Source organism: Maniola hyperantus, chromosome 6, assembly GCF_902806685.2.
Source record: "Maniola hyperantus chromosome 6, iAphHyp1.2, whole genome shotgun sequence".
Classification (NCBI taxonomy): Eukaryota; Metazoa; Arthropoda; class Insecta; order Lepidoptera; family Nymphalidae; genus Maniola; species Maniola hyperantus.
In genome coordinates, this window is record NC_048541.1 from 5583269 (window position 1) to 5727447 (window position 144179).

The 144179-nt window shown below is 36.8% G+C and overlaps 6 protein-coding genes across 14 annotated transcripts; 2 read left to right on the forward strand and 4 right to left on the reverse strand.

Moving 5' to 3' along the window:
- Positions 1–870: 870 nt before the first annotated feature.
- On the reverse strand, positions 871–13718 carry Ac13E (Adenylyl cyclase 13E). Of its 2 annotated transcripts, none has more exons than XM_069499077.1 (8): positions 13486–13718; positions 12691–13052; positions 11540–12546; positions 11046–11300; positions 10602–10967; positions 5185–5564; positions 3598–3792; positions 871–3088 (listed from the first exon to the last, which is right to left on the reverse strand). In XM_069499077.1, the coding sequence occupies exons 2-8, from the start codon at positions 12975–12977 to the stop codon at positions 1268–1270; spliced, it is 4311 nt and encodes a 1436-aa protein (XP_069355178.1). In that variant the 5' UTR covers positions 12978–13052; positions 13486–13718; the 3' UTR covers positions 871–1267. The 2 variants fall into 2 exon arrangements, with proteins under 2 accessions (XP_069355178.1, XP_034825513.1); XM_034969622.2 differs by having other exon boundaries at positions 12691–13057.
- Positions 13719–15827: 2109 nt separating this feature from the next.
- On the reverse strand, positions 15828–17181 carry LOC138402431 (uncharacterized). The gene has a single exon (XM_069499050.1). It carries the CDS (start codon positions 17016–17018, stop codon positions 16296–16298), a length of 723 nt encoding a protein of 240 aa, XP_069355151.1. The 5' UTR covers positions 17019–17181; the 3' UTR covers positions 15828–16295.
- Positions 17182–17659: 478 nt separating this feature from the next.
- Positions 17660–36734, forward strand: LOC117983146 (probable phosphorylase b kinase regulatory subunit alpha). Of its 7 annotated transcripts, none has more exons than XM_069499241.1 (19): positions 17663–18093; positions 18168–19153; positions 19795–20008; positions 20604–20713; positions 21125–21272; positions 23459–23623; positions 24249–24416; positions 25081–25210; positions 25486–25571; positions 25990–26166; positions 26686–26942; positions 27354–27392; positions 28467–28595; positions 29992–30130; positions 33005–33109; positions 33638–33753; positions 34276–34533; positions 35630–35887; positions 36417–36734. In XM_069499241.1, exons 1-18 carry the CDS (start codon positions 17835–17837, stop codon positions 35840–35842), a joined length of 3699 nt encoding a protein of 1232 aa, XP_069355342.1. In that variant the 5' UTR covers positions 17663–17834; the 3' UTR covers positions 35843–35887; positions 36417–36734. The 7 variants fall into 7 exon arrangements, with proteins under 7 accessions (XP_069355344.1, XP_069355345.1, XP_069355342.1 ...); XM_069499240.1 differs by having other exon boundaries at positions 35630–35842; XM_069499242.1 differs by lacking the exon at positions 21125–21272 and adding an exon at positions 22051–22198 and having other exon boundaries at positions 35630–35842.
- A 676-nt stretch (positions 36735–37410) lies between these two features.
- On the reverse strand, positions 37411–43041 carry mRpL28 (mitochondrial ribosomal protein L28). 2 transcript variants are annotated; one of them, XM_069499448.1, is made up of 5 exons: positions 42769–43041; positions 40415–40682; positions 39533–39852; positions 38301–38485; positions 37411–37561 (listed from the first exon to the last, which is right to left on the reverse strand). In XM_069499448.1, the coding sequence occupies exons 1-5, from the start codon at positions 42796–42798 to the stop codon at positions 37504–37506; spliced, it is 861 nt and encodes a 286-aa protein (XP_069355549.1). In that variant the 5' UTR covers positions 42799–43041; the 3' UTR covers positions 37411–37503. The 2 variants fall into 2 exon arrangements, with proteins under 2 accessions (XP_069355549.1, XP_034825326.1); XM_034969435.2 differs by lacking the exon at positions 42769–43041 and adding an exon at positions 40821–41099.
- Positions 43042–44957: 1916 nt separating this feature from the next.
- On the forward strand, positions 44958–60448 carry lva (lava lamp). The gene is made up of 10 exons (XM_034969736.2): positions 44958–45278; positions 46554–46683; positions 47325–47438; positions 47916–48073; positions 48371–48569; positions 48649–49797; positions 49868–49975; positions 50060–56741; positions 56827–56981; positions 58487–60448. The coding sequence occupies exons 1-10, from the start codon at positions 45153–45155 to the stop codon at positions 58564–58566; spliced, it is 8901 nt and encodes a 2966-aa protein (XP_034825627.1). The 5' UTR covers positions 44958–45152; the 3' UTR covers positions 58567–60448.
- Positions 60449–61011: 563 nt separating this feature from the next.
- On the reverse strand, positions 61012–92453 carry CycD (cyclin D). Its single transcript, XM_034969738.2, has 5 exons — positions 92057–92453; positions 86155–86376; positions 69210–69372; positions 63713–63834; positions 61012–63492 (listed from the first exon to the last, which is right to left on the reverse strand). The coding sequence occupies exons 1-5, from the start codon at positions 92288–92290 to the stop codon at positions 63310–63312; spliced, it is 924 nt and encodes a 307-aa protein (XP_034825629.1). The 5' UTR covers positions 92291–92453; the 3' UTR covers positions 61012–63309.
- Between the last annotated feature and the right edge of the window lie 51726 nt (positions 92454–144179).

The following is a 144179-nucleotide window of genomic DNA, read 5'->3' on the forward strand; positions in this document are numbered from 1 at the left end:
AAACATACAGCATTGCAGGAACTTCTTCCTGGTGAAGACTATGACATCCAAGATGGCAGCGGCTCACTGCCTTGCTGGGTGAGACACTAGCGCCCCTATATCCGGTAAGGTAAACTACATTATTGCATAGGAATATACATGTTTATGGATGAAGCGCGCATATATGCGGTGAGTACATAATTGCTTCTTCATACATAAATGCTGTATGTTTTCCCTCTCGGCACATAATATCGGTTTTATTGTAATGTAAAACCGTCATATTAAGAGAGTTTAACTTCATTTGGAGACTAAATATCTCTTTATGTAACTAGGTACTTATATTTTATCTCCAATGTTCCTAAAATACTCCAATGCGATAACAAATAATCACAGTTTCATCAACACAGATGTAACCAACATATAATATATAAAATATAAATAATAATATTCTAATAATTAATAGTTTAGAAATAGCTGCAGGTATATAGATTTTTAAAGAAATCGGTCCAATTACACAAAAATCGAAAATGGCGACCGCTTTTTCTAATTTTTACAATAATTTCCTTTCATTCTATTCTCTCTCAAATTCTTTCAATTCTCAATTACATACTCTTCAAACTCATTATAAAATTTTATTAGGCTTGGTAGCAAATGCTTTTGTTATTGTGTAGAATAAACATGTTGATACTCTAACTTCGTTTACTCATAATATAGCACTTTGTATCTTATATACAAAATGTGTATAAATAGTTTCAGAGCATCATTAAATAGGTACCTAAGTATACAATATACATTCCTATATACAAATCACATCAAACACAAATAATCCAATCGTCTCATAATATAAAATGTTTAAGCTCCTTTTGGTACAAGAACATTCAAGCCTAGTCATTTCTCGAGGATTTATTTTAAAATACACACAAAATTAAGGCATATTCCATTATTATTATTAAACAAGCACAATCGGATCATCTCTATCAAATATAATTGCAGACTAGAGCACTGGTCACAGTTTTACAGAGGCAAGAAGTTCGAAGTACACTTCTATAAGAGTTAGTCGCTAAGTCAATAGTTGCTAGTAGAACGTTTCCTAATAAAGCTCAACAATAAATTAATTATCATATTTTACATCCCGAGTATTTCTTACATGCTATTACGCCCATGTACACACAATAAATAGAATTACGTACAGTCATCTCTTAAAATAAAAAATGTATCAATTAAATTTATCAGTTTGTATAAATATAAATAGTTAAATCACAGATTCTACTTTCCTATCTAAACATTCCTACGTATTTTTCTTACCGATCACAAGATAAACATCCATGTTATCTTTTCCTTTGACGTAAACGCTACCACGACGCTCGAAGTGGTAGCTATCGGACAGCACCGAGATGCAAGGCTCGGCCACCTGGATGCGCTTGGGCACGCCGGTGGAGTCCATCCGCGAAGCGATGTTGACGGCGTCGCCCCAGATGTCGTAGTACAACTTAGTGGTGCCGATGACGCCCGCCGTCACATCGCCGAAGTTGTATCCTATACGGAGGATAAAATCGAATTCGAGCAAATCTTGATTAAAATTATCAACCACTTTCTGCATTTCCATTGCGAAATCCATTAACTGATGGAGATGGTCGTAGGTGCCTCGCGAAGAATGCCGCAGCCCAGGATTCAGGCCGCTGGCTGCCATAAAAGTGCTGCCAATTGTTTTAATTTTCTCTACGTGTTGAAATTCCGGCCTTTCCAGTAGTTCGTCGAAATCGGCAATCAACTCGTTCAAGACTCGCAAATATTCTTTGCCTTTTAGATAAGACTCATCATACATTTCGTTAAAATTTACAATACTCGCGAATATAATTGCCACGTCTTTGTGGTTCTCTGAATATTTGGCAGTATTCTTCAACTGGTCGGCGACGTGCCGCGGTATGATGTTATGCAGCAACCAATCCGCTTGGTTCCTCATGTTTTGTACTCTCTGCTTGTCGCGGTTCGCTACCACGTTGCTGTAGAAACTCAGTCTGTAGCTGATCTCAAACTCTCTGTTGAGGAACCAAACCAACATCAACAATAACGCGACATCTAAATACAACTCTATAAGATGCATTTTATGATGTATGCTTTCATTTCCGATCGTGCTGTTATTCTCTAACCAATCTTCGGCGGACACATTCAACATATTAAATAGTGACATATTTTGAGCAACCGACAGGGGGTTCATTTTAATATCAGAGTCTAATAATTGAGTATTTGCGTCGCGGCAACCCAGAACGACAAAGAACAGGAACAAGCCAGCGTAAAGTGTGACCAGAGTATTTTTAACCAGCCAACTCATCTGTGTAAAATTGCAAAAGTGGACTATACTAACGTACAGGAGATAAACGTAAAAGGATTGTTCTCCTTTTAAAATTGTCATTGTCGTGTTTTGGCAAGAAAAGTTGATAAGAATCGCCAATATTGGCAAACTTATTAACAGGCTACCGGACAAATGCCAGGGGTACCAGTTTGATAATTTCCTAAATATCTTGACGGACTTTCTCATAGTGTCTGTAATATCAAGAGGGTCGTGTTTCGTTTTCCACTTCAAGTAATGTCTATAAATACAGAACGCCATAGCGAGGACCTCTATGAGAACGAAGAACACAAACCAGCCGATCGTATATCGCCATTTGTTGTACAGAATCAATATTGAAGAGGAAACCGCTATAAAAATAATTGCGGATACTAGAATATCTAAGCCAGTATTGAAACGAGACGTTGTCAGCGTGGGCGGGAAGTCTTCACAATCGTCGCTTCTGTGCGCTTTGTCCCGATAGTGTCTTTCCATTTCGGGGATCTTAAAAAATAGCGTTAATCTGTTTAAAGGAGGTTGAACGAAATAATTTATTCCTGATCTAGCATTATCTTGAACGCATCGAATCAATTGAAGATCTGACTGTTTTCTCAGCTTTTGAAGTGATTTTACTTGGTCTTCGTTCAACGGTGGGGGTAACCTGCTTCTAGAAGGGGGCTCGTTTATAGAAGACTGGCTCGATGTATAGTATCCTGAGACTCGGTGCTGCATCATGTCGCCCTGCGATGTTGCCAATGATGCATGATTGAGAGCGAATATCTGAAAATATCAACAAACTACTTGTTCCTAAACTGAACGATAACTGAACACTGTTTACACATCTAAATATAGCAGTATACAAGTATAATATTATTATGATAAAAGTAAATATTTACAATGCTAAGCAGTTATTTTTTCGTGTTTAAAATATTTTAGAGCGAGAGCAAAGTAAATATAATATTAACAAGTTTCATTGCTCAAACCATGTGCCAAGAGTTAAATGTATGTTTCATAATGATAGAGAATATTTAATTGAAGCTGTATCACATCTATTTTTGAAACATTTAACACATGAGATGTAGACATCATGCTAGAGGGGCAGATATAAAATCACATGGTGATAATGGTGCTAATTCTGTTATACATAATCTCTAAACGAAACTCTGAAAATGGAACAGGAACTGTCAAAATTTCAAGTTCTAACCCCAGTGGTTTAGACTGTGCGCTATTAGATTAGTGAGTCAGGACAAATCTTTTTATATACAGTATAGATATATATTGTGTAGTACCTGCTGCTGAATACTAGATCTTCTGCTAGTGCTCCGGATGCCGGAGTCCTTGCGGCTGTTGACGGACGGGCACAGGCTGACGGCGTCGTCGAGCGCCCGCGGCACGCCCAGCGGCAGGTTCAGGCGCCGGTCCTTCGGTCGGACCAGCTCCCCTTGCGTTGCCAACGTGGAACTACGGGCCCGACTCACTGGCACCTACAAAACGAACTTATTGAGTTAGATGTAGGCCTCTTTTCAGCCCTAAATGGAACTTTTTTTATTTTTTATTTTTTAGCGATAGCTTGCATCCCGGGAAAGGACATAGATTACTTTTTATCCCGGAAAATCATAGAGTTCCCACGAGATTTTTAACAACCTAAACCCACGCGGACGAAGTCGCGGGCATCATCTAGTTAAAAATAATTGTCAAATGAACTCTTGCTATCATTCTGAGTCAGACCAGGCAATATATTATTATGGTCGAGTCGAGATATATTGGAAGGACGAGGCGAAGCGAGTACTTCCGAAGTGATATTAAAAGGACGAGGCGCCAACCGAGTCCTTATAAACTAAACGAGGCGGTTAATTGCTATTTTGGCCGAGACTTGTAAGTATCTCAAGGTAGCCGAAGCCCAAGCCGACGCGGGTTCGATCGGACTCTACCGGTCTGATTTAATAGAACTTCGCAACGTTAACATAGCTGGGCTTTGAATGTCAGTCGTCAGCCCTAATAACCCTATAGCTTCATTATGTCAATGACATACCACTAAAATTTTAATTTCGAGATGCAGTTGTGCATAAATATGACTCGACAAAATTTTACGTTTCATGCTGTGACTAAGACGTAAAATTGAATGGCATAACTTGATTTTGTTTCCTTAGTGTATTTGAATCATACATTCGGAGGTACTCTCTTACATGCCAGGAAATATTTATTACTATTTATATAAATTAAGGCATGATAGTAATATTTTACTATCATGCCTTAATTTTGTATGTTTCTCTATAGCGGGACAGATTTTAGCATTCTCTAAACTAAATATAATAAGCACCGTCTTATACGAGTAGGGTGGGTTCAGACGTTCAATAGATTTCGAGATCCAATATCATGGTAGCGATCTCATTATATTTTACAGTCAAAATAATTCAAGTATCTCCTGATCGCATAGACAGTTGTTCCCAGGTTCACAGTTAATTTTCTTTTTATTCACATTAATATTCTTATTATTGACAGGATCAAGAATGTTGACTGTTCATTAAACGTCTGAGTATAAAAAATACTTATCTACTTAAATAATTAGTATAACACTGTTTAATAAAGGTCTTTGCATATTTTATTACTCAACGCCGACTCCACTACGATTCGACTCACAGTAAAGCCTAGAAATGTAAGCTTTACATCGTGTTCCTTATAGTGGAATTTTCAACATTTATACTTCTCATGTCATATTCGTACGCTTTTTTCTTAATTAAAAATTCTTAAAATTCCACCGTAAGTAACACGATATAAAGCTCACATTTCTATGCCTTACTGTGATTCGAGTAGAAGTGGGATCGGCGTCGAATCTGTATAATGTGCGAAGACTTTTAAATCGTGTGTAAACTAACCTCTATGTTAGATCTGCCATACTGTGATCTATAGCTGCTACTTCTAGCGAAGGGTGACATATTGCTTCTAGACTGACTCAAATAAGATCTTATGTCTATAATGTCCTTCTCAAATGACGCCATTTCGTGATTAGGTGGACAAGTCAGCTTACTGCTACTCTGTAGAGGTTTGGGCTTATTCTCCTGAGATTCTATCACTATAGGCACTTGGTGGTAACCGTTATTCGATTGCACAGTCTCCTGTCCGCGTTCCACGAAATGTATTGTTTTATCGCTGAACTGTCGTTTTTTAATTTCGTGCAATGGAGTGTCTGAATGTTTTCTTAAAAACCTTGGCACTTTCCAGTTTCTCAATTTGTTCGTATATTTACCGCAACTCCCTGTAATTTAATAGTTCACCCGTTATTAACTAGAAATAGCACTAACCTATTTTCTTATAAGATACCAGTTACCACATATGAAGGTTACACTCCATACGCGCTTGTCCATACAAACGTATTACGTAGATCATTCTATTATTCGTATTACTAATTTATTTCTTCATTATATTTTATGCCCGACAACGGTAAATATAATTATATTATAATAGCTGCCCTGGCGAACTTCGTTCCGCCTAACAGTCGATTCAAATTTTTAAAATTTTTCTCTCCGTAAGTACCATCCTCGTACTTCAAGGAATATTATAAAAAGAGAATTAGCGAAATCGGTTCAGCTGTTCTCGAGCATAAGCAACAGATTTAGTGATTCATTTTTATATTATAGATTTATTTTAAAAGTTGTGCCTCTTAAATTATCTCTACTTATTTAAGGTCAAAAACTGCGTGTGTAAATAAACCATGTAAAAAGTAACAAAATTGCAAAAAGTAGTAATATGTGTAGTAAAAATTAGTATAATAGAGGTTTGTTTAAAAATATTGATTAAGTATTGTATTAGTAAGTAGGTATGTCCCGCTCGAAAAATGTTGATTGGAACAGCATGTGCTCACACTCGACATGGACAGCAGTCTTAATAAAAATAAACCAGGGTATCTCATTTTTAAAATGTTCGTTATAGATAGTATCTAAGAAAAATATTAAATTTTCATCAACTAATCCTCAATAATTGTAGTAAGTATCGAGTTTTGTTAAACAAATCACGATGTTTACGGTTCCGTACCTCAAAAGGAAAAACGGAACTCTTATAGGATCATATTGTTGTCTATCTGTCTGTCAAGAAACCTATAGGGTACTTCCCGTTGACCTAGTGGCAGGTAAGTAGGTCTTATAGCACAGGTAAGTGGAAAAATCCGAAAACCGTGAATTTGTGGTTACATCACAAAAAAAATTAAAATAATCATGAACAAATAATAAGTATTTTCAAATTTCAAAGTAAGATTAATATACCAAGTGGGGTATCATATGAAAGGGCTTTACCTGTACATTCTAAAACAGATTTTTAGTACGACTGTAGTATGGAACCCTCGGTGCACGAGTCTGACTCGCACTTGCCGGTTTTTTAAAATAAATATGTTTTAAAGATACAATCAAGGTCCAGTACCAGTTGCATAAACTTTGGTCGTTAATAAAAGCAAATGTGTTTGAATACTGACTTGTGCAACCGATTTTGCTTTTTATTGGTGGTCAAATTAACTTGACCACCAATAAAATCGTAACGTAACTTAATCGGTAATCGTAACGTAATTTTAATAAATATTGTATTGTAAAGTTTATATTGTGTACGCGCAATGTAATTATACCGACATTTTTAACCGACTGCTATTTTCAGAATTTTGGAATTACCCCAAATTCGCATTTACCCCAAGGCACCTTATTTCATTTTATTGTATTTGAAATTGTATTGGGTTACCTTTATACAACGAATGTATTTTAATTAACTGCCTGTCATTCTGGAACTAAGAATCCCTCAAAATACTATTTAATTAAACTAATCGAAACGAAGGCACTTCCGGGAAATCTCGGTCGAACGCTTCCGCTAGTCGCTAATACAATCTAGATATACTTACCTAATGCATATTTTTATCTTCTAGTGTTAATGTGTGAAGTGTATGTATTATTTCATTATTTTTAGTATAAACAAAGGCTACGTTACGTTATAACATGCCTTCACGTGGAGTTCACGCGGTTAAAGTTAGAAAGAGGGTCATTGTTTTCATCGCGTAAGTTTAAATAAACAGGTAATTAATCATATACTTATACAGAATACTTACCAGGAAATAATTTAAGTACCTAAACGTAAATTATATAGGAATACCTATAAATTTGTTTTTATCTGCATTTTCTCTTTTCTATTATATTATAGTGTAATAGGTAGTTTGTTTGTTTATTTGTTTCTACGCGCATGTCATGAAAATTTTGGAGTTCGCAAGCATAAATAGCCCAAACTTATTACATACTAGGTGATGCCCGCAGCTTTGCCTGCGTGGATTTAGGTTTTTAAAAATCCCGTGGGAACTTTTGATTTTCCAGGACAAAAAGTAACCTATCCGTAGTAGCCCGTTCCAGAAAATGAAAGGTATCCCTGTACCAAATTTCGTAAAAATATTTAAACGGATGATTCTGTAAAAATCCCGCGGGATCACTGCTATTTAGGCATGCAATTTCTTACAGCATCAGAATTGAGGAGTTGAGTCCTCGAGTTCTAAAAGTCTTTACTTGGTAGGTACCTCTAATATCTATGAGCGACAGTTTCTAAATCCAATCAATTTTTGTGTTCAGGTCCCGTGAAGCATCAGGATTAAAGAGTTGGAATCCAAATTTATTATGGGACGAAATCGCAAAGTTTCTCTCTCGATTAAAAAAATCACGCAAATCCGTAGAAAAACACAACCTGTTTTTTGAAAGTCGGTGATGTTACTCCTTGGTTAATCCTCTACTTGTCTGTGAAAGTGTGAAAGTCCCGTCAAAATAGGTTCAGCCTTTCCGAAGATTAGCTCGTTCAAACAGACCGATAGACAAAAACACATGTGATTCAGTTATGGTACAGTTCAAATAACTATATGAGCTTGATATGAGGTAGTTATTTCGAAATTACAGACACACACTTAGATTTTATTTATTAATATAGAAGTATAGATTAAATCGGTCCTATAAAAACCGGGATACAGTAATTACCGTTAGCCCGAATTTCATGTGGCCAAAGCCAAATTAACCTAGCAATAACAATTGTAATGGTTAAATATGCATGTGAAAAATATTATCATGACAACAAATTATTGAACAAGTGATTATTGAAGGACTAAGTACTTTTTATTCGCTTCGTCGTTTAATTACTCATAATCTTATTGTTTAATCTAACAACTTGTCACACTCACAGTCACGTAAGTAGACACGAGTTATTATATCGACGAATCATTTACTTATTTATCGAACAATCACTTAGCATACAAGTGCTACTGAAGCTATAAGCACATGGAATTATTTTTACATGTTGCTAATAAGTTCAATGTAATAGTGTAGGTAAGGTACCTAGTTTACATTTTTTGCTCATCCCCATTGGATAAGCCTAGACTGAAGGATTTGAACAGAAAATTCCCTATGACGGAAATATTTTGTCAAAAGAAAAGGAAAACTTAGTAGGTGCTAACGAGAGGTTGAAAAATTACAATATGGAAAAATGACGATGACGGACGGTCGTAAAGTATATACATAATTATGTATATCGATCATCGATAGTACTTAATGAGACGATAGCTTTAAAACAAAAAAGCCTTGATTATCCAAATTAGTGTATTTCAGAAACCTGAATCAGAAAATGAAAGGGCATTAAAATTAACAAATGGATAAAATTAATCAACTTCCAGTACCTATACGGAATCTCACTCGTTCAATCGATATTTTCGAGCATGAAATGACTAACACATCTTTAGGTGCCAGTGACCAAAAATGACTCATGGTAGATGAATTCTATTTTAGCAATTATTCTTCAGGCAATAATTTTGACCAACAAACAAAATGGAAAATAGTTAGTTTAGTCTTTATTTTGTTAAAATAAAATAGATTCGTCTAAACATTCATATTTTCGGTCATATGCTATATCCTCTCTTCGGAGATGACGTGCAGAGCTAAAAATTCGCGTAGCAATAGTCGTAAAGCGTATTAAACAGATGCAAAGCGTGAAATTTTAAATTCTGACTGTTATGATGAAAAACCAAAAGTTTGATAATGTGTAATCTTTTTCTTCTTGTGTGACTTTTTTGAACCAAAACAGAAGTTTCAATTCGTAATCAAAAAACAGTCCTCAAAAACGGGTATGAAAGGTTCAAACTTAGTAAAAAAGACGAAAAAGCATTCGGATGATCAATAATAATAATAATAATATGTTGATAATGACATAATAATCATTTGTTCTAAGTACATTCTAAGTATCTCCGGTAGAGATGTGCACAATTTTCATTCATAATCATAATAATCATTTATTTTCCCAGAAAATAGTAACATGCAACATAATGAACATTTTACACTAAAGTATAAGTTGTAGAATACCTATGCAGCGTAGGTAATCACTACCCACATTATAAATTCAAAAGTGTGTTTGTTTGTTAGTTTATTGGTTTGTTCTTCAACCACGTCGCAACGGAGCAGCGAATCGACATAACTTTATGCATGGGTATAGTTAAAGACCGGAGAGTGACAAAGGCTATTTTTTATCTGGGAAAATCAAAGAGTTCCCACGGGATTTTTAAAAACCTTAATTCACGCGGGAGTCGCGGGAATCAGCTTGTTTAGTACATGTTAGAAAGATTTTAAAATCATTAATAAAGGCGCGATGCGTTGAGAGCGTCACCTTCAAGTAATTAAGAGTCACACTATATCTTATCAGCAAGCTAGTACACTGATAACTTAAGACTTTCAATAAATAAAATCCGGCCTCAGTTCACATAGGGTTCAAATGATATATGACCACAAACAAACGCGCTATCCCATGTTACAGTATATTGTTCCGATATACTCCTAATTTTTTTTATAAAAAACTTATAGAACTTATAGACTTATAGAATAAAAATAATATAGAATAGCCTGCTCGTTTACTAGCTATTCTTATTTAAAAAAAAATAGTAAGCCTGAGATAAATAATTAATGTCTTGTTTAGAAAATACGATGGTATTACAGCTTTTTACCACTTATATATTTTAACTTATTTGCGTTTTAATCTTTACCTTCTCCTAACTATTTACTATACTTACCTTGCCGAGGACAAGAAACAAATAGCATAAAAGCAAGATAGTAATGCACAGTTATAGAGAGAGAGCCAGCGCGTGCCAGACATTCTTTATTTTATAAAAGCTGAAAGTTTCTGTGTATTGTCCCCAACACAGGGAGGAACGTTTGTTTGGATCACGGCGGCTTTGGGAGCTTTTATAAAATAACGAAGGTCTACCACGCGCTGGCTCTTAAGTCTATTAAATTGCTCAACTTACCAACAGATGTTGGACTCTTCGAAGAATTGTCATTCCTTTCAGGAAACCCCTTCTTTTCGTCCATCTCAGTATCAGAATCCAGAATGCTTGGCAGTGAACTGGCTTTATTACGAAAACTAAAAGGATATGGAGACAGGAAGTTGTTCGCACTTTTGGCATCATTTTTGTTTTGCTTGTCATCCGTTGACGATGCACTTGTTTTAGAAGACAGCGGGAGCGGTAAATGATTGAAGGATAAAACAGATTGCGGAGACACTGCGGGAGATATAATGAGGCGGAGATTAACAGGATTGGAAGGAGTGAGACAGTGGGCGTGATCATAGGGAGAGCTCATCTGACGGCCTTCAATGAAGTAGGTTTTATGACCTGTATACATTTAAGGGTATTAAATTATACAACTTAATAAAAGCTGCTTAATACATGCAAACCAGTTATCATAATTACCAAAAACTTCGTCGCCTTCTTCTAAAACGTAGGAGCCTCCGAGAAACTTACAAGTTTCCTCGGAAATGTGTACGCGACCCGGTTTCCCAGTGGACTCCATTTTATTGGCGAAAGTGACATCATTGCTCCAAACGTCGAATTTGAATCTACGCTTGCCCACTATGCCACACAGAACCGTTCCCGTGTGTACACCAACTCTCATATTCACGCCCTCGCCACGCTCTCTATCAAATTCTTGGATCGCATCTATCATTCCTAAAACATAAGACCTACATAAGCTGCGGATTCAACGACTTTATATGGAAATTCATTAAAACGGATTTTTGAGGAGACAAAGATTTTATTGCATTATTTTATCTTAGATAATATTCATCATCATGATCAACCCATTGCCGGCTCACTACAGAGCATGGGTCTCCTCTCAGAGTGAGAAGGGTTTAAGATGTGCGGATTGGTAGATAATATTATGTTACTTTAAATCTAGCATAACTTACCCAGTCCCATTTCCACACAACATGTTGCATGATCTGGTCTAGGCTCTGGACATCCAGATACACAGTAATAACAGTCGCCTAATGTAGATATTTTTTCGCAACCATGAATCAGACACAACTCATCAAACTTCTCAAATAAATCATTCAGTATATTTACTAGTTCCTCCGCACCCTTATTACTCGACATTCGTGTAAAACCAACAATATCGGCAAAAAGAATCGAAACATTCTCCATTGAGCTCATATTGAACGGTCTAAACAGTGATTTAATATCGGACGCCCCAGGGTTCAAACTTCGTGGGTTTAGAGGATCGTGAGTTTTAAACGTGGTTTCAGTTTCCAATATTTGCTCTTCCATCAACCAACTGGCTAGTTTCGGTGGCATTACTGAATGGATCATTTTTTCTTTTAATAGCTTTTCCATCTCCAATTGTCTCCTCACTAGCAGACTCTGGCCTACTTTCATGAAAGTGCCGCGCATTCGCACAAATGTCATGAGATAAATGTGCAAACCGATGATGTGAACACAGAGTTGTAGGAAAAACCTCACAAACATTCCAGGGAACTGCCATTCTTGTTCAGATAAATGCAAAACAATATTCAAAACTTCAAAAACTGTCGAATACATCAGTCCTATGATCACACAAGCAAAGAGAGGTAGCGGTGTCAGGGTGTATATTATTAACAAGATTTCTATACACATAGCAAAATGTCCAGATTGGCTGATATCTGCAGCTTGGATATATTCAGAATTGATTTGTGTGGTCAACGTAACTAAAGAGAGACTCAGGGTACACAGAGCGAGTGCCATAATCAGGGACAGCTTGGATGTGTACACTTTGTATACATTTGTAAATGTGACAAACAGCATAACACATGTTATAAGGAGGACACCAGCAAATATAGAACACAAAAACGGCCATTTTACAGTAACACCATTTAAACCGAGAACCACAAGGTAGATAAACCATGATATAGAAAATATCAAAATATATAAAAGTGCAAATCTGAAAAAAGATAAAACACTTATTATATATATTACAAGAGCAATGAGAAAGAATAAAAAGTGTTTCACAGCTATTCCAATGAGATAAACAGGTGTCAAGCGAAGCATTCAATACTTAGGTATATAAAAAATGAAATAGACCCACCTGAATCTTAGTCTTATCTGTCTGAAAGAGCTACTTCTGTATTGTCCTTCGAGTATTTCAGAGTCAAAGCGTGGGTTCCACCAAGTGCCAGGAGCGGCTCTCTCAAAAGCAATAGGTATGGCAAACCCACAGCAGTTGGTAGTGCGGTTGTTGTGTGCCAAGTAAGCTTGCACGTGCGGCGCCAGACGAATCTGTGCATCTTCCCCTTCAGAACAGTCACCATCATGCTTGGTATCAAAATGTTCCGACTCCTCATTGCAACTGACACATCCACTTTGGGCACTCATTGTTTATGTAATGAAGTACTTACACATTTCATCTCTGTAGGTATCAGCACACATTAAAGTGCACTTACTTTCACACTATTCTATAAAAGAATTAAAATATCAGCACTAAACATCTACTCTTTTAAGTACCTACTTAAATAAATACCTACATAAACAATATTGTAAATCAGTATTATTTTATACAAATGTAGTAGAAAGACTACTTAATTTTCAAGTAGATTTTGTCAATATGCCTTTGCAATGTTGTATTAATGATTTAATGTTATATTGTTATTATATCAATAAAAGAAGTAGGCTGATACTTACATGTAAAATAAAAAATGAAAACATTGAAATATTGTAGAGGCTAACAATTTATATATTGGTATTTGGCCTGATTTGGCCAACCAGACTGTACATGAGACTTTGGTACTAACTTCTTTTCATAGCAAAATATATCTGCGTCAGTTCATACAATCATACGAAACACTGAGTATGAATTAAAGTTGAATATTACATACATACTCACCATTTTCAGACCAAGGTTATATTATCTTCTTGGTGAGAACACTAAACTTGTACAATTATTTGAGAAACCACACATGTATCACTTATTATTGAATTTTTAAGCATTTCATTGCATAATATAAACTAAACTGATAATACACTGATCACTCGCAAAATTGGCGTATTTTTTTATATAGCTGCTGCCTATATACTACACGACTGCCTCCCAGATTCAGATAAGAATCATATTCATAAGAATCAAGAACACACCAAGAACACAACGATAACGAAAACGAAACGAAATGTCAAGTGTGAAAGTGTCAACTGTCAGGACTGTCAAGTCACAATTAATTGATATTGGTTTCCCCATTTTCCACTAGTATTACCCTACTTATAAAGGAATCCACCCTAAAAAGTTTGAAATTGAAATACCCTGCACTGCAGGTCAATTCTGGAAAATCTGTATCAATCATTGTTCTAATCGCAGTTGTTCTGATTGGCTCAATTTATGGTATTCTTGTTGCAACAATGAATTCCAGCCAATAGTGAGTGAGCAATGAGGATCAATCAATCAGTGACGTTCTAGCTGTCATTCTACCGCAATTGAGCTACAATATTTAAAATTTCAAGTATAGCTCATTGATAAGTTAAGGGCATATTCCACCTTCCTAAATCCTACGTCCTAAATGGTATAGTTAATGTCAAACTAGCCAACTTTCCTATTCAATGATACTTTGTCCAAAAAGCAATTTACAAGCAAATTCGCTTTGTAATTTTTTTTGATAAATTAACATTTATTTTATTTTTATTTTATTTGTCCAAGAACAGTCCACAGAATTACACACTCAAAATTATACAAAATGTTATCGAGTTTTACAGGTCCCGTGTAACTCTAATTACGGACCGTTACAAGTTACAACGAGCATTTATTAAAACAAGTCGTAGGTACATTAAAATAACCTAACCTAAACATGAAAAATATACCTATAATTTAATTTTAAATCAAAATTTGGTCGAGTTTAATGGCGGGCAAAGTAATCCGGACTTTCAGCCAACATTGCCCACATCGATTTTTTATCCAAATAAAACTCTTAAAAATACGTGGGAGATAGGTAATAATACCATGACTATAATTTAAGGCAGTCTTGGTCTAGGTTTCAAATTTTGATTTGTCTGTCAACATAAAAACCCTATCTTAAACCTAATATGTATTAGTCATTTCACCCTAAAATAAGGCGAAATCCCTGAAAGTGGAAATACTTAGATGACGTTGACAGATCATAGACTACCCACATAAGTGAGAATTTGTAAGCTTTTTTTCTCGTAAAGAAAATTGATTATGGATACCACCGGCCACGGGGGAGCACAGTGGTTATCACAGATCAGTAATCCTGGTTATGTCGGATTCCTACCGACTATAACCTCACGAAGTTCCATCCCACCGCTAATGACGGAGCACAAGGGACCAACGCCTCGTTTCTCCGCCAGCGGACGTCCGCCGTAGCAGACCCACCACTAGGGCACTGCGTACCCCCAAAACACTCTTAGAGGCATGCCGGAACCACAGCAAGCCAACCAACCCGAGGACCACACTGTGAGCGACGGGCCGCCTCGTGTCCATCATCCACAGGTCCTCCTGAGGGCCTGTCCCAACCCAAATCTCTATATTAAATAAAAACGAAATCAGCAGTTCACCACTTTACTCTATAACATTTATAGAGTAAAGTGCTGAACTGCTGATTGCTATTTAATTTAGGGATATATCAGTGTATATATAATCAGTGTGTATAGCAGACACACTGAAAATTTCAACTGTCTTTTACGGTTCACGAGATACAGCCTGCTGACAGACAGATGAACGAATGGATTGCAAAGGCTTAGTAATAGGGTCCCATTGGCGCCCTTTCCAAAGAGTATGTAACCACTACATTCCTGTTGGCAAGAGCACAGACTGTGCTCTTTATGCTCAAAAAATATGTCTAGCGGAAAAACAAAATTCATTAAGTTGCAGTAGAACTCAAAGTAAGAGCATAATAGTTTGTGGATCCTTGAAGTGTTCCATACCCAAAAGGTGCCAACGAGGCACTATTTGGCACTGCTGTCCGTCCATCCATCTGTCTGTCAGGGGGCTGTATTTAGACAAATACAACCCCCTGGCTTTACAAATGGTAAAAAGGTGTTTCTTGGACGACGGTATGACGGTACTGAACACTTTGTGTGCAAGTCCAACTTACATTCGGCTGATTTTTATCCATTCTGAAACCTAATAGTTCAATAAGATTGATAGACTAAATAATATGAAAAGTAATGGGTAGCAAGAAATCTGTGGGTAGCAAGTTTTTAGTTCTTTTTCAAAATACAAACTTTCTTTTCAACATTATTTTAATATCTAAAAAATAACTGTATTTTGTTACAATAACATTAAAACGTTAAATTCTGCATATAATATCACAACAAATCTTAGGAAGACTACACTAACTTATGTCCAAAAATTCAATATCAAAAATAAAAATTACAAAATGTATAATTAGAAATATGATATCAATAAGGCACTTCATAAGCACAGAGTACAACAAAATATATTATACTTAATTATTGCTTTTCTTGTAATTTGTCATATTTATTTCTTGAGCTTCAACAGATGGATCAAGTTTAATACTTTCAATAGTTTAAGTAGTTTTTGATGTTATTTTAGGATATATGGTAGCAAAGTAGCAATATATTATATATCCCAAATTAACATGCATAAAACTATACAACTGCATGAAATTGCAGACTACATTGAAATTCTTTAATACTTTTAGCTTATATGACGTTTCTTTATATTTAAGTTTAATCGTTATACATTCCATCAAGAAGGAAGTCCATCCGTTTATAGTGCCTATTATTCCAAGCCTCTTGGCCCTTTTTAAGTGCCATATAGGCCACTACTGCAAACATGGGGACAACCAAAATTGTTATCACTATGGGAAGAATCATCCCAGGATGGCTACCAGCTTTTAGCACATGTGCTTTAATGATAGGTTCATTGTCATCAATGCTCACATTGTTAATTGTGTCCATTTTTGCTAATAATTCAGAAGATACCAGTAAAGGCTTGTGTATTTTAGTAAAATTTACTTTTTGTACATCATATATATTTGTGATGTTTAAAGTTGTGGTATTGGTGAATTTATGTATTGCAACAAGTTTGTTTGTATTATTAGCTACTTTCGGAAGATGAATTATTTCAGATGCTAATTTATCTTCGTGACTTTTTATGCCTGATTCTTCATAAGTGACTCCTTTCCTTGCAACCACAGATGTTCCTTTAGTAACACTTACATTTTTTTCTAAATTTATGAGAGCCAAGTCATTACTAGGTAAAGTGACTGGATTGATATGTATTATGGAGCCACCTTCACTTATCACTTTATGCGTTGGATTGTCGTTTTTCTCTAACTGCGATGATACATCGGTAAACGTTTTTGTTGCAGTATTATTGACTGGAGGTATAACCTTCCCTCTAATTATGGAAATGAAGAAAATGTTACAAATTATAAAATATTTATACATTTTAGGTATTATACTGTAGTAGCTACATAAGAAAATTTATAAAAAGTTTTAGTCTTAAAACAACTCTCGAATGCAAAATAAAAATAAGGGAAATAGGAATTGTAACTTGCAAACAAAAAAACCACAAAAAGAACAGAACCTATACTATATAACCATAACTGATCTGTGACCATAACCAGAGAGTGAACCAAAGACTATATAACCAATACCTCAGAATAAATACTTTTAGAAGTAGCCCTATTGTGACACTTACTGTTAGAGCGAGATAGCTAAATGCATTGAACTACAATTATTGAACTATGGCATTGAAGCTCTTATTAGAAGTGACAAAATGATTTTGTTTTGTCCTTATCACCTCGCCCACTTTTTTTTTTTGTTTGCAAAAAATGTAAATTTTTTAATTGTACGTGAGATTTTAATTGTATGTGAATTTTATTTGTACGTGAGATTTTGGCAAACAACGTCAAGTGAGGTTATGTTGACACAAGTATTGTAAATAAATACCTAATTGATTCGTTGTACATGGTCTGTGGTTTGTCATCTGACAGTTGACAGTAGGCCTTAAAGGACTGTTATCCAGGGCCGTAAAATAAATTAAAAAAAAAAAACAGTTGACAGTGACAGTCACGACTTTCAAATGACATGTAGCAAGAATGCAAAATAAATCCATAAATTGATAATAATCGACGTACAATGTATTTCTTGTTTGAATAGTCTTGTAACTATCAATAATTATTATAATGTATATGTATTTAGAGTGTTTTGTTCGATCGTTGACATAAAATCACAAATAAGTGCGCAATTGTGTAATTAAAAATGAGGACCCGAAGCAATTCGGGTGTACGTTTAGACTATTATCAAAGAGTTGTGCACAAGTTAATTTTAGATCATCAGCAACCGGTTACGGGGTTGTTCCCAGCCAGTCCTCACAACGATCATGCCTGGATCAGGGACAACCTGTATTGTATATTGGCCGTATGGGGGCTGTCCATGGCATTTAAAAAGATCGCCGACCAGGATGAGGATCGCGCCAAAACATACGAGCTAGAACAGAGTTGTGTAAAGCTCATGAGAGGTTTGTTTTTTTACAATACTGTTGTTGATTTGTTCTGATGTTTTATAGCACTTACATACTTATAATGTTTTCAGGACTTTTAATGGCAATGATGCAACAAAAAGACAAGGTAGAAAAATTTAAGAGCACTCAGCATCCATTAGATTCCCTCCATGCAAAGTATTCATCAAAAACTGGCCAAACTGTAGTTAAAGACACTGAGTGGGGCCATCTCCAAATTGATGCAATTTCGCTTTACCTCCTAATACTTGCACAGATGACTGCATCTGGCTTGCAAATAGTATTTTCTTTAGATGAAGTTGCTTTCATTCAGAATCTAGTTTTTTATATAGAATCCGCTTATTGCACACCAGATTATGGAATATGGGAACGGGGAGACAAAACTAATCATGGTCTACCGGAGCTCAATGCTAGTTCAATCGGTATGGCTAAAGCTGCTCTCGAAGCTATGAATGAGCTTGATCTTTTCGGTGCCCGTGGAGGACCTTCAAGTGTTATACATGTGCTAGCTGACGAGGCACAGAAATGCCAAGCTGTGCTACAGTCAATGCTACCTAGAGAATCCAACAGCAAAGAGTTGGATTCAGGCTTGCTGTCAATCATCAGTTATCCAGCGTTTGCTGTTGATGACCCTCAGTTAATAACTAAGACCAGAGAAACAATAGTTACAAAGCTTCAAGGAAAATATGGTTGCAAGAGGTTCTTGAGAGATGGACACAAGACCCCTCGGGAAGACCCAAACAGATTATATTATGAACCATGGGAGTTAAGAATGTTTGAAAACATAGAATGTGAATGGCCTTTATTCTTTTGTTACCTTATACTTGACTACTGCTTCCAAGGAGACAAGAATAATGTCACTGATTATATGCAAAGGCTCGAAAAAATCATGATAAGGAAAGACGATGGGATAAAATTAGTTCCTGAATTGTATTCTGTGCCAGCAGATAGAGCAGATCAAGAACAAGTAGTGCCTGGCAGTCAAGAGCGGATACCAATGGGAAGATGTCCATTTATTTGGGGCCAGTCATTGTATATACTTGGAAAATTATTACAAGAGGTACAACAACATCTATGTCTTCAACTCGAACCGCTAGGTCCAGATCTAGAACCCTCAAATTTTGCATGTCTCGTCCCTCTATAAAATATAAAGAAGATTGTAACAATTTCCTGTAGTATCTTTAAAAACCCTAAATCAAGTGCTGATACAGTTGTATACAAAACTTTACCCTCAAATTGTCAGGTCTCTTTTGTCAGGTCTATTCTTTTCACAATAAATTATCCATGAAAAAGATAGCAAGTTGTAAAAGCCATTATGTTGCAATTTCAAATAAGTCTGATCTAAGTACTGATCTAACTTTGGTTCACTAAAACCTGAAAGCCTGTTCACCAGCCTGACACGATATTAATCTTTATTTAGTAAAGCCAACAACATTATATAATGCATATGTGCAATGGCGTGCAGATCATAGATGCATAAAAGCACTGCCTACTCTTGTTGTAAAGTTCAATGCTGATTTTCTATATTATGAGTTGCCACACTGACCTGACTCAAAATCCTGTGCACGCCACTGCATATGTGTCAACTGTCCTGTCAAAAGTACTTTAAAATGAGTCAGATCATTAGAACTCATTTTGTATGGACTGTACATGTTAATATGTTAATAATTATTTTTTAAAGAAACTATTTTTTATTTTAAGGGTTTTTTAGCTGTTGGAGAATTGGATCCACTAAACAGAAGATTATGCTCAGAAAAGAAACCAGATGTAGTTGTGCAAATAGTAATATTGGCAGAAGACAATGAAATAAGGGATAAGCTACTTGAACATGACCTTCACGTTCAAACAATTAGTGAAGTGGCACCTATTGAAGTGCAGCCAGCTAGAGTTCTCAGTCATCTTTATACATATTTGGGTATTTAATTAACTCTTAGAATGAGAAGGGTTTAGGCCATAAACTTCTATGCTGGTCCAGTGCAATTTGCCAGACTAATATAACTGATCATTATTTTTAGGGATTAGTAACCATATGTGTATAAAAGGATAAGCACTGAATTGAGAACCTCCATCTTTTGCAAATATGTGTTGGTTAATTTTAATACTAATAAAAAACCCGGCCAAGTGCGAGTAAGACTCGCGCACTGAGGGTTTCTTACTGTAGTCGTATTTTTCGACATTTTGCTTGATAAATCAAAAAATAGTATGCATAAAAATAAATAAAAATTTGTTTTACAGGTAAAGCCCTTTTTTGTGATGTAACCAGAAATTCATGGTTTTCGGATTTATTCCTTTAATCCTACCTACCAAATTTCATGATTCTAGGTCAACAGGAAGTACCCTATAGGTTTTCTTGACAGACACGATTGACAGATGGACAGACAGACAACTAAGAAATCCTATAAGAGTTCCTCTTTTCCTATTGAGGTACGGAACCCTAAAAATGCAAAATGTTTAAGTATAATAAGTACATAATCGTAACTTTCAGCTAAGTTAGATTTTTGTATATACAGGACGGAACAAGAAACTTGGATTATCTGGAAGAAAATCTCGTGATGTCGGAATTTTGAGTACTAGCAAATTATATTCGTTGAATGAGCGTATATTTGCTTTCACACCCCAGGTAAGTGTTATCCATACAAATTTTATTTTTTTAACAGATAACAGAACTATCAGCCAGTAGAAAAATAATATTTAAAACAGAGTAAAGAAAAGCAGAAATAAGAAGGTAGATCCAAATAGTTTCATTTTAATAGAACAAACAACATGTTTGTTCCAATAAAAACTTTATTGGAAAAATTATTGAAACTAAGCACAGTAGGTAAGTGTATTTTTTATTCTAAATTATTAAGTTGTTTTTTATCTAACACTGAATATTCACTAGAATATGCACTAGAGCTGCTGAGTTTTATTTTTAATTATTATTTAAATAAAACAGAATCATATTTTGTTTTGTTACTACAGATATTTGGATAAAACATTATATACATTTTATTTTTTTCATATTTAAATTTTGTTCTGTTTGGTTCAATAGTTTTCTGATATGAAGCGTTTCTACATCGCTTCTGACTATGAACTGATGATTGATATGCTAAAAGCAGAGATTTATTTCTTGAAATCCTCCTGGCAAAATCTGCTCGGGCGCCCACTCATTGTATTGACTTTGAATCAGATGTATTTAGGTATTGTTTTATACCTCTGCACTTCTTTCGCTTGCTTACCCCTACTGTGTGCTTTGAAGTGTACTAATGTTTTTTGCATTATAATATTATTTAATATGGGTGCGAATTGTACAATTGCCTGCAACAGAAATATATGGAGTAATGACAGTGGCATGCACAAGGTTTTTGATCAGGGTAGCTGGTTTGTGTGCTGTTACAAATTGGTAAACCTTAGTCCTTATGCATATTATACGGGTTATACAAATCTTTTGGAGAAGGCAATGCTTTTATGCATGCATAAGGTGCAAGCCACTGATTGTACTAGTACAGTTTTCATCGATATCGTACTATGTTAACTATGTTTTATCCCTTTGTTAATATATTACTATAAGTACCTACTAACATAGTACTAAATAAGTACCAAATAAAAGTAACTAACTTGTAATTTTAAAGCTGTCTTGTTACACGACATTGGCCCCGATTCTCTAGTCTCTCTCTAAACTAAATTTGGAGTGTCTGCATCCTTTTCTTTTTACTAATGCTAAAAAAGGAACGGAACATGACTTTCACATTTAAAGACTCTAAATTTTAGTGCACAATACAAATTTAAACAGTAGGTTCGCGAGTGCGTGCTAAAATCACGGGTTTTACCATCTAAAATATAAATTTAGAAATGTCAAACTGCTTCTGTCCTTTTCATATTACAATGGTGGGAAGGGGGTGCGAATACTCTAAAATTAGGTTGTGCTTAGAATCGGTGCCAGTGTTTATCATCCATGTTATTTCCCGGCATGACTAGAATTTCGACTATGAAGAATACTACATGACTCGCGACCCGGCTTTGCTCGCGAGTACGTTCACAGCGAACGTCGCCTTTCTCGGCATGAGTTGGAAGCAAATGCTGGGGCGGCCTACCATCACTTTACTAGCTACACATTACCTTTTAGGTAAACAATAATATTGGTAAAGGAATTAATAGTGCTGCTAATTCGGTTGTACACAAATCTGTCACACAATACATTCGAATGATTTTGGTTTTTTCCACTTAAATAATTACAGGACTAAACAATATCATATCGTCCTGTTCTGCAGTACTAACTTTATGACTCTTTTTATGACGCCCACACAGCATCAAGTATATTATCTTATTGCAATTAATTTGCACTATGGCTTGATGTAGTGCGCGCAAAATAAGTACTCTGAACACTAGCCATATGACTTGACATGACACAGTACGCGGCAGAATTTTTTTTCATCGACCTTTAGAAGAAGATAGCGGATTTGTAGAGCATTGTCTCTGTTGTTGAGACCGACAAAACGTCACATAGGCATGAGTGACTGAGACAACGCTCTATAAAGCCGAAATCGGAAATGCCATTCTAAAAGCCGATGTACAATATTTTCTGCCGCGTACTGCAAATAACTTGATGACTGTACAAAAACAATCTCAGCCGGGCTTGTATGTTTGATCCGTACCTAGTCTATGACCTGCGCAAACTGAGACTTGCCAAGTGGCAACTTGAGATTGCACTACATGTTTTGTTGTCACTTTAAGTTTGATCCAATCAGCGATTCGTCCAATGTGTGCTGATCGCATATTAGCTGACTAGTTAATGCCTGCGACTTCGTCCGCGTGTATTTAGGGTTTTCAAAAATCCCGTGGGTACTCTGTGATTTTCCGGGTTATAAAGTAGCTTATGTCCTTCCCCGAGGTGCAAGCTATCTCTGTACCAAATTTCTTTAAAATCGGTTGAACGGATGGGCCGTGAAAGGCTAGAGCAGATAGACAGACAGACACACTTTCGCATTTATAATATTAGTATGGATTAGTATGGATGGAAGTATGGATGAGCCAGGCAAATTGGACAATATGCTTGATGGTTTGTAACCTGGCATTAGAACTGAAATATAATAATTTACTCAATCTGGTACAACCAAATTAGCAACAATATTAGTAAAAATAAAGTGAAAATTACTAAGCACAGATTCAATAATATTCAATCCCATTGTTTCATAATCAAATTGTACATTTTATGTCCAATTGTCCAGTATTCTAATAATATTTAAGTATTGTATGAGTCCTGGTCTTGGTTTCTAATTATTTCATCAAATGATACTGTAGCTTATGTTTGTTTTCGGTTTTTTTGCTATTTTTGCTTTTTTTTAGCTGAAATATTTGATGGGTTTTTAATGGCGCATATTTTCAGATCAGGGTAAAATCCCCATGGCAATGATAACCACTATGAAGAAATTGAAGTCAGGTTACATTAACGGTACAAGAGTGACTCTTGGTAACCTCGGTGAATTTTTGAGTACATCTGCTATTACGAATTTGAGTTTTTTGGGCAGCCAAGAAGATGGTTATCCAGACAGTAAGTTTCAGTTCAAATTTGACTAATTTCTGTAATTTTATCAACTTCGTAAATGGACGATTTCTGCGTTACTCTCTGTCTATGCCCTTGTTTAATTAAAACAGTTAGTTAATTTTTGAACAGTTGAAGCATTTACTATGCCTTTCATCGGCAATATCACTCAGTAAACTTAAGACCAGATATCCAATAATGCGAAGCGAGCGAAGATGTGTTCTTCAAAACAATCTGATTATTGATATATGACGTGAAAAAATGATCACGTCATTTTCCAATAAACTGATTGGTTTGCTAACACTGGCCCTTAACTTAATTATTGTTAAATTTTACTGCTTTTATCTTTAAAGCAAATAAACAAAAATGTTATAGGTGATAACTGATAAATCTCGAATTTGAGAGTAACTTTCATAGGTTGCATACCTCACAAAGGAGTATATTGCCCATTTAGTTCTTTTATTTTGAAATGCGTAACACATTATACATCGTTAACTAGGTACATCATTATAAGTCACAATGTCAAATGAGATGGTTAACCAAATCCATGGATAAATTAACGGTACAAAAATAGACAAAATTGCAAATCCCATCAAAAATAAAATGACAAGCTAATATTAATTTCATATTACAGAACTAAACCCGCAAGTGCACAACTACTTAGAGGACCACTTGCTGAAATCCTTCAGCAACAAATTCAGCATCCTGTCTCAGCCGTCGGGCCTGAAGAACTCGCGGATGTTGCGCCGGCGCATGTCCGTGCGCGGCGCTATCAAGAAAACGAGGTCCATTAATGTGGATTGTAAGTTATTTGCATCATCATCGTCAACCGATAAACGACCACTGCTGGACATAGGTCAGTTGTAGGTCCACACGTCACGGTCTTGTGCCGGCTGAATCCGCTTTTATTTGGACTCGTTTGATGCTGTCTCTACTCCTAGTGGGGATCTTCCTAGTGGAGAGTTCTGGTGCGTTATTTACGTACGGTCTTACAACTTAAGAAGACTTTTGGGGTTTGATATCATCATCGTCAACTGGTAAACGTCCACTGCTGGATATGGGTCCGTTGTAGGACTTCCACACGCCACGGTCTTGTGCCGGCTGAATCCGCGGTTATCTTGACGCGTTTGATGCTGTCTGTACTCCTAATGGGGGTCTTCCTAGTGGGGAGTTCTGGTGCGTTATTTACGTACGGTCTTATAACTTAAATGAAACCTGCATGCCTGAGAGCTCTCCATAGTTATGTTCTCAATCATGTCTGAAGTCAGCTGATTCTCTCTTGGCCGGTATGATAGACTATGGCCAAATCCTTTTAGACTCTGAGAGAAGACCCGTGCTCAGTAATGAGCCGGCGATGGGTTGATCATGATGATCATGATAAAAACATGTTATTTTTTATTTTATTTTTGGCAATCTGTTGGAAACATGTGTATTTTATGATATGGAGGAGTTAACCTGATTTACAGCTGAAACGTTGGGCATGGAAGGGGAAAACGTCGGTCCACACTTGGAAAAGAAAGGATCGTGGCTTGATTTGGAGCCGGCGTTTGGACGCAGTCCATCCCCTGAAGAAGCCAAAAAGAGAGCCTTTACCAAGTAAGCGTTTTTAATTTACTATTTAATACATTGTTTCCTTTAATCATCCACCTGAAATTCATTCTTCAGATTCCTTTATTATTTGTTTTTCACCTAGTGAATTCAGTCTAAGATAGAAACTGGTGAAACTGTACTAAGGGGTATAGTAGTTTTTAAGAAATCCTTGTCTCTAATCGGTACTGGTTACCAGAACTCCTTGATTTCCTGGGATTATAAGTAGCTAATTGCTTAGACCTGCCGATTTGCTTGTTTTAATATTAAATCTTATTACTTAGGGGCACATCGACGACTACTTTGGGTGTAGTTACTCCGACAATTGAAATTACAAAGGAAATTACTCCACCACCACGCAAGGAAGAAGGTTAGTTCGATTTTCCAATAAACCTACAGTCTAGCTGTCTCTAGACCATGGTTATTTATTTAAATATTGCGGAAAACATGAACAGTCATTAAAAATCGAATTTGTTAATATATGCTTTTTATTAAGTTTGCTTGTTTGTATTGTTATTTCGTCGATTTTAGGTTACTTCCGATTGAATTGTACAACCTCGTGAGATTTAGCTGGCATTAAATGATGGACATTAGAACTCTGATGGCATATGGTCGAGTTTGGACTCATTTACTTTGTTTTTATGAGTAGGTACTTTTCAAAAATTTCAAAAAACACGATGTCTGAGCCACACACACATAGTGGAACACGTTGGGGGCCATATATTATGTGCATTAAAAAACTTTGACTTTAAAAAGTTTTTTTACATTTAATTTTTTTTACACTCCAGCGGTAGTAAAGAACCCACCGTTGCGAAACCGAACGATATCCGAAAGCCAAAGCCTGGCCTACGCCGAGCAGGAGACCGACGAGCTGATAGCGATGTTGCGAGAAACCGAAAATCTTGACGAACAGGGCGACATACTACAGTACTTGGTGGACACGCATGGACTGGACTTCAGTACCGGTGAGAAATTACTTCATATAAGGATAAGCATAAAATGATTTCACTAATCTATATATATAAAAGCAAAAGCTGACTATCTGACTGACTGATCTATCAAAGCACAGCTCAAACTACTGGACGGATCGGGCTGAAATTCGGCATGCAGACTAAGACATCTGCTAAGAATGAATTTTAAAAATTCAACCCCTACGGGGGTAAAATAGGGGTTTGTAATTTGTGTAGTCCACGCAGATGAAGTCGCGGGCATAAGCTAGTAACCCAAAGTAAATGGAAATGAGCAACCGCCAGGTTTCCTACAGGTTTTTCTCTTTAAGAAGGGCATCCTGAAGTTCGAACCAGTGCTAGATTCACTTAACAAGTCTCAAGCACTTTGTAGAAGTTTATAGGAATAAAAAACCGTGCTATTATTTTCGACTGCACAGATAAATTCCATTCTTTTGTCAACTTTTTACTTTCAGCTTTTTTTTTATTTGTTTTATGTGAAAAAATTACTTTGAATTGTAAATTTTATGAAAATAGGTATGCTAGAAAACGGTAAAGCGGTAACGGTGAAGGACTTACTCAAAGCTCTCTACGAGAAAGCTTGTACCCAGAAACTGTGGGGTCTAGTCCGTCACACGGCGGGCATGTTGGGCAAACGTGTGGAAGACTTGGCCAAGGCTGTGACAGACTTGCTCGTGCGCCAGAAACAGATCACTGTGGGCATGCCGCCCAACAACGAACATACCATTACTGCGCCGCTACCTGAGAATGAGTTGAGACAGTTGATTCATGTGGTGAGTAGTACCATAGAATAGCTAATAGTACTTTCCAGGTGTACAAGGATCACTCCACAAAGACGTTTAAATAAATAGCGTCTTGTTGCAACGCAATAAAATGCAATTCAGCTTGCTCGTGCGCCAGAAACGGATCGCTGTGGGCATGCCGCCCAACAACGAACATACTGAGGTACATGTGGTGAGTAGTAGGTATGTATATGGGCCATTTTGTCCCAGTACTTCAACTCTTAAAAGGATTTAGATGCAGTTCAACTACGTACTGGGAAACAAGTCTAACCAGACTATAGTTCAACGGTTAATCTAATCGGTAGTACAAGTGGGAAGGACCTAAAATCAAATATTATGTTAAAAAACGAATTGTATTCTTGCATAAATTATTGTAATATTCATTTATTCCCTTGCATGCAGTCTTTGCGTCGAGAAAACCAAGAAAACGGTAGTGAAAAGGTAACGATATTTTTTGACCACGTAAAAGATTATATTAAAGAAAGATTATTTTAAGTCACATTTGCTATATGGTCAAATTCTATGATGGTAACGCGTTTAAATTAAAAAAAACCGGCCAAGTGCGAGTCAGGCTCGCGCAATGAGGGTTCCGTACTACAGTCGTATTTTTTCGACATTTGGCAGGATACTTCAAAAACTATGATACATAAAAATAAATAAAAATCTGTTTTAGAATGCACAAGTGAAGACCTTTCATAATATGATACCCCACTTGATTAGTTATCTTACTTCGAAAATTGAAAATACTAATTATTAGTTCATGACCACAATTTAATTTTTGTGTGATCTAACCCTAAATTCACGGTTTTCAGATTTTTCCCCCAATGTCAGCTATAAGATCTACCTACCTGCCAAATTTCATGATTCTAGGTCAACGGGAAGCACCCTGTAGGTTTCTTGACAGACAGACAGACAACAAAGTGATCCTATAAGGGTTACGTTTTTCCTTTTGAGGTACGGACCCCTAAAAAGCACATTTTTCCGGTTTTATTGTTAATTTAAATGGTATCTGTAATCTGTCTGTACACAATCTTTGAACTATACTAAAATGACAGGTCTAAATAATATATTGCGATCCCTTTTATAATGCTCCCTTGTGCGGAAAATTATAGCAAAATATTTAGTTTTAGGACTGTGTAAAACAATCGTTAACTAATTGAATCGACAGGTCTAAATCTAGTCATGTTCTTTTCTGCAGGGAACATTATGAAAAGGATAGAAGGATAGGACATTTGAAACTGTAGTTTTAGTTTATCTCAGAGTTTGTGTAGTACAGAATTATCTATATGCTGCAGAAAATAATGTACATCAACCTTTAGAATGAGATTTGGGCTTCGTAGAGCGTTGTCTCTGTCACTCATACCTATGTGACGTTTTGTCGGTCTCAACGACCAGAGACAATGCTCTACAAAACCGCTATCTCTTTCTAAAGGTCGATGAAAATAACTGCCGCGTACTGTACAATGACAGTGTAACAGAGGTATCAAAAAGTCTTAGGTACAATAAATGTTTTAGGCGTATGGCGACGATGAGAGTACAGCGATGTTAACACAAGAGTTGCTGGTGTATCTTGCCATGTTTATACGCACCGAACCGCAGCTGTTCTTGGAGATGTTGCGGCTCAGAGTTGGACTTATTATTCAGGTAAGATTGAAACAAATTAATACAACTACAAGTAGGTTAGCTTCAAGCTGTGGTAGCCTAGTGATTAGGACGTCCGCCTTCCAATCGGAGGTCGGGGGTTCGATCCCGGGCACGCACCTCTAACTTTTCGGAGTTATGCGCGTTTTTAAGTAATTAAAATATCACTTGCTTTAACAGTGAAGGAAAACATCGTGAGGAAACCTGCATGCCTGAGAGTTCTCCATAATGTTCTCAAAGGTGTGTGAAGTCTACCGATCCGCACATGGCCAGCGTGGTAGACTATGGCCACAACCCTTCTTACTCTGAGAGGAGACACGCGCTCTGTAGTGAACCGGCGATGGGTTGATCATGATGATGATGATGACAAGTAGGTTTCTTTGATGTATTTCTTAAATCAGTCTGCCTGAAATTTGGAATGGAAATGCTTATACCCTAAATTACAATACCCGGCAGGAAATATTGCACATAAAACTTTAGAAAGTGTTAACGGTTTCGTAGAGCGTTGTCTCTATCGTTGAGACCGACAAAACGTCATATAGGTATGAGTGACAGAGACGACCTCTACGAAACCCAAATCTCTAAAGCTCGATGTGCAATATATCCTGCTGGGTACTGTAACACATAGGCTACTTTTATCTTGGAATATTAAAGAGTTCCAGCTGAATTAAAAAGCTATATCCTCGTGGAAGAAGTCGCGGGCATCAGCTAGTATGCTAATAAAGGTAATCAGAATACTCTTAATTTTCTTAGAAGAGTGCTCTTCTAACTAAATTACAGCTACACTTATATAAATAATTTTACATACATATCAAAAATGGCGGACGGGCAGGATTCGAACCCGCGCCTCCTGGGATCGCGCCCGACACTGACTGCTAAGCTACGGTTCGATTGCTGCAATGCCAGTGACGAAATTTGTGATATGTTCACTCAGTACTGAAGCTATTGTTAATGCCATGCCAGTGGCCTTTGAAAGTAGTTGCGATAGCTGCAAAGTGTCGCTACTAGATGGCATTAATAGTCGCTTCAGTACTGAGTGAATATACATATCACAAATTTCGTCACTGGCAGCAAGCGAACCGTAGCTTAGCAGTCAGAGCGTCGGGCGCGAGCCCAGGAGAAGCGGGTTCGAATCCTGCCGGCCCGCACTTTTTGATATGTATTTAAAATTATTTAGAAATTTCCTTGAAGTGTAGGTAAAACACTATAAAAATTATAAAATACACTTATTTAAACCTGAAATCTGTCATAGTTTTCTGACATATTAAAATTGTTCGTTTATTTGTTCTGTACACTTGGAAGATAGGACATACTGGACATAACACACAATTTAAATGTTACTCAAAAAAGAGCTGTAATTGTTTATCACTAGAAAAAATATATCTGTTACATTTTCAAGGTAATGGCAACAGAATTGTCTCGCACATTGTCCTGTGACGGTGAAGAGGCGTCCGAACATTTATTGAACCTGTCACCTTTTGAGATGAAGAATCTCCTTCATCACATCCTTAGCGGCAAGGAGTTTGCTGTTAACAGTGGTAAGTTACGCTTTGAAACTGAACTCTTAACGATTCAAAAGAAAGAAATACGTTTATTTTCTTAATTATGCCACACATGACATGCCGGCGGTTTTGTTATCACGGCGCTTCCTCAACCAGAAGAAGCGCCGGAATAAACTGTGTCATGCGTGGCACAACCCGAAAAAAAGTTGCAGGTAAGTATAATGCTGTATGCCTTGATACACAAGAGAATATAGCGCTGATATTCAGCCAGGACCATATGAACCGGGTGATACCACGAAACTATACTACCAACTTATAACTACACAATGTGGCTAATTCCGTTGTACACAATTTCTAAACTAAACTTAAATGGCTCGTCTAAATCTATTGCTATCCCTTTCATAATGTTGCTTGCGGAAAAGGATAGCACTAGATTTAGACCTGTTAATTTAGTTTAGTTTAGAGATTGTGTACAAGAAAATCAGCCCCAGTATAACACTAAATGTTTAGTGTAAATGTTTATTTGAATAAAAAGGCTTAATTTCTATTTATTAGCTATATTCATTAGAGAATAGATATGTTCATTATGAGATATGTGGCCGATTCTCTTGTACACAATCCCTAAACTGAACTAAATTTGACAGTTCCAAATCTAGTGCTACCCTTTTCCGCGAGCGACATTATGATAGGGATAACAATAGATTTAGAAGTGTCTTTTAAGTTTAGTTTAGAAATTGTATACAACGGAATTAGCCACATTGTCTTTCGCTACAATCCACTACATTCTTAAAGTAGTATAACCTTTTTTTCAGTGCATTCAATAATTTTCGGTATAAAACAAAAGTACGATCAGAGAGGCGAGTAATTAGTTGTGTGAACAACGCTTTTTGTTATGTCGAATGTGCCCCTGTGTTTTATAATTTTTTTTTTTTTGCTGAACATCCCCCGTGCTAATTCTACCTTATAACTTAAATCACCTATTTTATTATTACGGAAACACTAAACGCATTTGTCCTTATATTATACACAAGATGATGCCCGCGACTACGTCCGCGAATTTACAATTCTTAATAATCCCGTGGGAACCCAAAATTTCCCAGCATAAGTAGTTGCTTATGTCACTCTCCAGGTCTTTAACTATATATCTCTCAACGACTGTACTCATGTATTTAGTCGACGTTTTAGCCCGACTAGTTTCGAACCCATCCGGGGTCCTTTTTCAAGGGAGTTGGGTTGAGACCCAACCGCGACGCGTGCGCGAACTGAAATGATTTCCTAAACGACGAACATAAAAATAAATAATAATATCGGTCTCCCTACTAAGGTCTAAGGACCAAATTGCGACACCCAAACTGGGTATCCATAATACTTTGTACATACTTAGTATGATGTAATTATTTATGGAAATGCAATAAATGAAAATTGAAATTGAAATTGAAATTGAAATTGAAATTGAAATACGTGAGCACAGCCGTTGAGAGATATTATATGTAATGGAAATCACTCACGATAGTTTAAACGCTAAAATTTAACTATATCCTTACAAAAAATCACGTCAATCCATTACTCCGAATCGTGATTGAAGAACAAACCAACGAATAAACACACTTTCGCAATTATAATATTAGAAAGATTCCCTGCGTGCTTATACTCAGTCCTGATTCTTTTATGATTACCTTAGAGGCTAGAACGGGAGATCCGATAATCACATTGCGATAATCGCAATTGCAATCAGGCTGAGTTTTTGGTACACTTGCTCCACCTGCTGTGCATATTGCGATCATCACGTTGTTGTTATCACACTTTGGTGCTACTTCTTCTTATTTTATTTTATATAGCTGATCCCCGCGGCTTCGCCCGCGTAGATTTAGGTTTTTAAAGATCCCGTATAGCCTATGTCACTCAGGAATAATGTATCTTTCTACTGGTGAAAGAATTTTTAAAATCGGTTCAGTAGTTCTAAAGATTACCCCCTACAAACAAACTTAACGACATTACCTCTTTATATAATACAACGGGCCGTGCAGCAGAAATCGTAATATTTTAATTTCGCCATAACTTCAAAACCAAACGTCCAATTTTAATCATTCAAAGACCAAATATTATCTCCATAAACTGTTCTTAGTGATGAAATCATTTATTTTGATAAGGATTAATAGCATGAGTAAAATAAACGCGTTTAAATGTAGTCCAAAAAAAATTCAAGATTTTTAAATAAAAAAATGGTTGCTGTGCCTCACTCGACATAGATGGGTATAGTGTGTCGCGGACTTTTTTGTAGATATTTATAAGATCTACAATTAATTAGAACATTTTATGGTTCTATCTTTTATAGTTTAGGCAGCGTACGCAAAATAAGTAACTTTTCTGGTTGATTTTTTACACCTTGTGTCCGAAAAACCCAAATATCTTACGGAACCCTATTTTTTTCCAAAATAAAATATAGCCTATGTTACTCGTGGATAATGTAGCTTTCGAATGGTGAAAGAATTTTTAAAATCGGTCCAGTAGTTTTTGAGCCTATTCAGTACAAACAAACAAACAAACAAACAAACAAACAAACAAACAAACAAACAAACAAAGTTTTCCTCTTTATAATATTAGTGTAGATTATTTTATACCTCAGTCTCAATAATAATTCCACAATTTTTTGTCTTGTTTAAAGTACAGGTACAGTAGCTAGCAGAAAATATTGTACATCAACCTTTACAAAGGAATTTCGGGTTCGTAGAGCGTTGTCTCTGTCACTCATACATATGTGACGTTTTTACGGTCTCAACGACAGAAACAACGATCTATAAAACCGCTAACTCTTTCCAAAGGTCGCTGTACAATATTTCCTGCCGGGTACTGTAAGCAATGCCACAGCATCTTATTTGTTTGAAAATTTATTTTACGAAAAATTTGCAGTCGGTCGCGGAAACTTCTCCATTGTGAGCAACAAGTCGACTCGTTATACAAAGAAATCTCAAATCATACTGGAAGGACAAGGGCTTCAGGGCACCATTGATGAAGGTTGGTAACAACATAGCTAATAACAATGTTAAGAATCGATAAAGTCAATTTCTTAGTTTGAAAATGCCCCGGATTAATTAATCCAACGCGTCTTTCTATCACAGCGATTTTATTCTTTCACACTCACTTTTCCATACAAACGTAGTACGGCGATTATTATATTATTTGTTGTTTAAAACATCGTCCATCTTACTCTTGAGTATGCCCCACCCGTAAATGTTGATTGGAATAACATGCGCTCACGCTCGACTTGTAGCGACCAAGTAGAGCACTTATTTCTCTTTATTTCAAATGTTGGCGTTAAGTTAATTCGCTTGTAAACAAAACTAACAATCATTCTTCAATTTAAACCTACAATAGAACATTTCAATAATGCATAAACAAAAATCCTACTAAATAGACAAGTCCAAAGTTGTGCCATCTTTTTCTGTCGGGAAAACTGTGATAAGGATGGACAATGATTTTACCTTATCTTTGTATAAGTTTAAGCAGGCATTTACTTGGTCAGTAAATTGGTGTGTGTGACAGCGCCTATAGCGGAACCAGATCGGCAAGGCCAGTGGCTGCGGCGCAGGAGACTCGACGGTGCTCTCAACCGCGTTCCCAGGGACTTCTATCCGCGTGTATGGGGCGTTTTGGAAAAGGTGAGATCCTCATACCATCTGATCCAGGATTCAGGAACCTAACAAAGACTTGTAACAGTTTTTGAAAATTTTGTAATACATTTTTTGAAAAGTTGAATTCATAAGACATGCTAATAATAATGTGAAACTTCATGGGAGCATTTTTATGAACACACCGAACTCAGTTTAGATGGAGGAAACAAGTGTTTTTCTTCATCCTGTAAAGTTATTAAAATATAGTACCGGTTGCCAGTTTATAGTTGATATGGCACATATGACCGCCTAGTCCCATTTAAGTAAAGCAGATGCAAGGCCAACGACAGTTACTCGCGTTTTAGAACGTATAGCAGAAAACTGACGCGGACGGATAGTTTTAAGACAGTATGCTGCATTCCATAGCTCCTTCGCAAACCTTGAGCTTAACTTTTGAGAGTTTGCCAGGAACCAACCTAGTTTGAAGCCTTGCCAATACAGTCGAGTTTGAATACTTACATGCGTTTGTGTACATATCTTAATCCATATCACATTTTTTATTTGTTTTAGTGTCAAGGTCTAGTGATCCAGGGCAAACTGCTGCAACAAAATTTGACCCAAGAGATGACGTCAGGAGAGTTGAAATTCGCGCTGGCCGTGGAAACTGTCCTGAATTCGATTCCACAGCCAGAATACAGGCAGCTGGTGGTGGAAGCTCTAATGGTGCTGACACTGGTCGTGGAGTATAAGGCTGTCAACCAACTGGGAGGAATGATAACGGTGGAACATCTAGTGCATAAAGCTAATCAAATCTTCTTAGAGGACCAGGTAACTTTTATAGTTTATCTAGATGATGCCCGCGACTTCGTCCGCATGGATTTAGGTTTTCCGAACCAGTGGTAGATGCATATGACGATTCAAAACTACCTACTTGTAAATGTTTAATTGAATAAAAAATATTTTTATTCGTTTATTTATTTATTTAAAAATCCCGTGGGAATTCTTTGATTTTCCGGGATAAAAAGCAGCCTATGTCCTTCCCCGGGATGCAAGCTACTGCTGTACCAAATTTCGTCAAAATCACTTGAACGGCTGGGCCGTGAAAAGGCTAGCAGACAGACAGACAGACGGGCGACAGACACTTTCGCGTTTATAATATAAGTATGGATTCATCTGGAAGTGTAATTCGTAATTGTTAGGATACTGTATCTGCAAAAATTCGGGTATGTAACACAAGGGTTCGGAATTTCGAGTTTGGTACTTATAATATTTCTGTATTACTACCATTTTTATAGGTCGCATCATAAAAATTCGTTTGTGCAGAAAAGTAATCTAACGTAGACTAAAACCGTATGTACACCAATGAAACACAGACATTAAGGCTGAGATCTATAGAGCGCACTTTGACTTTGCTCAGACTTAAGATTGAGTTAAAACGAGACAAATTTATGTGAGAGATATAGCTCTGTCTCGTTTTAACTCTGTCTTTAGTCTAAGCAAAGTCAGAGTGCGCTCTATAAATCTCACCCTAAGACTTTAAACACAAGAACAACAGAGGCTCTTGCTATCTCGGTGCGCTCTATGATTGGCTGATCTTATTCAAAAATAAGATATCTGCGCCTGTACATCGGCGTAACCTATATAATGTCCGTTCATCGTAACTTGACGCGTGATTAATAATATGTTAGCACCATTGCTGTTTCTTTATTCCTTAGAACTTAGGGTTTATTGTGTGATTTGCAATGGTGCCAGCATATTACCCACGCGTCAAGTTACGATGAACAGGCAATACGTGGTAGTACTGTACAGAGTTGTGAATAGCACACAAAGGACTTCGGTAAAGTGCAGACAACGCAAGCACGGATTGCTAACACGAGGGACGCTGCTCATCATTCTACCAACTCAAATTTTTGTTAAATTCAAGATGCGGTGCAACGGCGATGCAACATTGTGTTGTGCGGCGAGCGCGTGCGGCAATGCGCTCGTGTGCGGAGGCGCCGCCGGTGTGTGTCAGCACCTCTACGACTCCGCGCCCAGTGGCAGCTACGGAACTATGACGTACCTGGCCCGTGCTGTTGCCGCACTGCTGGCGGAGCGTCTGCCGCACGACGTGCCCATCGAATGCGCCATCACTTAGGTATATGCCCATGCCTGTACGCTCCGCGCAGTTATGATGTAGCTGGTGAGTCTGACCAAAAAGAGAACCTCTGAAAAAGTTTGGGCTTGATGTTGAGCTAGGACTTTTCTTTTTATAATATGTTTAGATGTTAGATATATTATAGATGTAAAAATTAATGTTTTTCTGTCTGTTCGTTATCTATGCATTCGCGCATCATTTATCAGATCTAGTTAACGTTTTATGTTGACACTTCCGTGAAAGTTCGGACATAGTATTTGATTTGTACCATTACTATGTACAGTTCATAGTATGTACTATGCATCGATATAAATGACAAGATATGCCCAAGCGAACAAAATTTTTCACGGGTTTTGGAACCAAATAAATCAGCGCCACCTGTTAGATACTAATGAACGACCCGTTTGAAATCCAGACGTCCGTCACTGAGGTTGCATTGGTGCTAAATAAACATTTTAGGACCAATGAATCGGTGCCATTTTGCTTGTTCAATGGCCCTGTCCTTACGAAGTAATATATAAGTCAATGGTACTATGCAATAAGTTTTAGTTTTCAAATGTTACATTTGTTTCAGTTATGGTGCAGGAACCAGAAATGCTGATTACCTTCATCTTAGTATAACGTAGGGCTCAAATGACGTGCTACCGATTAGATATGGATACATAGTTAGATAGACGAAAGTATATTTTTATTTTATTTTGGCAATAGAAAAAAATGTGGTATATTGTTAGTGATTTTTGTATAATCTGTATTATATTTTATTCTAGTATTTCATATTTTAGCAAATGTTTGTTAACTACAATTATTTTTGTTTCTATTTCAGTATACCCTTTTCGTAGGGATTTATCCTACTTATTAGATCAAACGATGTTTTAATAAATATTTATTTTTATTTCTGTCTCATTTTTTACGTTATGGTTACCCCAAAAGGAAAAAAAGGAACCCTTATAGGATCACTTAGTTCCGTCTGTCTGTCCGTTTATCGTGTCTGTCAAGAAAACCTATATGGTAATTCCCGTTAACCTAGAATCATGAAATTTGGCTAATATCGAAAAAATACGACTGTAGTACAGAACCCTCGGTGCGCGAGTCTGACTCGCACTTGGCCGGTTTTTTATTTTCGAAAAATAAGATTAGATCATTAACAATTTAGGCTAAACACACCGACCAAGCAGCGTTTTTCTTGATAAAAATTCAAACTAAGCTTTATTTATATTGGCATAAAGGCAAGCCCGAGCGTGGCGCGTTGTCCATTCAGTACCTACACCAAAATATACCGATTTCAACAGCATTTCAAAGAGCATAAAACTGAGTTTATGCATAGTTCGCGACAGATTGACATATCAATCGGGATGGGGACGCCCCTCAACCCACATAGTCCCCGTGCTAACCCGGTGCCGCATGGCGTGGATGAAGTGCGGAGCATCTATCCCTGCCTCATACCCCGATTGCCATGTCGACCTGTCGCGAACTATAGGTACTTATACATAGTATCCACTCCTTTCCATCTGTTTGCACTGGCCCTTAGTGTTTATTTTAGACAAAAAAAACTGTAATAAAAATCATAGTAGGCAGCAATATCTATATTTCTATTTATTTTCAAAGATACAATTTTTATCTATAACACAACAATTTTAAATAAAACATTCCTACTCAACACACTAAGCTTCGTCCTTCTTACCAAATGGATTCATCTTTGACAACCAAGATGTTGTAGTACTGCAAAATAAAAATTAACAGAATTAAAGTAATATCATGCGTAGATATACAGAAGAGAAGAGAAGAGAAGATATAATATGTATGTAAACAGAAGAGTTTTGAGTTTGTTAAATTTTAGACAGCAGAGCTGAATTGCACTTTATTGCGTCATATGAAGAGTCGCTATTAAAACGACCATATACATCTTCTGTAACTGTAAGTCTGCCATGTCCAAATTTGTTTCTGCCTGTATATCTATATCTCTTTTTGAATGCTATTTGATTCCAGTATCAGCTGTTATAGACAGCCTCAATAATAGATAAACTACTTTATTAGACAATAAGGTAAAATGCAAACAAAGCTATTGGTACTGATTCTGAGCACAACTAAATTTTAGAGTATTCGCATTCTCTTACTAATGTAATATGAAAAGAACATACACAGTTTGACAGTTTTAAATTTAATTTAGAGACTTTAGCTGCCAATCGCGGGCCTATTTAAATTTGTGGCATGTACTAAAATTTAGAGTCTATACATGTAAAATTCATGTTCCGTCCATTTTTATTTACCCAATATTAAAAAGAAAATGATGCAGATACTCTAAATTTAGTTTAGAGAAAAACAACAGAATCGGCGCCACTGTTTTTTGTATGATCTGAAAAGTAAGAGTAAAGTAAGACTAAGTATACTGCGGATATGGCTAGAAGCCCACAACATAATCTACATTGTTGATTTTTTTAAACTCATTTTTATTACTTACGATATATCATCAGGAGAGCTCTTATCATCACTCTCTGTTTCTGCTGCTTTCAATTTTTCTACTAGATTTTTTCTATAGATATTTTTTAAAGGAACAGGTTTGTTGGCAGCCTCCTTCATCTTGGCTACTTTGCTAAGGGCTTCATACCATGTTAGCCCATACCAATCAATTTCGTCTGGTGTGTACTGAAAAGTTGGACAATTTATCATAACACTGATGGCAAAGTGAAATTCGTAAAGTATCTCTATATTAAGCGATAGTTTCATCTTTTTTAGTTCAGTGGTTTTCGCCCAATGCAAAAACAAATAATTAATATCTTCGAATGAAACGACTCATATAATAATAAATAATAAACCACTATATCTTAGAAATCCAACATCTGACTATCAAAATGAGTTATTTATTACCTATTTTGAATAAATCATTTGACTTTGACTTTGACTACATTTTCCCTTTTTAAAAATATCATTTAAAAATAATAAAAAAATGTTAGATTGTAGACTTCTAAATCAATACATAAAATAAAAAGACTTGTCCTGACTGGCCGACAGGTGGCTCTATCAATAGCCTAAACAGATGGCGTTAGAAACTTTGAAAATGTTTGACATTGGCACCGATTCTAAGCACAACCTAATTTTAGAGTATTCGCACCCTCTTCTTACTATTGTAATATGAAAAGGACAGAAGCAGTTTGACATTTCTAAATTTAATTTTTAGATGGTAAAACCTGTGATTTTAGCACGCACTCGCGAACCTACCGTTTAAATTTGTATTGTGCACTAAAATTTAGAGTCTTTAAATGTGAAAGTCATGTTCCGTTCCTTTTTTAGCATTAGTAAAAAGAAAAGGATGCAGATACTCTAAATTTAGTTTAGAGAGAGACTAGAGAATCGGGGCCAATGGCCCCGATCCCTAAGGGGGTTAAATGGGATGACAATTTGCATGTCTCATTTTTCAAGTTATATTGATAAAAATTGGTATTTACGCTTTCAGTTAAAAATTAAAAATACATGCTTCATGACTTTTGGAAAACCCACCCCTAAGAAGGTTAAAATGGGTGGCAGAGGTTTGTAGAAAGTCTGTTATTTTTTAAGTAATATTAATGAAAATTGATATTCATAAAAATGAAAAAGTATGTTGCAGGATTTTGAAAATTCCACTCTCCCACCGATTTTCAAAAATACCACTCAAGCAAAGCTAAGGTGTTTCAGCTAGTTAATTTATACACTTACAGAGGTCAAGTATGTTTTATATTCCTCATACACTGCCATCTGTTTGGCCGGATCATGCCCGTATCTCGGGCATCCGTTCATCAGTTCGCCAAGTATCTGTCTTTTCAGTTTTAAAGCTAGCATTGATACCAAGTCACAAGCTGGAGTCTTGAGCAAGTAGTGGTCGAACCCATAGTGGTCATTGATTAGTTTAATTGTTCTATCGGTGACAGTGACAGATAAGTGAGTATTAAGAACTTCAGATTTCACAACAGTCCTTTTGAGGACAGGCACCCAGTAATGTGGGACTCTGCGTCGACGAGGGTCCCTTTTTTGAAAACCTGTAACATTACAAGTTAGTGTGATAGGTATCATAAGTCACTTAATTTAAAATTATTATTGTAGGAACAACTCAAGTTTTTGGATAGTAAGCCAAGGAACCCAAATAGATTGGGTTGCTAATTCTGTTGTTAGCTATCTTCAAATTACCATTGACAAGTCTAAGAATAGTGCTTTACTTTTCCGCAGGGAGCATTATGTAATAGATAGCAATATGATCAGACCGGTTATATATTTCAGTTTAGAATTTTAGATAATATTGTATACAACAGTATTTGTCACATTGTAACTCTAATATACAAAGCAAATTCTTTTTATTGGGACATTTAAAGATTACAAATTCTGTGTACTCAAGCTTTATTGTTCTGAACTTAGCAAATAAACTTCAAGATAATATTCAAAACTGATTCTGCTTAAAATAAATAGTATAGGTACCTACTGCTTATCAGTATCACAATACTACTAATTCAATTGTAAACAATCTTTGGACTAAAGTGAAGGTCTAAAAGAAACAATCTTTATCTGAGGAGAACTTTGTAAAAAGAATGAATGGATTATGCTAACCTTTTAACACAGCTTCCCCACCCCATAGTCCTTCATTTATTTCAGCAGGATATTTCAGTGGTAACGATACATTTTGCACTGGCAATGTTTCGCCAGTTAGCTCGTCACGTTTCCACTTGCTCTCCTGGGGTATGAAATGAACTGCTGCAGGTTTCAATACCTTCCATTCACGCCAGAATTTCTTATAGGCAGGAGGAAGCTCAGTTGCTATGCCAATTTCAAATCTAGTCTTCTTCTTAAACGTCTTAGATAAGTGGCGAGCCGTCGCCTGTTAAAACAAATAATATTTAACGTAACCTGTAGTCTGTGCTTACCTATTGTATTGTCTTATTTTATTTGGCAAGGTCGCACTGCCAGCTTGCGAAAAATGTTTGTGCCAATTGAATTTACGTAAGCAGCTACCTACCTGTATACGAGAAGATGCCATCTAATTTGTTTGAAGCAACATAGGCTTGATTTTTATTATATTATATTTTTCAATTACGAATATTTGTAGCGAAACACCGACAGTTAGTAACACGTTAGTTAGTAATCCGTAGATAATACTAATAGGGAATAGGCATGGAATAGGGATGCACTTTGACATTGGCACTATGACATTTATGGCCTCAGTGTATGGCATTGGCACTATGGCATTATGGCAGAGGGATTTACGATTCGATTCAATTTTTGTGAAGATTCAAGATTGATTCAAGAATAAGAAACGATCTAGTGATTTTTTGTATCGATTGATTTCAAAGCGTTCTTCAAGCGAATCTACTCAATAGTTAGGTTTTAGTATAAATTGAATCCATAAGATCTTAGTCATTAATTTTCCAGGTTGAGAAAGAGAGCACGCGATGTAGAAACCGAATGCTACAATAAATATACTGAGCTAACCGAATATTGCTTAAAAAAAGATTCAAAGTGTTTTGGTCATATATAAAATCCAAGCGTAACACTACCAATTTACCGAGAAAGCTAGTTTATAAAAATGTCGAATCCATTAGTAATAAGGATCACGCGACTCAGTTTAACAAATTCTTTTACAACGTTTTTTCTCAGCCACTTAAGGAATATCCTTCTTTGGAGCTCAGACCTCCAACAAACTCTAGTACGTCACATATTCATTCCCTCAAAGTTGATATTAACGAAATTTCAAAAAGTATAGGCCAGCTCGATACATCTAAAAGCGCGGGAAGTGACAACATATTATCACCTTACTTTATTAAACACGCAGGTAAGGCTCTCATTACACCTCTAAGTATTATTTTCAATAGGTCAATAGCAGAAGGATCCTTTCCGTCTAAGTGGAAAGAAGCTCACATTGTTCCAATATATAAAAAGGGCAACAAAAGTCACGTAGAAAACTATCGCCCTGTTTCCATCTTAAACGTATTTGGCAAAATGCTCGAAAAAATTGTATATGTTTCAATATATCCTATTATTATAAAGGCGATCCCAACTGAACAACACGGTTTTTTAAAAGGGCGATCTACATTATCCAATTTAATAACATTTACCGAAGACATACTGTCCTCAATGGATAACCGCGTACAGGTTGACGTGATCTACACTGATTTTGAAAAAGCGTTCGACCGTGTGGATCACGTTATCCTGTTAAGGAAATTGGAGTATCTGGGTATACACGGAGATCTTCTGAGGTGGGTTAAATCGTACCTGACTAATCGTTCTCAAGCTGTTGTTGTTGGTGGCTGTAAATCCGATTTTTGTGAGATCCCCTCTGGAGTTCCACAAGGCTCGCATCTGGGTCCTTTATTTTATAACATATATTTGTACGACATTGATAAATGTTTTTTTAACTCAAAGTTTTTAATGTACGCTGACGATACTAAAATATACTTAGGAATTAATAGCGTGGATGATTGTGATAAATTACAGAGTGACCTTAATAGACTTTCTCGCTATTACAAAGAAAATAGAATACAAGTTAATATAAGTAAATGTCAGCATATAAGTTTTACGAGAAATAAAAGTCCTATACAATTTAATTACACAATCGATGGTCAAACTATCTCCAAAATTGATAAGGTACGTGATTTGGGAGTTATACTGGACAATAAAATGTCATTCAATCCTCATATTGAAACAATCACTAACAAAGCTTTCTCTATGCTTGGCTTTGTTTTAAGAACCTGTAAGCCCTTCAAGAAAATAAGCACACTTAAGACTATTTATTCTGCATATGTACGTAGCAACTTAGAATATTGTAGTAACATTTGGTCACCTTGCTATATAAAGCCTATTGAAGCAATAGAGAGGATATAGCGCAAGTTTATTAAACATTTAAACTTTCGTACATACTTTGAGTCACCAGACTATAAGGAAAGCTGTAAACACTATAAAATACAAACCTGTGGGCAAAGGAGGCAAATAGCGGACATGTTAGTGCTATATGATATTATAAACGCTAAAATTGATAGTCCGAATCTTTTATCCAAAATTAAATTAGTTGCACCCCCCAAACGTACTCGTCATACATCACTACTCCGTGTGCCTTTTAAAAGGAAAAATTAATCCCAAAACTCTGCTATTACTAGAATGACACGCACCTATAACAAACATTATTCCGATATTGACCTTTTCAGTTATTCTAAAAAGACATTTAAGCGACACATTTCACAATTGCCCTAATAACTATTTTACTTTATTTTATTTAAACGTAACATACTTAACTTCACATACATGGACGCGGAATTAACGCTACCCATACACTGAACACACACACACGTCACACACACACACACACACTTTATATTTGTTTCATAATTTACTTGTTTTTTTTTCCTTTTTACTCTAGGCTTCCAAGGATACTATGTTTTTATTTCCTTTATACACTTCCTACAGTTTTGATATTATGTCATATACTTAGCCAATAATTGTTCTTTTTTTAATTTTGTTCCTCTGTATGAAATAATTTTTGACTCACTCTTATATATTGTTAATTTTTCGAGAAAATCTATAATTGGCCATACTTCTGTAATTAGCATTCAAGAAACTTATTGTATTATTTCGCTGTTGATTTTCCTATAATAAATAAAAGAAAAATAAAATAAAATAAAATAAACATCATCATCATCTTTCATCATTATCAAACGATAGACGTCCACAGCTGGACATTGTATGGATATCTCTTATAGGGACTTCCACATGCCACGGTCGTTCGACTCGTCTGCGGTCTAATGTCGTCCATCTACCTAGTGGGGGGTCTTCCAACGCTGTGCCTTCCGGTGCGAGGTCGCTATTCCAGCACCTTGGGATCCCAACGTCTATCGGTTTTCTGAACTATGTGCCCTACCCATTGCCACTTCAGCAACGCAACCTGTTGAGTTAGGTCGGTTACTCTAGTTCTCCTACGGATCTCCTCATTTCTAATTTGGTCACGTAGAGAAACTCCAAGCATTAACATAAGCCCACCTTACATAATATTATTATTTTATTCACTCATGGTCAAATAATAGGTCTACAATATAGGTAATTAAATTGGCGATTGTTGCTACTTCCATCTTTTCTTACTGGCTAAAATCAATTTAAATAAAACTTTATGACTGCTTGAGGCCGGAAGGTTGTCAAAATTATTATTGAACTACTTATATAAAATTGATTCCAGAGTATTAAAGTCGATCTAAGAATCGATTCAGTTGAGGATTCCGTAAATCCGTAATTAGAATTCTTACACTAGCCTCAGCAACTAATCCCTAGTATTACCTACGCGATCTGTGGCCACATATCCATAAATAATAGAATAGATTTATCTTTGAAAATATTTAATATCTGTGATTCTACCTTGTGAAATGTCCAGTCAACTAGGTATAAATGTTCAAATGTCAGTGACAGGCGCGCTGGCGATTTAAATTCCCTAAATTGATGCGAATTTTGAATTAAAAATTTGTTCAATTTCATCTTATTTTTCTATTCGATGGCAAAATATGGTCCTATACTGGTGTGTTAATGCATAAGATAGAAGCGGACTACCTTGGAAGGGGTGGGCAGTTTTTAATAAAACCATACTCACCCTTATTAGGGTTCCGTACCCGAAGGGTGCCAACGGGACCCTATTACTAAGCCTCCGTTGTCCATCCAGCCGTCTGTGGCATCTGTCTGTCAGCGGGCATTAGCCTACCTCGTGAACCGTAGTAGGCAGAGAGTTGTTGTTGCACAGAATGTGTATTTCTATTGCCGCTATAACAACAAAATATACCTAGTTAACTATTTAACTAGTAAAAATTTAAAAATAGTCACCATGAAAAATAAATAAAATTAAAATGTGTTATTTCATGTATAACTGTACGGAACCCTTCGTGTGCGATTCCAACTTGCAGTGAGCCGAAATTTTTTTTGGGTTTCACTTGGCATTACTAGTACCGGAACGTAAAATCGCTTGATACGAGCACGGCTTTCTCGGTAGTGTGATGACTATAATAGGTACACACACTACACACATTACTTTTGGCTTTGCTGTAGACGGATAATAAAAAAAACTATGGTTTTGCGAATTTGGGGAGTGCACGAAATGAAAATTGGCAACCCTGACAGCGACTGACTGACGTGGATCAAAAAAATGGCAAGCAATAACAAGTGGTGCCAAGTGGTGATAATATTGTAATTTGTATCTATTCTGGCTTTATTTCCTATTTTTTTCAAATCTTCTGTCCATCCAAAACTTAGAGTCGCTGTCATTTGTATCTAGTGTGTATATCAAATTCATCGTTTTAATGTCCGCGGAGGATAGTTTACAATGTCTGAATCAGAAAGTAAAAACATCGGCAGCAGTCCTGGAATGGACCAAAATGTTAATGTCTCCAATACAAATATAGCAGTAAGTGAAGTATCCAGTGTAGCAGGAAGTGTTAAACAGCACAAGGTAAATGAAAAGTAAATACCTACCTACTCCGCACTTAAACATCTACAATGCTAATTCACTTCTAAATTCCTTTACCTAATCGATATGCACAAGATATCTCTTATTTATGGATTTCTTTTTGATGTCATCACGATACATATTATGTTAATAACATTGTTTAGCTTGTTCATGTGGTACACTTGGTGAATTTGCTTGGATATTTTATTTGGTGACATACTTTATTATATTTGCCAAGGACAATAACATACAATATGTTATGGAGACATTAACTTGTGACAACTCAACAGGTTTGCTTTAGCACAGCTTCTTAAGTACTAATTAACATGTATTTCAATTAAGAAGAGCTCTGCTATAATGCAACATGTAACCATATTAAGTTTGCTCTGACAAAACAATTACCTAAAAACTTTTTGAAGTCTGTTTTTTGTTAATTCATCTAAATACATTTCCAATTTTAAGTTAATCCTGTCAAAGCTTTTGCTTGATTTTCTGCAGTGTGAATGTAAATTGAACAAAATAAGCTATGAGTTTTGTTACATATGATGATCTGTCGAACATTCACAATATGTTTAATATTTTTAATACAAACTCTTGGTAATGTTAAACTTGTACTATAATTTGAGATTTCTTTATTGTATGATTTGAGTACTTTATACTTACAATTTTATAAAATACTGGCAACTTCGCAGGGATTTTTGTAGGGATGTCACTCAGGAATAATGTAGCTTTCTACTGGTGAAATACTTTCCTACAAACAAACTTACAAACTGTACCTCTTTATAATACTAGTATAGATAAATCAAGTAAAACAAAATTGTTGCTAGTGGTACAAGTTCAATATGTACCAAATTCCTTGCTGATGATGGTATTTTTATTGAAAACAGTATTAAATAAAAAAAATGTAAATACATAGAGAAATTTTACCTATTCTGCAGTGAATCTCTTAGTAAATATTTAATCAATAAAGTCTTTGATTTTATCAAATAACTAGTTTATCCCCGTGACTTCTTTGTGTTGACTACACAATATTTTCAAACCTTTATTTTACCCCCTTAGGAGTTGAGTTTTCTAAAATCCTTTCTTAACAGATGTCTTCGTCATAATAGCTGTCTGCATGACAAATTACAACCTGATCCGTCCACCAGTTAGAGCTGCACTTTGATAGATCAGTCACTCAGTCAGCTTCAGCTTTTCCTTTTATATACTTATTTAGATTAGATTAAACAAAAGTAAGAAAATTAGAAAATAATAAGGGAAAAAATACAATAATTACAGCATACAACAACAGCAGAGAGACAAATAAAATATGAAAAAGCACAAAAGTGTCTAGAAAATGCAGCAGCAGTGTCCAAAAGAATTAAAGAACATAGAAAAGTCACTGCTGAGCTATTGGGACGCCCATTTGGTAATAATATTTATTTATTTTCTTCTAGAGATTTTTTTAAATATTAATTCTCATTCATGTATTACTGACTAGCTGTTACCCACAATTTTATTATCTGTATATATTTTTGTTATTACCAAATCTATTTCAAATTGATAAGGTCTATGCTTTCTCTCCCTTTCTGAACTTGGTCTATCACTTGTACAAGTGAAATGAGACCAAAGTCAAGTGTTTTGATAATTATCCAGTTATAAAAAACTGCATATCCATCTCCAAAATGCAAGCTATCTCTCTCTCTTTAAACTTCATGAACAATTCAGTGGTTTAGCCTTGAGAAAATAGTATGTGAATTTTAAAATGCCTGTATCATAACCATTGCCCAGCGGCTTAACCTGGCAATCCAGAGATGCTTTAATACTGTTATATAGAAGCTAGATTGTAGATCTGCAAATAAGATAGTGATGCACATATGCACTACATACATACACATGCTACATATGCACTAAACCCGTGTAACTTCATACATTAGATTATCCGGATTTTCGATTATCCGAATCCTTAACGACAACAATTAGTCCGGTTAATCAAGTTTCCACTGTAATAACAAATTTTTGTGAAAAGTAATATTTAATTAGTTATGAAATTAAAATTGATATTTGCAGAAGACGATGTTGGCGATACAGCTTCTGAAATGGCATCCACCATGAGTGAAAAAACTGGCTACTCTGTCGCAACTGATACTTCCACCACTCTGTCTGTTCAAGATGCACTAAACAGTGAGTATTTATAACAATCATTTAAATCATCTTGCATGAGGCAGTGAGCCAGGAACTGATGAGTACATCATTGCAGCAGGTAGGGCCAAGAGTGCATGATTGAGAAGAGTAGTTAAGTCAGTCTTTTGTGTTCCCGCTGCTGGTAAAAGGCCACCTTTCATAAGCTTAAAATTATCACACCTCTGCCTCTCTAGTGCTGGGTGTTAAGATATTAATAACCCACATTTTTTTCTTGAAATACAGGAGTTTGTACTGGAATGGTATTTTTAAATGTGAATAAAATAATCTAACTTAAAATTTTACATATATATTATAAAAAAAAGTAGTAGTGCTTGCTTAGGGTTCGAAGGTGCAGCTTTGGGTAAGCATCCACACACTACCAAACTAGACTACCAAGACACTATAGTAACACAAATTTAAAAAGTCACTTCTATTCTATGAGTTTTACATTTCCTTCAAGTTAAACATTTGTTTTAGTACCTGGTATTAGTGAAAGTTTAGCAAATACTTTGAAACAAAAAGAACTTCTTATGGAAAGAATAAAACAATACAAAGAGATAAGTAAAAGACCAATGAAAAAAGCAATCCAAACAACAAGAAAGGACTCTGTTACAGAAGCACTAGACAGTAAAAAGGTTGGTATTCATTTAGAAACAAATGATAGCATCATTTTATTTTTTGTTACTCATCATACCCATATTATAAATGCGAAAGTGTGTTCGTTTATTTTTGTGTCCTTCAATCACCCCGCGATGGAGCAATGGATAGACGTGATTTTTTGCATGGGTTTAGTTAAAGACCGCGAGAGTGTCATAAACTACTTTTATCCTGGAATATCAAAGAATGCCCATGTGATTTAAAAAAAAACCTAAATCCACGCGAACCAAGTCATAGGCATCATCATGTAATTTTATAAACAAAATTCTTACTAGCCCACAGATAACGCTGATGTATTAAAACTCATTAACACTATCAAAGAAAAAGAAAACAATGTTAGTGTTATGCAAGTAAAAATAAAGGCAATGGAAACAACCATATTAGATTTACAAGAAAAGATTAATGAAAAAGACCAAATCATAGAAGCTAAAAATAGAGCTACTACTTTAATGTCGGACAGCCTGAATAAAACGGGTAAGAGTTTGAAAATTATAACACTAAAAACTAATAAATTAGATTTTGAAGTGCTCACAAGATTTTGTTTGTTTTTCAGAAAAAGAAGCTATGGAGTTACTTGAGGACACAAAGCAACAGATGACTATAATGCAAACAAATTTTTTAACTATGGAAAAAGAATGGAAAGAAGAAAAGCAACAATTATTGTCACAAATTGAAGAAAAGAATAGCAAAATAGAACATCTTGAGGAAGCTAACACGATCCTTGAAAATTCCCGTTTTGAAATAAGTATTGCACATTCTAAGTTACTTGAAGAGATAGAGTTAAAAACTAAAGAAGTTGTTGAGTTACAAGAAAGAATAAAGCAGCTTTCAGACACCAATGAACCAGTAATAAAAGAGACTCACGAAGAAGTTATGGAAGAAAAGGGATCGTTAGAAATTAGTAATATGGAAGAATTGACTAAAAAAATTGAATTACTAGAACACATTAATTTTGAAATTAGACAGACCAACAAGGATTTAGAAAATCAGTTAAATGCAATGAATATTGAAACAAAAACAAATGTTTCCCCAAGCAAGAAGGGCAGCCCTCTTCCTAGTCGCAAAGGTAGTAGGAATAGTACATCAAAAATGAAATCTCCTTGGAGCAAATTATCATCCGAATCTTTACAACAGGAGACAGATAAAAAAGGCAAGGGTGACAAATCTAAACAAGATTTGCTTCTGCAATCTCTAAATAAAGAAATATTGGAAAAGGAATATTTACTATCACAAAAAGATAATTTGATATCTGAACTGCAATCAATGAACATGAGTAATAAAACCACTATCAGCGAGCTAGAATTATTACTGCAATCCCAAAAAGAAGCAGTAAAAATGGTTAACATAGGTACTGACACCGATTTACACGAGCCAACAAAAATGGATACCATTGAGACAGGTACTACTCCTGAAACTATAACGGATTTAGAAGAAAAGTTGAAACTTGCGCAGGAGCAAATTGCAGCGCTTAACGAGGAAATTGAAGTGGCTAATAAAAATATGATTAAAGTAAAATCCAATTCCAAGTTGAAACTAAAACAAATGCAGAAGACAATTGACAATTTTAGCAAAGTATCAGATGCGCATGCTGAAATAGTAAAATTAAATGAAGAACTACACCAAGTTACTCAAAAAGTGGCAGAATTGGAAGAAGAAAAAGGCAATCTTCAATTACATCTCGTAGATTACGACAGTGGAAGATGTAAGTATTGTTATACTTTTTTAATGAAGCTAGATTTTTTTACCATACTATAGTTTTGTTCTTATTCCAGTAACCGAAACGGAAATATATAAAAAAATGATTGAAATGGAAAACTTGGCAGAAGCAAGACTGAAATCTATTAGCTTATTAGAAACTCAAAAATTTGATTTAGTCCAAGGTAATAAAAGTACACATTTTTAAATAATTGTTACAAAAAAATATAAATAGAATTTACATACCAATGATTTATTAATTATTACAGAACTACATAGTCTACAACAAAAGAACTTGGAAATGGAAGATAAGTTAGCTGATATATCTCTACTCCAAAATGAACAGGTTTGTTCTGAGATGAAATCTGTTCAATTAGAAGAGCAAATAGATGAGTTACAAGCAGCAAAAAAAGAGCTCGAATTAATAGTAGATAATCTAAAACTAGACAAAGAACAACTGAATGGTACAATCGAAATTCTTCAAAATGAAAAGGAAGAGTTAATTCAAAAATTAGACAATTATATTCAAGTAAACATTGAACTTGCTGATAAATTAGAAAAGCTGAGTGCTGAAAAAGTAAGCTCCGCAGAGTCTATAGAAATTGTTGAATCATTAACAACTCAGGAAAAATTAGAGCTTGAAGAATATAATAAGAGCTTTGAAAGTGGAAAGAAAGTCGATAAAAGTAATTCAGAGAGCTATAAAGTTTCTGATAGTCAAGAATACAAAACATCAAATGAAAAGCTGATAGAGGAAACCCTGGAGCTTAAAACAAAAATAGAGTTGTTTACGTCTGAGAGAAAAGAAGTAATGGAAAAAATGAATAAAATGTGTGTAGAAAACGAATCTTTGAATAAAAATATAATAGAATTAGAGGAGCATTGTAACTGTTTAAGAAATAAAATTGACTTGCTTAATGAAGAAAAAGATAAACTGCTTTCGCTTAATGATGAGCTAAACCATCAAATAGAAGAATTGAAGCATGAAAGAATGGAAATACTCAAAGAAACAGCTGAAATGACAAAACCGTTAAGTGTAGAAGACGCTGTAGATGGATCCATTGTAGAGACATTGCATCATGATGACAAATCCGCAGGAGATAAAGGTAATAGTAAAACAAAATCAGTGAAACAACTTACTAAAGAAATACTTAAACTTAAAAATATCATAAAGGAAAGAGAAGATGAGATAGCAGACTGTCAAATGAAGATTTTGTCGATGGAAGAACAGCATGAAAAGCAGAAAGAGGTTTCCCAAAACAGTGCTTCATGTGAAAAGTTATTGAAAAAGCTGTCTGATGAGAATATCCAACTAAAGAATGATATTGAAAACATAAGTAAAGATAAAGATAACAAAGTACTTAATCTTGTACAAACACATGAATTGCTCCAAATTGAGAGTCAAAAAATGCACCAAGAATATGCAACTGCGTTAAATGCTCGAGATTCGAGAATTCATGAATTAGAAAATATTTTATTAGAATATGAAAAACAAGTAATCAACTATTCCAATACTTTACAACAGAAAGATAAAGAAATGTCGGAATACATTAATCAGATAACTAAATTAAATGATGTCTCACAAAAACTTAAATCTACGATAGATTTACTTGAAGAGGAAAAAGCGAAAGATCAAAATGCTGAGTTAGTCAAATCTCTAAATAAACAAATATGTTTGTATCAGAAATCGTTAGCGGATTACGAAGAAAAGTTAAGGATTTTAGAAGACGATAAAGCGCAGTTAGGATCGTTGAAATCTCAACAAGAAAGTCAAATAAATGGACTTGAACTGGAATTGAAAAAAATACAGGATTTACTAACGGAAAAGCAAAATCTTATAAAAGAAATGCAAATTCAGCAACAGAAGCAAACCGAAGAGTTGTCAAATGTGCTGCTGCAATCCAAAGAACGTGATGAAGAAATACATGAAATAAAGTTACAACTTAGGAAAGAATCTATAGATAATGAAAAATTGCATAACATCGTAGTTCAAAAAAGTAACGATATTAGCGAACTGAAAAAACTTTATGATGATGCTACTGAAAAACTTAATTCTGTATCTAACAATACCAGTATTCAAAACGAGCAGTATTCAGCGTTGGAACTTAAAAACAAAGAGTTGACAGAAAAATTAAAGAAGTTTGCTTTGAATATAAAGAAAAAATCGGCAATGTATTCAGAACTAGAACAACAACTTCATGTAGTTCAGAAACAGCTTGAGATTAAAAATGAACAGTATGAACAGCTTTCCATACAAGTGGAAACTATTCCAGCTTTACAAGAAAAATTGAAACATGCAGAGGAAGAGTTTAATCGATTACAAACACAAAAAATTGTCTTAGAACAAAAATCACAAGAAATCTTACAGCTACAATCAGAAGTCGAAGATTTACGAAAGAATAGTGCTAACGATGCAGAGAAAATTACAATATTGAATAAAACTTTGGAATCATTAAAGAAGGATTTGTACTTTGCTCGTGAAGAAAACACCAGTCTTAAATTACAAATTGATAGTTTAAATAATAGGATAGTTGAATATGAAATTGACCAAAAAAATAATGCAAATCTTTTAACTAAAATATCGTGTTTAGAAGCAGACTCAAGCCAAAAACTAGATCGAATAGATGAATTATCCAACCAAATTGAAGATCTGAAACAAAAATTGAGTCAAGTGCAATTTGGTCATGATGCTAAGGTTCAGGAACGAGACATGTACATTGAAAGCTTACAATCTGAAATCGATAGATACAAGAATAGAATAAATCGTCTTGAAGAGAGCATTTCTATTATGGAAAGCAGGCGACAATCCTTGGAATGTAAAGCTGATCAATTAGATTCTCAATTGCATGAAAAGCAAAATGCTTATAATGAGTATACAAGTCAAGAAGATGAATTAGTTACAAGGTTAGCACTACTTATGGACAACGATAGAGTTGTTGAAAAACAATTAAATGAAATTGAAAATGAGAATAAAGATTTACATTTAAAAATACAACATCTTAATGAAGAAATTCAGAACGTGCAAAAGTTAAATTTTGAACTGCAACAAAAGTATAATCAAATGGAATCAAAAGCAAAAGAAGCTGAAGCAATCAATTCTATGATATCTACGTATGAAAGTCAAATACGAGAATTGGATGCAAATCTCAAAAAAGTAACAAATGAGCATAATACTTTATATACACAAAAACAGAGAGAAATAGAAGATTTAGAATCTGAATTCAATTCCCAAATTGAAAAAGCTATCAAAGACAAGAAAATGTTAAATGAGAAATATGAGAAGATTAATGATTACGTGTCGCAGCTAGAATCACAATTACAAGAATATACAGTGGCTGTAGAAAATCTGAACGCTAACTTAGCAGAGCTAGGTCTGCAAAATCAAAAGTTAGCTAAAAAGTTAACTAATGAAGACAAAAGTTCTTCGCCAGACTACACTGAACAGTACATTACTGAAATTAATAACCTTAATTCTATATTAAACAGCAAAAATCAAGAAATTTCGGACCTTTGTAGTAAAATTCATTCGTTACAAACCCAAAATTTATCACATGCTTCAACATTAGATAACAAAAACATGGATTTAACTCAAAAGAACGAAATTTTATCTTTACAAATAATTAGTCTAGTAAAAGAAATTGATTCTATGAAGCAAAATAATGATCAGTTACAAATGCTGTTATATCAAAAAGACGAACAAATAAAACAGCTTATGGAAAACAAAAAAGTAGTTTTTGAAATGAACATACCAAAAACTGAAGGCATGACTATTTCGTCTACAATAGAAGCAATGGACAATGATCCAAAAGATTTTGATATATCATCACTCCATTCACAAATAATTTCTGATGCTGATACAGTGCTAACTGAAACCGAACACGTAGCTAAAACTGTGACTGAGAAAACACAAAAGCAATCATCACAAACTTTAGCATCAGAAGGTTTAATAGAATCAATAATCGTTCCTAAAAAGACCTATCTCTGTTATAAAGAGCAAGAGGATGATAATAAAGAACCTGATCCATTTAATTCTGAAGAAGGTTGGGGTCTAGGAACGAATGAAGAAATTGACAATGTAGTGCCAGGATATGCTCATTTAAATCAGCAAATCCAACAATTAAATGATGAAAATAAAAAACTTCAAGTAGAAATTAATACCACAAATGCAAAATTATTAAAAGCTCTGAAGAAATTACGGGATCTAAAAGTTACCAATGACATGCTATCAAATGAACTAAAATTATCGAAGCATATTTCGCAATCTTCGATGTTGGACATGGCTATTGAAAGTGAATTATCAAGTAATCTTGAAATTCTAGAGAAAAAAGTGCAAGAGCTTAATACAGAATTAAATAAAGAAAAGAAAGAAAAAGATGCTGTAAAAAAACAAAATGACATTTTCAAAAATGCTAATGACAGATTATTGGAAATGAAAGAAAAATTGGAAAATGAATTAGATTTGTGGAAATTTAATTATAAACAAGCTACTGACAAAATTTCTTCTTTACAATGGGGTGTTGATTCTAAAGATGTCACACATGATACACAAAAAACACTATCAGTAGTACAAAAGCCGGATGAATCTGAACTAAATAAAAATCTGCGAAAAGTGGAAGAAGAAAACGACGAGTTGCAAATAGCCCTCGACAGTGTTAATTTAGAAAATAAAAAGATATCTATTCTAAATGATAATTTGAAGGAAGAAATCAACAATCTTAAGCGTCAACAACAGCAGCGACTTATTAAATGTGATAATTGTGAGAAATTAATTGATGAAAACAAAGAATTAACTGTGCACCTAGATAAACTTGAAGATGAAATTAGTAAACTTAAAGATGATTTGGAACAGCAAAATTCGATTTATGACAACAATCAAAAGTTAAAAGATCAGTTAGAGCAATTGCAAATTGCATATACAGCACTGGAACAAAATAAAACAACGACGGCAGAAAATTTACAACACTGGGAAATGCGTTGTAATGAACTTTTGATGGAGAACAAATTAATACAAAATAATATTGATCAAAAAGAAAAGTCGTGGCAGTGTTTCAAAAAAGAACTATTAGAAAAAAATGTCTCACTTGAGCAACAACTGCAGTCCCTAAGAGTTTTGGAAAGTGAAGCAAATTCTAAAATATCCCTGCTAAATGATGCGTTAGATAATTTAAAACCAAAACTATTTATAACTGAAGAAAAACTGACCGAAGCCAATGCTAAAGTATCTGTCTTATGTAAAGAATTAGAAGATATGAAAACAAACTTAACTATGTCAGAAGGGAACCGAAACATTAAACAAGTACCAGATTTTAATGCTGTAGCTCTAGCGGAAAAGTGTTATACCATGGAAGAGTATTGCTTAAATTTAAAGAATAATTTGGATGAGTCTCATACAAAAATTCAACAGCTTGAATTAGAAAACAAAGAACTATTAGAAAAAGTAAATAATTACGAACATCAAATAACTAAGCTAGATAACAAATTACAAAATTTAAATTCGGAAAACGACCAACTATTATCAACCGTTGCCGAACTACGTTCCTCGGTTTCGAGCGCTATGGATCAACGTGGATTTGAAATAGCGGAATTATGGAAACAACATTTATCACAAAGAGAAAGTGAATTTCAGAAAATCGAACAAGACTTGAGAGATCAATTAAATGCTTCGCAAGGTAAATACGAACAAATACTCGAAAATGTTCAATCATCTAATGAAGAAGAAACTAATAAAATTATTATGACAGAACATATAAGCTCCTTACAAAACAAACTGGAAGAAAAAGAAGAGCACATTGTAAATCTCCGAGAAAAATATGCAGAAGTCATAAATCAACTAGATTTACTTCGCTCAGAAATGGAAGATGAAAAAGTCATACAAGAAAATAAAGTATTTGTTCATCAAGAAGAGTATGAGAAAATCATACAAGAACTGAAAATAAAGAATCAAGATCAGTGTCATCAATATGAAAATAAAATTAAAAATCTTCAAACAGAACTAGAAGCTACTAAAACTGTTAACGACAGCTTAAACCAACAAGCTGATGACTTGCGTAATATATACGAAGCTAAAATTAGTGATTTAACAAGGCAACTCCAAGTTAAAGAAAGTGAAATATTCCAGAGAACACATGATTTTACAGTATTATTGACAGAAAGGAATGAAGAGTTTGAAACCGTTAGAAAACAATTGATAGAGTATGAAAAAAAAGTAGAAGACTTGACGTACGAGAAAGAATCTGAATTGGCTATATTAAGATTAAAAATGCATGAACGTGCAGAGAGTTCTGCAAAAGTTAAAAAAGAACTAGAAAATGAGAACAACATCTTAGCTGAGTCTATAAAAGAAAAAATTATTGAATCTACGAATTTGAATAAACAAATACATGATTTGAACAAGGTATTGGAAGAGTACATCAATAAGACAGCAGAAACGCAAGTTGTTTTAGAAAGTCAAGAAATAGAAATCGTTACTCTGAAGGATGAAATATCTAGTTTAAAAGATGCTTTGAGAGCAGTTACAAGTAAAACTGAAAAATTTGTAACATTTGCTTCAGACACTAAGCCTGGGGACGACAGTAGGGCCGAAAATACTTTGGATAGGGAGCTTTTAGATGCCGTTCCTAGAGCCGAGCTAGACTTAGCTCTTTACATGTTGCACCAAAGGGACGTTCGATGCGAGGAATTGACAATGGAGCTCACTCAGCTGCTAGAGGAAAGAGATACACTCCAGTTACGACTGTCGGATAGTTTACGTTCATATGAAGAGTTAAAAACACGTTGTGCCGCGTCCGGATTAGATATATCTGTAAGTTCAAGTCCTGAAGGAACTTCTGATCTGCCCAGCTTCAGCATGGAAAAGGAGGGAAGTCAGTTCGTCGACACACACAGAGGGCATACCTCTCGAAGTAGTAGCATCGGTGATACGAGTGGAGAAAAACCGAAGTTGCAAGCAAAGTAAGTTGTATATTTTGTTTTTATGTTGTAGTTTTTGTTTTTAACCAAATAAACAGAAACACTAATATTATTTTTCGTTTGTAAGGCTCACTGAGTTGCGCAGTGTGAGGCACAGCCGCGACGTGCGCCTGCGGCACGACAGCGAGCAGCGCCAGCTCGGCATGCGGCTACTGCAGCGCGATGTGGCCAACCTGCCGCCCGAAGCAGTGGAGCAGCTCGCACAAGCGCACCACACGCTTTGTAAGTCTGATGCTTTGAGGCTCATCGAATGCACCACACGCTTTGTAAGTCTGATACTGAGGCTCACAGAATGCACTACAAACTACACGCTTTGTAAGTCTAATGCTTAGAGGCTCAGCGAGCGCACCACACGCTTTACAAGTCTGGTACTTAGAGACTTACCGAGCGCACCACACGTTTTATACTCACCGAGCTCACCTTACGCTTTGTAAGTCTGATACTTGGAGGCTCACGGAGCGCAGTACACGCTTTGTAAGCCGTTGTTTTATTAAGACTGAAACCTCCTCTCCTCGTATACTTGTATTGTGTCATGCGTCTTTTTTTACGAATAACATTCGTAAATTTTTGTTTTACAGCCATGATTGAACGTTTTTCGGAGTTCTAGCATCTTCCTACTGCTTCCTATAGCTTTACTTAGAGTGACTGCCATATGACCTCCTTAACCAGATAAGGATAAATAAGTAGCTCAGATTTAGTATAACATAATATATATTTCGTCTCTAACTACGACCAATGGAACTTTAATGTTTTCTCTGAAGCACGATGTAGTAAACTTAAGGTCAATTTCGGACATCTCCTTTCTACAAAGGTTGCCTGGTGGAGATTGCTCTGAGCAATAAGGCCGCCTTTGCATACAATTGTTTTTAGTTTCTTTGTTTTGTCTTGGTTATTTCATGTTGTGTGCAATAAAGTGTTTCGATCTATCTATCTATCTATCTGTCTATCTCATCATCATGAATGTTCACTCTTTATTGTTATCGCCTATTGAAAACTAGACACCTTAATTGAAGCGCCTGTCATTTACGAGAATGTTTAATTTTTTTAATGAAATTCTTACTTTTGTATCAACAAGTTGAAGTAAAAACTGCATAAATAGTCAACAAAGGTTATGACTAATGTTTTGTTATATTGTTACAAATGCTAATTTCTTACCTGAAAAGCTATATTTAAAAAGCGTGTGGTAAATTGTTCGGCGAAATTAATTTATTTACTTTAAAACAGAATTCTTTGTACGACACAAAAACTGAAATGTGTTTTCATTTATTTATTTTGTACCAAAACTTAATACTAAAATAAACTAAAAAGGCATGCACAAGGACCTGTACATAGCTTGTATCCCGGAGACGGACATTTCTTATCCCGGAAAATCAAAGATTTTCCATAGTATTTTTAAAAACTCTAGATCCACAGAAAGTTGCGAGTATTCATCTAATATATTATAAACTAGATGATGCTCACGTTCATCCGCGTACGTTTCAGTTATTTAAATACCGGATAAAATAAATCCGTGAGAACTCTTTGATTTTTCGAGATAAAAAGTACCCTATAATATGCGACTTCGGGATGCAAGCTATCTCTATACCTTTTGTCAAAATCGGTTAAATGGATCAGCCGGGAAAAGCTAGCAGACAGGCAGACAATATGTTTAAAATTTATAATATTAGTATGGAAATAGAAATGATTTTTTTAAATATGTATTATAATCCTTCATATTTTATTTACAGCACGAGACACCCAAAGCACTCCAACTGTTCTTCTGAACTGGCTTCGTGGGAAGAGCACTCCTAAAGTAGTGCACATGTGAAACACAATTGCCACGCTATTCTAGAGTACAAGGTGCGTTTAATTCCAGACTGTAGTGCATTTAGTAAAGCCAGCCATACATGGGTGGTATGTAAGTAACGGAGTTTTCTGAAAACCTACTCAGGTGTACAAAATAATGCTCCGTTTTACCTGCATACGCTACCTTGACACATCACCACGCGACACTTGGCTCAAATGGACAATGTTTGAGAAAAGTTACATTGTTACAATTTGTGCACTCAACACAGCTTGCCAGCGAATATCGACTACTTACTAATATGCCAGTATCGAGATAGTGTCTACTTAACTAACAAATCATTAATTTATAAACGCAAAATTCATTGTAGATACCAGTGCGTAATCGATAAGCTAAATGTTAAAGTCGACATAATACCTACAGTACAAAATCCGGTCGGAACATAATATTATAATATTTCCGTCGATAACACCGATTGGCTTCTTTATGTTTTAAGCCGATTATACCCGGTAATTGCATAATTTTGGGAGAATCCTTAACGTTCATGATATGCATTTAGCAAAAAAGTGTTACTGAATAATATTAGTATTTAGTTTTAGAAAATCAAGTTGTATAGCGACGAGTTACACTATTACTGTGGTACTGGCAACGAAAGTCCGAAACGTTACGATTTTGTTTATTATTCAACGTTATTTTCATTTCTGATAGATAATAATAAAGAATTTTAATCCATCATCTAATTTACAAATTAATTTATTGATTTAACAAATAGTTGATTCTATACTTTCTTGATATACTCAATATCATGTTGATTTAATAAAAAATATTATGATGAATTTCTATAGTAATCGGCACAAAAAGTATGACTGATTTCTATATACTAATCTTATTGTACTTTCACAACTTTTTCATTATCATTAATAATTGTACAATGTACATACATTCAAGATATTCCAACCTATTACAAATTATACCACCATATGGGCCTGAATCGTCTATTTATTACGAGTTCATTTCGTATTCGAAGAGAATTAATTACCTACCTATTAAAAACATTAATTGATTTAAATGTAAGAGCAATTCGAAACATGTTGACTGTAGTTATAGAGGTTGACTGCAGATTGTGAAGAAAGAGAAATACAAATAACACTATTACAATTTTTATTTACTAAATTCACAGTCATTTATGTTTAATTTTATCATCTTATAGTTAATACTATCTGGTGACTTATTTTATTATTTTTATATTTATGTTCTATATATTCAATCTATTCTGCTATACCTATCAATGTTCATTCATTCGATCCGACCGCAACATTTCTAATGAATCAATTAACATTCGAATAAATAATAGGTCGTAAAATTTTACATCCGTGGGAACACGTTTTTTATTTATCTATTCTCTATAATTTTACATTGACTATTTATAATTTTAATTGTCTATTTAAATTGATAATTTATAAACTATTTCCTTTTATTTTGAATTTCTCTTTATTCGTGGGGACCGAAATTGTAAAATAGTGTATAAAGAAGGCATTACGTGCCTTTTTTTATATATCATTGTTTATAGCTGATGTATTGTACCTCTTGACTGAGAGGTTCGTGGGATAGGCAGCGACATTGAATTTCAATTTCCATTACGTGAAATAGGTACCTCACGAGCCGTCTCGGTGAAACGGTATACCTATAGCTGTTAATTGTTATTTAATTTAAATATGTATTTTATGTTATTCCCAACTAGTATACCTGACGGTAAATTAGTTCAATAATCGATAAATCTACTAATTATTATTATTCGTTGTAAATAATTTAATCAAATGCGATATTTAGCAATTGTTCATATGTATTTATGTCCTTGTGAAAATGTAAATTTGTTTTCCATTAAATGGTGCCTATTCCATTTTAATATCTGTTTTAATCTTTTCCTGAGCCGATTATTTAATCGTCAAATATTTTTTATCTGAGGTTTTTCCAGATTTTGGAAGTATAGAAAAACTGTCAAAACGTCAGAATTATTCCTGGCGATTGAAAAATCAATCCTACTTATATGTTTTAAAATACCGATAGGCAGGTTAAGGCCGATCCACACCTGCGCAAGCACATGAACTGTGCACACAACGCGCACTATAAGAACAGTGTGTGGACGTAGTCACGATTGGTTTGCGAAGTTTGCTTGTGTGTCGACTATCGTGCATGTTGTACAAGTCACGGCGTGCAAATGTTTGTGAGTTTTTGGGAGTACATCTGATGATATCTGCGTTCGCGACATGCGCGCGCGCGTATACTGACAGTGACGCGTCCCTGGCCGCTCTATGCGCGTTGTGTGCACGGTTCGTGCGCGTACGCAGGTGTGGATGTGCCTTTAGAGACATGACAGAAGTAAACTATTAAGGTTTGAACCTGATATTTTAAAATAGCTCTTATGAACTCTTAAAAAGGGAAGGGTAGCTGGAGTAAAAGTCGATATACTTTTATATATTTTTATTATTGCGGTATTGTCTTCAATATCTACATCTTAATTTGCAACGAATATACAATACCGATAGTAACTACTTAAAAGAGTAATAATCACGTCGTATAAAATCAAAATTACGCAACTTTGCATTTTATGAATTAGAATTTTAGTTTCCTATATCAATACTTATAATAAAACTGTATAAATAATAATTATCGTCTCTGCGATAAACTAAAAAAAAAAGATCACTTCGCATGAGAGTACTAAGCTCTCTAAATTATTTACACTGGTGGATATTATACCTGCATACATTATTAATACTCTAATTGCATAACAATATTTCTTAACCTATAAAAAGCCATTCGAAGCCAAAATAAGCATTAAATATACTATTTTTAATGCGTATATTTTCCCACAAAAATGTATACAGTTAAACATAGTGTCTATTACAATAGAGTCGAAATTTGAACACTATACTTATTTAGGTAGTAATGCATACCACAACCATACTATAGTAAACATTTGTTCCATGGTCGTAGATTAAATGGAACTTTCCTTTGTGTTATAACATTACCACATATACCTACTTTTATAGTAGGTAGTGTTACTATGGCACCACATGCTTACAGCATAATAGTTTATATTTACATATCTAGAAAATTATTTAAGTATTACTTATTTACAATGACAATTATAGCTACTTTCTAAGTAAAGACAATCTGAAAAAAGTTTTAAGTTGTTATAAACCTATGTGAACATACATATTATATTTTGTCAGCATTCATTTAAGGCTACATTCGAATTATGCTATATTATAGAAATGGAAGACGCTGGACAATATTACAACATAAAATTATTTTACTTACAATAAATGCAGAGCAAATAGTTATAAACGACTTATAAATCTTACATAATAATATATTTTACCTTTAGCTTTAACACTTACTATTTCTATAATATATACTATCTGCGCCATCCTTACTAGCCCTATAATATTATCTGTGGAAGATATATCACAATATTATAATGTAGGTAGTTTTAGTCTGTCTGTACCTAGTAACACAAAGTTAAGTACAAATCTATGGAACTAGTCTATTGCATTTTTTCATTATCGAATGTTGTAGGAACAATAATATTATATTTACTTTTAAATCTAACTTACCAATGATACAAAAATCACATTTTTTTCTTATTTTTCTCTACCATTCCAACTACATAGTACCCCTAAGTTAACATATTATGACTGGAAGTGACTATGAATTGAAATTATATCTATTTTCTAACACTATCACATTAAATGTTAGGTATACTTACGTGCTTAAATGCTAAAATGATTGTTGGTGCAATATTCATCATAAAGGAACTAAAATAAAATGCTTACGTGTCTCATCGTAAGGAGAATCTTCAAAAAAACATTTAGCCCTTTGCGTACCCCTACATGTGTAATTAACTCACGTATCTACGTAATACAATAAGTATATAATATATATTTTTAGTTGTATATCAGAAGAATAGTGCAGATTAATGTTCTTTATTAACTGTATTTTTCTCTGTCAACGATTGATATAGGTACTATACATATATTTTATAGTTTTTACAAAATAAAAGCGTAGTTTATTGCCTTCCCCCGATATACAGATTTAAAGTTCGTCTGCAACGTAAGTAGATACAATCAGAATAATATTTTATTGATAGACAGCAATATTTAGTTCATTTGAATTTCTGCTCCGAAAATGTAATAAATTACATAGGTAATAAGTATATGAGTACTTTCTACTGTAAAGCAAAACTAAAACACCTCTCCTAGGAACATCATGCACTGGAAAACTGTACTTTGGTCCCATGTAAGTAAATTGCTATCCCTAAGAATTTTAAAACCTATTTGTTTTTTAACAGTTGTATAAAGCAAAACTGAAACTTAAAAATTAAGAGGTAGATTGTAATTTCAAGATATCATCTACAACTGGAAGATATAATGTATTCCTTAATAATTAAACAATTTTGTATCCTTCAGTGCAACGCCTCCGTCGTATTATTTGCCAATAAGACTAGAGGCTAAAAAGTAGCACGCAGGGCTTACGATAACAACTCTATGTACATGAATCCTTAGACTACACGTGCAGTAAGTAATACCTACGTCAAAACACATGCGATTGTCAGTCTTAATATCAGTCCTCGATCACGGATGCACCGTCTAACTTAATCTTCTAGTTTATAGTATTTTCGTACTAACGCACCGCAATTAAAGCAAAGTTCCTTCCTCACTTAGGTCTGTTCATGTTCACGTCACGGGGTAGCACGTGGCCGTGACGTTAGAAGTGTACGTCCCTCACATCGGTAGGGGTGGCGGCGTTACTGTGAGCCTTGTCCTGAGTGGGAGGGGGCGTCCACCCCGCCGCCTCCCTGCCCTGGCCGTTTGGGACGGAGATGCCACGCTCGTCGATCACATTTTGCACCATTTCTTCTATTTGTTCAAGGCATGTTTGGAGACAGTCCTGTAAAAGATCCTTAATTCAATATACGATGATGTATTTAAAATCGTGGTTCGTACGGGGAAGCAGCGGTTCTCAAATGTTGACAATCATGAATCATTTTAACTTAAATTTGACTTTCAAAAACTAATATGTAGTCTAGTAGAAGCTCTTTAATGCCTCTCACCTTATACTTAAATGAACTTAATCAGGTACCTACTTGTCTATTAAAAAAAATGTTTACCAAGTCTATGCCAGTTAGGTCATGCAGGCGCGGCAGATGTCCGTCGTGCGCCAGCCCCCGCAGAGCAGCGGCGATGCTGCAGGAAGCCAGTGTGCTCGCCGAGTACAAGGTAAATTCATAATCTGAAACAAATAGAACAAAGTTTAATTACTTGTACAACAACGGAAAAAATATTCCAATATTTTCCTGAAATAATCTATAACATGCTCAGCAGTAGCATTGCTACACGCACTGCATGTACCTACGATTTAAATAACAAACGAGCGTTTTGCCGTGCGATATCAGTCCAAAACCGGGTCAGAAACGCTTCAGTTATGTCGCTTGTATTTAGAACGGATGTAAATAAATCTATTCATTTTCCAATTATTTCCAGTGTGAATGCAAGTAAGGTGCTCTCGTAGCTAAAAGAAAATAATGCATTGGCGCGTAGAGTAGAGGCTACACGCGTATCCGGTAATGAATCGATCCTTTCTCTCTCCCGCAGGTTGTTGGTCCCTTTCTGGAAAGTGTAGCCTCAAAGGAGCCGGCATCCGCCCTCACGCCCGCATTCCATAACCCGCGCCCGCGCGCCCGTTTTACTGGAATATTTCTCACGGACTTGCCTTAGCAAAACCATTATACCTATACAGATGCCCCCTTAAAAAGGCTCGCCGTGGACCGATTTGGGCCTGGACAGCCCGAGTTGTATTGAACAACTCGTATTTGTACCGTAACATAATTGGCATTAAATTAAACGCGAAGGGAAAATTTTCTGGGAGGAGAGATAATTTGACGGTGCTGCATGATGCTGCAGCTTCACTAACCAGTTTATGTGTCAACTCTGCTAAAAATAGTTTTATTTAAAAATTATTACCAGATAAGTAATCTATAGGAATTTAATATTAAGAAGAAAGATTTGTTTGTTCGTTATCGATAAATTCTGAAACTACTGAACGGATTTTAATAATTCTTTCACCATTAGAAAACTACTTTATGTAACAAAGGTTAATATTTTTCGGTCTTTGTTAATGCTTTCGGATACTGTTCATTTAACTGAATTGAAACTTTGTACAGTTGTTGTGCGTAGGTACTGGCGTGAAGTTTTCTGGCTGGGTAACATCAACATACTCGTATCTACACTTGGCGCGTGAATCGATTTGTAATTTGCAATGCATGACAGGCATCAGCTAATAGGATTGGTCTTACCAATCCTTAATCTAGATAATAAAAATAAAATTTTGTTTTAGGAAGTTTATAGGTATAGCATTAACCTAAGCAGTTAAATAACTTTATATTAATATAGGTACCTACCTACATTTAATTAAGAATCGAGAATACCGACATTTTATCATTTGCTTTGCACCACAATACTTGTTTTATATTTTACCCCGATAACATAGCAGGAAAATCAGCTATTTGACCTTGTAGGGCAAGTAGGTAGAAGTTAAGTGTTCTAAATCTACACTGTATAGGTACCTAGCATGTAGTTTAGTATCTACTTATAAGTTATACCTACTAACTTAATTTGCTCAATCATTGGAGATCATATTCTTGATTTAAAATAAATAAATATTATTTTAGGTAAGTAGGTATAGTACGCGACAGATCGAGATTGCAATCGGGGAGGGAACGCCCCGCACATCCCGCGCGCTAACCCCGTGCGGGCGAGTTCGGGTGACATGCGGTTGTCTGGGGCGTCCTCCCGCATCCCCAATTGCTATCTCAACCTGTCGAAGACTATAACATAAAGGTCAATAAAATTATTTTATTGTGCATTTACTTAGGTACCCCTAAAATAATTTTTCAATAAAATATTTTAATCAATAATTTACAATAATTCGTAATTCATCATATTAGTCTTTTGTACCTGCTATGCAGATTGCAGACCAAATAGGTATTATTATTTTAGCATCATTTAAAGAGCTTTATTTTGTGTGTCGGCGTACTCGAGATAAAAGGTACGAGAAGGGTAGGAACAAAACGAAAGAGATGAAACAACGAGAGCGGCCGCTCATTGGAAGCATTTGCATAATCTGATGTTAATCAAACATCGAAGCCCTACCGCTTCGGCCGAGCAGCGGCCGGCGACCGGTCCGGCAACGGCCGCTGGTATAATGTGGTACCTACACAGAATACCGAGCGAAACAAAGCCGAGAGCCTTTTTGTAGTATTTCTGAAAGGTGGTATAAAAATAGCTGAAAGAAGTCCTTTTCAGCTTACTTTTACCGAAAAGTCACCCATGGAATGGCCTACCTTAATCCGCTGTCGGAGCGGACTAAGACGTAGACATTTGTACTTAATGTGAATAAAGACCGCAAACCGTGGTCATAAGGTACGACGTATGAGCCTATAGGCGATGACATAATCGTCGTATTATCCTTGAACGTGAAGTGTAGGTACCAATAGACGTGGCCGGTGCGGGCGGGCGCCGTCTATTCGCAAGGTGAACGCTCTGGCGAGGCCGCGCCGGTAGTGGGTACGTAATGCCCACCGGAACAAATAGGTGTTCTACACTTCTGCCGCACCTACCTTTCTACGTCCCCTGCTCGCTGCACTCTATCCGCTCTAAAAACGCCCGACAAAGATAACATATCTGTCGGTAATTGACGCCGCCATTCTTTCACTATGCCTGCACGTTCGTATGTGTAAAACATACATAATATAATACGTATAGACAACACATTCCTCAATTTGATTACCTGTAGGTACTAATAAATTAGGTGCTTTATAAAATTGAGATAAGTATCAATCAAATTGTATACCTAGGCAGAAATGGAATGATCTCTACAGCACATATGCTCACTTTGAAAGAAACTATTACAATTTTATTATCCTTGCATGTTTTATTTCCTTGGGAGTAAATTGTGCCATTCGAATAATGACACATAATGTGGGTTCGCTCGATACCGCGAAATGTGCTCGCAGGCGCAACTCCTTTGAGTGCGGCAGGCACTTAGGTTCAAGGAGACACTCGTAGGTGTAGGGTAGGGTAGGTACCATAACAAATTACCCTTATTATTTAAAAAAATAGAGGAAAATAGTACTAGTTATATAATGCATAATAATGATTCGATGGCTTCAACACTACGCCGATGTTAAATTAGCTGAAAAGAAAATTATGTACCTAGTCAAAGTCAAATGATTTGTTCAAAATAGGTAATACATTACTCTCTTCGATTGTCAGTTGTTGGATTTGTAAGATATAGTGGTGATAATTATTACGTAAACTTAAAACTAAAGCAACGAGGATTCCAAACGCGCCCAGGTCTGAGAAGAGCCCACATCAAACTCAGCTGTATTGTTTCCTTTCAAAGAAGTACCTACCGGTTTTAAAAGGGTTCCCGATTTCAGGTGATTTTTTAAATCGAACAAAAATCGATTTTATATTTCGGTTTATTGCTATTATTAGTTATTAAACAACAAGGCAGCAGACGCGAAATAAAATTAGTCTCCTATGCGAGTACGAGATGATATCTGAGGAGCAAGTGAAATAAAAGAGCTGTAGCGTGAACTTAACCGCCAAAAAAACAACACGACAGCGGCGGGGAACAACAAAAACCGTTGCATAAAAACATATGATCCCATGAGGGATACGGGGGGTCTTGCGGTGCGGAGGGGAGTCCTGAGGCGTGCTGGAATGCGCTCGGGCGAGCGGCGTGGGAGGCGCCGCCCGGGCACCACACGCGCGCCCTCTCTACCCTCTCTGTAAACAATCCTCTACGTCTCACGTCCAGCGCCCGGCGGCTAGCCCTGAGCCTACGGTCACCTGCGCATATCTCCCTTGCAACAAACGAATTTACAACCTGCCATTTGTATGTGGTAGGTACCTAGTCACCCAGATATTATAGGGTATGTCTGAGAGTATCGGCAGACTAAAATAATGTAACAATTTACAAATAGTTGATATTGAACAATTCCTTATGTATTCATTTCATTAGCTTTTAAGCAAGCGACTGTCGGCCGATCGAAAAATTCCAGACTAGCAACAGCCCAATACCTGTAAACTAATACTCAAAGAGACCTGATGAGTCAATTCAGATCATGAAACCCTGGCCCTGGAGCCTCAAATACTATTTTGATCCTGTTACATAAGATTATTTTGAACTGTTACCTAAGTTTAACATTCACCTGTAGAACATACTTCAGCTTAATATGAGCACTGTATAAATGAAAATGAAAATGAAAATCTTTTTTATTCGTATAAACTTTTACAAGTACTTACGAATAGTCGGATGCATATCTACCACTGGTTCGGAATGCCTTTCCTGCCGAGAAGAACCAGCAAGAAACTCGGCGGTTAGCGGTATAGATGAGGTTCAGTGACACTTGACACGCACATGAAGCAGACGAGGCAGGCTACATTGCTACATTGTCGTGACGTGCTATCGAGATGCTAATTAGTCTACGCCGCAAACGAAACTTCGCGAGCTATGCGGTAGGTAATAGGTATGAGCAATGCATAAATCAAAACCTACTAAAATATACGATGAAGACAAAACCGTTCATTGCTATAGCCTAGTGGTTAAGAGGTCCGCCTTGTATTCGGAGGTCGGGGGTCTAACTTTTCAGAGTTATATGCGTTTTAAGTAAATAAATATCAATTGCTTTAACGGTGAAGGAAAACATCGTGAGGAAACCTGCACACCTGAGAGTTCTTCATAATGTTCTCAAAGGTCTGCCAATCCTCACTTGGCCTGCGTGGTAGACTATGGCCAAACCCCTTCTTATTCTGAGAAGAGACCCGTGCTCTATAGTGAGTCGGTGATGAGTTGATCATGATTATGATGATGATAATTATAAAATATACTAAATACTAACATAACTATAAAATATGCACTTTACTTCTTAAAGCCATGTTTAAAGTTTATACATTAAGACTTGGTACCTAGTAGGCTAGTACCTAACTATTGATTATGTTAAAGGTAAAGGTTGAATTTTATATCGAATCATAAAAGCAAAGGCTTTTATGATTCGATATTGACCTTCATCAAGTCAAATTTAAAATGATGGCATAATGAAACATATACGTACCTACTTAAATTTTAATAGTATAACTGTAGTATAAGCTTGAGGTCCACGACATAATATCAAGAAAGTGATGCCTAGTAAAGCAGAACAATGTTATACGTTCTCCTTATCTAAACGGTCGTAAAGATGTCTTTCTAAGCCCGCACATTAAAGAGCATACAATTCGGCATTGTGATTTTTTAAGAATTTTAAGTAGGTATACTCGCGACATCAAGACTAATTTATCAAAATCGATTGAGCCATTGAGTAGAAACGGACATACATATAGTCCGCGACAGGCTAAGATGGCAATCGGGGTATAAGGCGGGGGGACGCCCCGCACACCCGCACGTCACCCGCGCTCGCCCGCACCGGGATAGCGCGGGGGCTGTTCGCGTTTGCGGGGCATTACCTCCCCTATTGGCATCTCGACCTGTCGCGTATTACACATATATACAGGTCAAACACCTTTGCGTCAATAAGGTAATAACAATTCTGACATTTAGCTTACCTCTGGCAGCAAGCGAGATGAATGTTTGAGCATGCCTATGGACCATCTCGGCGTTGACGCGGCCTCGCAGCGGCAGTCGCGACAGCAGCAGCGGCAGGAAGTCGTGCGCCGTCACCCCCGCCACGTCCCACTTCAACTTGGACAGCACTAGCAATTCCCAGCTCTGTCGACAAAATAAATTAATTTTTATTTATTGAAAGTTAAAAGAGCGTGGATTTGACTTGCTCATGCAATGCGCGGGACTGCAGTTACCTACTCTACCATAAACACTTTATTACAATTGATATGGTTTTTTTTAAAAGAGCAACCTCAGAATTTCTTGCTGGTAGGAAAAGTTTTTCGAACTACATTTACATTTTCAAAATTTATGCCCCCCCCCCCTCATACCCTGATTGCCATCTCAACCTGTCGCGGACTATAGATTTTTAGCGGCGATACTCGAATGTTGATTCGATTCTGTTGTTCCCAGGATAAAGCTATAAGTTTGGCAAACTGGTACACCTCTAGTCATAAACAAGAGGATTAATATGCCAATAATAAGTACCTACAAACTATTACATTAAAATGATACCTACTCTGACTTTAACCCAAGAATATCTAAGTTGGAGAAGTGAACCGAGGATCTTTATCCAGACATTTCATTATAAAATACCCGTTTATGCGCCTACGCCAATCCTAATAATTGTTTCACATAATTTGTCCGGAAGCAGATTAAGCACGATGTATATTGAAGCAGTAAAAGAAAGTGTTGATTGGCTGGGACAATATGCTTCATACCACCCGCCACATCCGCTGTTTAATCGTAAACATGCCGTTTTGCTGACTTCCCGGAACGTGCGTAGGTAGACCCCGAAACATTGTTGTGTGATCAGACCAATGATCCTTTAGCTTTTTTTGAATGTACCTAACCCAGTTTTGAAATAAACTAAAAATGTTAAGAATCCAATACTGCATGTTCTATATCATCATTCTAGTCATCTAGGGCTGCGTGTATGTGTGTGGAGAATGGAGATAGTCATGCTATTTTTTATCCCAAAAAATAATCAATAAATTTCCACACAATTTTTAAACGCCTAAACCCATGCGTTAAATTAAGTATAAACTACATCAGTCTCGGGCATCATCTTGTCATTATTCCGGTTCCGTACCTCAAAAGGAAAAAAGGAATCTTTATAGGATCACTTTGTAGTCTGTTTGTCTGTCCATCGTGTCTGCCAAGAAAACCTATAGGGTACTTCTCGTTGATCTAGAATTATTAAATTTGGTAGGTAGTAGGTAGGTCTTATAGCACAAGTAAAGGAATAAATCCGAATACCGTGAATTTGTGGTTACATCACAAAAAAATGTGTTAATAAATAACTAGTATTTTCAATTGTCAAAGTAAAATAGCTGTACCAAGTGGGGTATCATATACAAGGGCTTTACCTGTACATAACAGATTTTTTTATATATCTTTATGCATAAAGTTTTAGTTTTTGATTCATTTATAAAAGGAAAAGGACTGAGTAGACTACGTATCAACGCACACAAACTACTGGACGGATCGGGCTGAAAGGACATAGTATATCCGCTAAGGATTTTTAGATTTTCTAAAAATCCAACCCCTAAGGTAAAATAGTGGTTTGGTGTATTCCACGCGGACGAAGTTGCGGACATAAGCTAGCGAAATATAAGCAAGTTCCGTTAGTAGATAGATACATCTTATCAGGTTACCGGCATTTGAATAAAATCTACTAGGCACTTAAGTATCTAAATTTTTTTAAACGGCGGCGGAAGTTGACCTACATTTGAAATCAATTAATATTGCGATAAGTATAGTCCTAAGATTCCCGACATGAATGGTTAATTTTATGAATAACTTGATTATTTAATATTCACACACACGCATGCACATAAAAGCAATGCATGGCCGTTGACAGATAATACTCGATGTTTACTTAACTCAAATACGGGGTCGGTCGCAGCGGCAATCGTTTGCCTCTCTGTTGTAAACGATTTCGTATTAAAATACTTTCGAGATAGAGTTCAGACTTGCGCAGCAAAAATAAACCTTAGAACCTATCGGTTCTTGATAAGGAGTGCTTGTGAATGAATGAGGACTCATCACTGGAACTCGCACGAAGTAAGATCGTGTGTCAGTGTGCGGCACGACTCACGAGGGTGAAGCGTTAACCGTGAGGAATTAACGCCTTTCAATAATCTGAATTATTCTTCAATGGGTTTATGGGATGAAAATATGTAAAATCGACAATCCGCTTCGAGTTTAAAAAGAACAGTTGGGCGTAAGCGATATAACCATGGAGCGTCATGCGGGCCGACTGCGAACTGAAAAGATTCCGTGTCTCTGGCGACCTGCGATCGTTGAAAAGCTTCGGAACAATGCGCTCATAAAGTATTCAACGAAAGACGCTGCTGCCACACGTGAAGAACAAAAACTTAATATGCCGAGGAGTTAGACTCGTATAGAGACAATGGCTTACTGTAAATGGAGTAGCGTTTGATTATTATTATATTTATAGATGTTTAAGCTTGAGGCGATGTCGGAAGTACAAATACTAAACTAGGCGAGAACTCGAGACGTGCGGAATGCTGCTTGTGAATTTATGGGTAGTGTTCATTAAAGAAGCAGGCGCAGCGGCGGGCACGACGGCAGCAGTTATCGAGGCGCGTTACAGCCAATAAAGCGAGCTATGCAAACAGCCCTCGCCCGCGACACAAGCTGAATTCCACACTCTGTTCCCATGCTTTATCCAATTTCATTGAACGGTGTGACTGTGCCGGTATTAGAATCAAACAATGAGCTCGCTGTTGCGTTGCCATAACATCGGCCCGTCTACAATTCTTTAGAATTTTCCACATACGGACAGGAACTTGATAAAAATTATTACAAAATATAGTTTATAAAAAATAATAACTTTTTAGTCACTAAGTACTCTATATACTACATCTCGTTCAAACCAATTTTCGGTGGAAGTTTGCATAGTAATGTACATCATATATTTTTTTTAGTTTTATCATTCTCTTATATTAGAAGTTACAGGAACACACACACACACACACATTTTACCACTTTGGAAGTGTCTCTCGCGCAAAAAAAAAATGATATTAGAAACCTCAATATCATTTTTGAAGACCTATCCATAGATAACCCCACACGTATGGGTTTGATGAAAAAAAAAAACTTTTTGAGTTTCAGTTCTAAGTATGGGGTACCCCAAAACTTATTGTTTTTTTTTTTAATATTTTGTGTAAAAATCCTAATGCGGTTCACAGGATACATCTACTTACCAAGTTTCAACAGTATAGCTCTTATAGTTTCGGAAAAAAGTGGCTGTGACATATGGACGGACAGACAGACAGACATGACGAATCTATAAGGGTTCCATTTTTTGCCATTCGGCTACGGAACCCTAAAAACCTAACGTTAAAATATATAAAGTCAATTTTATGAGCTTAGTATCTAACTAAATAAATACGATCCTAACCGACGACGGAAGACCAAGTAGCAAACTGAATACTAAAATTACCTTGGTTCTGTACGCTATATGAATACTACTTTACCAAGGCTTATGTATCGGCAAATTCCTGTAAAGTGATGGCGTTGCTCAATTTAACACGGCCATGCTGACATCAGCTAAATATTTTTACTGTGATAAATTACGTTAGGCAATCGGATAGTCCTATTATATCTACCTACTTATTAGATAATTTTAAGTTAATCTAAAGAACAATTTTACATGCAACCTGAAGACGATTCTAAGCTTTTTTTGCTAACCACAATATTCTCCTTGGCCATTCGCCCGCATAGAGTTAGTTTTATTTTATTGTTACTTTTATGTAGTGGGTACTGCTTGAAATTAAAATTTTATTACCGTTAAATATATTAATGGCAATTTCTTTAATAATAAAAACACGATATAAAATATGTAATGTCATTTTTATAGTAACTTAATGATTATTGAATTAAAAATAAGTAGCGACTAACTTATTTTTAGGGTTCCGTATCTCAAAAGGAAAAAGGAACCCTTATAGGATCACTGTCTATCTATCTGTCCGACTGTCCGTCGTGTCTGTCAAGAAAACCTATCGGGTACTTCCCATTGACCTAGAATAATGAAATTTGTAGGTAGGTAGGTCTTATAGAACAAGTAAAGGAATAAATTCAAAAACCGTGAATTTGTGGTTAAATCACAAAAAAACTAAAACATATAATGAAAGGGCTTCTTTACCTGCACATTCTAAAATAGATTTTTATTTATTTTTATGCAAAATAGTTTTTAATGTTTAAATGTCAAAAAACTACGACTGTAGTACGGAACTCTCGGTGCGCGAGTCTGACTTGCAGTTGGCCGGTTTTAATCTAAATAATTATGTATGTAAAAGGAAAAGCTAGCTGACTGACTGATCTATCAACGCACAGCTCAAACTACTGGACGGATCGGGCTGTGAAATTTGGCATGCAGGTAGCTGTTATGACGTAGACATACGGTAAGAAATAATTTTTGAAAATTCAACTCCTAAGGCAGTAAAATAGGTAATTAGGAAAAATAGGAAATTAGGCAATTAGGAAATTAGTGTAGTCCACGCGGACAAAGTCGCCAGAAAAAGCTAGTTATTTATAAAATAACTAGCTTATGCTCGCGACTTCGTCCGCGTGGACTACACAAATTTCAAAACCCTATTACCTTTTATTTACCCTATTACGTTATATATACCCCTTAGGGGTTGAATTTTCAAAAATCCTTTCTTAGCGGATGTCTACGTCATAATAGCTATCTGCATGCCAAATTTCAGCCCGATCCGTCCAGTAGTTTGAGCTGTGCGTTGATAGATCAGTCAGTCAGTCAGTCAGTCAGTCACCTTTTCCTTTTATATATTTAGATTTCAGCCCGATCCGTCCAGTAGTTTAAGCTGTGCGTTGATAGATCAGTCAGTCAGTCAGTCACCTTTTCCTTTTATATATTTAGATTAAAGCTATTATTAATATTATAAATGGAGCAATAAAAATACATCGTAATACAGTAAGTAGGTACTTAGTTGTTCGTTTATGGATGTCGTACTCGTAGTTATTATGAAGCGACGCGACGATGGGATTTAATGAGCTCAGCAGTTATGTCCAATAGTAATTATAATTAGTTGTTCTGGTTACAGTCGTACATCTTTGGCAAACAACAGTGTAGAGGCCACTTCTCGTGTGGAATGCAACTGGTTCCCGACCACCCCTTCCCCTCTCTCTCCAAGACTCCGGCGACTGCACTCGTGGGAAATAATATGAAGAAAGTATAAGGTAAATGGTATAAACAAACAAAACGGAGGGCCTTTTTGACTGTTATGTTCTTTTTCGCCTTTTGTTTTGAAGAAAGCGCCGAAGAATGACGCTCGGTGTCGTTTTTCGCCTAACTATGCGGGGGGCGATAAGTACATTTGCACCGGAAATAAATATCCAGGACGTGAGATCCACAAACAAGAGCCTAGCTCCTCCTAGAATTCTATTATACATGTAGGTACTTGGAAAACATGGAAATGCCAATATTGTATGGAATTACTTGGTATTTTATTTTATTATCTTTTATTTTACTTTGTTACCGTTAAATATATTAATGGCAATAACAATATTCAAAGAAAAATCATAAAATATGGCAGATTTTCTTTTATTTTAATTTTAAGACATGATAATAATACGACGTCTTCGGTTTTTAATAACTTGGGGCAAGTATGTAGTACCTCAGTTCAAGTATGTTAAAGAAACAATCAATTTATAATTTATCTAGATGTTTGTTATTTCAGCTGATTTGACGTGACAAAATATTTATAAACATTTGCGTTTGTGTAAGTATACTAAGGACAGAATATTTTATCTAAATATACATCAAAGGAACAGTTGACTAACTGACTGATCTATCAACGCACAGCTCAAACTACTGGACGGATCGGGCTGAAATTGGGCATGCAGATAATAATAATTATTATTAGACATCCGTTAAGAAAGGATTTTTGAAAATTCAACCCCGAAGGGGGTAACATAGGGTTTTGAAATGTGTGTAGTCCACGCGCACTATGTCGCGAGCACAAATACATAATATGAGAAGCTGGTGGACAAAACGGTGTAATTGCACGAAATAAAGAAGAAGGGTCATCTGTGACCCAGACCCGACAGAAACAGAGTTTTTGTCGGGTCTGGGTTTTTTTTCTATGGGGCGTGACCCTTCTCCTTTGCAACTTAACAAAAAAGTAAATTAAAACTGTTGAAACTCTATAATTGTAATTGAATTTTAACACACTTTTGAGCCAATTTGCTGCAATTTGGATATGAGTCAAGATTGTATTCAGCGATCGAAATTAATAATTTTAGATTCAATTTTAGCACAGTTTTAGGCTATTTTTTGTATTCAGTGGGCCCAAAACACCCGGATTAATGAAAAACAGTATTTTGATTAGACGTGTAATTACGTACATCGTTTTGTTTGCCAGATCCTCATGTTTTATTAAATATACTTGTTAATTGCCTTGCTGGCGAGAAACATTTGAGTTGGAACTTGTCCCCTTTAACCTCCTTTCCTTTATCGTATCGACCTGGTAAGATAAAGTGCATAAACGAACGCCGTCGTGCGTAGGTATATACAATCGATTAGTTTTACTACAATAGAACTTGGTTAACACTGCAATAACAAACGAAATAAACAAGTATGGATGAAGACGGTTGCTGGTTAGTGAGAAAAACAAACTCAAACTCAAATTATTTATTCAGAATTGGTAAAATTTTATGCTTCCTGATTGTCATAAATTTTTATTTGTAAGATGATATGATATAGTGGTGATAATTAATACGTACTTAAAACTAAAACTTTTAAAAGCGAGGGTTCCAAACGCGCCCAGGTCTGAGAAGAGCCCACAACAAACTCAGCCGGGTATTATTTTTATTATCACCAAAAAGCATAAGTAATACGTACTTTAACCAGTAATTTTTGCGAGCAATACCAATAATACAATAACTACAAATAATAATAACAATACAATAATACAATAATTTTATTCAAAACCCGCAAATACTTTAATCGATCACTTAAAACTGTTAAATAATAAGTAATAGTTTGTTTGATTTCGGTGCCAATTGTATTTGGTCAATTTACATTACAAAACTGTAAGATACCTAAGTAATACACAAATATTATTAACATGATGTGTTTATAAACATAAATCTCATTTTACTGAATAGTAAGTATACAGAAATTACGTATTTACGATTTTTAATAACATAGACCTACTCGCAATGTCAAGTCTATGTGTAACCTGCGTTCTGCCTGAATTTCAAAACTGCTGAATAAATATGAATGCAGACCGCCTCGCCGATTTACATTCATTTATGTATATTATGTATGTATTCGCATATACAGAAACGTTATGTCTGGCGTCCATTAAAGCGATTCGTGTCTAAAATTAATCCCTCATTAAATGAGCATGGAAGAGGTATATTGAATTAGCTTTGGTCCAACCCACAGAATTCAGAATAGATGTAGAAGTAGTTAAGGACTATGGAGAGTGTTCTTATCAACGCGCAGATGATTAATGAAACAACAGCGCGCTTATTGTAACAACAACAGACGTATCTATTTCTATAACTCCTTATCTCCTCTCTGTCTCAACTCTCACCTATAAACTCATACTCATAAGTGTATTTATTTATTTATAGTTGCCTTTCTATGTTATTTTATAAGTATGCCTATGCACTGTTTTGGGGTTGGGTCATGACGCCACAATTAGCTGACTCGGATTTTACATCTCACTTTGGATATTGTCATCTTGTATTTTATAAGTGGTAAGTTACCACTTAAATCTTGTGGTAATTTTTGTGGTTTCTAACGCTTTTTAGGTGTATTTTTTGTCTTTCTCTGTGGAACCTGAGTAATCAATAATTTATTTATTTATTTATTTGTATAGCTTACCCACGGTTTAATTTAATGCTTTGGATGCCAGATCTTATATGATCCTCCTTGCTTTCGAATTATTTCTGTAAAAATGAGTTTCTAAAACTCGGTCATACGCGGTACCGCTATAGTTTCATTTAACATCTACCTACTAGCTAGTAAAGACTGCATCAATTATTGCTACAATCTCAATTACTGTGATTGGCTGAATATATGGTACTCTTGATGTAACAAGGCATTTTAACCAATAGTGAGGGAGTGACGGCCAATAAAGAGCGGTCACGTAGCTCAGATTCCTCCGACATCAATGGGGGCGAATCCCAACGTCACACTATAGTTGTCAAACTACGGTAGTTGGGTCTACTGCCGATTGGCTGTCACTATGGACTAAAATGTTCAGTTGCACAAGAAAATTCAACCAATCTATCAACACGTTCAAATGCAATTGTAGCATTATGATAATTACAACTTTCATGCTAAGGGGACAGGTATTACAGGCAGCAGATACCATTTCTATTACCTTATTTAGAGAATTCTGCGGTCGAACCTGTACGGCTGCTCATAAATTTATGCTTCAATTATAATAAACGTACTGTGGATGTGAGAATGCACAGGTTTTATGATCCGACGGTGAGCGCGGGAACCCCACATTAAAGCAGGCTCGGATGCCAGAGCGTGCTCTTTTTGTTCGCCTTACCTACCCTGCTTTGAACAGCACTATCAAATCAATAACCCTAAGAGTCTTCATACAAGATTTCAATGATTTCGATATACAGTATAAACTATAGAATTAAATTCAAGATAAGTTACCCCACTAGCTACCTTCGGTTACCGTATTTAAAATTCTACGGTATAAACTCCCTATGGCAAAGTTTTCAAAGAAAAGTTCATATAAGTAACGTAAACATTTAACTTTATTTGGTCTGCTTAACAACCATTTCTATAAACATATAAAGAGAATAACTATTAATGTATGGGAAGTCTCTTATATTAGAGAAACTGGTCAGACCCTGTCAGACCCTCGAATAATAGGTATAGACCTATTATGTTTAAAACAATTGCCAACAACAATAAAACTTACAATAAATTCGTTCTTCCGTGTCGGTTCCTTTGCTGCTTTTTAGGTACTGCGACTATTAGAATCCAAAGTAAAACACAATAGTCCCAATCAACATAAGAATTCGTAGTTCTACAAATTGTCACTTACCATAAGTATTTTAACTAAACTACGCAAGCACATAAGAAAGCTCACCAGAGTCACTCAGCGAACAATGGAGAGAGCTAATTTCGAAGTTTTTCTACGTAATCAAGTCAGAACTGAGAAGATTTGTAGGAGAACCAGAGTAACCCATAGGTATAGCTCATAGGGTTGCGTAGCTGAAGTGGTAAAGGTGAAGCACATACTCAGTTCGAAGAACCGATAGACGTTGGGGTCCCAAGGTGCCAACGCACGTTCCGTTTGCTCCAGCCCTTATTCTGAAGCCAGGTCTAATGTACTTACAAAGTAGGTAGGTATTATTACCTCGGTGCCATTAAGCATTTTAATAGGCGACATTTACATATATTAAATATTAGTTTGTAGGGGGTTCCGTGCAGTCTGTTATTCGACACACTTGGACGAGTTCCGAAGGTATGAACATAGCATATGCACCCAGTGTGACGGCGCCGTTAGCATAGGTTAAGCCAAGCTATTCAATTTCTCAGAATTTATTTATGAGTACTCAGGAAATAACGTAATTTCTAATAGCTTTCGTTCAAATCGATTATATCTACGAGTCTTCGTAGAGATGCTACGAGTTTGCTACGAAATCTACAGAACTTGGAATTTAAGATGTTATTAGTGAAAATTTTAACTAAAAATATTTATGGATTACTCTTCATCCAATAAAACATGCTTAATAATATGCCAATAAGTCCATAACAACAACAAAGGAACCCTTTTTCGAAAAAATAATTTTCACTGACCACAGTATAGGTTCCGGTGCGAGGTTGCCATTCCAGTACCTTGAGACCCCAACGTCTATCGGTTTTACGAACTATGTGCCCTGCCTATTACTACTTCAGTTTCGCAACCCGTTGAGCTATGGCGGTTACTCTAGTTCTCCTACGGATCTCCGGAAGACCGGAAGACCCCCCATTAGGTGGACGGACGACATCAGACGAGTCGCTGGATTCAGGCGGCGCAAGACAGTGGCGTGTCGTGGAAGGAGTGTCCCTACAAGAGACCTATGTCCAGCAGTGGACGTCTATTGGTTGATGATGATGATAATGATGATGACAGTATAGGTTAGACTCTTTAAGCAACCATTTACGTAAAATTTTTATAAAAATAAAATATAACCAATTTTTAAAAAAAACCAGCCAAGTGCGAGTCTGTTCGCGCACCGAGGGTTCCTTACTATAGTCGTATTTTTTCGACATTTTGCTTGATAAATCAAAAACTGTTATGCAGAACAATAAATAAAAGTCTGTTTTAGAATGTATAGGTAAAGAAAGCCCTTTCATATGATACCCCATTTGGTATATTATCTAGTACTTTGAGAGTCAAGTTATTTGTTCATAACCACATTTTAATACATATTTTTGTGATAAAACCATAAATTCACGGTTTTCGGATTGTTCCCTTTAAGTGTGCTATAAGACCTACCTACCTGCCAAATTTCATGATTTTAGGTCAATGGGAAGTACCCTACAGGTTTCTTGACAGGCACGACAGACAGGCAACGAAGTGATCCTATTAAGGTTCCTTTTTTCCTTTTAAGGTACGGAACCCTAAAAAGAGTTAATTTTTAGTGCAATTTGCTCAATAAGTTGCTATGACTGATATCAACGATTTCTCGGTAATTTAGGTTTATGAGTAGGTATAACATCTGGAGGTATCTCAGGTCAAAAACACACGATAACTTGAGCCAAAAAAAACTCTATCGCGAATAGGTACCTAATTAAAAAAGTCAAATCAAGCTCGTAAAAATATTGTGACGTGACAAGGACAAGGCTAGGTTACGGTTGTGTTTGTAACGCCCAACTACTATGTATGTATATTATGTACGTTAAGTACTACCAAACTACGACAAACATCGTATTTTACTTGGATTATTATAGTATTTAACGGTGCTTTAACGGTGAAGGAAAACATCGTGAGGAAACCTGCATACCTGAGAGTTCTCCATAATGTTCTCAAAGGTGTGTGAAGTCTACCAATCCGCACATGGCCAGCGCGGTAGACTATGGCCAAACCCTTCTCACTCTGAGAGGAGACCCGTGCTCTGTAGTCGCGGCGATGGGTTGATCATGATGATTATTGTATACTAGATGATGCCCGCGACTTCATCCGCGTTGATTTAGGTTTTTTAAAATCCCATGGGAACTCTTTGATTTCCGGGATCAAAAGTTGCCTAGGATGCAAGCTACCTGTACTAAATTTCATCAATTTTTAGGTTCCGTACCTCAAAAGGAAAAACGGAACCCTTATAAGATCACTTTGTTGTCTGTCTGTCTGTTTGTCTGTCTGTCAAGAAACCTACAGGGTACTTCCCGTTGACCTAGAATCATGAAATTTGGCAGGTAGCTAGATCTTATAGCTGACATTTGGGGAAAAATCTGACAACCGTGAATTTAAGGTTAGCTCACACAAAAAAAAATTGTGGTCATGAACTAAAAATTAGTATTGTCAACTTTCGAAGTGAGTGACAATATCAAGTGGGTAAGTATGGTATCATATGAAAGGTCTTCACCTGTACATTCTAAAACAGATTTTTATTTATTTTTATGCATCATAGTTTTTGAATTATCGTGCAAAATGTCGAAAAAATACGACTGTAGTACGGAACCCTCATTGCGCGTGCCTGACTCGCACTTGGCCGGTTTTTTTTAAACGGATAAGCCGTGAAAAGCTAGCAGACACACTTTCGCATTTATAATATTAGTACCTATGGATTTTCGGAATCTACACAATAAAATCTTTCATTAGATGCCAAATTGGTTTTGTTCTCATTGGTCTTATTCGCTGGATTTTTTAAATAGGTCCTTCAGAGCGTCATCACAAATGCGAATTTTTATACATCCGTTGCTGGCTGCGGCCCGACTGTTGGTTGGTAAACTGTTAAAATAATAGCGCCTCTGTAGTTGGGTAAGAATAAGCGGCGTGCTATGTCTGTAATTGGTCTGATTGAAACGCGCTTCTCGTTCGGCGGTTGTGCGGTTCTGAGAAGGCTGTCGGCTCGTTAGGGCCCTGTAAGGGACACGCGGACAGCCCTGCGCGGACCGCTCCGTGCCGCATTCCGGACGACCAGATCTTTCCCTTAAATGTTTTTTTATTGCCTAAAAGTACGATGAGGTAATCTTTGGTAATGGTGTCATAATTTTTTACTGTGTGAAGTTAAATAATTTTTCGTGTGTAAAATTCGATATCGTACAGCTTGTATACTTATTAATTTATAATTTTATCATCACCATGACCAACCGGCTCACTACAGAGCACGGGTCTCCTCTCGGTATGAAGAAGGGTTTGGCCATAGTCCACCACGCTGGTCAAGTGCGGATTGGCAGACTTCACACACCTATGAGTACATCAATTTATAATTATTATAATTTTATAGTCTTTCATAAATAACCTCGATCATCTAATTTTATAGTAGGTTATGCAGCCTATAATGTTTTTAATAAACTATAGCTTTTTCCAGCGCGCACTCATCCCAATGTATTTCTATTTTTTTATTCCGTTAGAATTTCTCAGAGTAGGTACCTACTCAAAGACAAAAGATTTTTTTCTAAAGCTCTAGGTCCATTGTTGATAAAGTCAGTTACGAGTCACGACTCATGGTACCTACTGTTTTATGTGTAAATAAAAGAGAAATGTAAAACATTTATCTTAGGCTCAGTAGTTTCAAAGCCCTAAGTATATTTGTAAGCGAATTACGCACTTCTGTTTTTTGACGACCAACCGAGAATTTTATTATTCATAACCATAGAAGAATATAATATCTTTGAGACAGTCCAGTATAATTAATAATAAATAAGTATACAATGGGGCCGATTCTCTTGTACACAATCTTTAAACTAAACTAAATTAAAAGGTCTAAATCTGGTGCTATCCTTCTCCGCAAGCAACATTATGAAAGGAATAGCAATAGATTTAGTCGTGTCATTTTAATTTAGTTTAGAGATTGTGTACAACGGAATTAGCCACAATGCAAGTGTAATATCAGATTTAAAAACACAGTGTTGATTAGATATCGTTCTATTACTAAAAAGGCAACTGATAGTTAACCCGTGTGCCTTAACCTGGCATATTATTATGAACATATCGGTTACAAAGAATAATATAGGTATCTATGTGCTTTAGGCTTCTATACTCATATCATCAAAGGTCGGCAGGGAGTTCACGACAGTAAGTCTGAGTTAGAACTTAATTATATCATAGCCCAGGTTGAAATAAATCTTCCAAATAGGTACCCGAAGAGAGACTCATACCTAACCCAAGTTAGGTATGAGGTATTTCTCGCCTCTGGGTATAACCCATTCGGTTGCCTCCCTCAGCGCATTTCGTAGATGGGCAGGTTTCGGAATAGCAAAACGAAACAGCTACATAGCAGGTAGGTATGTAGTTATATCAAAATATGTGAATTACATTATGCGCTACAGTAAAACAAATGCAAGGAATGCACTTTACAAAAACAGGTCGTGCGTAGTGTGTCGCGCAAAGAAATGTGTTGTGCACTTATTATCTACGCGCAGAGACGGCGCTTGAGGCCCCGGCGGGTGGCGCGCGCCCGAAATGCAACAGACAAGTCACAATGCTAATGCAAATGTCGGGAATTTTCCCGTCGACATTTGTGTGTCTGAACCATAAACCTACTTTTGCAATTTTTAACAGACTCTATAAATAAGTTTGTCATAATATGCTTTTGAGAACATAATGCAATACCTACCTAATCATTGAAATAAATTATATGTTTTATTCAAATAAACTTTTACAAGAGATTTTGAATCGTAAAAGAATCTAACCACTGTGCACTGGTTTGGAATGCCTTTCCTACCGAGAATAACCAGCAAGAAACTGGACTAACCGAATGAGACTTTTGTAGTGCGTAAATAGGACCTATGGCGTTTTCTCCACTGTAAAATTGAGATAGGTTGTCTGTGGGTAAAAAAATTATTGTGGCCGAAGCTAAAGAATTTCTTGCCCCTATTTCAGAATTCTTCACGCCATCCATTGGATTCGCCACAGTCCCGACCTTCTTGGCTTACCGGCTTAACGTCTACGGTCGCGGCAACCCTTGAGTTGGACTACCTCAATACTTGCGAGTTCTTTTCGTGCCTGCTGCCTAACCTAATAGCTGTTGTTCGTTTTAAATCGGGATTTTCTAAGACTCTTATTGAAGAACTAGTTTATGCTCGCGACTTCGTTCGCGTGGACTACACAAACTTCAAACCCCTATTTCACTCCCTTAGGGGATGAATTTTCAAAAATCCTTTCTTAGCGGATGCCTACGTCATAATAGCTATCTGTATGCCAAATTTCAGCCCGATCCGTCCAGTAGTTTGAGCTATGCATTGATAGAACAGTCAGTCAGTCACCTTTTTCTTTTATATATTTAGAAGAAGAAGATGACTAGTGATTTAAAAGAAAGTTGAATTATCAATTGATTTTCTACGTAAACCTGGAATATCTGCTTCACAACGACTATCACATCGAAGCTGAGATAAAGTACTGTGCATATACTACATTCGTACATATTTTGTGGTAGAAAACTTACTTAAATGTTTAGTTAAACTTGATTGGGATAAAGTGCACGTAGTCACATTCCAACAAGTTTCGCCATAACTAGGTGATTATCATAAGTCACTAATGACAATGATTACGGCATTGTCGACTGTATCATGCTGATACAAACATGTGTGTCGAAATCTTATGCCAACGTCCTTTGAAATTACACTCATTTAATGGGTACTGTGAATGTAGTTTCAACGAAACCTAATTCTACAACATATGTGGCAACTGGCAACCGTACACGATTTTAAGTTTTAACATACATCAATTGTTTAGTACAGAAAATAATTTACAACAAGTAGGTATATATAACTTAAGTGTTATCAATAATATACTTAAAACCTGTGGGACAAGTTGTGACTGGGACGACTTGCTAACAAACCATTTAATTTTATTTCGCTGCTATAAGTACCTACCACAATATTATACAAAAAAATTATCGATTTATGTAGTTGTTTAAAATAATTTGTACTTAGTTTTGCAAATAACTTAGATTTATTTCAATAAAAACTTCAGCGCTATCCACCTTCAAAGTACCTACGACAAAATTATCATTCGCCCTCTATATACACAAAGTGTGTTATTTATAGTTCTAAGAAGTTTATTTTTACGTTTCACCTCTTCTTAATAGAGTGTGACACATAAATATTTTTAGATAATACTCATTTCGAGAAAGACGTACCTAATGCAATTCTTGTATTTAGGATTCTAGCGTATCAAGCAAGTGAATGAGTTATTTAATTTATTCACTTACCGCTACAGATTTGATTTTTTCATTATTATTTAGTTATATTAATTAATACTGTTGAATAATCTATCGTGATAAATCTGGAATTTCTCATGATTGATCAGAGGCGATGCAATGTTCAGAAACGACGAGTGAATGACATCAAAGCGTGAGGTAGCTTCCCTAGCGTGTCCACTACGGGCTCAGAGCCCATAAAAGAATTCAAAAACAGGCCTGGCTAACTGCATAGTTAATGAGATCAGCTGTTTGTATCGAGAAAAGTTAATTAAAATGCTGGTGCTGTCTCTGCATTCCCATTACAATTAACAGTAATGGTGGAAAACCTATTTAAGGCAGCTATTAAAAAAAACGTAATCATCTGTGAAGCGTGTACGTCCGTTAATTTAATAACATTATGATTGCTAGAAAATCATGGGAGAAAATAATTTCCATAAATAATGCATATAAAACAAATCCTGCAATGACCAAAGAGGTAAAATAATATGTTGCGTTGAAATATTATACATTCGGTTTTTACATTACGTGTCCGACATTCTTCAAACTATCATCTTGCCTTATATTATACAGATGACGTAATCCTATGCAACGAATACAAACTGCATTGCGACCAAGATCCTATCATCCTAGAAAATAGCTTATTTTGTTTGAAAAGGGGTATCCAGGGTATAAGTAAACACGAAAAACCGGCCAAGTGCGAGTCAGGCTCGCGCAACGAGGGTTCCGTAATTCCGGGTTCGTATTTTTTCGACATTTTGCATGATAACTCAAAAACTATGATGCATAAAAATAAATAAAAATCAGTTTTAGAATGCATAGGTGAAGCCCTTTCATATGATACCCCACTTGATATAGTTATCTTACTTCGAAAATTGAAAATACTAACTATAAGTTCACGACCACAATTTAATTTTTTTTTGTGTGATGTAACCACAAATTCACGGTTTTCAGATTTTTCCCCGAATGTTTGCTAGAAAACCTACCTACCTGCCAAATTTTATGATTCTAGGTCAACGGGAAGTACCCTGTAGGTACCTTGACAGACAGAAAGACAGACAACAAAGTGATCCTATAAGGGTTCCGTTTTCCTTTTGAGGTACAGAACCTTAGAAACTTCAAATAATAATTATAGTTTCAAAAACTCCTATTTCACTCTACGGTCAAGTGTCCACTGGCAATGAAGCTTGCAAGAGTTAGCTCTGGCAAGTTTCTTGCACTGTCTCAGAAATCGCGACGCATTTTTACCGCGCCGCTAAAACTTTCCAAATCCATACTAATATTATAAATGCGAAAGTGTCTGTCTGCCTGCTAGCTTTTCACTGCCCAACAGTTTAACCGATTTTAATGAAATTTGGTATGGAGTTAGCTTACATCCCGGGGAATGACAGGCTAATTTTAATCCCGGAAAGGAAAAGGATTTTTAAAAACCTAAATCCACGCGGACGAGGTCGCAGGCATCACCTAGTTTAGTATATTTGGTATGTGAGAGCCAAAGGTACTTACGCAGAGATCAGTGAGCGTGATGCTGTTGGCAGTGTAGAAGACCAGCAAGTCAGCAGGCAGGCCCCTCGAACTTGGCTCCCGCAGTTTCGAGGCGAGCAGAAGGCACGCAGTACCCAGGAGTTGTAACTGGCTCTTTCCAATTCTACACGTGCTCAGAAACCTATCCAAGTAGGATATTGCCAACGGGAACACCTCTTCTTGGCAGCTATGGTCTTCGCACACCTGAAAAAGGACGTCTTAATTAGTACTTACGTACCGACAAAGTTGCAAAGCTGTACTGGCAAAGGGCGGGGCATACATATTACTTGTTACACGCAAGTTACACGCGCAATAATATGTATTTATGTAGGTGTGACGTGACACAAGGTGCCAACAATTTCAAAAAAATCCCGTTGAGTTACAATGTTTTGAAATTGTTGGCACCTTGTGTCACAGTGTTACACACGGGGGTGTGACTCAACGGGAATAACCCTATAGCCGGGTGGCAGAATTGATAAATGTCGAGGTCCCTAGGTACTAGAATAGCAATCTCGATCCGGCAAACTAAAACTGGTAGATAGACCTCTCATTAGATAAATGAACGATTATAAGCGAGCCTCTGGGAATCGCTAGACGCAAGCGCTATATGGTAGATCGTAGACTTGTGTCCAGCCATTCCAGTAGTTGACATCTACTGTTTGAAACAACGAAGAACGTACCTATCTTTACCTAGGTAGGTATTCACGGAAAGTACGCGGCGCACCCAGTACCGAGTTTATCATCCGGAATTCCTGATAACCTATATATTTCATAAAATTGTAAAACACACGTATTGCGATAAATACAGAGCGCATTACTTTCCAACAAGTTTCGAGTTTCTTATCGACGTTGAACATTATTCATTATTAAGCAGTATTCGAGTAAGCAGGTTAGGTACCAAACTAGTATTTTCTAAGCACTTAGTAAGTACGCACATACAGTACGCGGCCGAAAGTAATGTACATCGACATTTAGAAGGAGATAGCAGATTTGTAGAGCGTTGTCCCTGTCATTGAGACCGACAAAACGTCACATAGGTATGAGTGACAGACACAACGCTCTACAAAGCCGAAATGTCATTCTAAAGGCCGATGTACATTACTTTAGGCCGCATACTGTACTTAAGTATCATTTAAAACCTAAGTACCTAGGTACCTTGATAGGCTGTTTTTAGGGTTCCGTACCCCAGAAGGAAAAAAGGAACCCTTATAGGATCACTTCGTTGTCTGTCTGTTCGTCTACTTCTCGTTGACCTAGAATAATGAAATTTTGCAGATAGGTAGGTCTTATAGCAGACATTAGGGGAAAAATCTGAAAATCGTGAATTTGTGGTACCTGCCAAATTTCACACAGACAGACACGACAGACAGACGGACACACAGACAGACAACGAAGTGATCCTAGGGTTCTTTTTTTCCTTTCGAAATACGGAACCCTAAAAATTGAGGGAAAGTACGAGTAGATTGTGTTGAGTACATGGTGCCAACGTTCACGCTGTTCTGTGGTAGAAGTTAGAACGGTGAAGGAGGAACAAGGTTGTAATGACCGTGTGGTCTGCGAAGTATATTCGATAAAAAACCGGTAAGCATGCGACACTATGTTGTTGATGTAGGCTAGGTACCTTTGTTCAGCTATGTTACCTATCTTATGAAGTGAAGTGCGGTGAGAGGATTGTTCGCATTTGAAAGTCTTGACATGATAGTTGATAGGTAGGTTGTTGGGAGGTGATAGGTAGTTGACACTACAGTTAATTGAATGGTCAGTATAGGAAAGTGAAAGTAGACGTCTCACTACTCGAAGCAAACTTATCATCGACATTTTGGCGCTGATTGTAGATGAACGTCATGTGAGCGTACTCGAAACTAAATTAAAAATTAGTGATGAGCCATCTGTCAACATAATATCGTCAACACGGTCAACACGAAGACCATTTGACAGACACAGAGTCAGTTTTAATTCCCGGTACGCCTCGGTAAAACACACAAACACTCTGCGCAAAAAAATAACTTTCACACCAAGTTTTCCAGCATACCTACATACATTCTTGCATAAATCCATTTCAGGGTTGTAGGTAAGTGGAGAACGTCACAAGAGATGGTCATTTGTCAGCGCATAGTTTCGCACGGTGTAACCCGAAGAGCAGCTATGATACTACTTAATACTATTTAGGTTGGTACCTATTTGGTATTGTGGCCTTCATAGGGTTGACGGACTGTAGTAGGTATTTAGTAGTATTTGATATATAGGCAGGGAACATTATTGATGAATGATGATACTAAGTAAAAAAAATAGTAGCAGTAATATTATCATAATTATTATCAGGTGTTTCACTAGACTAGAATAGAAATCTGATCACCCCGACTCCACGCTGACTTGTCTATCCTACGGCCTACCCCTAAAGTGTTTTTGTGAAGAAGAAAGTCAGTCAGTTCGGTCCGTTGTTACATTTAATAAACGAAGCTCGGTGTTTTATCATATCACTAGCTTTGTTTAGTGAAATGATAAAATTGAGTTGTTATTTTATCATCCATTTTTTAAACATCCAACATAATATGTAGGTAGTATGTTAACATTTGGCGTTCCGGAACGATGCCGTGTAGAAAAAACCGATGGGTGTAAAAAGAACGGATTTTTCGAAGTTCCATCCCTAAGTGGGTTAAATTGGGGGTGGAAGTATGAAAGTGATGAAAATTGGTATTTAAGCTTTAGGTTAAAAATAAAAAAATACGTTTCACGATTTTTGAAAATTCTCCTACCAAGGGGGTTAAATAGGGGATGAAAATTTGTATGAGAGTCCGTCATTTTTCAAGTTATTTGCATGAAAATTGGTATTTGGGCTTTCGGTCACAAATGAAGAAATACGTGTTTCAGGATTTTTGAAAATTCAACCCCCACCTCGATTTCATAAATTGAACAAGAGCGAAGCCGGGGCGGGTCAGCTAGTTTAGAAGTAAGTATGGATTTTACCAAAGTGACAGCCCTATGATTCGAATGCATGCGCATCCCATGCCGATCTCAGCTGTGTGTCTCTCACGCTCGTGGCCCCTGTCAGCTGATTAACTTATGTCTCAGCTTAAACAAGCCATTGTTCTGTTAAGAACTTCCTCCTTAGCGGACATGCAACGGTTTGATAAACTACTACCTATCTACCTACATAAAAATATCTATCAAAGATGAAAATTGTAAACAGACTTTACTATGAGGAAACATACGGAACTGACGTAGTTACATAAGGATGTACCTACTTACTGATAAATATTTCATTTTAGATCGATTAGTTATTAATTAAGTATGTAAGTATTATTTAAAGTATTATGTGCCTACCTACTTTTATTATATCGTCTCTAGTGTTTACACGTTTTAATTTCATTAATTTTCTTAGCGGCCATATTTTTCGTAATTATAGCGGCAATAGAAAATACACATCTGTGAAAATTTCAACTCTCTTGCTTCTAGTCTCAACCTATTACGTTTCATGAGATAGGTGCAGTCCGCTGCAGACAGACAGACGGACGGACGGACAGCGGTGACTTAGTAAACCTAGGTCCTTAGGCCCCGTTGGCACCCTTTGGGTACGGAACCCTATAAATCTAAAAAAAATCTATTGAATTACTGACTTGGAGCAATACCTATCTCTTGGACCTATCTACTGACCTATCTATAAAATCTGCCTAGACGCCTAGGTAGGATAACGTTTACAAAGTTTAAAAGTTCCAAAGAACAACAGTTTTTTGCCTATAAATATATCAGTAAGTCTGCACTTAAACTAATCTACACGGATAAAATATTACAGTCCCTCCCGACATAATTTTTAGCGGTTAAATTTCATTAATGGTTAACATCAAGATGCCAGTGACCCCACATCCACGGGAGTGGTTTCGGTCTGCTTGTGCTGAAATTTGGTAGGTATGCAACTGGTTTACACGGTACAACTACAACCATGAAGTGTCGGTAAACGCAGTGAAGCAGGAGGCGTGCAGGAGGGACATTCGCCACATGCTAGGCTTGTTTGAAACATATCGATGTATCGAGAATAGATATATCGTTTTCGATATAGGTACGTATCGATATTATTATCGATGTATCGATATATCGATCTAAAATATCAAGTATTTCCAATGGCATTACCGTTTTCACTTGTCGCCACTATCCTATACACTATAGCTGATACCTATTTAGAGTATTATAAGAGTACGGTGGCCTGCTTGGATTTTGGAACGAGTTCGGCTGGCTGGAGTGATCCGGCGGAGCGCCGCAGCACGCGGATCTCACGTACAACGGACGGCTACGTCTAGGTGCGAAAAAGAAACCCAGGAAGAAGGTAGAAGAAGAAGACCCTCCGTATCATTTGTCCTTGAGTTTGTTTATTATGTAATAACTAGCAGTTGCCCGCGACTTCGTCCGCGTTATCATCATGATCAACCTATAGCGGGCCAACATCGAGTACGGGTCTCCTCTCAGAATAAGAAAGGTTTATGCCATACGGTGGGAATCGGGAAACTTCACACACCTTTGAGAACATTATGGACAACTCTCAGGCATGCAGGATGATTCAAGTTTGTATGCTTTATAGTTCCTGAGATTTCGAGATTAGTCAGTCAGTCAGTGAGTGGTAGGTATTTCGCTTTTATTATATAGATTTATTGATACTAAAATTTCAGAACTGACAATATTCTTTGAAATATTACCGATATATCGATATTTTTGTTCGATTTATCGACATCGGTAACGGTATAATATTTTTTTATTTACTTTAAATATATCGATACTTTTAGCACTACAGACATCCCTGCGCCCGCCGCCCGCGCCATCGAGCCGAGATGGTGTCTGGTGACGTCATCTCAACCGTCGTCGCTCGAGCTCGCCGATCGTCCCACGTGGCTGAACTTCATTTCACAGCTGATTGCCTACATTTACGCCCTAAAGATTAAAAAACTTCTGATTCAGAAGATAATTTATATTTTAATAAGAGTTAAAACAGATAGATAAGTAAGTAGGTATATGACCAAAATAATTAATAGTTTCACGCTAATCGTGACTCATTAATCCATGCACATTAAGTACATTTTGGCAATAAAATATCTCAAGTGTTTAAAAATTCCATAAAATGTTATAGCGATTATTTTAATGCACTATCTAACCGGCTATTAACAAAAGATAGTGCGCGTCCGGCGTCAGCTGTGTGCGTGTCAAAATCAGCTGATTATTCAAATAGAACGAGCGAGTCGCATCGGTCGGCGACCGCCCGCGCGTTCCGGCCTCCGGGGGCCCCTCGCCGCGCCGCGCCGCCCGCTTCGGACTAACCAAAGCACACTCGAATAACCACTACTTTAGTACCTACTTTCCAATGATTCAAATGCCATGCTTTTCTCATATATTTTGCTTAAAGTAATCTTTTTTTGCTTTATTACCCGATTATCAAAATTGTACCTAAATGATCATTTAATGATGTACTTAGATATAGTAGACAGGTACCTATTATACATATCGATGTGACTTGCTACAGCTTTAATTGAAAGTGTACCTATTTGTATAATAAAGCTTATTTTTTTTAAATACCAATAATTCTGCAATATTTCCAATAAGAATCTTGTACGAAAATAACAAAAACATAATCAGCTGATCATGTAAACAAACTGCTGTTCACAGTATTTTTACATACCGGTTACGATTCGATGAAGTTTTCGAGTAGCTTCACTTCGAATAGAACGAGGTTCTGATCAGATATTAGACAGGTAAGTTGAACGGCCGGGGAACATCAGTGGGCAAGGCATACGTGGGCCACGGGTGTCACCGGCCGCCGTGGGGAGTGGAGCCTACACGTGGTGAGTCGACAAGATGGCGATCGCTCGCGGAGTGGCGGTGGTAGTGCGAGTGCGCTCACCTCAAGCATCCACTCGGCGACGACGCGGCGCATGTGGGGAGTGACCTCGGTCTGCACATTGCCGAAGTAGTTGGCGGTGACGGCGTAGCGCTCCTCGGTGCGCAGCAGGTTGTCGAGCACGCGGCGGCGCAGCAGCACCGGGTCGCTGCAGGCGCTGGGCGGCGCCGGCGTCGGGCCGGGCCGCGCGCCCTCGGCGCTCCCGGGACTCACGCGCTCCGCACACAGCAGCTCCATGGCACACCGCACTGCGGCTTATCGGGGCTCGCCCTCGCGTGGCGTGTCTGAGTGTCGCGAACAGCTGATCGAGCGCCGGGGCCGAGCGTTACGTAGCGTTGCGCGGCGGCGAGAGCCCGAGTCACAGTGACGGGCGGTCGCGCGCATCGCCCGCCGACCATATGATCGGCGGGGCGCGGGGTGCGGGACACCAAACCGCCTGAGGCCCGCACGCAGGTTTCTCCCGATTCGACGTTCGAATAATAATACATAACACGTTTCTTACTCACTCATACTTTATCCTGACTCTTGCCTCTCGTTCTTTGTATTTACAAAATGAGATGGATTCCAAGGACTGATTATAGAGACCATACCACCACAGCAATAGGTACCTATCTGTCAAATAGGTAGGTACCTATGTGCTTACTTCAACAGGCGTTAATTATGAACTGGTTACTTTATTCTTTCGCATTGGCTATTCGTAAAGAAATTATCTACCTACCTACCTAGCCTGTGCAGCACCCTCTACTACCTACCTTATACCACAGAATATATAATAGTGCCTATGCGCTATAAGCTATAAGCACAGAATGTATAATAGGTAGGTACTTAATACCAACCTACCTAAGTACCTAAAACACGAAATATGTAGATAGGTACATTTACCTACCTAGCTAAGTCGTTCCTTCTCCAACATCGGACTACACCACAGAAGATATAATACTTAGTATCACATATGCTATCACACTCCTATTAATTACCTATTGTAGATTCTGTGCCTAGGTAGGTAGGTACCTACCTACTTCAGTTTGTGTTTTGGAAGTCGGTTTTTTTAAATAATTTTTTAAAACACTTGATTTAATGGAACGTAGATACGTACAGGGTGTTCTTTTTACTTTACCTAAGAAAGGTTCAGTATGTTACAGAATATAATAATAGGTAAGTAATAGGTAAACAGGCATTCAATTAGTATCTATAAAAGGTACAGAGATAAAGGTTAAGTTAAGTAGGAATTTTACACACAGTTTGTGAGGTAATTGCTTACCTCACAAACTGTTGCGTACCTCACATACTTCTGTTAAGTCGGCACTGGGCAAGAGGTGTGGATACCTACGTATCTAACTACTTACTTTGATTAGAATAATAACGACCCAATAATGAAGATTGACTAAGTTGTATTTGGTTACCTACCTACACATAATAGGTACCTACTACTTACTATATACTTACCTCGTCATTATTATTCATGATCAGCCCATCGCCGGCTCACCACAGAGCACGGGTCTCTTCTCAGAGTGAGTAGAGTTTTGGCCATAATCTACCACGCTGGCCAAGTGCGGAATGGCAGACTTCACCCACCTTTGAAAACATTATGGAGAAGGTTCCCTCATGAAATTTCCTTCACCGTTAAAGCAAGTGATAGTTATAATTAAGTACTTAAAACGCACATAACTCCGAAAAGTTAGAGGTGCGTTGCCCGGGATCGAACCCCCAACCTCCGATTAGGAGGCGGACGCGGACGTCCTGACCACTAGGCTATCACAGCTTACTATGTACCTAGTTTATCTTTTATCTAAATATATAAAAGGAAAAGGTGACTGACTGACTGACTGATCTTTAAACTCACAGCTCAAACTACAGGACGGATCGGGCTGAAATTTGGCATGCAGATAGATAGCTATTATGATGACGTAGGCATCCGCTAAGAAAGGGTTTTTGAAAATTCAAGCCCTAAGTCGCGGGCATAAACTAGTTCAAATAAAAGAAATCTTTCATTTCGTCATAAGTTTTCATTCAAGGGTTTGTAAGTCCTAAAGACGAGTTATCGGTCGGCAAATGAATATCACTAAAAATAAAGGTACCTAAATGAAGAGTGCCATTCAAATCTTTCTGTAGCCGGTAGAAATAAGCTCGCCTTTGAAAAGAAGCAGGTTTAAAATTCGTCCCTCTATTTCTTTTCATTAGGGGAATTAGGGATTGAGATAAAACAAGAATCGTGTTTACGTTTATTTTTGTGTCATAAATAGAACGGGAGATGAAAAAGGCTAATCTAGACAGTACCTAGTACCTACCTATTTTTTGAAGTATGAAAAAATAATCTATAAGTACATACTGAGTAGGTAGGTTCCTATGGTTCCTACCCTGTGCTTATGTAAAATTATTAGTAAATAGTAACATATTTTTCGTATTTAGATTCTAGGTACATAATATATTATGTCATTTCTCATAACCTAGATAAAAATTCGAAAAATGCCTAAATAATTTTATTAACTTCTGCGTGAAGTTCCTTTACCTATTTAGGTAATTTTTTGGATCACTTCATCCTTCAGCATTTTTAGGGTTCCGTACCTCAAAATTAAAAACGGAACCCTTATATGATCACTTTGTTGTTTGTCTGTCTGTCTGTCTGCCAAGAAACCTACATAGTACTTCCCGTTGACCTAGAATCATGAAATTTGGCAGGTGGGTAGATCTTATAGCTGACATTTGGGGAAAAATCTGAAAACCGTGAATTTAGGGTTGAATCACACAAAAAAAAATTGTGGTCATGAACTAATAATTAGTATTTTCAACTATCGAATTCAGTGACTATATCAAGTGCGGTATCATATGAAAGGTCTTCACCTGTACATTCTAAAACAGATTTTTATTTATTTTTATGCATCATAGTTTTTGAATTATCGTGCAAAATGTCGAAAAAATACGACTGTAGTACGGAACCCTCATTGCGAGAGCCTGACTCGCACTTGGCCGGTTTTTTTAATCTTATATTAATAGTCCAACGAGTAAGATTTGAAGTTTAAACCTCTATTTCACTTCAGTCCAGTAACCAGTTCAGTTTCAGTTACTTCATTTCAGTTGAACTATTTGGTTGGGTTGTATGACGAACCTTTATGGTTTCTCGCTAAAAATTTTGCTTATTTAATCGCGCGAGGGCGCGGGTACGGCAGGCACAGGAAGTTAGCCATAACCGCGACTCATTAATCTCGAGTCGGCTTCCTTCACCAAACCACTGAATGTAAGGGTGTCGCTTAAATGCCCTTTCATACGTGCAGCGGTAACGTTCCTAATCAGTAAAAATAAAAAGAGTTGGTTATCCCAGCGCTTCCCTACTTAAGCAGAAGCGCCGGAATAAACTGTCATGTGTGGCACAACCCGGTTCAAACTTCAAACCCCAACCTAACATAAAACCTAGTAAAAACCTTCCAGCTCAGCATAGTAATAAATACAATTTACCTTATAAATATAAATACATACTAAAAATATATCAGTTACTTTGAAGTCTTTACCGACTGTATAGGAACGTGGTCAACTCAGAAATGAGGGTACCTACCTACCAGAGTAATCGACATAATATATTTATAGCTCAGTGCCAGTGGGGTGCGAAACTGAAGTGGCAACGGGCAGGGCACACAGTTTCAAAAACTGATACACGTTGGCATCCCAAGGTGCTAGAATGACGATCTCGCACCAGAAAGCGCAGTTTTTAACGGGAATAATTATGGAAGCATCTAGATTTACCTGGGGGAAACAAAAGATTCCCTAAAGGATTTTTAAAAACGTAGATATACACCAACGAAGTCCCGAACTTAAAAGCTAATGAATATGAATAGGTAAATCTAGTATTAAATATAGAGTTTGGTGCTTATTCTTTCTGTTTTTAGAAAATGCCATCAATTTGAAGAGAGCTTTATAGCGACACTTTTATTGTTTCGTATACATTTTTATTTTAGTCGTCGGCAGCCACGCATTCTGCGGCTATTGTGGCGACCGTCTAGCGGTATTAGCACAAATTAAATCCCATGGTGCAGATTCTCTTATAAATCAAGTGAGTTAGTGCTTATTGGTTCTGAGAGCTAATTTTGAGAACTTCTTTAAAATTCATCATCATCATCATCATCATGATCAACCCATCGCTGGTTCACAGCAGAGCACAGGTCTCCTCTTAAGATTGGCATACTTGACATACTTTTGAGAACATTATGGAGAACTCTCAGGTATGCAGGTTTCCTTAAGATGTTTTCACCGTCAAAGCAAGTGATATTTAATTACTTAAAAGGCACATAACTTCGAAAAGTTAGAGGTGCGTGCTCGGGATCGAACCCCTGACATCCGATTAGGAGGCGGATGACGTAACCACGAGTCAGTTTTTAATGTCAGACTTCATCTATAATTTTCCCCTTACTTTCCCCTTTGACCTCCGTAGTTTGTTTACCGGACGAATACTAACAGATTAAGTGGTTATACTGACACTACTTGTAGTACATTAGACTAGAGGGAAGAGTGATCTATCAACGTGAACGGTAATCATCAGGCGTCAGTGATAATGACCGGAACTGTCGGCGCTAGTGCTCAGCGAAGCACAGACATCGACGATATCTACAGAATACAATGATTATGTAGGTCAGTGACAAAGTATATCAAAGAAATTTTAAGTAAGTACTAATTCTTAATGTAATAAGAATTATTACTTTCTATATCGATGATGTATATACGGACAAAAGGGATAGCCCCTTTCGTGTTAAATAATCTGTTTATAATTAAATTATGTTTTTCATGAAAGACTATCCAAGGAGGAAATTGGTAATTTCGCACCCAATTCGGGTGTGCGGGGCGTCCGCTCTCCTCATACCCCGATTGCCATCTGGACCTGTTGCGTACCTACTACATATTAAAAACTCTCAGACTATTGGTCGGATGGCAGATGTTGCTAAGTTTAAGAGGTGTTTCCTTGGCTGTATTGTAATGAGCTTAAGCGCAAACAATGAGCAGGATTCCGAAACACAGGCAGTAAAGTCTGTGCAGTAAAGTGGAATGCTTGGTGCGAGCAGGACATCACTCTTTCTCGGAATCACGAGGCTGTAATGGAACGCGGCAAAATGGAATGTAACCGTTCGGCGGACGAACAATCGACTGGGTATCCCGCTTAAAAATATGTATAACCAGCCAATACATTAAACATTGGTTTATGTCTTTGACAAAATAACTATTCGATAGGTAAGAAAGACCCAAAGAGAAGTACCAGTTACGAGACGGTGGTGAGCTTTGTGCAACTTTGCGTAGGTATTAAATGCTATAATGCGTGAAAATCACACGCATTATAGCATTTAATACCTACGCAAAGCACCTAATTCACAGCAACATTCAACACCACAGCTGATTCTGAGCTCCCTGGTTAAAATGAATGGGCTAAGGCCATCGATACATCGATGGCTAAGACTCTGTAAAAATATGATACCTCAGGGAAGTAGACACTTTATTCCAGATGGGTAGGGATGTTGTCAGAGCCTGGAACTAAAAAAATTTAAAATTACGGACCTTTTGGGGGCAATTGGAAAAAGACAGCCAGCACGGATGTTGAATAGAGTATAAAAATAAATATGTATTTTTAATTTTCTCTTCTCTTTCTAGTCCTTAATCACTCTGCCAGAGGTGAACAAAACTCCTGGCAGAGTGAGTAAAACCATTCTTTATTGCCACTCTTGCAATCTCCCTCCAGCAAATTATGTTGTGGCATTGCTAGAACATTTGTATTGGTAAAAGTTACATGAATATTTTATTATTTATTATTATTTATTTATTTTACACTTTATTGCAACAAAGTAAACATTGAAAAAACACAATACAGGATCTTAATCTAATAGCTGTAGCATGCAAAGGCGGCCTTATCGCTAAAGCGATCTCTTCCAGGCAACCTTTGACGAAAGGAATCACGAAAGCACGGGTTGGTGCGGCAGCCGAAAATGGCCCTAGGTATATTATATTATTATAAATTAGACTACATACACAGTACATTCTAATAATACACAAATATATATAAATATATATACCTATATACATATCTCTATAATATACTACATAATTCTGTTTACATAGATAAATAATAGTTCTTCAAACGATTTTTGAAGGAGTTTAAGGATTTCGCCTGACGTATTTCAGCTGGGAGTGAATTCCAGAGTTTGACACTTACTGGTGAAAGAGTTACCATAGTATACCGTGCAGCTTATTAGTGGTGGATCGGATTAAGCCAGTTATAGCTGGGCCTGGGTTCGACTATTATTTTACGACTTCGTCCGCATGGATTTACGTTTTTCAAAATCCCGCTCTCGGAACTCTTTGATTTTCCGGAATAAAAAGTAGCCTATGTCACTCTCCAGATCATAAACTATACCTATGCAAAAAATCACGTCGATATGTTGCTCCTTTGCAACGTGATTGAAGGACAAACCAACAAACAAACATACTCTCGCATTTATAATAGGGGTAGTAGTGATGAATAGGAATTTCAGGATGTCTTCAAGAAAATCGTCATTGTCAGTAGCCCAAAGTGAATGATCTACTCAGCAATGATTTCAAAAAAGAAACAAAATATTTCACGGGTTATCAGTATTATCCAAATTATATTTATAATTCATATTGTTTATTGGTATGTGAAGCATCGGTTAAATATTTATATTCGCGTAGGAGTACCTGTCTGCGAAGAGGTGTCACCGCGAACACATAACCTGGGTGCACACCGTGCGTCATCGACTTGTAGGGTTGGACAAATAGATATGTAGTATGCCTTTACCTAGTTTATTTTATTTACTTCCTCCTCGACACTGGCGAAACACTCTGTGCCCAGCTGGCACACCTAAAAGCCAATAATTGGGAATTGAATTGAATTGAATTACTTCCTCCTCGATGAACAAGCTTCAAACCCTGCAAAATAAGTCCATGCGCATAGCCACGGGCACCCTGTGATTTATGCGAAACGTCGCGTCGTCGACGCGGTTCACGCGACATGTCACAATGGCAATCTGGGTGAGAACGCCCCGCACACCCGTACAGCCCCCGCGCTAACCTGGTACGGGTGTGCGGGGCGTTCCCCCGCCTCATACTCCGATAGCCATCGCGACCTCAATCTCCTAACTCAGAGCTCATCACTGTAAAGAGCTCTCTAAGTAGGTAGGTACTTTGAAAAAGCAGCCCGATATCCCAAACCTTTTGTGGTTCAGGCATCATCCTACGCCCCCGATCTCACAGTTCCTCTAGGTAACAGACGCCCCAAGTCTGTCTGTCCGTCTTTCGTGTCCATAGATAAAAGTAACTTCTCTAATCTGTGGTCGTATCGGTCAAGAAATGGTCAAGAAAACCTATGGGGTACTTCCCATTGACCTAGATGCATGAAGTTTGGAAGGTAGGTAGGTCTTATAGCACAAGTAAAGGAAAAGTCAGAAAACCATGAATTTGTGGTTATATTTAAAAAAAAATGTGTTCATGAAAAAATTATTAGTAAGTATTTTTTATTTTCAAAGTATGAAAGGGCTTTACCTGTACATTCTAAAACAGATTTTATTTATTTTTATGCATAGTAGTTTTTGATTTATCGTGCAAAATGTCGAAAAAAATACCCGGGTACGGAACCCTCAGTGCGCGAGTCTGACTCGCACTTCTTTTAATTTCAAGTACAATAACTTTAACTAACATAACGGAGCTAAGCTTCGGTACACGTGCACTGAAGCCCTAAAATGAAAACGGGACCGCGATCGTTTAAAACATACAAATATGGAACGTATGGAGTTTACCACCACAGAGCTGCTGGTTTTTAATTGATAGTTGAATAAGTGTACTTAATTAATGAGAATTTTTTGACAGTGTTAACCTACAATAACGTTCTGTCACTTCTGCCACTTCTGCTGAACCAGCTATTGAGTGGAAACTACAGTAGCCTGCAAGAAATATTGTACGTCGACCTTTACAATGTGATTTCGCCTTTGTCTCTGTCACTCATACCTCTATGTGACGTATTGTCGGTCTCAACGATAAAGACAACGCTCTACGAAACCGCTATCTCTTTCTTAAGGTCGATGTACAATGTTTCCTGCAACATCCTGTATATTTCAGCTTCGCTCAAGAAGATCATAATAATATGCTGGCTTGATATCTTTGACTACTCACCATATTCTCCGGATAGTCCCTGCCTCCTAGTGATTTTCGCTTATTCCTAAAATTAAAGGAGCATAATATGCTGGAACTAAATTTAACGATGACGACATACCTATATAGTTATGACCGTGTCGTAAATATTTTTGCTGAAAGAATTACTTACCTTACGTGTTAAATTAGAAGAAATTTGTAGAAAAACAAAATATTTTGCTGTAATTTTCATAGTGGTTCCAAGAACTTATTTACCTCGTCCAAACAAAAATCGTGGTCCATAAAGTTGTCAAACCAAACAGGATCCTTTCCATCAAATAGGCATCAAAAACTTCAACTCGCATCAAAAAATCTTGTTTGCAATAAAAACATATTTTTTCTCTCTATCTATGTTTGGAATAGCAAATCTAGTGTGGAGTGGCGAGGGGAAAGCAAGAATGTTTTTTTGTCATGAAAAATATTCACAAAAAAAACTATAACGCCAACAACTTACTACTTTCTTAATTATATAAATTAAATTTTTAACAATAGGGTATCTAATCATAGTTTATTATTAAATTTATTAAATCATAAAATTTTATTAAAGATTATTTTGCGCGGAGCAGTTGCGTTGCTAATTGCTATGCTAAAATCTGCTGATAGATTGGTAGCTACCTACTAAACCTAGCAAGCTGTATATTTAGATAAACGAAGACGTACAACGAAGTTACTTTGAACTTGGATGGTGCTACGAAAAAAGATGAAATTCAGACTATTGCTAGATAGATTACTTCCGGGAATGTAAACGTAAAAAACTAAGGAAAACGTGGTTTGAGTTGCGCTTCGATGAAAGATATCATCCTATATCTATGGAGTTGCGGTAAGTGAATTCCTTTGGTGGGCCTCATTCGGCTACGAGGTTTTTGGCAGTTCGGCCGAATTGAAAAAGTGACTAGAGACTACGGCGATCATTGACCTGGGTAAATGTTTACTGTCCTTGGCGAGGCAGGCGCGGGTGCGTCCGGACTGACGTCATGTTGGAGGTGCAGATTGGGTTTCAGCACATTTGAGCCCTTTTTCATTGAGCGTAGAGTAGGTAGATACCTAATAAAAGTTGCGACATAAAAGGTTCAGTCCAGTTACCCTTCTCATTTTATGCCAGTGCGATGTCTATTGTATAAGAGACTTTTTAACTCTTTTTCTACTTTCAGTGGACCTGCGCTAGATTTGGGGTAATTTTTACAACCTAAATATGCTACTGGGTAATCAATAATGCCTATTATATTCACAGTATAGCATTCAACGGATTGGATTACGGGTGTTAAGTAACGCTGGCAATTTTGGACATGATTATATTATTTTTGGCTTAAACAAGAGCACACATACAGGCAGTTTGATAACCATAATTTATGTGTGCATTTGTAACAAATTCGTAGATAAGCAGATATAGATATAATTAAAATTCTGTAACAGCACGCACAGTAATGAGGTCGTTGACTTTAACCGTCCGGCGCTCAATGACGAGAACGCAAGAATTTAGGCAAATATTAATCAATTAATGACGTAATGTTCTGTCTCACTTTAATAAATCAATTATAAGTAAGTGCCCTGTGATGTTCTTTAATAATGGGCGTGGCGCCCCCCGGGCCCGAGCGAACTACAGGGTCGTTATTAAAACTCGTTAGTTACTTATTACTTTAAATGTGTCGTGGTGAAAACGGCACTAATAAACGTGGTTGTATCCAGAGAAATTGATATTTGATAGCCTTGGATGTCAGTTAGCTATTATGTTGGGAATGTTAGTTTTTACTGTCCCGCCTCCTTTCTCAGGATACCTGAGACTTGATTCAGTTTATATTTACGCTATTATAGATCGACGTCTGACAATGTCGCGTTTTTTTGTAATTTATTCGTAACCGTTCATTCATCGAGACGATCTGCAAACTGCATACCTATAGCGAATGGGATAAAAACATCTCTTTCGTCGAGGTTGGCAATACAATAAGCGAGTTATGCCTAGCACGGTTTTGTCGCACGGGAGACGCAGTAGTGATACGAGCAAGTTACTGGATTCTGGTACTTCCACATAGTTGTGCGCGAGTCACGATGGCTCACACACTTTTTGCAAGTGCCGGCGAAGGTCGGTCGAGGCGATCCACGAGCGATCTAGCATTCCACAGGCTATGAATGAATAGTCGCCCGACTAGTCGACTCTGTGACTGTGCACATACTATGTGAATTCAGATTAATTTGACAACAAACATATACAAGTTGGCGAAAACCGGAATGGCCGCGGGCACCCGCCCCGTGGGAACGGCGCGAAGATTTGTCTCTGTTTATCGTCTGATCAACGCACTCATATTGATTTGATGTTCGTTCTCGAGCTTTTGTCGTTCGTCGTGCCGCTAATTTGCCTCTCAATTTAACGCTATCGTAAGCGCTAAGCAATTTGGTTACACAAAAAATACTGAAGTCTTACTTAATAATATTTTGTTACATAGTTATAACTAAAGTTAGGTTGTAGTACTTGGAGAAAGGACATAGGGACACTCTTATATGTAATAGGAAAATAATTAAAACGCCTAAATTCAAGCAGAAAAAGTCGCAATAAAACCTATAATTCTCTTTCGATAGTTTTCGTTACCGACATTTTATTCATATCATAAAGAAAAGCAATAATTAATTGGGAATAAGAGTAGGAGCTTTGTTTTCTTTGTTCCACAGTCGAGGCTTTTGTATATTTTTTGCACCGCTCTCCACGGTGTACCTTACTGAAGGGTAGGTCAAACACTTTCGTGTTAAGATCATCAACCGATCGTTAGCCAAAATTAGGTACTGAGCATAAGTCCGCTCTCATAATGAGAAGGGTTTACGCCTGAGTCCACCACGCTAGCCAAGTACAAATTGGGAAACTTCACGCACCTCTGGAAACATTATGGAGAACTCTCAGGTATGCAGATTGCAGGTGCTACCCTCACGATGTTTTTCTTCAATGTCAAATCAAGTGAAACAGTGTCTACGTAAAGTCATCAAGGGTTCATTAATTGATCATCGGTAAGTTAATATAAGTCTCGCAAATTGATTATGTGCGTGGCCGCCATTTTAGTGACGTCAAGACTAGACTGAAGTTTCAAGCTGATGGTATATTTTTCCTTAAATATACCTTCGTCAAATGACGTCATTTCAATGTTAATGAGACATGGTTCCAGCGCAATAGCAATTTGCGGGACTTAGGTATAAGCCTTTTATCGGTCTGTCAACCGGAAGGACGGATATCGCATCCTACAATGTGAAAAGACTGTAACGAAAAACGTTAACGGAATTCAAAACTCAACGGTTTATTTTGTGACCCCAGAAATAAAAAACCTGAATAAATTAGGTACCTACTAAATGCAAATACAATCTGAGATTCCGGTCGCTTTCCCATTAGGCAAATCACTTCTGTGGTGATCAAATCTCTTAACATCCACATTAGTGTTGTTATAAAAACAGGAATGACGATTATATTTGCATACAGCTTGCATTTTAAAAAACCGTTATTTTTAAACTTAGGTTGTGTTTTGTAAGAATATGTTTTTATAGGCATACCTATAGGCATACCTAGCTACTTAAGCAGTTCTTTGTTAACCGACTTCAAAAAAAGGAGGAGGTTCTCAATTCGACTGTATATATTTTTTTTTCAACTTTCATCGAAACATACATATGTAGTTCGATCTATCGAAAGTACCTATCTAATATTATCATCATCATGATCAACCCATCGCCGGCTCACTACAGAGCACGGGTCTCCTCTCAGAGTGAAAAGGGTCTTGGCCACAGTCTACCACGCTGGTCATGTGCGGATTGGTAGACTTCACACACCATTGAGAACATTCTGGAGAACTCTCAAACATGCAGTTTTCCTCACGATGTTTTCCTTCACCGTTAAAGCAAGTGATAGTTAATTACTTAAAACGCACATAACTCCGAAAAGTTAGAGGTGCGTGCCCGGGATCGAACCCCCGACCACACGAGTAGATATCCGACCTCCGTTTAGAAGGCGGACGTCCTAACCACTAGGCTATCACAGCTTTTAGCACATCTAATATTATAGTTATAGTTAATACTATACCCGCGCTAACACGGTGCGGGCGAGCGCGAGTGACGTGCGGGTATGCGGGTCCTCATACCCCGATTGCAACCCCAACCTGTCGCGGACTATATCTTAGCCTACCATCTAATTTCACCAGCCATTTCTCTGATAGTCAAATATTGATCTAGATTATACCATATAGGTACCTATATAATAAAGTTTACTGGTTTTTTAGGGTTCCGTACCTCAAAAGGAAAAACGGAACCCTTATAGGATCACTTTGTTGTCTGTCTGTCTGTTGTCTGTCTGTCTGTCTGTCTGTCTGTATGTCTGTCTGTCTGTCTGTTAAGAAACCTACAGGGTACTTCCCGTCGACCTAGAATCATGAAATTTGGCAGGTAGGTAGATCTTATAGCTGACATTTGGGGAAAAATCTGAAAACCGTGAATTTAGGGTTACCACATACAAAAAAAAATTAAATTGTGGTCATGAACTAATAATTAGTATTTTCAACTTTCGAAGTGAGTGACTATATCAAGTGGAGTATCATATGAAAGGTCTTCACCTGTACATTCTAAAACAGATTTTTATTTATTTTTCTGCATCATAGTTTTTGAATTATCGTGCAAAATGTCGAAAAAATACGACTGTAGTACGGAACCCTCATTGCGCGAGCCGGACTCGCACTTGGCCGGTTTTTATACCTACCTACCTAGCTTTAAAAAATATATATCTATTTCTCGAATGTTCTATTACAACAATCGGTTTATATACGTAGCCTGTTACTTTAATGTAAAAACGAGGAGGTTGTTTCATTGATCATATTTCATAACGACCGGTGATAAAGTACAATATGTATAGGTACATAATATAATAAATAAACCTTATATTTTGTTGCACTCGGCACATTCCATTAGGAATCGCGATATTGTGTTCACAATTACAGTGAAATAATCATAATTTGCGCTCAAGGAAATGCCCACTGGTAAACTCATCTCTACTACTCAAAAAAGCAGGTATTATTGAAATGTATTTATTAGTTAGATAATTAGTATGCCATCCCAAGGAGACCTTTAGAAGGAGATAGCAGATTTTTAGAGCATTGTCTCTGTCGTTGAGACCGATAAAACGTCATATAGGTATGAGTGACAGAGACAACGCTCGCGCTCTACAAAGCCGAAATGTCATTCTAATGGCCGATATTTACTTTCTGCCGCGTACTGTAAAAATGTCGTAAGCTGTGACGACGCAATAGCAACAACTAAATACCTTTTTTTGCGCTGGCAAAAATGCAATTACGCATCCTGCACAAGAGCGGGTATGTGGGACTCACTGGCAATTTTTACAGACTTCAGCATACCCACTAAAAACCCAGCGGTACCGTCCGCGTCAAGTATAAGGCGTCTTCAGGATCCCAATTTAATACCTACCACATGTCCAATTGCTAGCCATGTGATAAAGTTCAATGTTCTAATAGTTATTAAATAATAAATCGTTGAGATAACAAGTTTATTTCACGTGTTACGCACAATGTCTTTATGTTACATACGCCGTTGATAGTTTTAAAGACAACAGCTAGCCCCCACTCTGGTTGACCCTGAACCCATTGGACTATCTAGCATCAAACCCAACATTTCGGCAGATGCTTGCTAAAAGATGCCTGATAGTGATAACTATGTATTACAAAAAACGCTGGTACTTATGTAATACGTGCAGGATAACCACGATCACGTAACTCGTATAATAATAATAAATAGGACACTGCTCAGTTTAAATTCATGGAATTTTCGTTTGGAGACGTTATAATATTATTACACCCGTTTTTTTTTAGTAGATAGTTTCTTTCATGCCCTTAGGTACATACTACACAAATTTCAAACCCTATCCCTAAGAATTTTCAATGATCCTTTCTTAGCGGATGTCTACGTTATAATAGCTATCTGCCCGAACTTATTTCGTACCTACTTGGCACTCGAAAGTATCCGTTAGACTCCCTAGGGCATATTATAAAATTCAAAAACTCACTTTTTTTGTGTCACTACACTATGTTAGTGACTACAAAGGTCTTTATGTATCAACAAAATATCAAAAACCCATTCACAAAAGTAACTGAAGGCTAATAAAAATTAGCGTTCCCTATAATGTTTAGGCGTCTGACTGAGCGCCTCATTTCGGTTTCGGCGCCTCAGTAGACGTCCATGTATGTGGTAATAAAACCAGTTCGAAGCGGTTCGTCGAATGGCCTCTATTTAAGGAACACCCGCTGTGTTCTCATCGGGCCTCCGAGTCCTGTGTCGGGTTCCTCTTGTTCCCACTATGCCGATTTGCTGTATATTTTAAATACGAGACATAGAATAATATTTTTCTCACTGCGTCATCATTTTACCTTTCTTCTTCATAATGATATGCATATTGAGATGGATTCCATATAAAAAATATCATTATTGCCATAATATGTGGTATTTGGTAATCACTACCATCCATATTATAAAGTATAAACTAGCGCCTTCACCCGCGTGGATCAAATTTTTTTTAAATCTCGTGAGAATTCTTTGATTTTCAGGGATAAAAAGTACTCTCCAGATTTTATGGATTTTTATGGATTATTTGCATGGATATACTATATAAGTATATCCATGCAAAAAAAAACTAAATCAATCCCATTGAATATTTTCTCAAAGGTCGATCCGTGGCACCGTTGCGGCGTGATTAAAGGATAAACCAACAAATCAATAAACTGACATATTATAAGCACTTTACCGTTTATAATAATTATGGGTAGTGAATAGTGAATTTTCAATTTACACAGGATCAATAATATGCCAAATATTGATATTTAATTATTTAAGTAAGTAGGTATTTTGCATGTTGTTCCTTTGTAACAGTTTTCATTTTCTTCAGTAACTAGACTGGATTTGTTGACTGACCATGTTGGAAATCTTTGGTAAGGACTATGGTATAAAAAATAAGCTATCATACTTTATTATTAGCCCAGCTCTATTCAGTAGAATCTGTTTTACGAACCGGTGTGGTAGAGTCTTGACAAAATGGCACAAGTTGAAATAAATACATTTCATTATGTGTTTAAAGAAAGTCAGCCGGAACAGATCGTGCCTATACTAGTAAAAATTATATTTTTAAATACAGGCTACGAGTAATAAGACCGGCCGGAAAGCAACAGGATACTGGGCGTGATACCTGACGTAGGCATAATTGTATTCATATTCATACCTACTTCATTGATAGAGTTTTAATAATGCTATTTCCTGTAGCTTATTATTATTGAATTATCTATCAATAGTAGCACTATAATCTATTTAATAAAAGCGAAATACCACTCACTCACTCACTCACTGTCTGACTGACTAATTACGAAATCTCAGGAACTATAAAGCGTACAAACTTGAAATTCGGGACGTAGGTTCTTTCTAAGGGGTAAGTGTTAGCTAAGATTCAAGAAACTGTTCTGACAAATTCCCCCTGAAGGGGGTGAAAGGGGTGGTCGAAGATTGTATGAAAGTCCTATGTTTTTGAAGTTAGAGACGTGAAAATCGACATTTACGTTATCACTTATTAGTCTTTAAAAATAAAAATCTATAGAAGTATTTTTGGAAAATCCTCCCTCAAGGGTGGTAAAATAGGGGGAAAAGTTTGTTTGTTTTGTTTAGTTATTTTTATTATTGTTATTTTAACTTTAAATTTGAAACGTAGCTCTTTCTAGGGGCAAGTGTAACATAATAAAGGATCTTACGAAAACCCCCCACTAAGTTATTTTATTTCTAAATCGGGATGAAAGTTTGTAAGGGAAAGTTTTAATCATTGCTAACTTGAAATTTGGAAGGTAGGCTCTTTTTAAAGGGGTAAAAAAAAGGTTTTAGGATTACCTAGGCCCCCATTAAGAAAGGATTTTTGAAATCCCACGCCTAAAGTGGTTAAACAGGGATGAAATTAGTTATTAGTATGGAAGTAAGTACATAATTTTTCAAAATATATATCAAATTGGTATTTGGTTTTTTGGGCAAGAATGGTTGTTTCAGATATTTCGGAAATTGCCACCAATCACCGATTTTCAAAAATTCCACTCGACCGAAGCCGGGGCTTGACTGTTGTCGGACGAACTTGCCTTGAGCCAGGGCGTGCCAATGACTCGAGAGCCTTGAAGTCGTAGTAGACAGAATTGGGGCCTCACTACCGCCCGCACCGCCGCTACGGAATCTATTCTGTTTCACTTGTTTATTTTTATAATTTTGGTATAACATAAATAATATGAAATTCCTACATCGGCCAAAACACTCACATATTACCTATTTAGAACCTAACTAAGATCTACTTTTGATACCTCGTGTCATCGTCAACTGATAAACATCCTCAGCTGAACGTTGTAGGTCTTCCAAACGTCAATGTCTTATTTCACCTGAAACGAGCGGCTCCCTGCGTCTAGTTTTATGCCGTCTATCTGAGGGGTCTGCCATCACTGCGGTTTCCAGCACCTTGGGACCTCAACGTCTATAGGTTATTTGAACTACTTACCACTTCAGAGTTTAGCTTCGCAATCCGTCGAGACGTCGGTTACTCTGATTCTTTTTATTCTTTTTCTGATTTAATTACGTAGAATAACTCCGAGTAGGTACCTAAGTATAGTTCTCTCCATTGCCCGCCGAGTGACTGTAATTTTTTTTATGAAGTCCATTGTTAGCTGTCAGTGTCACGGATCTGTACTCATCACTGGAAACTTGTTCGAAGGCTTCAGGCACTGATGAATTTTGGACGAGAAGATATTTCAAAGCTTCTCGAACGCTGTCCAGCCGAGTTGGATTCGGCGGCTAGGTCTCTATCTCGAAATTGTACCTACCTAGTTAGATCGTGTGTTAATTGACCTAATTAGGAAATTATGTCAATTTTGGTACAAGTTTTTCCGCAGTGGCAGAAAAGTTAACTGCTATCGAACTGGAGTCTGGAAACTACTGTAATTATTATAATTTGGTACTTACCTTATACGTAGTAATTAATCACTATGCTTTTTATCGTGTTATCAAATGGCTGCAAATAATTATTAGAGTTCCATACCCAAAGGGTAAAACGGGACGCCATTACTAAGACTCCGCTGTCCGTCCGTCTGACTGTCCGTCTATCATCAGGCTGTATCTCATGAACCGTGATAGTTAGACAGTTGAAATTTTCACAGATGATATATTTCTGTTGTCGCTATAACAACAAATACTAAAAAACAGAATAAAATAAATATTTAAGGGGGCTCCCATACAACAAACGTAATTTTTTTGCTCGTTTTTATAGATGATGGTACGGAAACCTTCGTTCGCGAGTCCGACTCGCACTTGGCCGGTTTTTCATGATGATGTCATCAACAATAGCGTTGATTTCGATCAAATAAATTATGAAACACACACTAAACATTTTATCAAAAGATTTTACGGTGATATAGGTTAGAAGTATATAATTAATAGATACATATTTGCGAAAAGAGTAAAAAATCGAACTCGATGTATTGAGCGTTGTGCTCGATATAAAGTTATCTATCAGCTTTGTAGGTATAATATTAGTTAAATATTGTTTCGATCTGTAGGTCATGGGTTACTTAGCAAATTATTATTACAGAACTTTACACACAATATCAGTTAGGTATTAGGTAGCATTTAGCAATTAAAAACATGGGTAGAAGAAAAAATATTACCTTTAGAAACAATGAACTAAGATAATGATTTTAAGCTTATTTCGTGGTTTAACGACATATTTTAATGTGGTTAACGTGTGGTTAACCACGTGCAATTGGGTTGAAATATCGACAAATAAAAACTTCAAATTAATCATGGTATGTACCTACCCGTTATCTACATTAAAACATCAACTAAGATTTCTATCTAAAAGTCGTCGCGACGCGATATAGGACACAGTGAAGCGCACATCATAATTTAGACAGTATTCTTTAACCATAGGTATTTGGGTCTTGAGTGGCCTTAGCGATGTGTAGACATGGGAATCTGTTAAAATATTGCTTATCAATACTGACTATGCCAGTTGAATATACGCGATTGAGTAGGAATGGGGGCGTTATCTTTCACTTACACAAAACCAATGGTTTTTTGTTTTTTTTAATAGATATAGCGAGCAAACGAGCAGGCGGGTCACCTGATGTTAAGTGATTACCGCCGCCCATGAACATTTGCAGCACCAGAGGAGCCGCCGATGTGTTGCCGGCCTTGTTTGTATGTAGGTAAGTATACTGAAGCACAGTAATATTTTACTGACACGTAACCTTACCTTTATTCATTTTAATAGTTCATATACAAAGTGATGATACCTACTTATTACCTACTAAGCCTAATTTTAAGTAAGGACTTCGAAAAAGTAGAAGGTAGGTAGATATTTATATCTTCAAAAAAATGTTTAGCTAGTCTAATCTACGCACCTAATTACTGTAGTAGGTATAATTCATTCCCCGAGTGGAATGACAAGAATACTGGTTGCATTTCCGAGCTGAACTTTCATCACTTTTTCAACGTGCAGTTCTTTTATCAATTATGAATGAGGCAATAATGGCGGTGAAATGTCTCGTGATTTTTTTTAGAATAAAATTGACGCTTCATGGCTCCAGGATCTCTATGCAAACGGAACTAAAATATAACTCTCGATGACAGAGTCATACTTGCGTCGCCTATCGGTTCTACCCATTTCTACTGCGGCTTCGGCCGTCTCCTGATATGACACGGGGCTAATTTGTCAAAGCATTTTGCGTCCCACGTTAGGGCCCATTCCTGTTCCCAAGAAACCAACATGAATCCCTTAGGTAACTTGAAATCAGTCCGACTAATAGCTGCGGACTCAACGAGCGCAGAAATATCTATGGTGTAAGATCCCTTTTGATCTTAAAAAAATCAAAATTTAATCCATTAATTAGTCAATCATTGAAGTAAAAACTATGTTAGGAATGTAAAACGTTTCATGTTAACAATAAGTAACCGTTTATTTAGTCCTTATATAGAGCGAATGGTTAAAAAAATATGGCGCCGCAAACACTATAGGTATATCGTACGATCTCACAACATTAAAGCAACGGCATAAATCAAAATATTATACATCAGTAGAAGGTTCTTCGTGATGGAATGTACAGGTACATTGAATATGGTTTTCATAGAGGTAGCGACTGACGCTTGCAAAAACAAATAGCAATACATACTTATAAGGAATGTCACGGGCTAATTAATTAAGAGCTATTAATTGTTGAATATCCATAAAGATTCAGGCAGCGGCTCAACTACTGGGCAGACTTTTTTCCCAAGGCTGTAGATTTCCATTCATCTTATACTGTTGTTTTTTGATCTCGTAAAAAAAAGTAAATTGCCATTTTATAAAAAAACTGGCAAAACGAGTGCAAACGAGCTAAACTAGTGTAATATCACTGGTATTCTAAATTAGAAGAGGTGATTTGATTACATATCATATCACAGTTTACAATACATAGTCATAGTAGGTGCTTAGTCGATAGCAAGCTTTGTAAGGAATTGTGATGTTTTTAAATAACAAGTAAAAAAGGATGTTGCGTGGAAATTCCGAAAAGTGGAAAGTTATTTTACTCCACAGTCATTCGCACTGGAAAGTGGTAAACACTTTTAAGCAAGGTAAGATCGAAAATTATGGTTAGGTTGTGGTAGAGTTTATTGACCGAAAACACGGAGACAATACTTAGACAAGCACTATTTCCTGTGGGGCAAGGGGACGGGCATGCGGCGGTAGTTCGCACGACCCTGCAATGAGTTTTAATTGACTTCGACCGTCCGACCCGACACAGGAAGCTGCGGCCACGGTCGATGCCTAGGGTGACCTTTCTGCACGCGCAATTCGTACGCCACATGGCACGTGACCCGTACGCACTTGAAACTCTTCAATTGACATAATATACAAGCAACTAACCTTAGTTACACAACAAAAGTACTTAAACTTCATTGCCTCAGTTGAACCTGTTTAAATTTAAACTAGACACACAAGTTTTAAATTACCATTTTTTGAAATGAGGATTTTTTATTCCGACAGAAAAACAGATACAGTTTCGGATTCAGAAAAATTGGTAGACATTGAACAAAAAACGTAGCACTAGGGAATAAAGAACCGAATATTTGCTAAGTCATCAACCGTGGAGACTCGCGGGCGTTGTCGTTGGAATATTTAGATTCTATTCCAATGTTTGTTGGTTTCGTCCTATCTGGTATACAATATGATACTACTTTAATACACACCCCGGCAAAATTGGCGGGACACAAAAAAGGGGAAATATAAAATAGTTAATTTTATTTTTAAACAAATAGTAAACAACAATTGAATTAACATGTTTTGACATTATGATAGTATGGGTTTGTTTCGATATGTGTAGTAGTCTGTTCCAGTTGACACGCACTCTTTTACAATCGAGAATACGATTGTGAAATTTTCACGCGCCTCTTCCATTGTGAAAATGAGCAGTCGTCGCGTTTTGATCAAATCATTGGCCCACTTTGTGCACTTGACAAAAACATGCATCGCATTCCTTGCGTGCAGCGTCGCCTCACATAAATGATATTACAAGCATAATAGCGATTCAATTACGTAGTTTGATCGAGATCAGCTGATGTGAAAACGGTCTTTGCATCCGGCTTAAGTTTAAACACAATAATCGTCTACTCGCTAGACAGCTATCGAATACTTCGAATTCGAATCAATATTGTAGATCATAAGCTGAGATTCGAATCCAGAAAGGATTGTTTAACCGGAAAGTCATTAACTCTCATTTCTGATTAAGTAATGATTTGATTGATCACAAATGCCATAATAATTTATTATTATCTAAGTATACACTTGTTATAGCTATTTATGTAATACTCGTCTTACTTAATATTGATTGACTTTTTTTTGTGTTGTCTCTATTCTTAGTCCTTCTGCATGGTTATAGGTGCATGGCTTTGATTTCAATGTTCTTAAACTGTCGGTTATTTCATTCACTTATTTTGTACTAAACAAACATATTATAACAACATCGGTAAACTACTATAAAGCAAACTTTGAATTTTTAAATTGATGTTCGAATAATGTAGAGAATGCATTCCAACAAGTGTTGACAGTTTGTAATGTACACATGTTATATCCTTGTTAGGTATGCATGTTAACATGAATGTGGATTGTGAGTTCACTCGCCGGGCAAGCTGGACCGAGCCGGGGCCGGCGGCGAAGCCCCGAGTCGTGACAGACGTTTCTTAAACTAATGGCGAAGAAAAGAATGCCGCCTTTCATTAACTACTCAAAGCGATTTTTGATTTGACCAATTTGCACGCGCGAACCCAGCTTGTCTTGAAAGTCTTAACTGCGTCTATTGTAGTTTTATTTGATACGATAGGTACAACAGCATCGTCACGCGTTGCTCGAATTATTATTTTAGATTTGAGGTTTCTTGTTTCCTTGCCGGATCGTCGTCCGCCAAACAAAAAGTTGTTCAAGATCTAAATTAAGATAGTCGTTTACTTTTCGCTTAGCATTTTCCTATTTTATATATTAACTCGCACTTTATTTGAATGTCATTTATGTTATTTTTTTATAACAGAAATTGTCTGACACTTCCCAAGTTAAATATGATTTATTTAAAGTTATTTTAGCAGGTAAGTAAATAGGTTAAACTGTTGTAGAAAAATAAATGGTGTTATAGATTTCTGATATGAATAAGCGTGTGTAGATATGGACGATCCACGAGCAGCGTTAATGTTGTTCTAACAAGCCTAAATAGACGTTTATAATAAAAAGAAATAGATTATTATGTTAGACGACGAAGCAATTAGCGAAGATAATGCCATGTGTACCGACGTCGCGCTTCGTGGGGGTGTTGACTGGTGATCCACAGAGATGCAGAGAGATGCCGTATTATTAGATAGAGTTTTCAATGTCTTGAAAATGGCCCCTATTTACTTAACTGGTATACCACGAAGCACAGTCGTGTTTTTGTCGCTCAGTTAATTTTGAAACTGGGCCTGCTTGTCTGTAACACTCACCTATTAATATCTGCGTTATTTATAACGCAAGTTTATTTTAATAGTAGGTATTTACAAAAGATAGTGGGAGTCGTTTATGTAAAAGTAATTAGGAGTTATATAAATATTTGTAATTGTTTTTATTTTAAATATTAATTTTATTTTAAAGGAAAGGAAAACTTACAGCTAATTAGAAAAAGTGAATAGATAAGAATAGAAGTAAATTAAAGCTAATGACAAGTTTTCACAGATAGAATTTACATAAGAAAAACAAAAACTCAACTGGGGGAGAGAGAGTAGAGGGAAAAGTAGTAAAGTAAAAAACAATAAAGGGAAAAAACAAAACGAAAACGGAAACACAGAAACTGGTCAACGAATTACTCAACTTGTTGTGGAAACTTTTTGCACCTTATGCAAGCTAAGCATCTAACGGCCACAACACTGTCGACTTCAACAGTAATCATTAAATGTGTCAGTGCTTTTTCGACGCTTGATTGCATGATCTGTTGCTCCATAGGCATTGATCTCGATGGGTGATCCACAGTCAGCACATGTAGCCCACGCGACATAGCGCCTTGAAAAAATGAAGCAGGGATAAAAAGCGAGCAGCCAGCAGGCGTGAGAACATCGACACGTGGCCGACCGCAAGCCCATTCATGCATTTGATTCATAAACAGTACGCGCTAAGGGCATGCGCAATGCGCATTGTTGATTATTCGCTCATGACCCCGCCACAATAGACGCGAATGAGTAGTGCAAGGTATAGGGACTATTTGACTTGTAACACTGGTATATACTTTTTTGGTCCAAGATCCCACTGCCGCCAGACGATTCTTATTTTCTGAGAAATAAAATATGTGGGATAGAGTAGTGCTAGTATGTACTTTTAATGTACGCATATTAGCTAGCTTGTACTAATTTCAAGATATCAGTTGCTAAAGGCGCGTAAAAAAAATAGTCACTTTTCTTAATGTCTGAGTGCTGATTTTTATGTATATTTCCAAATTTTTAAAATTACGACTCGGACTATAAGTAAGATAAGCTATATTATTTTTTGCGAGCTTTAAAGCGTCTGGCGGAAATTACTACCTACAGAAAGTGTCTGGCAGTATTGAATATTAATTATTAACAATATTCTGTAAAACATAAATGAAACCGCACAAGCTAGCAGATAATACACACCAACATCACTCTATCCCACACATTTTGTTTCTCAGAAAATAAGGAAGGTCTGGCGGCAGTGTGATCTTACTCTATTACGTAATAGCATCGTTTAACTATCAGGCACATTGTTCAATAACAGTGACATACATTTATTTTTCCTATGAATAGTCAAACAATATTATTTAGGTAATATAGATCGCGTGGACTACGACAGATATTGAGACGAATTAGTCAGTAAGTATTATAGTTAGAATTTGTCTTGTAATAGGCAATTTGCCATTTTTATTTGTCCAATATGCCTATGAATAGGCAAAGAACATTGTTTAGATCTCAATATATTATGTCCTAGCCCTACGACAGATTTTGAGACCAATTAGTCAGTATGTATATATATTTAGGATTTGTGTTCAGAGATCCGATCCTAAATAAAGGAAAGACCATATTTTGCAGTTTTTATTTGTCCAGTAAGTTAAATAATTTGTGGCAAGATTAATTTTATAGACATGAAAATATTATTAATGTTTAGCTACACAAAACATCAAAGAGCCTCACACGATAATCGACAAACACGTTTAAGTTCCAGGTGAAATTAATTCGTAACGAAGGGAACGCTATTGAATTTTGGTTGGGAATGCAATCTTTTGCGAGCGATTGGAGGCTCCGGCGCCTGCTATAAATCAGAGCCGATAGAGGTCGGGCCGGACGCGAGTTATTTTTAAAATTGCGTGTACATTATTATGTGTTTAGGTGGAATATGATAATTGCAGGAGGCGCCGTAAGCCGACACTGACTTTGGGATTACAGGGCGGCTACGCGCCTCTTCCCTCCTGAGTCCTGCCACGTCGTATCACGGCTCGTTACATGCTGTGGAATTACAAAAATGCCTCGGGTATCAACACATATCTAAGAACACTTTTTTAATCGATGACAGGTTTGCGCTTGAATACGATTCTGATGTTAAGTGATGGTGCATCCAAGCCAAGGTCGAACCCACTAAAATTTAAAGATATTATAGCCGTATAGACCCAAATAAATTACAAGTGATTGACTCTCTCTTCCATGGCATTGTGTTGGAATGCCTGGCGGACGGCGCGGCGGTATCGGTTACCAAAAGATATCGAAAAGGTCGAATCGAAGCCGCGACCGTTGCAATGACTTTGACCATTAAGGTATAATGTACTGAATGTACTACGTACTACGCGGGTAGTAGTAGTATACATCTGGGTATTACTTCAGTGGCTCTGATCACCCCAGTTTAGTTACCTTACCTTACTTAGTTGCACTCATACAACAATAACTTATCAGTGAAATTGCAACTCATATATACACATACACATAAGAAGGTATACTCGCACCTAACGTGTTATCTACAAGAATGCATAAGTTTGTGAACTTTCTACGACTTGTGTCGGTACCTGCCTATCAGGTTTTTTCCCGGAAATCTCGCGAATCAATGGTGTCAAGTTAAATTGGATCGTATTAAAGCAAAATGGTTTTTATAAAGTGCACTGTCAGCTAATTCCGTTATAACAATAATATGATGTTTTAAAAACATTCTAAAAAACATCGGAGTCGCCTTTCGTTTATTTTTAGTATCTTACAGTAAAGTAGGTACGTTAAAATCAAGTTTTCAGAGTCAGTAATGCAGTTTACCTGATCATTATAAGGATCACAATGACAAGCGTGAAACAGTTTTTTTTACAAATAGGTAAGAACTGATTAACATTTGAAAAAGTATCGGCGGGAAGTCAAGCCGACAATTACAAGGGAATGTTACCCAATAATGATAACAAAGCTATTATGGCAACTATGAATAATGCTTTGATATTAGAAATTAACATTATATTTTTTGTCGACTCCTTTGGAGGTGGCCGCGGTCAGGTACACGCTGAGGGTGCAGAATTCTCTGAATGGGCGTTATAAAATGGTTTTACAGCAGTCGAAATTGAACCTTGTTAAACTGTCACAAATATCAAAACGCCGTTCAAAGAGTTCAACTTATTAGAGAGCATTAGGATAAGACGTTTGTTTAAAAAAGTTTTCTTTAGCGTCCGTTATAAGGTATTCATTCGTTCGTGTCGCGGGAGGTGCGAAGGTAGGTTATGCTACTATCAATCAGCAAGGCGCCATTGAGGGTTGGTAGAGGTTCGTGAGAAACCGTAAACACTTACCCGCTTTATCTGATAGAGTTTTTTTCGTTTAGCGGCGGGTCCGGTCAATTAATGGATTACGCCGTTACGTGGTTTATTTTTGGTACCTACTGACTGTAGGCATTAGAGGTAAGAGGAAGGGCTTGACAGGCGAGGTATTACGATAACGAAGGCTTCACAAAAGAATGTTATATCAATGCTCAAAAATTATTTTATTGTTCCACTGTACTATTTTTTGAGCTGTTACTTTTTATTTTCATTCGACTGCTGCAAAGACGAGATGGACGGATTAACATTTTCGCAGTTATTGTTGGTATTGTTACAACATGTTACTTGTACCTAAGTTGTAAGAAAATAATTGTTCCTAGCAGGAACTCCCAGCCCCGGCGTCAAATTGAAAGTATTTATTAAAAAACGTTCCGTAATACAGTCGTATTTTTTTGACATTTTGCACGATAATTCAAAAACTATGATGCATAAAAATAAATAAAAATCTGTTTAGAATGCACAGGTGAAGATCTTTCATATAGATCTTTCATAGAGCCTCAATAGCTCAACCGGTATAGGAGTGGACTGAAAACGGAAAGGTCGACGGTTCAAATCCCGCCCGTTGCACTATTGTCGTACCTACTCCTATCACAAGCCTGACGCTTAATTGGAGAGGAAAGGGGAATATTAGTCATTTAATATGGCTAATATTCTTTTTTAAAAATTAAAAAAAAAAAAAAAATGATACCCCACTTAATAAACACTAAATACTAGTTCATGACCACAATTTAATTTTTTTTGTGTGATGTAACCACAAATTCACGTTTTTCAGATTTTTCCCTAAATGTCTGCTACAAGACCTACCTACCTGCCAAATTTCATGATTCTAAGTCGACGGGAAGTACTCTGTAGGTTTCTTGACAGACCGACAGACAGACAGACAACAAAGTGATCCTATAAGAGTTCCGTTTTTCCTATTGAGATACGGAACCTTAATAAATGAAACCGTTTAGAAACATTGCACTGAGAAGTTGTAACAAAGTATTTTTTACCGAAATCGTACCTGTTGCTATTTAATATGATGGTTAAAAATCCACTTTTTAATAAGCTTGATTATTAAAAAGTGGATTAATTAATCACTAATTTATCACTATTGATTTGCTATTGTCGTCTAGGAATTCCTTCTTGACCTCCGAAACTATTTATTAATTTACCTATAATATAAAATAGATAGTGATACTATAACACACGTCAGTATATCTATGGTACCCTTTTCTCTAATAACTTGTTTTGAGAAAGATTAATGTTTATAGTAAACTAGCGACCCGCCCCGGTTTCGCACAGGTAGCTTATTACAATTTTCATAGGGATCTCTATTTTTTTTTAAATAAAATATAATACTATGTAACTCAGGAATAATGTAGCTTTCTATACTGGTGAAAGAATTTTTAAAATCGCTTCAATAGTTCCAGAGATTACCCCTTACAAACAAAATTAATTACAAACCTACCTCTTTGTAAAATTAGTATAGAAGTATAGATTAATTGTATCAAGTATCCCCTTTGTTCGAGTCGAATCAACCCGTTCGGGTGATATTATTTCGGCTGGCTCTAAGCGTTTCAGAATTGAAGGCAAATATTTGTCAGGACTTGTGGTCTGGGTATGTCGTAGCACATGGGTGTATAAAAAACTGTGTGCCTTGCAGTGTTGAGCTCGGGCCTCAGTGTTGACAGTGTGCATAACTGCCGCTGTAAGCGGGGCACCGCGCCGCCGACCACCCTGCGCATACCAGTACTTGGAACCAACCGCCCTAGCGCCCTCGTATGTACCACTTTACGCCATTTAAACAACATAGGTATCTCATCTCGTCTCGCAGTGCGCCTTCTCCAATTAACAAAGCTTATGTAAGTGTAAAATTTAAAAAAAAACAAAATTATATAATTGTTTTACTCTTTTGTCACTCAATCCCCCAATAAACGAATTGATACCGAAAATGATGTCATGCGAGCGAAATCTTTCACCAATAGGGTAGGTAAAAATTAGATACGTAAGATACAGAGATGATCTTCATCATCCAAAATCCACCTAAATCCACGCGGACGAAGTCGTGGGCATCATGTAGTCCCGACTTTAATATTATAAAAGCGAAATTTGTATGTGTGTGTGTGTGTGTGTGTGTGTATGTTTGTTACTCCTTCACACAAAAACTACAGGATGGATTTGGCTGAAATTTGGAATGAAGATAGATTATACCCTGGATTAACACATAGGCTACTTTTTATCCCGGAAAATCAAAGTGTTCCCGCGGGATTTTGAAAAACGTAAATCTACGCGGACGAAGTCGCGGGCATCAGCTAGTAAGATATAAAGATGACCTTCATCATACTTCATACCTATTTAAAAAGGTATCAAACTGCAACCACAAGCGTCTTCTCTTAATTCTTACATTTCGAGACAGTGTTATTGATATTATGAAGTCAAAAGTAATAGGTCGTATACTTTTGTGAGAAATCAGCAAAAACTGTAACATCGTAGACAGCTACAAGTACCTACTTATAAGAATTGATTGTATTGTACAGGAAATATAAGGCATGTCGCACCCGCGCCGCCGCGCGCGCCCGTGAGAAGTGTCTTGGCACCGCGTTATCTGAAGGAAGCCCTTCTATTTTAATAAATATTTAATTTAGTCGGAAAATGAAGACGTGAGACATTCCAGGGCATCCAGACGCAATCGTAATGGCGGGTAAATCTCTGATTAGATATCATCCCTGGGAACTGACAACAAAGTGTAAGGCGCGGTTTATATAGAAGACTGGCGGATACGGCATCGTACGCGGGAATATTATGTTCGTCAATCCTCATAGACTTCCGACGTTGCGGTGACTGTTCCATGACCCTTAAATACCTAACTCCATACTGTTCTGGTCTGTGGAGATGGAAAATATAATATGATGTTTCCGCGCAATATCGGCACCACTCATCACTTTGCCACCAAGGGTCACTGGTAGAGATCTCTCATAGAGATATGTGCTTCCCTGTCCACTTTAGTTCTCTTTTCTCTTTACTGTAAACCTAGGATGGACTAAAAAATCATTAAGAAGAGTGCTCTTGGCAAGATTGCTTAGGCCAGTTGCGATACGTCAACCTTTCGGCTTTGGACCGTAACATACAGAGATGTGTCATGTGCACTAAATAAATGTATTTGTGTTATCTTTCATTAAAAGGCATTAGCTTTGAAAACAGTTGTAGATATGCTTGTTTTTTCCAATTGCGGGGTCGTGAGAATGGATCGCGGCAAGACTCATTAGGTAAACAGTATTTGGACGTGTTTACTAACACGGGGAGAGATATACCCATATAGTAAAAAATAAATAGTATATACAATATTTCTATTAACTGAGACTTCCACAGGACGGCAGTGTTTTTTATATTGTTTTAAAATCTGGTAACTAATAACAAATCGTCTTTGAGTAAGACTAAGTAAGTAATTACAACGGGGTAGTTAGTTTGATCAACAGGACCTAGACAAAATATAACAAAAAAACCGGCCAAGTGCGAGTCAGGCTCGCGCAATGAGGGTTCCGTACTACAGTCGTATTTTTTCGTCATTTTGCACAATAATTCAAAAACTATGATGCATAAAAATAAATAAAAATCTGTTTTAGAATGCACAGAATTTAATTTTTTTGTGTGATGTAATCACAAATTCACGGTTTTCAGATTTTTCCCCGAATGTCTGCTATAAGACCTACCTACCTGCCAAATTTCACGATTCTAGGTCAACGTCAAGTACCCTGTAGGTTTCTTGACAGACCGACAGACAGACAACAAGGTGATCCTATAAGGGTACCGTTTTTCCTTTATAGAGGTACGGAACCCTAAAAATGTAGGTACCTATAGAATGGGTTAATTTTGAACAACATTTATTAAAATTAATTAACATTACATGAAATATTAAAAAGAAAAAAAAAACTTTTAATAAAATTATAATCATTTCATCACTCAACAACACTTCATTACGCAAAAACACTCTGCGTTTCAAATAAGAAGAATCCTGAAAATTTCAGCTTTCTAGCGTCATCCAGACCGAAGATATGACTGCTCTAAAATACGATGAAACGCTTCGAGAAAAGGTACGTAGTGCCCCGTCCTTTAGTTTGGCTCGTCTTGGCGGGTGCACTACTGTGCCCCCTGATACCGACATAACTGAAATTTCTATATTGTTTTGTTTATTTACTGTTGCTTTTCTTTAAAAATAACAGTTTTTGAATGAAATGTAAACTTTAGTTGCTTGTGGACCGTGATACAAGTTGGGTGTATGGGTATGCGAGTCGCGTCTTCTAAATTTAAATGCGTAGGTACCTAGTATTTTGGCACACTTATGAATTTACGAGTTATGAACAAGAACAAAGAAAACATTAATTAATTTTATAGTGGAGTCACTGTAGCTGGTGCGTAACAACAAAAATATGCAGCAATTAGCAGCAAGTTTTCCAAGACATACTCGTCTCGTACACAAATAGAGTTATTTAGAGCAAATTGTTGCTACGCAACAAGTCGACTTCCTGGTATACTATTAGTGATAAACGAGGAGGAAAAATTATGCCATGATTTTTATCTAGGCTACCAACATCATATTATGTATTGTATTCAAGAAATAAACGCGAATTGTTGCTATGAATAAAAATCAGTACCCATATTATCACTACCCATATTTCACTACCTAACCTATATTATAAACGCGAAAGTGTGTTTGTTTGTTGATTTGTTGGTTTACTTGTTTGTCCTTCAATCACGTCGCAACGGAGCAATTGATGTGATTTGTTGCATGGGTATAGTTAAAGACCTGGAAAGTGATATAGGCTAGAGACAAAGACTATATCTAGAGCTGATGCCCACGACTTCATCCGTGTGATCGATGGTCATTAACATCGAAATAATTGAAAATAAAGGTACTTAATTATACACGTTTGTCGTTAATCTAATCACAAATCCATAAAATTATTAAACACTAAAAGTGTATCCGTTTATTTATTTGTTTCTTACCTTTTTATGCCTCCACTACTTAACTTATTACAATGAAGCTTAAACACTACCTAAAGGGCTCAGGATACTTTTTATCCAAGGTAAACAAAGGGTTCCCCGGAATTTTGAAACCTAACGACACAGACAAAGTCTCGGGTTAAAGTTATTAAGAAAAAGAGAGTAGACAACGCATGGAATAGTGTAGGATGAAATTTATAACTGAAATTAATTTAAGTTAGATCATCGGTGTGTGGTGTTTTGTTTTGTATCTATATAGGTAGTCAATTTTTTCGTTTCTTAAGAGCAAAATATATTCCAAGAGTCCATTCAGTTTCATTTGAATTTTGAAGTGACAAAACAACGTTTACTTTTTTAAAAAAAGTAACGGAACATAGAAGAAAAGGTCAATAAATAAATCTATTTCTTGTAATTCTCACAGCTCGTCCTGGGTTGTGCTGAACCTCATTCCATTGAGCAGCTATCTCGTTCAGACGCGTATCGAACGAGGTAAGCCTGTCTTATTCGTGAACTTTGAACACAACCGCCCTCGGCTGAGGTTTCCGAGAATCGAGCTCGTCGCATTTTTTAAGCCAGAAACATACAGAACGTGCGAAAGATGCGTTTCTTACGCGGCGTCTAGATGATATAGGTAACTCTAGAAACTATACGAAGGCGAAGATTGAAGGCCTTTACGCCACATGCTACGGTAAGCGTGCTTCACAGTTCACACTTCTTTGTATTTCAATCCGTAGCTAGTAGCTACAATCTCGAACAGACATGATCAATATTATTATATTTTATTGTCCTGTAGCCTTAGTACGAGATTTTACACCTCACCAACGTTGATATAATTCGAGCGATGAAACAAAATACCTTCAAAGTCCAGAGTAAAATGGACTTAAAAGTCCTTAATTTGAAGCAAAAAATTCAGTACCACCGATTTTAAATTCCACATGGAGCGGTCGCTGTAAATATATCAACCAACTTGAGCTTCAAAACTAGGTGATTAAGGCCCATTTTACTTTAACGCTGAAGTGTTTTACGCTGGAATTCTTCAACGTTGGTAGGATGTTAAATGTTATACTAAGCGTACTGCCGTGTAGTTGCCGTCACGCCACGCGTTTTGTTTGTTTCAGTCCTTAGACGCATTATAATTTGATCGGGAAATATTTATGGAAGGGGTGGCCGGACGCGGACTAGTCGAACAAGTCAATTATCAGCTCTCCATGCCGGTCGCCTGAAAGCAGCGCAATGGGTGGTTATCTGAGGGTACCCGATTTTAAGCTGGAATTTATGGGACGAAGATAGACGCGATACGAGATGGAATCTCACACGACTCCACGTTTTCCTTCCAAACACTTCCAAAATAACACAGCAACAAATATTGTTAACAAAAATATACCTAGCCGAACATTGTTGTGAATGACTAGGTATATAGGATGTTATTTGAAAACTCCAGCGCCTTGGGAACCCAACGTCTATCTACATCTGTTTACAGGCCTTTCGAACAATAATGTGCCCTGCCCATTGCCACTTCAGCTTCGTAACCCGTTGAGCTATGACGTCGACGGTTACTCTGGTTCTCCTCATTTCTGATTTGATCACGTAGAGAAACTCCAAGCATAGCTCTGACTTTATATTAGACTTAGATATGTCGGATCGTTTTAGGTTATCGTAAACCACGAGACGAAACTTAAAAGGTTCAAGAGCCACTAGAGTCGTTGGAGCCGCACATCGTCGTCGTCACCGTCCGATAGATGTCCACAGCTGCACAGTGCACATCAAACATGTCTCTTGTAGGGTCTTCAGCACGATCTTGCGCCGCCTGAATCCAACGGCTCCCTACGATTCGTTTGAAATCATTGACTTTATTTTTCAGCACTAATACGTGTCAACGTACCTATACATCAAAATTCGGCCGCATTAGGGGCATTAAAGACGTACATATCTGCTCACGCATTTTCCGGCGCGCCGATACTGCTGACGCTACTTGTATTTTCAATAATAAAAAAATCACTAGTTGCAGCTATGACAGGGTCCGCAGATCTATGTAAGTCCTGTCAGATCTGCGACCTGCTTTGTGTCGTGTAATAATTTGCGAATGAACTGCATTGAATACAAGGGTGCTAATTATTCTTTGTACTAAGTACTTTTACTTTTTATCTCTAAATTAAATTGTCAGGTCTAAAACTAGTGCTATCTTTTACCATAGGAAACATGAGAAACACTACATTAAGATGTGTCATTTTAATATAGTTATCAGAATTATATACATCAAAAAAAATTAATATGTCGTGTGTAACTCAGAAATAATTTTGCGGCAGGAATCTTAATGTTCTAACTCTCATATATTTAAACTGTTTGAAAATTAATAATTCCCTGAAAAGTTTCTACATTTTGTAAAATTAGAGGACATAAAACATTTTTGTTTATCCGTGGCGGGTGTCAATGAGATCAAATTCGTAGCAGTGTGCTACGCTTGCTACGAACTCGTAGCTGTAACCTACCAAATTCAAATAGCGAATCGCATTTTGTATACGTCAGACATGTTCAAGATTACTTCACAATAATTTGGAGTACAAATAGTTAAAAGTAAATAAAAATTAATGGATATAAATAATATATTATGTTTTTGGTTTAGAAGAATTTCAAACACAGATTCAAACATAACATTTAATGAAAGTTTAATTTGAATATTGATGCGAAGATTTTCATACACTTTAATTAAGTAACTACTTACTATTAAAATATTTGCATTCTTAAATATCAAATATTAAAAATCCCGTGGGAACTCTTTAATTTTCCGGGATAAAAAGTAGCCTATGTCCTTCCCCGAGATGCAAGCTAACTAAATTTCATAAAAATCGGTTAAACTGCTGGGCCGTGAAAAGCTAGCAGACAGACAGACAGACACACTTTCGCATTTATAATATTAGTATGGATAGTACGGAAAGTATGGATTATGTGTCTTAAATAAAATATAGTCACAAATCCACTTTTGTCTATCTAATTACTTAACTATAGATAGCATAGACTGTCTGACGTCATATCAACGTACAGCTTAAACCGCTGGGTTTAGAAACTTGAGATATAACATTACGTTTTCTGTATTATGTAGATTGTAGATGCTCACTAAGAAAGGATTTCCAGAAATTCCATACGAGTGAAGTCGGGGCTATTCGATGATAACTTCAGACGTCTACTCTAAACTCTAGCCTCCATTACCGAAACTTCTTTTATTGTGGATTTCAATGTGGTTTCCAGCTAATTTAAAACGATTCATGAAAGTTTAATGTGGTATAAAGTTTATAACACATCCACGATCAATGCAGACGAAGTCACGAATCACGGGTAATAGCTTTGTAAGAACTATACTTTTGTAATTTTAATAAGTACTAGCACAATATTTTCTCAAAGAAATACCGTATGATTTTAGCGACATACACGTCGCACGAACCCCAATATCTCAGTGTTGGTTATAAACTTATCGAAGTTAAATATTTACATAAGCCGGCAGTTGCACTTGTAACAAAAAATTAAACCGTTAGATGATAAAGTAAACATGTCCATGCAAACGCAAGACGTCATAATCGTTTCTGCTAATTTGTCGCGAAGGCGGCGGAAGAGGGGGAGGGGGGAGCTTCCGGTGCATATGCATGACAATGAATGGAGCCATTAATAGCGCCGCAATGAATGAACGTAAACACATGTGCAGCCTCGAAGCCGCTACCCCCCGGCTCCGGGCTCTGGACATATGGACGACTTATGCAAAAGGCCCATTCGTATTTCGGAGAACGACCTTTGCAAGCTTCACTTTAACGGCCGTTGAGTTATAGACCGTAGAGTTGCAGATCTCATATATCCAGTAGTCATGGAATAGGAATCAGCTTAGCTTATTAAGCCTACCATAATAATTTGACAGCTGTCAAACAGAGTGGCGATCGCAATAATCTCTTATTGGCTGAATTTCATTGTTCCGACAACCACAAAAATTGTTTTTTTTAAAGAATATTAGCCATGTTAAACGAAAAATATTCCCCTTTCCTCTCCAACTAAGCGTCAAGCTTGTGCTAGGAGTAGGTACGGCAATAGTGCAATTAAATAGGCAGGGTTTGAACCGTCGACCTTTTTCGGTTTTCAGTCCACTCCTTTACCTGTTGAGATATTGTAGCAATGGTTGATGCAGTTTTGCCGTAATCGACCAGTCAGCAGTGTAACGATCGCAATTACTGGTTAGAGCATATCTGGGGCATAAACCAAACTGTGCTAAGATCTCTCGGATCTGTGAATCTGGAGAAAAAATGATGTAATTATACTAATACACATTATTGAGGAAACGTATTATTTTTACCTTTTTAACTCTGGTACAATGCCGTAAGATTATTGACTGACGGGATATAAGAAGGTTTATTGAATTTTTGAGGCCGTTTTAAGGGATTTCTATCTCGAGCGACCGTCATCTCTGGGTTGACGGCCATATGATGCAGTTATTGTTGTATAACCCCTAAAACACCATTAAAATTGATTTCACGAGAGAACAAAATATATTAATGGCAGCTTTACACGGATTGGCGGAGACGATTCAGCTTTTTATGCTATTGTTAACATCTTTAGTTTGCTTAAACTGGTAGTTATCGCGATTATATTTACAAGCACAGAGTTGTCATACTATTGGAGTCTTCAAATGGCTCCATCGGACAACCTTGCTGATGTACCACGTGCTTTTAGTAGCTGGACTTGCTTTTACTGTTTAATAATAATATCGCTACCTTTACCATATAACTTTTACGGTAATGTAACAATAATAAAATAAAATGCATATGTTATCAGTTTTAAGCTTACGTCTTTGTTATCAAGTTGAGAGTTTTTGAGGTATGAACCATGAGGTTTGCTCCTCCTGGTTTATTGAACTCAATGTTTACGAGTAAGGACCTACTGACTAAAAAGTTTATGACGATTCAAAACAGGACAATAGGTATTACGAAAATGAACACTTTTGTCTTGAAAATGAAATGGAAAATTAAAAATTTCCCTATTCCAAAGATTAATTGATATCGAGGCATTATTCAGAACTAGTTTTACTGAAAAAGAGACAAGTTGTTTTTAATAATTAGTTGGGTTGTCTTAATAATTTTAAATACAATTAAATACATTTTAATATTATTTAGAAATTTCCTTGAAGTGTAGTTGAAAACACTATAAAAATTTAAAAAAATATAGTTGGGATGTGACCAAGTTATGACCAAATTCATAATATGAAATTAGAAAACGAAAGTAAACACATTACTGCCTAGAAAGTACAAAGCATTACAGAGAAGTGAATTTTATTGTATGGATTGTTGAATTTTAAGTATAGTATCGCTTCCTGTTCTGCTGTACCTCATGCCTGTTTGTATTATTGTTAAGAAATACGAGTAAGAGTGCAAAGTGGATACCTGCAGTACAATGAGCAGGTACAAAGCCTGTCAATTTGTCGGGAACAGTGAATGCAGCAGGTTAAATGGGACCGTTATGTGTTTGTTGTGAGTGCGACGAGCTGGCGCCAGATATCCGTGTCCTATTGTATACCAACTGTGAGACCTGTTCTTTCCTTCACATCCGTAAAGGTGAAAATGTAGCTTTTTTCACAGTTTGCTAATTTCGTCTCGGCGTTTTGTTCATAATTTTAATATTAGACAGGGATAGGCGACTAACCGCCTATCCTTACCTATTGTCAATCGCTCGCACAAAACGACGATCGCATCGCATTGTTTGTACGAACTCGCGATCAAAACATAATTATTATTACCTACCTTATCTTTATCGACTGCCATAACTGGTGTTCGCGCAATCAGTTTAATTTTGCTGTACGAGGTCTCGAGCGACCGCCGTTTTCGCTCCCGTGGGAATTTCGATAAATGTTGCCTAATCATTTGTTGCCTACATTATACGTTTATAATGGTTTCAATTTTTTTTACATATATACGTTCCGTTGAACGTACGTAAAAAATTTAGCTTTCTTGGTCCAAGGGTTATTGGGCTGCGCGGCAGTGAGTAAGTCAGGACCATAGATGTCAGAACTCCACGTCTCCGAGTGCAATAGGCTATCAGTTACAGTGCACAAACGAAGTGGCAGGAAAAACTACTAGGTAATTTAGTATAAAAAATCTGTTGCGCTCAGCTTGGCTCAGCGCGCTCAGTATGTCTATTAATTAGATTAATTAAGTCAAAATAAATTAAAGCTAGTGCATACGGCGATGTTTATGGTTTATTTTTAGACATGACTAACTATAACTACCTACTTAATGATTGGAATGATGACGCGGCCAGACGTTTTGTATTTGAAACCATGGATTATAAAAAGGGGTTTTTCATACGTTCATGTTTCAAACTATTATTTTATTAATGAGTAGCTTATTCCCGCGACTTCGTCCGCGTGGACTACACAAATTTTAAAACCCTATTGGACCCCCTTAGGGGTAGAATTTTCAAAAATCCTTTCTTAGCAGATGTCTACGTTACGTAAGTTTGAGCTTTGTGTTGTTAGATCAGTCAGTCAGCTTTTCCATATTATTATATGGAAGATTTTAGGATTATTTCCTGATTTAACGACATAACATTATGTAAATAATAAGAACAAGAAAGCGGATAGTTCGATACTGCCCGTGACAGTTCGACTTCACCTCTCGCAACACCGCAGTCTCGTCATGACGATTGACTACCCTACTCATTAAACTGGGTCGAAACATCGATAATACAAAATCATCGTGGTACGTACCCGCTATTTACATTAGGTAGGTATATTATACCTTTTTATTGTTGAGTCAGTACTTTAACGACTGTAAGTATTTGGTTTATTTCTGCACGAGCTATTAAATTTTTTGTCGTATCTTTTGTGTAAATTCAATTAATCTATAAATAAGGCGGTTTCGAAGCTGACTGGCAATAAAACAATTTCGCAGAGTCCAATTTATCGATATAATGCTTATACTTGTTTGCAATAAGGCTATATGTGAGTAGTGCATCAATGTACCAACCCTCGATGGAGTATAGTGTATCACTACATCGACGCACGTTCGGGGTGGTCCCCCGCGGCCTCTATCTTTCAATGTATTAATTCTAAATTTTCACCTATAAAGGTTGGTTTATTTTCTAGTGACATTCATAACTGGGATTTATTTTACACTCGCGATGTCTGCGACTTAGTCAGACTGTATTTAAGTTTTATACAATTCCCATGGGACTTCTTTGATGGATTTTCCGGGATAAAAGTACCTAGTCTTTGTCTCCGGTGTGTAAGCTTTAAACTTTTCGTCAAAATCAGTAAAACGGATGAGCCATGAAAATACAGTCAGACAGACATACAGACACTTTCAGATTTATTATATTGGTATGGAATATGGATTAGTCACGAATTTGGTCACGAATTGCTATTTCAGTGCAATGGCACGATTTGGCATGTTCATAATAAGGGCTAATCAACCGGCCCGCATGCTTTATTATGAGACGACTTAATTGGGGACACGATTAACTTCAATGCAATTGTAGAATAATGAAAGCGATTCAGTAACAGCAAATAGTGGTCACGTGGCGTGAATTCGCCACAATTGCCTCGTGAAGTTAAGTAAGGGGTTTTTGATGAGCCGAATGGGGTACTACACGATGTGATTATTATGTTACGTTTAATTTATAACTGTGGATGGTCGGAACTCGGAAAGCGATACACCGCCCGTATGCGGATTGCATAATTTGATGAGCGAGCTGATTGCAAAAAACGTTAATGTTCGCTTTGAAAGTTAAAATGGGCATATTAGTAGATTAGAAATCCATAAAAAAACCCAGATATTAGGTATATCCTTATCGATGTTTGCAGTTCAGTGACGTCTTTGAATTTGTTATTATGGTTATTTAGGTATCAAACAATCCTACATAATATACCTACTCATAATATGAACCTAGACAAAAGGGGCGGGAAGAAACATGTAAAAAGTTGAAACTCGGAGTGCCGACATTCGTCGGTACTCCGAGCATTATTCCTTGAAGTTTTTACCCATCCCAAAATCGCCCAACACGCCAAGGTCCCAAAGTTGTTACTTCAAAAATTACAATATACATAGGTATAGTCCGTAAAAATGACTCCTCACGCGCCCTTTTTTTTAACTATATGGCTCAATTGTAATCAAAAGTTGTCAAAAGTACGAAGTCTACTAAATCGCACTTTTGACATGAAATTTGACACATAAAGTTAAAATGGCGCGTGAGTAGTTAAGTTTTACGCGTTATACATGAAGAACAAAAATACAAGTGACAGAAGTTAAGAACGATTGTCTCCTTCATACGTTTGCATGCCTACAACGCAACGTATCGAATAGGATCTACTCGTACCTACATTCAATTCCTATAAGTAAGTAACGTTCACCTTACAAGTTTCTAGTTCCCATGGCGCATTTCCCATGCAGTTATCATATATCGGACGGTCCAGAGGTCAATGCTGCCGATAAGCCATCGCTTTGATGGTGAATATGCTTGTAGGTACATGGCACTGCGATACGATTACGGATATAGGCCAACGACGTAACTTCTCACTGAAAGTGCGTTGTATCTACGTCACACTTCCCACACTATATGCGGTAGTTATCAAAGTTCGAACTGGCTGGATGTTGTTATCTATAGGATTTATAGGCAGACGTCTGTATATAAGGGCCATAGCAGACACGATGCTTTTGAGCGTCAACGATTGGTGATTTAGGGACTGCATCGATGCTCTCTATTGAAATCGCGCGTTTCAGCGATTGTTTCGAATGTTGGATAGAAGGAGGAGTTACTTTGCAGAATTCCATAATATACAAAGAACTACAAGCTTAATTTGCTATTCACTTTGCAATTGGACATTGTGGAATATACATCTCGTGAGGATGGATGGAGGATTTTGGTCATTATTACATTAATTAATTAAGTAGGTACTGATTAGGAATTGGCGATGTGTTCTAATGATAATGATTTTTAATTCAAAGGAATATTGTTTTTAAATTGCTTCGTTTAAGAAAATAACAAAGAGTAACTTTATCTTGAGAGCAGGTTTTAAATAAATACATCCGGTCAGTTCGCATGTAAGTAATGTGCAAAAATTAAAAACGTTCCGTAGCTCTATCTTGAGTCTGTGGGAGGATGTCGCAGCAATAATGAAGCCAAATTGAGAGAGAAGATAAATAAATACAGAGTAATTAATATTAATTTAAGAAAAATTAAAAATAATGAGAAGTAAGTAACTACTGTAACGTAGACGAAGCACGAATAAAACAAAGGATGCGCCAGTGGTTCACATTCATACGAGTAGGTGCCTACGTGCGCGCACGCATACAGGCACGTAGCAAAATAAAACTGGAAGGCAGCATTCCGGCGACAGGCATTTTATATTATATCTAGGAGTATCTACTTATATTTGTGTTATAAATTTTACAGACCGCGACAAGTGTTTGCAGAGCCAGCTGGAATTTTTAAGGCGTCTTTGTATAACCGATAGATGTACGACGTAAGAGCAACGGTAATAAAAGCCCGTTTTGAATTATTTTCATTCAAAACCTATGTCTTGGTATTGTAGTAGGTACTATTTACTGCATTCCCTTTTATGTTCTACAGATTTATATAACATCTTAGCATTTTATTTATTTCTAGGCCCAGAACTTTTCCAAGCTCTTCATGTAGCCGCGAGCACTACGTTACGACAGTATCAAACGTATGAGATAGGTACACTAGTGTGTTATATGTACACAAAAATTGCTGCGTCCACCGCCACAAAATATGCAACCACCGCGGTTGCTTTGTAGAGAACCAAAGTAAACTCTTATAGATAGGTACTTCGCGAACACGCACTGCCAACGTTTTAGACTTTGTTTGAGATAATAACATACTGTCACCGGATGAGGAAGGCGGAGAACCGTGTGTGGTGACTCTCACTCGGGAAAGTCTATATAAATGTCCACCCGTGGACACAATGTAGCTGATTTATTGACATCATGTCACAATGGAAAACACCGGTGCGGTGTGTTAAGTTACAACTTACATTGAAATATGTCTAATAAAATTAATATCAGTGTTTAGATCATATACACAATTTCATATTTCACTTCAATATAAATGCAGTATTATAGAAGTTAGCACTTTTTTATTTTGTGCGATAACCGTCTTTTATCGAATTACAAGGCGCCCGCGGTTTCTTATGATTTAGTGAAGAGTAAAGAGTGTGACGCTCGGTAGTGTGACCCCACTATCACGCTAACCTGTTTGCGATTCTGACAAAAACTTCGAGCAGAAATGGGCACTTTGATCTTCTTCACACTCATTTTAAAAGATAATTCAAAAAATGAAAACACAGTTTTTCGTGTAATATCTTCCTAAATAACTTTGATACCTTTACCAAGGCATGAATGACCCATTGTTGTTCTCTTTCTTTCATACTCCTAAAATCTTTACCAAAGTCGGTACGGTTTTATTTTAAAATCTAATGTTTTACGTAGTAGTAGAGCTGTAGAAGTAGCCTTATTTTCTTTAGGTATTATTATTAAGTTTAAAACTAGTCGTGTTTGTAGACACAAGGAATTTGTCTACACTAATATTATAAAGAGGAAAACTTTGTTTGTTTGTTTGTACTGAATAGGCTCAAAAACTACTGGACCGATTTTAAAAATTCTTTCACCATTCGAAAGCTACATTATCCACGAGTAACATAGGCTATATTTTATTTTGGAAAAAATAGGGTTCCGTAAGATATTTGGGTTTTTCGGACACAAGGTGTAAAAAATCAACCAGAAAAGTTACTTATTTTGCGTACGCTGCCTAAACTATAAAAGATAGAACCATAAAATGTTCTAATTAATTGTAGATCTTATAAATATCTACAAAAAAGTCCGCGACACACTATACCCATCTATGTCGAGTGAGGCACAGCAACCATTTTTTTATTTAAAAATCTTGAATTTTTTTTGGACTACATTTAAACGCGTTTATTTTACTCATGCTATTAATCCTTATCAAAATAAATTATTTCATCACTAAGAACAGTTTATGGAGATAATATTTGGTCTTTGAATGATTAAAATTGGACGTTTGGTTTTGAAGTTATGGCGAAATTAAAATATTACGATTTCTGCTGCACGGCCCGTTGTATTATATAAAGAGGTAATGTCGTTAAGTTTGTTTGTAGGGGGTAATCTTTAGAACTACTGAACCGATTTTAAAAATTCTTTCACCAGTAGAAAGCTACATTATTCCTGAGTGACATAGGCTATACGGGATCTTTAAAAACCTAAATCTACGCGGGCGAAGCCGCGGGGATCAGCTAGTTGTAAATAAATGTGTTCGCTTGCGGGGGGTCGAACCACGGTCAACATTTTGTCGAGGTTAGAAAGAATATTGACTACAAGAGAAATTAATGGTTGATGTGTATTTGAATAATGTGATTTTATTGGGAATGTGTCTATAATATATTTAAAAATTTGTGGGCCTGCTCCGCCTGTTCCAATACCTTTCTACTGTTAGAGGCACAAGCCGAAAGGTTTTGTCTACAGATGAAGTTTAAAGTTTTAATTTTACTTCATGCTGTCTGAACGTGGCATGTAAATCATAGTTTTTCAAAGTCTGCCTGTTTCAAGCAAGTCTGAAATGATGACGAGTTAATACCTAATTATTTATTACTAGCTATTTTACGCAACATCATTCGCGTTATTTATAGCCGACTAGATATTGCCCACAACTTGGTCTGCGGAAGTTTCGGTTTTTAAAAATGCTGTGGAAACCTTTTGAGTTTTCCGAGATGAAAAGTGCCCCATATCCGTCTCCGGAGTGCAAGCTATCTATCTATTTACCAAATAGATGATGCCCGCAATTTCTTCGGTGTGGAATAAGGGTTTTTAAAAATCCTGTGGGAACTGTGAGAAGAACCGTATTACGAGACAGAAAGTAGCCTATATTATGTCCTTCCCGGCTGCAAGCTATTTCTGTGCCTCAGACAGATAGGTACACATTCGCATTTATAAAATTAATATTGATAGCATTCGTGGTTGTAGCCAGCTATCTACTAGTGAAAGAATTTTCAGAAGTACATCGTTAGTTTCAGATATTACCCCCGACCCGACATCCTTTACAAACTTTACCTCTTAATCAATCATAATATTAGTGGGCTTCTATATAAAACAATAAGGTTGGCTGGTGTATCTGTAGCTCATATAGGTAACAATTTGCTTGCCATTGCAGTAATCTGCTACCAGGGATACTTCGCAAAAGATCAAAATTCTTGTTTGTCAAGTCGGTGGAATGGAGGGAATTATGTTTGAGCCAGTTTAACCACAAACAATGAAAAAAAATTATCAATTCAAATTTTCTTGTTTCCTCGCTAGTTATTCACGTGACATGCGTCTATTAATCTATTGTAGGTATGAAGCCACCCTGAAGGACAATCGGGCGTGGGAGCTACGCGGGGGTATTTACTAATGGATGTCTCAAATCTTATTGCTTTTGTATTATTGTTGTTAATTTTTTCTATAATCGTCTGCACAAAGAGACTAACCGCATTGCATAATAGAGCATAGGCTGATGGCAACAATGCATTATTGCTCCCTTTTTGCAGCAATTGAAATTGTTTTGAATGTAGGACAACAATCGATATCATATTTCAGAGTTGAGTTGTCAATGCAACTATTGAACGATAGCCACATAATACATAATAGTATATTATGTATTAATAAAATCCATTTTTAACGTGTTTCAAATAAAACCAAATAGCGCTAAAAAGTAAGTATAACAAACAACGTCCAATATATTTTCAGAAATCCACTCTTGTACAATCAGTACCCTTATTATAAATGCGAAAGTGTATTTGTTTGTTGATTTATTGGTTTCTTGGTTTGTCCTTCAATCACGTCGCAACGGTGCAACCGATTGACGAGATTTTTTGCACGGGTATAGATAAAGACCTGGAGAGTGACATAGGCTACTTTTTATCCCGCAAAATCAAAGAATTTCCACGGGATTTTTAAAAACCTAATTCCACGCGGACGAAGTCGCGGGCATCAGCTAGTTGTATGATAGTTTTACAAGTAGGTATAATAAAAATGCCCCAAAGCCCACAGTCATAATTAGGTATGCAATCCAGATATGAAGTATGTAGGTAATATATAATATTATGTAGTATGATAATTCTACTTATATTCATGTAGCCTGTACGTAGGATTTACTTTAGGTAGGTATATGTATAGGTAGAAAGAAATTGATAAATGTCGATCTAAATAGTGGGTAGGTAACGTTATACAGTTAATTTTCAGCTTTCATTCGTAATAAATTTGTAAAGACGTCTGTAGACCTTCATTACAATATTTAAGAAAAATATGAACACTACGCAAGGTATTGTTTCGTAGATTTGGGTACGACAAAGCGGAGGCGGCGCCCTAGCGAGCTGCGAGGCGCAGTGGGCTGCGGAGTGTAGGGCTGCTGCAGGAATGCAAGTTCGCCAACTCTCACACGCCCAGGATGAGTTGAATCTTTTTTTGAAGGCGCGATTCTTGGAAGTGCTCGTTGAACGGCCGGAGGCTGGCGCTCGCCGGCCATTGTAGCGTGCGGCTAGTTTTGATCTTATTGTTAATGGGACGCCAAGTTTTTTCAACGGCTTCGGAAAAAAGGTATCATCGGACCCCAACGGAAACGTTACGGGCCCTTGTGAAATAAAATGTGGGCATGTATACGTTCTACGAAGGTGTTATTTTAATCGTAGGTCGGCCTTTGTTGTTCAGGAATGTAGATGGCCTGTCATATTTTTAATGGGCAGTTTCTCAGACATCTATGAATCTGATAACCGAGCTGATAGCGTTTTGAATACTCATTGCTCAGATTTTACAACATTAACAATAATGAACTAGAAACTTTGCGATGCCTGTGAGTTGTAACCTTACGCTTAACTGCCTGTACTGAGGTAAGTACCATCTCTATTTAATTAAGATTTTCTCAGATAACTACATAATATTATACTTACTTATCAATCGATAAGTACTGATTAAGTACTGATCGATCCTAGAAAAGGCAACAGTCGTATTAACATTGAAGAGTATAAGTACCTATAGGGACTTTAGTCTAAATTTGTGTATACCTTGGTCCGAGGTCTGAACATAGCGACCTTTTTGCATCTGCACCTATCACTACTATGTATTTAGTCGCAGTCTTCGTGAACTTTAGAAAGTTTTATTACCTTACCTATTATTATTTATTACATACTAGATGATGCACGCGACTTCGTCCGCGTGGATTTAGGTTGCTAAAAATCCCATAGGAACCCTTTGATTTTCCGGGATAAAAAGTAGCCTATCTATAGTAGTATATCTCTGTACCAAATTTCATCAAAATCAGTTGAACGGATGGGCCGTGAAAGGCTAGCAGACAGACGACTTTCGCATTTATAATATTAGTATGGATTTTGAATAAATTATTTGAATTTTGAATTTTGAGTTTAACATTAAATGATTTAATGAATATTCCATTTATATCTAGGTATATCCCCGGCTAAATATAAAGATTGCAAAAAATAATCTAGGTGTATGTATATTAAAATAAGAATAGGTATGTGTATTGCGCCTGTCTGTCCTCTCTTATAAGGTTACCTGGTGGAGATTGCTTTAAAGTTTAAGCAATAAGGCGACCTTTGCATAAAATTGTGTTAGTTTTTAGTTTCTTTGTGTTTTTTCTTGTTTTGAGTGTAATAAAGACTTTCTATCTAAGATCTAACTAAAATTTTAGTTCGATTTTGTGCTTTATGTGATGTAGCTATATCACTTGTATAACCAACCGCAGTGCTTTCATTGATCACACAAAATGCGGGAAGCTTATTCTCCGCACTATCTACACTTACAGGCACAAAGGCATTTCAGAGAAAGGCCAGTAATGTACACATAATAAGTTCCACGTACGTTAATACTCCTCGAAAAAATTAAGAAAAGGGATCGATTTGAATGATACCGGTCTACCCTTACCCACACGACAGCGGGGAGGGAATCGTTCCTCCCACCAGAGGATTGTGAGGGATGTGCGTGTGTGCGTCGAGGAATTTTAAGGTCCAATTACTGGCGAGCCGCCTTCCATTAACAACTTTATTTATAATGGAATGAATAAGTTGCGGCTTTTAATCAATCATATGGTTTACAAGTGGCATCCGGTGTCGACAATCTAAATGTATAAAAGGAAAAGGTGACTGACTGACTGATCTATCAACGCACAGCTCAAACTACTGGACGGATCGGCTGAAATTCGGCAGGCAGATAGCTATTATGACGTAGGCATCCGCTGAGAAAGGATTTTTGAAAAATCAACCCTAAGGGGGTGAAATAGAGGTTTGAAATTTGTGTAATCCACGCGGACGAAGTCGCGAGCATAAGCTAGTTGTTCTATAAATGTTGGCCGTTTCAGCACATTATACGCACAAAGCTTTGGGTAAACTCACATCGGCCAGCGGCCGTGTATACGTAAAGGGATATTGGGGCCGATTCTCTAGTACACAATCTCTAAACTAAACTAAATTAACAGGTATAAATCTAGTGCTTTCCTTTTCCGCAAGCAGCATTATGAAAGGGATAGCAATAGATTTAGACGTGATATTTTAGTTTAGTTTAGAGATTGTGTACAAAGGAATTAGCCACACTGACTAACTATACCTACCAGGTTATAGGTAATTACAGTGAGAACGGGTAACTTTTGAAACGCGGATAACTTGTGAAACGCGATTAATTTTGTCCTACGTGTCATTGGACGTGAAATAGAATTCCAACTAGATTCTAGAAACCTGTAAACTATGGGGTTCGTTGACCAGCAGAGTGCAGACTAGTCAAGCTGATCGCCAAAAGTCATAATTAATTCCGATTCCAATTGGAATTCAAGTTTATGTCCAATGACAATGCTTTTCAGAATCAAATTATTGCTATAAGTAGATAGATGGTACTTTATATAGGAATATCTAAGCATCCTGGTTACCTAAGGGTGGAGTCTATCGTGTGGTAGCATATAGGTACACGATCGTAGCATTAGGAAGTCAAATATCAATTCAAACAGTTTCAGTTCCGTAGATTCAAGTAGTATTATAAAGTACTTACCTTAAGACTTATGGTTCTTGGAATTAAAACGGATAGTTTGGCATGACGATAGTTACGTCATACCCATCTGTTCGTTTTAGTCACTGGCCATTGAACCCTAAACATTGCTGCCTTTTCCCAACCTTGACGTTTTACTTCAGATAAAAATTTAGAATATAATTTTTCAATTAGAAAGGCAAACCATGGGATATACCTTCAATTGACTTTGAAACCTTGGATTAAAGATTGGCCTCCGAGCGCAGTGGAGCCCAAACCTTAGGGTGCGTTTCCACTGACGCGGAGCTGGGCGGAGTGGACCGTAAATTGGACAATCACAGTGCTCAAAATCTCCACTCAGCATCAGTGGAAACTGAGTAAGTAAAGCGGAGCGGACTTTTAAATAAAATATATGAACACGCAGCCCCGAGCCAGACAATGGAGACGAGCAAACTGTGGTGTCAAGCGGAGGACACGAAGCTGAGGGTAGCGGGACGGTGCGGTGCGGCGGGTAAGGTACACAAATTTGACTGATCGGAACACGGCTCAATGTAGCTTTAGTCAGCTCAGCTCCACTCCGCTTCAATGGAAACACTTGTCACTTTTCACTGCTCTTCTCCGCACATCTCCACGTCAGTGGAAACGCACCCTTAAGTTTAAAACATTCCACACATATTCCATAGGCAAACAAAGGCTAGACAAAGGCGAACTCTCCTTCGCTGCTTTCTTCTATTGGTTGTCTTGATGAAACAAAGAACCTAAGTATTTAAGTGTCGTATAGTATACAGTTACAGATATACAAGAAAAGCGAAATGTTCGTAAAATCTTTTATCTTTAAATATATAAAAGGAAAAGGTGACTGACTGACTGACTGACTGACTGATCTATCAACGCACAGCTCAAACTACTGGACGGATCGGGCTGAAATTTGGCATGCAGCTATTATGACGTAGGCATCCGCTAAGAAAGGATTTTTGAAAATTCAACCCCTAAGGGGGTGAACTAGGTGTTCGAAATTTGTGCTATGAGCGTTTTGTGTAATAAGCTAGTATATAATAAAGGCCTTATTCTGTAAAGAAAATGTAGAGTTTAAATTAAATGATATAGAATATTTCCAAAATGTTAAGCCATTAGTAGACCATTAGGTAGGTAGTGTTCAAGTAGATACTAATAAAAATAAAACTTCTGTTGGCAGGTTAGGTACGGATGACTGAACATGTATGAATCGTTAAAGAATTCACGTAAACTTTCTTCTCCGGACGCAACGGAACCGCTCCATTACCCAGGCTCGAGTGGCCAAAGCGACCGACCACAGCGTACACCACTGAACTCCAAATAAGGTAATAGAATGGGATTTGGTGTCTTGAATATCGGGGAATATCGCACGATTTTGAGCACTCCAAGTACAGTCAAAATCTGACAGTAGGTATAAAAACATCGAAGGGACCAAGATTAAACGGTTATAACCGTTTAATCTTGGTCCCTTCGATATAGTTCTAATAACCAGTGTAAATTCTTTATGCTACAAATAACCGGGACTTTTATTATTTTGGTCATTACAAACGATACGTCGTTATTATAATGACGTTGTTATAAACAGTTTCGACTGTATACAAAAATAATTCGGAAGAACTTATCTTCCGTATCCACAACATAAATCAAACTGTAATACTATGAAAATATGCAAGTACGTCTATTTCTACAATAACGCGCACTGATGGGTCACTACTCCACTATCCATCTGCGCGACGACAATTTTTCGTACCATTAACACTTCTATACCGACTTATTCTGAATTCAGTGGTGAACTCACCCAAAAAACACCCCGAGACGTAACATAATATTTCCCAAGCAGGCTTTTATTTATTAGACGAGCACCAAACCCCGGCGCCGCCACAGCACTACTTCCCAGAACCGAGCTCCAGCGTGTCGGCTGGAGCCGTTACATCTCGAAAAAAATTATATTTATGTCGACGAAAAAATTGGGAAACGATCCGGAATTTATCTAGAAACCGTGTGCTATGAGCTTTTTGTTCAGATAGTGATTCGCAGGAATTCACGCGCACGAGCTTTATGTTATATGTTATAGACATTACGAGTTATATGTTATATTTTCTCTGCCCAATACAAAGGCGACCAAGGACATTAACTTAATGATAAATAATGATAATATGTTAAAAGTGGAGGAGACCACCGTGTTCCTGGGAATCACGTTAGATGCAAAGCTTCAATGGAACGCCCATATATCAACACTTGCTGGTAAACTCAGCTCTGCTGCTTATGCTGTTAGAAAGATTCGACAGGTAACTGACGTGGAAACTGCAAAAATTGTGTATTTTGCCTATTTCCACAGTATTATGTCTTACGGAGTCTTGCTGTGGGGTAAAGCGGCAGATATTGGGAAAATATTCGTATTACAAAAAAGGGCAATACGTGCAATTTGTAATTTAAAACCGCGCGATTCCCTACGAGAGATATTTAAGGAAATTGGTATTCTTACAGTAGCTTCCCAATATATTTACAATAATATAATTTTTGTACGACAAAACATTCACAGTTACAAAAAAATCAGTGATCTCCATGATAGGCAAACTAGAAACAAAAATAAGCTAGCTACTCTTGCGCTCCGCCTCTGGAAGGTGCGAAAGTCATTTGTGGGAATGAGTGTAATATTTTATAATAAAACTAGCTGATCCCCGCGGCTTCGCCCGCGTAGATTTAGGTTTTTAAAGATCCCGTATAGCCTATGTCACTCAGGAATAATGTAGCTTTCTACTGGTGAAAGAATTTTTAAAATCGGTTCAGTAGTTCTAAAGATTACCCCCTACAAACAAACTTAACGACATTACCTCTTTATATAATATAACTTCAAAACCAAACGTCCAATTTTAATCATTCAAAGACCAAATATTATCTCCATAAACTGTTCTTAGTGATGAAATCATTTATTTTGATAAGGATTAATAGCATGTGTAAAATAAACGCGTTTAAATGTAGTCCAAAAAAAATTCAAGATTTTTAAATAAATAAAAAAATGGTTGCTGTGCCTCACTCGACATAGATGGGTATAGCGTGTCGCGGACTTTTTTGTAGATATTTATAAGATCTACAATTAATTAGAACATTTTATGGTTCTATCTTTTATAGTTTAGGCAGCGTACGCAAAATAAGTAACTTTTCTGGTTGATTTTTTACACCTTGTGTCCGAAAAACCCAAATATCTTACGGAACCCTATTTTTTTCCAAAATAAAATATAGCCTATGTTACTCGTGGATAATGTAGCTTTCGAATGGTGAAAGAATTTTTAAAATCGGTCCAGTAGTTTTTGAGCCTATTCAGTACAAACAAACAAACATACAAACAAAGTTTTCCTCTTTATAATATTAGTGTAGAAGTGTAGATTCCGCAAGCAATTTTAGACTTGCCTTTACACAAGTTTAAAAAATGTGTTAAAAGTATGCTCCTAAAAAAAGCATATTATACAGTCGCAGACTATGTAAACGATAAAAAGCTTGGATTTGACTCGCTCCAGCAATGCACGGGGCTGCAATGGCTTGTATAGTACGGTATAATAACATTGTAAATTGAAAAATTAAAAAGAGCAACCGCCGAGTTTCTTGCTGGTTCTTCTCGGTAGGAACGGCATTCCGAACCAGTGGTAAATTAAACCTGACTATTCATAAGCACTTTTAAAAAGTTTACATGAATAAAAAACCATTCTATTCTATTCTTCCTTATATGGCACCCAATCAAACAAAACCTCATTAGGTACTTAATGAAATACGAGTACGAGGAGTAGGTAATTGGTGACGATAGGTAATAATCGTTAGTTTGTATCCTCTATATTATGTAATTGTAAATGCAGATTGCTGTAATGTACCTACTAAGTAGGTACTTGCTGTAGCAAATTGCGTTGACACATTGACCCCGTGTCATATTAGGCAGACAGCATCAAGGCCGGGAGCCGCAGCAGAAACAGCTGAAAACGGCAAGCAGCGCAAGTATGCCTCACTTATTGAGAGTTACATTTTTGTTCCGTTTGCCGTGGAGACCCTGGGGCCATGGAGTAGGTACGACAATAGTGCAACGGGCGGGGTTTGAACCGTCGACCTTTCGGTTTTCAGTCCACTCCTTTACCGGTTGAGCTATTAAAGTAATAAAATAAATAAAACGTTTATTTTTCAATCAACTAGTAACACACATACATGGGTTTGATCTTGAACAATTAGTGCTTAATATTAAGAATGTTACAAGATCAAGAACTGGCTATCCTAGCTAGATTTTTAGATCTGTGTTAAGGATAGCCAGAAATTGAGGCTCTTAATTTTACTGCGATGAATAACCTCATCTGGTGGCAGAACGGCTGGCTCATTTTTAGCGCAACGGATCAGCCTGGCGCGGAAATGCAGCAAGTATTCTTGGCACCATTCAACGCGGGCATTATTTGTATAGTAATTAGATAAGACTAGCTTTCTAGGTTTAAGTTTAATTGTAATATTTTAATTTAAAAAAGGAAAATAATAAATAAAGTTACATGTGTCATTGTGTCTATTAGTTACGTGCCCTACTTATAATTATTATAGAGATAGTGGAAAAAAATGGCAGCGAACCAGAAGCCACGATAACCAGACCTTGGCAAAAGTGACTCATATCAGGAAGAAATTATTTCGAAGAATATTCAAACAGAGAATTGTATTTTGTAGTACCTACCTACTAAACGACTTCAAAAAAGGAGGAGGTTTTCAATTCGTTGGAATCTTTTTTTTTTACAGATTGCACATTACTATGTATTTTGTAATGCGCACTTACTACTTACAAACTTAAACATTCCACTACAGGTTTTACTATTTCACTGATATACTGGGCGGATCATTCCAATCAATTAATTTCATAAAAGGGCAGGTATATCTATGAGATTCGTAGAAAAAAGATCCAGAAAAAACATCGAGAAGTCATCCTTAAAATACCTTCAACGTTTTGATGATTGAATGAAAAATCCATACTAATATTATAAATGCGAAAGTGTGTCTGTCAGTCTGTCAGTCTGTCTGTCTGCTAGCTTTTCACGGCCCATCCGTTCAACCGATTTTGACCAAATTTGGTACATAGCTTGCATCCCGGGGAAGGGCATAGGCTACTTTATATCCCGGAAAATCAAAGAGTCCCCACGGGATTTTTTAAAACCCTAAATCCACGCGTACTAAGTCGCGGACATCAGCTAGTGATGAAAAAAATAACAAGTATTTTATACGCGTTGGACCAGACCAGACAGACAGACTAGACCAGACAGTAAATGTGCTAAAAAGAAATAAAATACTAGCTTATTCCCGCGACTTCGTTCGCGTGGACTACACAAATTTCAAACCCCTATTTTACCCCCTTAGGGGTTACATTTTTAATATAATATAGTATAATATATTAATAATAGCTATATGCATGCCCAGCCCGATCCGTCCAGTGGTTTGAGCTGTGCGTTGATAGTTGTGAGTTGACCACCCTACCGGCAAAGCCGGCCGCCAAGC

Coding starts and splice junctions, on each gene's coding strand:
- Ac13E (XM_069499077.1), bottom strand. CDS start 12,977: ATGAGTGCCCAAAGTGGATGTGTCAGTTGCAATGAGGAGTCGGAACAT. Junction 5,565..10,601: donor GAAGAGTCCAACATCTGTTG/GTAAGTTGAGCA, acceptor ATTAAATTACAG/GGAGTTGCGGTAAATATACG. Junction 3,793..5,184: donor ATGGCAGATCTAACATAGAG/GTTAGTTTACAC, acceptor TTCGTTTTGTAG/GTGCCAGTGAGTCGGGCCCG.
- LOC138402431 (XM_069499050.1), bottom strand. CDS start 17,018: ATGTATAAATATTTTATAATTTGTAACATTTTCTTCATTTCCATAATT.
- LOC117983146 (XM_069499241.1), top strand. CDS start 17,835: ATGAGGACCCGAAGCAATTCGGGTGTACGTTTAGACTATTATCAAAGA. Junction 19,154..19,794: donor TTGGAAAATTATTACAAGAG/GTACAACAACAT, acceptor TTTTATTTTAAG/GGTTTTTTAGCTGTTGGAGA. Junction 23,624..24,248: donor AGAAGATGGTTATCCAGACA/GTAAGTTTCAGT, acceptor TTCATATTACAG/AACTAAACCCGCAAGTGCAC.
- mRpL28 (XM_069499448.1), bottom strand. CDS start 42,798: ATGTCCGCTATTTGCCTCCTTTGCCCACAG. Junction 40,683..42,768: donor TTTGCCTCCTTTGCCCACAG/GTTTGTATTTTA, acceptor TTGTTTTAACAG/GCGACGGCTCGCCACTTATC. Junction 38,486..39,532: donor ATAAAACATACTTGACCTCT/GTAAGTGTATAA, acceptor CCAACTTTTCAG/TACACACCAGACGAAATTGA.
- lva (XM_034969736.2), top strand. CDS start 45,153: ATGTCTGAATCAGAAAGTAAAAACATCGGCAGCAGTCCTGGAATGGAC. Junction 49,976..50,059: donor AAAATTTGATTTAGTCCAAG/GTAATAAAAGTA, acceptor TAATTATTACAG/AACTACATAGTCTACAACAA. Junction 56,982..58,486: donor ACAAGCGCACCACACGCTTT/GTAAGTCTGATG, acceptor TTTTATTTACAG/CACGAGACACCCAAAGCACT.
- CycD (XM_034969738.2), bottom strand. CDS start 92,290: ATGGAGCTGCTGTGTGCGGAGCGCGTGAGTCCCGGGAGCGCCGAGGGC. Junction 63,835..69,209: donor CATCTCGCTTGCTGCCAGAG/GTAAGCTAAATG, acceptor TATTTGTTTCAG/ATTATGAATTTACCTTGTAC. Junction 63,493..63,712: donor ACCTAACTGGCATAGACTTG/GTAAACATTTTT, acceptor GATCTTTTACAG/GACTGTCTCCAAACATGCCT.